The 144,179-nt window shown below is 40.7% G+C and overlaps 1 protein-coding gene and 1 long non-coding RNA gene across 5 annotated transcripts; one reads left to right on the forward strand and one right to left on the reverse strand.

The window, feature by feature from the left end:
- Window positions 1-728: 728 nt before the first annotated feature.
- fibcd1b (fibrinogen C domain containing 1b) lies at window positions 729-99,390 on the reverse strand. 3 transcript variants are annotated; one of them, XM_056403593.1, is made up of 8 exons: window positions 98,433-99,390; window positions 73,269-73,391; window positions 67,147-67,626; window positions 59,545-59,704; window positions 52,491-52,627; window positions 35,288-35,384; window positions 6,921-7,100; window positions 729-4,590 (listed from the first exon to the last, which is right to left on the reverse strand). In XM_056403593.1, exons 1-8 carry the CDS (start codon window positions 98,502-98,504, stop codon window positions 4,325-4,327), a joined length of 1,515 nt encoding a protein of 504 aa, XP_056259568.1. In that variant the 5' UTR covers window positions 98,505-99,390; the 3' UTR covers window positions 729-4,324. The 3 variants fall into 3 exon arrangements, with proteins under 3 accessions (XP_056259568.1, XP_056259569.1, XP_056259570.1); XM_056403594.1 differs by having other exon boundaries at window positions 73,308-73,391; window positions 98,433-99,387; XM_056403595.1 differs by lacking the exon at window positions 73,269-73,391 and having other exon boundaries at window positions 98,433-99,385.
- On the forward strand, window positions 69,786-78,592 carry LOC130186448 (uncharacterized). Of its 2 annotated transcripts, none has more exons than XR_008830287.1 (3): window positions 69,786-72,995; window positions 77,726-77,791; window positions 78,238-78,592. It is a non-coding gene; the product is annotated as an uncharacterized LOC130186448 (long non-coding RNA). The 2 variants fall into 2 exon arrangements; XR_008830288.1 differs by lacking the exon at window positions 69,786-72,995 and adding an exon at window positions 74,259-74,311.
- Window positions 99,391-144,179: the final 44,789 nt, after the last annotated feature.

Consider the following 144,179-nt stretch of genomic DNA (forward strand, 5'->3'; position numbering starts at 1 on the left):
TTGAACTTAATAGACTTTCTAGTGGTTCCTTGGATCGTCCTGAAAAATTCCACCCATGTTGCTACTTATCAGCGGGGCCACGGCCACTTAGCTGTGAAAATTAAGATAGTGCATGATTTTAGGAGAAGCTAATTAAAAGCTCTTTAATTACCTCTGATATCTCCTCTTGCCTTATTGTTATTATCTTTATTCAAATATTTTGAATAAATTTCTATGCAGGCAGTGATGCTGCATAATCTTGTTCTTGGTGATGACAGCTCCACGCAAAATGAGCTGTCATTTAGTTTTCATTGGGATTCTGTGGGATATCAATAGTGACTGGGACATTGAAAGTCATGCAATGGTTTTAAATCTTTGAGCTCCATAAATAGAATTCAATTTACCTCTGTTGCAGAAAAGTTACAGTAGATGGTATCTGAAAAGGTCTGCAAATGAAGCCAAAGCTATCAGCACGGCCCCTTAAGACCTAAAGCATTTCTACATTCCAGGCGTGCTTATGCTACTTTTCACACCAAACTGCATGTTCTGTTGTTACTCTATTGTGCTTGATGTTCCAAAACATTAACATGGTTATCTTTTGTCGGGTAAAAGACTAAACTACATGTTCATTGTTTGTTCGGCTTGATCAACTCAGCATTTTCTGATTAAAAACAAACTCACACTTGCATTGTCATAAGAATGCATGGATGCACAGGGGTAGGCAGAAACACACACACACACACACACACTTCAGGGTATTCCCCATTTATAAAATGTGAATGTTTATTAAATGTTGACAAGAACATTAAAACACATTATCAAGATTCAGCGAAAACAATCTATAGTACTTCACCAAAAAAGAAAAGAAAAGAAAGAAAACAGAGTTAGTTCTGCGCTGGGACTGAAGGAATTGGGGGGAGGGGGGCAAAAAAGCAGAGCAATAAAGAGGCTGGGAGTGTGGAGCTGTGTGGGGAGGAGAGAGGAGAATTTAGGAGGTGTGGAGTGAGGGGGAATTGGCAGCAGAGGCTAAGGCAATTAAGGAGGTACACAGTAAGAAAGATAGAAGGTTTGGGGACCGGGGGGATCGATCAGGAGGGTGCTGATGCACTGTAATGAGCGAATGATTAGAGCCTCTGATTTCACTCTTTTATCATCTCTTCCGTTGGAGACTTAGCAAAGCTGCAGCAGAGAGCGTGAGTATAAAGGCATTCACTCAACAAACACACACAAAGGGTATGGCAAATAATACTCGTCTCTACATTTAAATAACAAAGGGCAACATAGCATTAACATATACAATGAGCACAATGTTGTGTTGAGGTGAATAAAGATTTTGGGAGTGGGTTCTTCGGGGAGGGGGGATTTAGAGTACGAGCGCAGTTCAACACAGTACCAGAAGTTGGTGTCCACTCTAATGGGGTTCACAATCACAATAAGTAATAGTTCATTATAATTATGTAAATCTCTCTGTTATCAACACAAATAGCAGGGGAGGCAAGTTGTACATAAGCATCACATGACTTTAAAATTCCACAGAGAGACACACTCAGCCTCCCACTCTCATCTGGCTCATGCACATCGGCATGTACAAACCAAAGCATGTGCATATATGTATACACACAGAGACACTGTAGACGCACACATGTGCACACTCACTCTCTCTCTCACACACACACACACACACACACACACACACACACACACACACACACACACACACTTGCATACGTTCTCACACAGTCCAGTTCCTTCTCCTTAAGTGGCTTCATACATATCCAACTTAAAATTTTCCATATTTTCTGACATTATCATACCTCATACTCTGTGCCATAATAACATCAGCAAGTATTTGTAACATGTGTCTGTGCTTTCATGTTGAACAGGGGTAGCACTATGGTCCACCTGGACATGGCGTTCAGCTGAACGTCCACAGCCGAGGTTCTGCGGAAAACACGCAGCAGTGGGAGATCCCTCCATCCAAGCGTCGGTGATGACAGAAAAACCTCACAGCTGTTCTAGTGTCCGAGGTATTGAGTGCAACATTGCTGGGCTACACGTTAACTCACGGTCAGCTGGGGCGCTGCCCTTCAGCACACATTCAAAACCGTCTCCCAGTGCCACTCAGGACTTCAGGAGAAGATCGCATTATGTCCAGCAAATGTGCCAAGAGAATCCAGATCTCTCTCATATTGTGCCCTTGTATATTTGTGCTGCAGGTTTGAACGGGCGTGTGCTCCAGGGATAATCAACATTCCTCCTTTTCATTCACATTCGACCTTCAGAGCAGCGCGGGCTGCTCCCACCTGTCGCTCAGGTAGAGGAAGGGGATAAAAGTTCTGTAAATACATCTCATTTCACTTGTTTTTTTGTTTTTTTTTCACCAGTGGATTTAGTCAAGTCCATGTGCTTCAGTTCTCTTTGTGTTTTAGCATAGTAAGAAAACAGATTCACATGCTCTAAAAGTCATACACACTGTACAATAAAATCTACAGATATTTTTAAAGCTTTTAGTACATCCAAAGAAACTCGGTGAAACTGCAAAAAAGTTGATTCACCGATTTAAAAAAAAAAAAAGAGAGAGAAAGAAACAGAAAAATTGGAATTGCACTATTTTCCGCCCACGGTTTTTTTTTTTATTCATAATATTTTTTCTTTTTCTTTCAATCTTTTTTTGTTTGCTTTAGGCAATTTTGTTTCTGCCATAACACATTGTAGAATTCCTACTGAAAAGAAAAACGACAGTGTTTGAGCGCGTCAAATCTTATTTTACAGCAACTTACTCCCTGTTTGCATGACAAGTGAAACTGTGTCACACAAACACATCCCACAACAATCAGCTGGAAAGGAAAAAAAAAATAAAATTCACAAAACAGAGCACAAACCATACAGGTGGGAATGGGGGGAGGGGTGTTGTTGGCAAAGAAAAAAAATGCATCATTTTCTCAACAGGTCCAAGAAAATAAGAACATGAGACAGTCTTGATTTGCCACTCATTCTGTGGCCCCCCCTCAGATTGTTATCAGTTTTCCTTCTTATGACATGTACATACATTAGAGGCTTTGTTATTTCGTGTTAATTACTTCAATGGAGAGAGTGAAGGTATGCTAGCCATGCATCACCTCTAGTCAGTCTGTGCTAAACACTGTAGTCAATCGAGATGCTCTGCTGAACTCATGACAGGAAATTGATTGTATTAGAGAGCTGTGTCTGTCTGTCTTTCTCCGTCGTAAACTCTCTCTCACACACACACACACACACACACACACACGTGCATGCACACACACACACACATGCGCACACACACACACACATGCGCACACACACACACGCACGCGCTCACTCACACACATACAAAAAAAAGTGCTGGGTTACCATCTGTGAGTGCTGCATCAGTTGGCCAGTAGTCAGCTGGCAGGCAGATCAGACAAAGTGCCCAATATGCTCCCTAATGGCCCAAGTCAGATGAATGAGATCCTCCGTTGTTGCATTCTTTTTCCTCATTTCTCTTTCTCATCTGCACCTCCTCTTCTTCTTCCACTTCTCCTCTTTGATTCACTCTTTCAAACCCCTTTTCATTTCGACTAATTTAACTTGTCAAATTGTTACCTCGTACTCTCTCTTTCTCTCTCTCTCTCTCTCAGTCTCCCCCGCTCATTATCTGAGACCCTGCACTTCTTGACACTATCCTGCTGGTTCTTACTCACAAGGATGTAAATGTGACATACAGCAGTGCACAACCCCACTTTCCCATCTCACTGGTGAAATGCTAGACTTCCCTTGCAGGGGGGTGGGGGGGTATCTCCTGTTCATATTTTGTGAAGGGGTTTGTCATTTTTCGGAGCAATCCTCTCCATTCACAGATAACATAGCGACGGGCAGTGAAACTGAACTCCGGTCTAAGTGCCATGTCAGCACAGATGGGAGGTCAGAGTTACATGACAGGAGGAAATCACTGATGTGTGATTCTGCAGGGGATGCTTGGACCACCATGTCAGACTGAGTAAAGCTAGCGCAGTGGACTGTGGGCTCAGGGCGCTGGTGTGCTGTTTTGTGTGAACTGAGTGATCAAAAATAAGGGCATCACGAATACATTATTGTTTAAAGAAAGGAACCAGGGGAAGGATTATGGCAGCCAGCATGACTAGTAGCTGAGTGATGAGAGGAAGAGGAGCAAGAAGGAAGAGAGACATCAGGAGGCAAACAGCAGAGTCAACTAAACTCAAAGAGGTATGTTTTAGTGAATAAACAATATCAAGACAAGTAATTCTGCCTAGCTGTCTGGTTTGTAATGTTTCAAAAATTTCTTCTTTTTGTTTTTTTTTTCTTTCTTTCTCTTTTGTCAGTTTCATTTATTCTCAGGATCACGGGTTGGCCGTATCTTCATCTCAGAGAACTTGAGTGAATATTGCCAGCCAGTCCAGGAGGACCACTCGATGCCGTCGGCATAGGAGGTGTGCTGACCACGCAGGTATTGGCCGTTAAGGTTAGAGGTGTGGCAGTTGCGGTACCACCAGGCACCATGGTAGAAGGAGGCGCAGTTGTTCTCCGAGTGGTCGTTATCCCGGTCTTTGGTGGTGAATTTCATCCCGTTGTGCTTCAGTAGAGAGTCACCTATGGTGGGAAAAGGTGTGCAACAAAATTTGAATGTGTCAGTACATATATATAGATACAGGTTCATTTAGATGTATGAAACAACCTCAGCTGGGAGATGAAAGAAAAAAATGAACTTTTTAAACGGCTATTGTATCTTCTCCAACATGCTCTTGGATCTGATACTGGAAACCAGTAATTACGCATATCCACAAGTGATTAACTTCAAAATGGCATAAGACTTTTTAATTAATCATTTCTCTAAACAGAGGGAGATAATAGAATAAAAAAAATAAAGCTCCACAGTTCTCCAGAGTGCTGTGTCTCATTATCTAAAGCAGGAGGTCAGATGGATTTGTAGCCAATTTATCAAAAGGTTCTGTGGTGACCTTTTTATCTCCCTCTTTTTAATAACACCCACCCGATGATTTCATCAGGATGTCTGTCAGTGAACAGACAAAAATGTTTTAAGAGGAGAGAAAAATACATATTTAAAGGACTTTCTCACATATGTTGATTTGAGTTTTGCATCTTTTAGGTATTTTTGTAAGTGGCAGTGATATAAAGTACACATAATAGTCAATGAGGGGGGGGGGGGTTCTTTCCTGCATCCTGGATATGACAGTGATGTAAGACTACTGCAGGAATGCGGCACAGGCAAGTTGCAACACCTAAGTGCCCTTAATCATGGTCTGCATTGGTGAGGCTGATCTCCACAATCAAATAGCAGAGCTGAAAAGATCTACTCACTATATAAAGATTTCTCACTGCCAAATTCTCCGCATCGATAAATGCTTTGCAAGCTACTACTCTTAGAGGCTTACAAATAAAATGAAAGCAGCATCCTTCAGACACTGCGGTAGACTCAAAGTTTTCAGCAAATGGATGTTCAGAGAGCTCATAATGTTCAATAACCTCCCCATACCTCCCCTCCCTCTCTGTCCTTTCTTTCTTTCCAAAGCAGGCTTCACGCTGTGACCAGAAGTGAATAGAAGGATAAAGCTGAGAGCAGAATGAAAGACCGCTCACCAGCCATCAGGTGATGGCTAACAGCTCGTCAGGGCATCAAACAGGCCTTAATTGCCCAGGATGTGGCCGCCCAGCTCCTTACCCTCTCGCTCTGTCCTACTCTGCTCTCCATTTGGCATTACCATGGTAACCAGTCAGCGGGAAAAATAATCTGACAGGCTTGCCTGATATTCATGTTGTGTGCTGCTCGACATTAGGAGAAAAGAAATAGTGGGGGAGAAAAAAAAGAAGAGAACAGCTCAGTGGCGTCAACAACGGGATGATGTCCAGAGGATGTAGAAAAGAGGTAAGTGGAGGAAGAAAAAAAGAAATGCTTAAAAGCTCAAGGCATGGGATGTCACCTTGGTGGCTGGGGGCTGGCAGATGCCCATTAAGATCCAGCTGCTCCCAGCCCAAATGAGCACCTGTCAGCTGATCGGAGAGCAGCCACTGCACAGCAAAGTAAAACTAATAACAATAATAACAGTAGGACTGCCTGGAGGGAAGCTGAGGTGAGGACACGAGCATCCGGATAGAGTTTGAGTACCCTTAATTTGACTGGATTCAAACGTTTAGCAAGCAGATGAGTTCAAGGTCAGGCCATGCTGAGGACAGGCCGGGAGCATTATTACTGGACTCTTTAGGAAACACACAGATATCTGGGCAAAAAAGCTGTTAACGCACACAACACATTTTTCCTTCCCCTCTGGTTTCCTTCCTTTACTCTGTCCCTTAGATACCTCTACCCTCTTATTCATTAACCTCTTCCTCTCTTCTGCTCCCCTCTTCTTCTTTCACACCTGTCCCCTTCAATCCTCCACCCTAGATTCTTCCAACCCTCCTGCTCTCCCTCCTTCCACTCTTCTCGTCCCTGCTCCATCTCTCATATCTGTCCCCATTCTCTCTGTGTTCTCAGAGCAGAGCTCCCAAAGGTTCTTTAAATTGCTTCTTCATTTCAACGGCAGGTTTTTGTTTACGCTGCAGGTCAAGCAGTGCAATTAATTGGCAGTAATTTAATCAAGGTGACAGGTAGCTGGCTTGAATCTGATGGTTGGGGAGCAGAGACACAGACACCAGCAGTCCTCTTACTGTGCAACTGTCTGCATGGTTTAACAAGTGGACACTCCTACTGCACTGTAAAAATAACATACTGTTGTTTGTCTAGAAGGCAGCACATGCTGGTGGTTGGCTTTACCACACTCCTGTGACTTCTGCATTCATAATTAGGTTAAATGAAAAAAAAAAAAAAAAAGTGCTAATGCAAAAATAGCATCGACTCATCAGAATATCTGCACAGAAATTCTTGCCAGCAAAGTAGTAACTAGTTCACTGAGTATACATACCTGCATTGCCAGAATAGTCTCCTACAGTCAAAGGGTATCCATCATCATCAGGGTCCACTGAAAAGAGGCCCACTCCAAAGGTACCATACTGGGCATAAGCAGTGCTATTTTCAAAGTCCTCCAAGTCGATACGTAGCTCATAGTTCCCCTGGATGGACAGGGCATGGATCTGCTTCAGGCCTGCAGGGAAAGAAAAGAGCGAGACACAGACCAAAACAATCCATTACAAGGTACTACCATTGTTCTCAGCAAACAATATGGGGCTATTTCAGAAGCCTCTCAACGCCGAACATTTTCTGGAAATAAGATGTAATATGGTTTTTGTCCCATTTAGAGTCTCCGCTTGCATGTGTAGGGTTTCTTTCCAAAACAAGATTAGAGTTTCAAAAGTGTGCGGAGCGTCTGCTGTTTGCAGTGAGGATGGAGAGGCAAGTTGAAGCCACTGAATCAATATAGGTGATTTTCTCTTTTTTTTTTTAAATGAGAGAATGCCACAAACGATTAAGGTTTCTTTCATACTGACATGCAGCTGGAACCAGGAAAAAACTGTTTGTTGTATCTTTTACGGCAACATATTTATATCAGAGCATTTTTATTGACATCCCACTACTAAATATAGGTATCAAATCACATTAAGTATGTTCTAAATGTGTATAGCTACATTTGGCAGAAAGAACCAAATTAGCCCTGGTTAACCAAATTCTATAGCCTGTCCTGGCAGTTAAAGATTGTGAATTTGTCTGGAATTGCTTCCAAGCTTTTCTAGGACAAGGAGGCAGTGGACCAAACCACTGTGCGGCAGAGGGGGGAGGAGGAGGAGGAGTGTCCTGGATGAAAGAGATGCTGTAAAATAGTAGTAGTAGTAAGTAGTAGTAAAAAGTTCACAAGGTTATCTGTTTCGGTGTGTTGTTAAAAACCTTTTAAAAAGATTAAATCTCAAAAAGAAAAAAAAATCTTCAATAAGAAAGGTTGAACTGTGAATGCTAATACTGGCTAGCAGGACTTCGCAGTCTTATCCAGGACAGTGAATTGCTTCATGAACCAAGTCTCATTCCTCCACATGAGAAGGTATTTCTACCCTGTGAAAAAAAACACGTCTAAATTTAAGATTAATTCCCCCTGCTGTCTCTGAACATCAGTGACAGTGACCTGACTTCATATTAAAGTTATCGTTTTAATAGCGAAGAAAGAAATTTAAAATTTAACAGCAAGGTCAACAACATCTGTGGCCTCTTGATAATGAACAGATACAGAATTCACACTACTCTCTCTCACTCTCTCTCTCTCTCTCTCTCGCTCCTGCTACTCCCCTAATGTGATAATTTCAGTTCCCCTCAGGTCGGTTCAGGAGAGAGAGAGAGAAAAAACAGCTCTGCTCTATATTTACTATCAAAAAAGAGGTGTAACACGTGGTTGGAGTCATCATTAGTGCAATTTCTCTATAGCAGGAATAGCTAGATGCATATGACTGAGTCAAAGAGGTTTGTGGTTATGCATGTAAAACTAATTTGTTTTATTGGAAAAAAATATGTTCATTTAATCCCAATTAACTTTTGGTATAATTAAGTGTTATGTCCCAGCTCATTAAAGAAACACCTTCGATTAAAAACAATTTGTATATCATAGTCATGACTATATATGTTTGTTGGAGGAAAAGTATGTTTTTAAAAATCCTTGATTGTGTGTTGTTGTTGTTGTTGCGTTCCCATCCTCCTGTCTCAACTTTGTAAGATTCAAACTTTCCATCTTGGATGCCCCCAACCGATCTTTTAATTGTTGCTCAATCCCTCAGAAAGACTGTTTAAGACATTAAGTGCCAGAGGGGAAAAAAAGGTTTCCATCCCTTCTTCCTTGCCCCCTCCTGCTCCACGTTTGCCCCTGCTGCGTTGGAGTGATGGTGCTTCCCAGGGCAAGTTTCCCTCTCCTGGGTTGATCAAAGCTACAAGAGGAATAGTGTGTCAGGCAGAGATGAGCAGGAGGAACTCAACCTGGGTCGCTTGAACACAAAATCCAAGGCAGGAAGACAAACAAAAAGTGAACTCAGCCTCAAGACTCTGTTAACCAGCCCTGCTCCATGCTTACAAATGCACTCTATACATTTAGAGTGTTTGTTTGGGACACAAGAAAGAAACAGCATTTGAAAGCGTGCACTGATGGAGGAGCTTCAAAGGCTCCTTGGTTAAGAACGAGGGTTGGATTTGGAGCATTTGGGGGAAGCTGTAGGCTGCAATCGCTGGCTAAAGGTTTGTTTTACTTTCTCTCCTGTAATGTTACTCAGAATCAGCATGAAAGCAGCCGCACCACAGGAAGGAAGGTGTTTTTATGGACCTCAACGCTGTCATTTTACCTCCTACGGCAATCATCACCTTCACAAATGAAACTCATTCTCCCTTTTAAAGCTTACAAACCTCAAACTGACTTTGCCTAATTTGAATTCCGCCGTTGTGCGAGAATTGCACTCTGAGAGCACCTTGTCTGAAGTTGAGGGCTAATTTGATGACAAACACAGCTGAAAGAACCCATTATTATTCAGAGACAGAAGCTTGCAGTCTGGGCCCAGGCACTTAGTTTGGATTTAATCTAGCCCAATGGGAGGTTGATCCCGCTCTTTTCATTTTCACAGTGGATCAGTGAATTGGAGGAGGACTCAGTCATTAATACATTCTTCCACAGGTAACTTTGTATGTACCAGTTTCCAGTTTATTCTTATACAAGAATATAAATACTCAAGTACACATGCAAAGAAGAGTTACACACAGAAACACACACACACACTCACACACATGAGAAATGCAACACATTTTCCACGTGCATTCATAGAAACAAAAATGGCTCACTTGCAGAAATAGTTTTTTCTGTCGTAGCCCTCTGAGGAAAAAGTATCAATCCACACAAGCACCTAAGGGAAAAGTACCCTAGAGTGATTTGACAAACTTCAAAAGAAAGACTTGTTTTCTCTTTCAGAAAAAAAAGAAAAATATACCAGATGCAACACAACTCTATTTAAAGACTCTGTGGCTCCAAACTGTATTTACATAACTTTAATTCACACTCTAATTAAAGCCCCAGAGAATCTCAGCGAGACTCTAATTCAGAATAATTAAGGAGGGAGACAAGTGAAATAACGGCAGAGACTTCTTTGGTTAAAATCTAAATGCTCAGGTGTAACTCCCTGTTAATTAAATGCTATTGTTGGGTTATTTAAAATGGGTTTAATACAAGGGAGAATTTTGAGGTGTTTTGCTTCAGTATTAACATGCTGATTGCTCCGTTGGGGAGAGACTCTCTTCCTCTTCTTACTGATTTGCCATTAAATGGAAGCTTAGCACAGAGTCAAAAAGCTCCTGTCCTCCTACGCGCTTTAGATGGGCAATTAGGGTATCTATTCTTTACTGCCTTTATTCTGACAAGCTTTATATCTGGGTCATATTAAGGTCCATTATTTTTAATTGGTGTTTGTCTTGGTGCGCACTCTAACTTGTTTTTATGTTTGCAGCACATTCTTCTTCTTCTTTTCATCATTATTGTTATTATTTTAATTATTATTGTTATTATTACACTATGTATATGTACATCCCAACACTGCTGCAGAAGTTCCCACAAATGTGTTGCACTTGCAGGCTGCTTTGCTTTCACCTCCTGTCCAGTTCATCCCGAACCAGCTTGATGAGGTTTAAGTCTGGAGACTGTGCTGCTCTTCCGTCATTTTGGGTCATTATCTTGCTGTGGGATGAACCCCTGACCAACCGGTCTGTCTTCCTTTGTTGCCCGTCTTTTTTCCCCCTCACCATCCTAAAAGCAATATACAGTGCTGCCTCCTGCAGAACAGTATAGTTCTATAATGCATCAGAGGGTGCAGTAACACATTTTGTTCCAACACTGCCTTCGTACAGACAGAGGGTTTTTTAAGTTATCAACCTGTGGGAATTGTTTGCACCAACTCTCAAGGCTTTTTTTTTAATTCCCATTGCTGCAGGAGAACTGTATGTTAACCAAGGAGTCTAAAGCTATTATAGCACTTTGAGCTAACTGCTAACATCCGCATGCTAACACTATCTCATTTCAGCATGTTAGCATGCTATCATTCGCTAATTAGTACTAAGCAGAGTACAGCTGAGGATGATGGGAATATTAGTTTTAAACCAAAGTATTGGGCAAATGAAAGTTTTGACCTCATGTTTATTAAAAAGCAACAGATAATGAAAAAACATAAAATGTTATATTATGAGAAAAAAACACTGCCTCATCGACCAGATGTGATGTGTATTCATGTAAGAGTAAGTGTGGGGAAATAATTAGAGTATACTTTGACCAACAAATCACACTACCAGTATGCTGTGAAGCTGTCTCATAGACCTTGAGTCGAGGCTGGATTAGAAACCCAGGCCCTCAGGGGCCCTGAAAGCACCAGGGTGTAAAGGCCCAGGTCGCTCCTGTATTTCTTTTCTACTATTCAAGTCTTGAAAAGGGGCCCTGTGTCAAAATCTAGTTTTATACCTATTAATATTTCAATATTAATACTTAATACCTCCTACATAGTGCATATTCTTAAACCAATGTGTTTAGTCAAATTATCACAAACTAATTATGCAACATACCTGGGGCAGTAATACCGAATAGCTTTCTATGACTTTGGGCAAATTGTGTGTGTGTGTGTGTGTGCATGTGTGTGTGTGTGTGTGTGTGTGTGTGACTTAAAAGAGGCCCAAAGCTCACTGTTGTCCTGGAGCCCCCTGTTGGGCTAATCCAGCCCTGCCCCGAGATACAGTTTCCTTAAGCATACAATGCGCGCACATTTTTTGAAACCTGATAGTGTTATCCAACATTTCAAACAACAATCCCTCAATAGGTTGCAATCTTTTTAAACTTTTTCCTTCAGATAAATCTGCATATCACACAACCTGTGGTATAGAAGCGCAATTACTCAGTGTCATCTCAGTAGAAGATAAATAACACTGGCAAAAATCAGCATCTCATTTTGAGCAATCAATGTGTTTACTGATAAGGAATCTCATTTGGAGTGTACCTGATTAACAAGCACATTGACGGGACAGAAATCTTTAAGCATTCTTTGCCATTAAATCATCCGTGTCGTTACCATCTCCTTTACACTGTTTGCTAACAACAGAGCTGCGAGGCTCCATGGTCTTAACGCTAGAAGCTAAACATTATCTTCATCATGTCCATTTTCATCCTCTGTGCTACACATGAAAAGCAGGCTGCGATTGTATTTAGGACACGCTCATACATGCGGGAGCATACCATTGGGTCTCTTTGGTAATACATCTATTGAAAATGACAATATATATCTGCAATTACCTCATTAAACTAGGTCATGGCAATCCATAACTTATTTTCACACTTCTGAGGGCTATACGAAAGAGGACAAATGTAGCTTGTTTAGAACATGAAGACAGTAATTTGTCATTTTTATCTTTTATTCATTCTGAGAGGGCATGTTGTGTTCTCCAGAACTAAAGAGAAACAAATCTCGAGCCTTCCTGACATTGATTAAACCATTACCACCAGAGATTTCTGCTCCTTAAATGTGATTTTACAGCTAATGAGACTGACATCAATGACTTGATTAAAAATGTAGAAGACCTCTGTGAGATGTCTCTGTGATGCTGCTAAAAGGCCCAAATATTAATGATTTATTTGCTTTTATTTGAAAAGTATGTAGGGAAATGTATTGGATGCTTTTAGGGGACGGGTTGCAGTCCTGCGCTCACTGTCTCAGCGTACAGCGCAGCACTACAGGGCATAGAGGAAAAGAACAAAAAACAGATCTCTAAACCCAACAGAGAAATGATTACACTCCTCTTTGCCGCTTGTGACATTTCTCGAAGTTAATTATTCATCATGCTTTTCTCCCTCTATTGCTGGGGGGCAACTCCTGAGACTGTTTCAGCTGAAAAGGAGAAAAGCAGCAGCACTCTTCCATCTCCTCCTCCCACCATAACTCAACCCTTTCTTCGTTTTTTTGTCTTTCTTTTTCTCTTTTCCTCTCCATCCCTCCCTCCCTCCTGCTTAATCTTCCTGTCAAGCTGTTTTACTCAACAGAGATTGTGGACGGGGACGAGTTAGAGCCGGGGTGGGCTATTTCCGTAACCACGAGAACGGTCGCCGCCGTGCCCTTTGCCATCGGGTGCTAGGCTGGTTGAGCGGGTCTGTGAGCATGCGTCTGCTGAAAAGCTTTCTGTCGTCTGCTCTCAGGGAACAGAAAAGGCCCGCTATCGTCGGCTCTCCTCTTGTCATCAAAAGATAGGAGCCCAGGGAGAAAAACAGAGACAGGTGTGTGCTGAACTCTCGGGCTTGCTGCTCCCCCGGAGCCCACTGTGACATTTGGTGGGACAAAGAATTTTAAGATTAACTGTCACACCTCTGACGTGTCTTCGCCCTGTTTGCAAGTTTCATCTTGCAAATTCCCATTCAAGACTTTATGTCAGATTTTTTTAAGCCCCGGTAAGGGATTTTGATTTTTAATGTCAGCTATAGGAAGGGACATACTTGTACTCGTACATATGTTCCTGCTATACTGTACGCTTTGAAGTATAAGTTATGTTATGTTATGTTATGTTATGTTATGTTATGTTATGCGTGGTAACGCAGTCTCAATTCTTTCACGGGGAACAGGAAAAGAGTGTGGGGGCTGCAATTTTTTGCATACAGGCTAAATACCCTGCGTTTCAATGATAGAACAAGTGCATAAGAGGCTGAATCTGCTATATTCAAAAATCATTCGGAGGCTGAATACAGAATATTCTTAAGCTGCCTGAACATTTCAGCAGCGCTATTTGTTCAGCACCAAACACATGGTGCCGTTCCCCACAGGCTGAGTCTAACTTGGGAATAATGATCTTGGGAATGTTTGCTCACTTTGCCCACAGCATCCTCATTACTGCTCTCAGGAGTCACTTGCTTCATCTTTTGAAGATAGATACATTTTGCAATATATTATTAATACATATTGTTTCCTTTTGAATCCTTATGGGTTTCTGAACAGACAAAAGCTCGCTGAGCCGCATATTTCAGACCTCCAGCATATTTTCACCGACTTAAATCCATCGGCTTAAACAGGAGTCTTCTCACGGTGCCGCAGACGGAGGTGGTTCAGCATGACTGCAGGTGTGGAGATGCGCCTCTCTAGACGTGATGAATGGTGTGTAGGACGACAGTGTGAAGAAGGAATTACACAACTAATCTGTGACTCTCTCATTTTTCAACCCCACTGCACACAGAGATGTTAATACTATAATCATGATGGTAGCATGATGTGTCTAAATCATGTTCGAAGCTTGGGCTTCTGCTCATTATCATTTCATGGTCAAGGGTCATATGTAAGTGCACAGTGTGCGCAGGCAAAGTTATACGGGATTACAATGGCAGGCAGCAATTGAGAGCAGCTGTGCCTGTGGCAGTCCAACGGTGCTATTAGGTGATGGAGAGAGACAACCAGTGGAGAGAATGTTATTATGGTGGTGGTGTTCTACTGTAAGGTACAATTAAATGTTAATCCACCATGAAACGTGAACTCTGTACTCTTTATCGGGGACGATTCTGGCTGCAATAAAATAGTTTTAAGGGGACAGGAGCATTTTGATGGTTTTTATCTGCTTAAAGCAACAAAATACAATAATTTATCAGCCTTGTTGCATAAAGTGAGGATAATATAAATCAGCAGGGGTTTGCAAGTGGGAGTGATCAGTATCAGTTGCTCCACTATTACCTCAATGACTTTTACGATTTCAGTCTTATTGCTGGGGATTTTTTACGCCTCCAGATATTCTGATGCGCTTCCAAACTCCCCCTGAATTACCCACGATGCACATGCAGGTTATGGAGGAATTTGGAGGGTCTTTGCAGTTTTATACAACAGATATATTCTTCACAAAATATTCTTTAATTTATAATCCCTATGATTTTTAAAATGTAACTTGGTGGCAAAGGAATGGTGCCAAATGAATAAAGACATAATGAACATTTATGACATGAGTGATGCCTAACTGCCCTAAAATTATGTTTCTCACTCAATGTCTGTAACCTTTGATGACCGCAACTGATGACCACCACCAACACAGCAAATCAGACAAAAATGGCAAAAATGGTGCTGGTGGTACATCCAGTTTTAAAACACATTCCAAAAACAATGCCTCAACATATATTCCAAACCATAACAAGGCAATGAAAAAACCTCATCACAAATCAACTAATCAGTGTAGCAGTGCAACGGTATAGCTAATAGCTAAGCTAATAGGACTAATCATTAGATCCAAGTGGATTTTTTACTCTTAGCTAACCATTTCAAACATCTAGCCATTATTTGTAGCCTCTTCACCATTTCTACCTTATCTTTTATGCTAGCTAAGTATTTCGTCTGTTTATCCATTACGTTTACCATTCTATTTGAACCATTTCAATACTTTCAGCCATCTAAACTGTTTAACCATTACTCACTATTTCAAACATTTATCTGTTACATTTACCAAACTATCTTAACTGTTCTTTTTTCTCTTGCACCTACTGTATCCATTTTCAACCATTACCTATAAGATGCTTCTGTTTGCTTGCCAGCTAGCTTCCATGAACTCTCAATTGCAGCATGTGGAATTCAGCTGACTCAATATGACGATATACATTTCCTTTAAATCAAATCCTAATTTCAATCTTTTCAAATAGGTTGAGCTACCCAACAATCTTTCCTCGTAGCCCCTCGAAACTGCACAATTAAATGCCTCTGGGGTACAAATACCCCTGACTGACAATCGCAGCTGTAAAGCATAGGTATGATTTATTTTTGTGGCTCTATGTTTGAAATGGTAACGTTCAATGTATATCAAATTTCAAGGCCTGAGAGCTATTTAATTAGTTGATTACTTAGTGAAAATCCGTAGATGTGTAAAATGTTTCTTTTTCTTTCACAAATGGCGAGGTGTCTGTGACTACGCCATGTCTCTGCTCGACTTTCTCCTGTTGCCAACTCGCTGAAATCTCTCCCCCAGCTGTCACTCCCATCTCTGTCGCACCACATCTCCCAGTACTCATCTGAAATGAATGAGCAGCGGTCGCCTCGTCTCTTGTTGCTGCTGCTGCCAATGTGAACTCACAGTAAGACACAAAGGAGGCGACAAGTTTGCTCATGTTTCTCATAATGCAGCTCCAACAATTTAATCTCATGTTTGTAAGGTTGAACTGAGCTTGATTTGGAGCTCCTTCCACGCAGACAGCCATCTGTTTCAAAAACCTCTTCATCTTCCTTTTTACATTTTGCCATTATGACTATTATTAATGAGCAGGTAGCTTATTTTAATTGATAGGGAGAGGCAGGGGTTGGTGTGATACGCGAGGTGCAAAGCTAATTGGCAGGACACAATGATGTATGGTCTAACTAACATTTCCACCACTGTTTAACTAAGCAACCATGGCAATCAAGAATAACATTAAGTACACAGACACACACACACACACACACACACACACACCACACACACACACACACCACACACACACACATACACACACATGCGTGTTCTGTTTGTCATATATAAACCTACAGATCTAAACTTTTACTGAATACATGAAAGAGTTATTTCACCTCATCACTGTCATCCTCCTTGTTTACTTCCTTGTCATCATCTCTGTGTTTCACTGGTAAGATCCACATGGAATTGACGTCCTGTTATAATATATTATACATAAAACATTGCCTTTGCTCTAAGAATAATTCATGCAGACATAATTGAGCACTGAAGTAGAAGTCAAAATGTCTGCTATGACTATGCAGTTGACAGTGATTAGTGACGGTAATAATACTGCACATGCCATTTGGATTCATGTGTTGACAAATGTTTGGATAAGTGAATTGTGCATTTGAAGGCATGAGTGTACAATAATGGGGGTTCTCATGGATTAAAAAAATAGAAATCACTATAAAAGCTTCAGTTTTCTGCCGTATTCTCCAGGTGCAAATGTGTAGTTGGCTCTTTACTAATGATGTTATTCGGCGTGGGTGAGTTTGAAAAGAGAGCCGTTGAAATATACACCTCATTTGTTGGCTATTGTGTTGCCTTTGAGTCTGTTTAAAGGTCCCACATTTTACACTACATGCTGTTTTATTTGAAGTGTTGATCCATAAGAAGATACCTTTGTGGTTTTAAGTATAAACCATGTCAATGTAGTTCCTCTCCTCTCTCAGGCTGCTCTCTGGGGCTCTGTTGTAAAAACAGGTTTGGTGAGCCAATCACTGGCTGACTGTTTGGCTGACTGATTGGCCAGCAGTTTTCCGAGTGAGCTAATAAAAATATAGCAGATTTCAGGTAAACACTCAGAGAAATCAAGTCCTGCAAGGCCGGATGGTGGGTCTTGGTCTGGGATCTCACTGTATATAATATGGGACCTTTAAACATTATCTACTAGCTCTGACTTCTCAGAGCAACTATAGTGCTCATGATCATTGGTGTCATTTTGAGAGTATTTGAAGGACAGCATATGTGTGCTGAATATTATCCTATTGTTGTACTTATGAGGCTCTTCAAAAACAGCAATGTGACACATGGAAATCCTCAGAATTGCTTCTCCTGTCCCAGCCACAGCCATAGCCAAGCCAGCTTGCTTGTTTATCCCAATCAAACTAGATTCATTTGTCAGTGATAAGAAGGGAAGGCGAGACACAGGTGACACAACAAATTTAAATCTCCAAAGTCATGCAGATTTCAGTCTCGGTTATCATCACATAAGATTAATTTATCTGATACTAGATCGCTCAGATAGATGTCAGGTTTGCTTTCAACTTCACGCCTCTGTTAAACTAAATGCTTCCAAATGCCATCCACCGGGCAAAATAAAAGAGGGGATTTTGCTCAAGTGGCAGGATTAGAGTCATAAAATCATGAGAGAGAAGAATGAGAGCCAACAACCCATCACATCTGATATCATCAGAAATTAACCTTTGGGGTGGAAAGACTGAGCCAAGAGTGGTGAAGGGAGATATGAGGGGGAATGTGAAGGAGAGAAACAGAGGCAGGTAGAGAAATGCTGAGAGAGCTGGCAGGCCTTTAAGGCTGTAATTCAGGGAGAAGACCACATTAATATTTAGAGGTGCTCTCAGGTAAAACAAAATGAGCAGAGCCGGGCCACCTTTATGGCAAAGACTGGCAACAGACAGGGCATAAAGATCCAGCAGGTATGCAGCAGTCACATAGACACAAACCTTCAAGGTTTAGCAGTAGAAGACACAATAGTTTTAGAGGGTGAGTCAATTTACATTTAAAAAAAGCATAAATTTAACAATAACAGGCTACAGAACACATAGACTGGTTCAGATCCGTCCAAAAGTGTTTCTTTTCCTTGTGCAAACATTTTGAACCTGATCTGAAACAGATCTATGGCAGAAACAATCCAAAATGGACCTAAGCATGATCAGATCTGATTCAAAACATGGTCGACCCAAATAGACTCAAATATAGAGACAACTCAAACACGGGTAGCAGTGAGAATTGACAAGCAGCCATTGTCAAAAAAAGCAACAACACGTAATTTTTAGCCTTGCTAGCGGCTTGGCTCTATGGATGGTCCAGACTGAAATACCTCTGGATTGCCATGAAAATTCATACGGACATTGATGGTACCCAGAGGATGAATCCTACCAACTTTTGTGAGCCCCTGCCTTTGCCTCTAGTCCCACCACCAGGTTGACAAATGTCTTGACAACTATCGGATGGATCAACAGCTCCAATACTAATCAGCTCATGACTTGCCTTTAGCTCTTCTTCATAGTTGCCACTGTTTTGTGGAAGATGTTCACATCTGCCCCTTTCAATGATTATGATGCACAACATGAACAGAGCTGACAGAGAATCCACTTGGATTCACTTGGGTATTAAATATTTTACCACACAGACCTGAAACCCACTGCAATAGAATTACACCCAGACCTGACTAGACTGAATAGAATTTGGTACTGGGCTGGGTCTTGGGATAACCTGTAAAGACCTCTACCATAGGCTTCCTAATCTGCCCTGATGGGTTGCGTCCTTAGGGGGTAAAATGGTAAAAAAAAAAAGTGAAATGCATTACAAAGGATAGGTGAGCTGAAAATCCAACTGAGCACAGAGACTGTGTTAGATGAGAAGGAAAGACACTGACAGAGAGGGAAACCAGGGTGAGGGAGCTGTCATGGAACAAGGTATTATGAGCATGGAAAAGAACACTAAGATGCCAGGAGGACTTTGATCATGGGCACATGATGCCATTAAGGCTGGGCAAGGGCAGTGTGATGGCCTTGCTAAGCCCCTCCTCTGATTCTAGGGTCAAAGTAATGAGGAGCTTAAGCTACAGAGAGAGAGAGAGAGAGAGAGAGAGAGAGCGAGAGAGAGAGAGAGAAAGAGTCCAAATGGGCCACACATCTTCAGACCCTCTAGTGCTATTTGCTTGTAATGAGGTTGGTGGGAGTTCAATGCTAATTAAGCGACAGGCATCATTAGAATTTTATGATTTTTTAAAAAGTCATCACACTCTCCTTCAAATATTAATACTGTCAACAGTGAGGCTTTTCCTGACCATTTGCTCGAATAAAAATATTCAAAGCCCTTATTGATGGAGGAAAATGAGGCTAAAATAGAAGCCAGATTATAGTGTTTAAAAATAAGAAAAAAAATGGGTACATAAATGCTGCCAAGACTGAGCTCAAGAGTTGAATGAGGAGAACATTTCTATCAAATGCTTCCCATAATAAACTGTACAAACAGTGTAAAGTAACATTGAGGTGTCAGACACATGTATAATTCAGTGAGAGAAACATGCTTTTCACAGTTACCATTGCCTCACCCTTATTTAGATCATCTAGTGTGCTTATCTTAGCTCAGGGGAGTCAATGCAGCATTAGAAATGATGAATAGGTAATCTATATGTTATCACGCATGAACAATGTGGCACTATTGGAAAGTGTTTTTTTCTTTAATTGAAAACCCATAAGAAGACCCAGACAAATGATGAAATGAATAACTACATGAAACAAAATTTAAAAGGGGATTATCTGGTCAGAAGCTGAGTCCTTGGTTTTAAGAGTTTTCTGTCACTGTCATTAGTAGATCCATTCAATCATTCCTCAATCAAATTTTCAATCACCCCATCTGTGCTCATTCAACATTCCTTTATGAGAAGATTCTACTCATAAATTTTTACATCTTCTGGAAAATAAAATTCCCCCTCCCATTTTTTAAAGAGCCTTTTCTGCTGAGCCAAACCAGACTTTGGTACCAGCACAAGTAGGGAGGTGGAGGAATATACCTGTAGGCTGGGGATGAGAGGCATCAAATAAAGTACCTGGGCCTTGTGGAGAGGGCTACGAATTGCTCTGGTCCTCATACATATCGAAATTACTGGCAGAATTGCTGCAAATTACAGCTATCTCCACTCCAGCAGTGCAATCTAGTGCAGATGGAGTGTCTGCCAGGGTACAGCCGCACCAATCAGAGACAACATACCCTCCTGAATAAAGCAGAGGCAGAACTGGAGGCCGAGGCATCATTGTGTCAGCATCAGGGCTGATTGGCAGAGCCTCAGCTGGCTGGCAGACTGGATCCCTGGACGGCCAACATCAGTGTGTCGGACTCACTGAGGAGGAATCGCACTCCTGAATAATTGATTGGATATGAATGCAGTATTGGATGAGCTTAAACTGAAAACACTTACATGTGCTCTAAATAATAGATTGCAGGGGATTGTAGTTTATATTGCTCTTTGTCATGCGGGATAGGGTATCATATCATATATTCCTGTATTTCCTGACAGCTGGGCTCCACACACATCTCAATCAGTTCCCCTGGTATGTTTTGACTGGTGCTCTGTTGCGTGTGTTTAATTGACATTTAAATTGCATTTAATGTACATGTACACATGTACTCACACTTAAAATGCCATATGCTGTAGTAACTAAGAGTCTTTAAGCATTCCATGGGGAGTAGGAGATTTCTGCTACTTTTGTCAGTGGAGAGTAGTGATCACATGTAGCACATATTCATGCATATTTGAAAGTGTGTGTTAAATGTGTATAAAATATAAAATATTGTTTTATCAGCTTCAGGATTTGCAGATCAGTAGGTATGTGTGAAGTGAGTATGAATTGTAAAGGGCAAACCTATTAAGAAAACTAAATAGGAAATGATTCTGAAAGTTAACATCTTCTTTCAAGGACATGAAAGTAAGTTTGTTCAATCAGCACAAAGGACACACAAATGTGCCAGAATGTGCCAGAATGTGACAATGTAAAGTACTCCACACTCCTGACCTCAGAGACACATCATCTACATGCATCTATGGCGTATAGTATTGTACGTTTCCAAGGATTTTTCTAGTATTAAGTGAGTAGAGACCAATTTAATCCAGAAGCTTTGTAAAGCCCTTTTAAATGCGAAGCCGGTTATAATGGCAGCAATTATATGAAACACTCTGAAACACTTTTAAAATTGTACACTGTGTCATAGTGAAGAATTAAACATAGAGTTAGCAAACTGCTGAGGTTGTACTACCCCATGAAATGGTTTTCTCGATCATAATTATCAGGGGCCACGGCTGGAGGGAGGATGTCTGCAGGGTGGAAAGCCAACACGCAGTATGAGCCACATGGGCACAATGTGTGGGCAGACACTGACTGTAAAGAGCTGCACAAGGCATAAAAAACAACTGTTTTCCTGATGCCAAGGTCATCTCTTGGTGATCACAATAAGCATTGTTTTGCTTTAGCTCAACATGTTGTAACTGTGTTGTGAAAGGTTCTGCAATTATGGAATTACAGTACTATGAACAAAATATATTATTCTCAGTGATAATAACTCAAATTACAGATACATTATAATTGTGGACTGAGCATGGAAACTACAATGAATATATTATGGTCTTGTAGAGTTAAGTGGGTTGAAGGACCAGGGTGTAGGAACTAGGGGGATCTATTGGCAGAAATGAAATATAGTATTCATAATTATGTTTTCATTAGTGTATAATCACTTGAAAACAAGAATGGTTGTGTTTTCATTAGCTTACAACGAGTCCTTTGTATCTACATAGAGACTGAGTCCTCTGCAATCGAGCCTGTCGTGTTTCTACAGTAGCCCAGAATGGACAAATCAAACACTGGCTCACGTTACCCCGAAGGCCAGCGTATGTTCTCCTGGACGCTTGGAGAGGGAGGGGTGTGGGGTATTCACTTGGTTGCAATCTGACACCTCACCGCTAGATGCCACTAAATCCCACACAGTGGCCCTTTAAAAATGTAACTCAGCCAATAAAACCACAGTCAGTGAGGGGAGAAATGTGCAGTCCAACAACTTTACAATAAATGTGTTATAGATAGGTCCGTTTGGATGATTATTTGGCCGGGTGGGAATTCCCCACGTCAATGGTTCCACAAAATCATGCAGTTATGTTATTCAGTCAAATAATGACTGAGCTGCACATGCAAAAATGAAGTCACTAGTGAAATTATGTATGTTTTGGTAAAATTTTGCTATTTTTCTTTGGTTTCTGGTTTCTTATTACAGGTGTTGTTAAAGCATTACGGTACTATCCTTATACAAGATGATCCAGTATAATTAAAAATGTGATTCAGCATTCACCTGTTGCATTCAAAAAATCATGTCTGATTACAAGCAGAAGATGCTGAAGAATAATAATTCTTCTGTATTGTATGTAAATAAATATCTAAAAATTAGAATTCTGGACTTCAGAATTTTTCAATAGTGAGTATGAATGAGCACAAGATGGTAGAATAAACGTTGGTTGCTGTGTGTTGCTACAGTGCTTTGACATCCTCTTTAGATATCAGCTAAAGAGAGCTGGGATCTTTTATAATAAATATTCTCTACATCAAGAGTAATTCTAGCAATGCTTTGTAAATACAGCGGTGACATGACGATGTGAGTGGCTAATGAATTGTAAAAAGGGTTCCAGCTAACTAGCTCAGAGTTAAAAGAGCAAACTGATATGTTGTGGGATATATAAACTGACAACTTGTTTATCTAGTGGAGTCTGGAGAGTCGAATGTCACCTGCTGTAACCAGCTCTTTTGAGTTTAATATTTGCTTGCTCAGGCAGAACAAAGCAGGACTAGTTCCACATTGTACAACAGACAAATGACAAATTATATTGTGCAAATAATTTCAAATGTTCAATAATTCTTGCAATATGGTTTAGGGAACTATTGTGAGGAGTCGTCGGAATGAAGAGTTTTCACAACAAATTGATGGGAGTTTTTTTAGAAACAATGGAAGTGACACACAGGGATTGATGGTAAGCGCCTGGCGGAATAATGAGGCTATTTATTCCCTCTAACGGGAACAGAGAGAGTTCAGGGGGAGACTGTGTAGAGCCTTCTGCAGAGTTTCTCCAAACTGTGACCTTCCTGCAAGGTAGCAGCCTTTATTGACTCTACACAGTTTCACATCAGCCTCTCTTGCACACTGTGGCCGTGCATGTATAGAAGCTTGTGCTTACTTTTCACATTAATGCATGTACCTGTGCATCTAATACATTACCCCTGGCAAGAATACGTATTCATACAGTGGTATAAGAATATCAAATATAACTTTTCTTAAATGACTCGTTTATGTTTAGCCCTTCTTTCGCTCCACCCTTCCATTTGTGCTTCCTGTCCTTCCTAACAGCCTATTGGATATTCTCCCTCTTTAACCACTGCTCTCCCCTTCTCCAGTGTGCCTTGACTTAATCGCCCACAAATCCTCGCTAACGTTGCTCATCTGTTTCCTTTTCCAGCTACTTCACTGATTTTTCTGCACTCATCATCTTTCGAATTTCTTCACCTGTCCTCTCCGTTCAACCCCCTCAGTGTCTCAATATGTAATGTATTTTTACAAAACACTGCATGGACATGGTAAAGCTGGGTAAATTAAAGCTTTTAAATGAGGAAGAAGCATCGCCTATCTATTAGAGGCTGGAGTAATAAATCTCCCAAAGAACAATCGATCGGCATTCCATCCCCCCTCTCTCCGCTAACCTGTGGGTGGCGAAAGGTACTGACCCTTGACCTTGCTGCTGTCGGTGGTACTGCTGCCAGGCTGAGAGAAGAAGCACCAACACAGTGATTGGAGTGTCTGGCAGATTTTTACAGATGAACTATTGACAGGGGTCATGGCACATCTACAGCAATTGTTTCAGCTTTTTTTTTTTACTCTTCTGTCTCTCTGAACAGATATGTTTTCAGAGTAATCAGTGCGGCTGTCGATGTTTCTGCAGGTTGGTGATCTAATCTCATCTTGGACCTCAAGGTTATGTTCAGTAAAGGTTGAGAGGCAGGAGGCTGTTTATGAATGGTCCCCATGAGTATGATTGAATGTTTATTCAAACCCTTGGCCTTTCTTTTCATTGTCATGCTGACCTTCCCTGGCTTATTTCAATTGCACAGAACTGAGGGTCCATACACAAAATAATAGAAAAAAAAAAAGAAAATACAAAGTAAGGCAAAATGGGCCGTCATTCTCACAGGAATTGTGATGTGCTTTGATTTGTGCTCTCTTTTGCGGATATAGTCCTCTTTAGGTTTTCTACTGCGTGACAAGAATATAAATACAAATCTCAGGATGCTGCATTGTGGTAGAGGAAAGCTGTGGAGGATAAATGTGTGTAAGGATGTGTTTGTGCATGGGTCCATGGGAAAGAAAAAGATTAGGTAGAATGAAGTTAAAGGAAAAAAAAAAAAAAGTAAAGAAAAAGCTGTATAAGGTAAATATGCAGAGCGGCTGCATTGCTACATTTTTTAAACGTGTGAATCACATTAGATTTTGGTGGCACAGCACACGACTGTCCACCATGCAGTGTAGCGGATGTCAGACAATGATCAACCACCTTGAAACTGGTGGTTCAAAGAGTTCCTAACAATGGCAGGTAAATCACTGCATTATCATGTTCGGTTTTGCAGTGGTCACCACCGGGACACCAACTACTCAAAAGAATAACAATGTATTCAATAGCTTTAAATATCACATCCATGCAGAGAACATTGATAAAAGCGAATAAATACTTTTTGGCCTAGACACATCTATTCTTTCAGTCCCATTGTATGTTCGTTCTCGTGTGCGTTTGTGTGTGGTGATGGTATACGTTCTTTTCCAGACCTAAGATGAATGGGTTCCCCTACTGTGTGTGGCTCCTCTGCTCCTCTAAGCTCTGAGTGCTTCCACAGGCTGGGAGTTAATTGCCACAGACTGTGGTGTTTCACATTGATCTGAGAAACATAGGTGGGAGATGAAGAAACCAGGGGCAGGAGAGAAACGAAGGGAATGAAGCGGTGAACAAGAGACAGCCGACATGTTGGGCAATTACCATTAGTTTACCATGTGTATGAGTCACTACAGATGGGTGTGGGTGTGTTTGTCATTGTTACTTATGGAGCAGTGGTGTAGTTACAAGACGTGGTTACAGTTTAAAAAAAAAAAAAAAAAATTTATTGAAAACTTTACTTTCCTATTTTTCTGACCCACTATACTAACACCGTTTCCTCTCCTCAGTCCTTTCAGGCTGCCTTTTACATCTGAAGTGTCCCTCACTCCCTAAGGACTGACGCAGACAGCCAAGCCTGTGAAAGACCCATCTCCAAATTATAGTCATCCCCCTGTCTGGCTCCCATCTGCACCCTCAGTCTCACTGTAAACACACACAAACACGCAAATGTCTTATTCTCCGTGGCTCACCTCCCTGTAATCACATGAGCTTACAATACTTGGGGCTGGCTAAGAGCTCAATTATAGCACTCGCATATGCCCCACTTGTTAAAAGGTGAGCAGTGTGTAAAGTGGTTAACACTGTTATTTTCTGCAGAATTTTGTGCAATTTTAGTGACAGGCAGGAGAAAAGACTGTAGGAGGAGGAAAATAAAGGTTTGCTTTGCTGTTTCTTCTCCGTTGGCAGCTGCGAGTGTATCCTTAATGAGGCAGTCAGCCGAGGAATGTTAAATCACAACAAGGAAGTCTTCAGACAGAGGACAACTTCCAGGCAGAGCGAGTCAAGACACATGGGTCTTATTACACTGTTTCCCCTCTCGCACTGCTGAGGACGATCACAAAAATATGATATGACATGCTCTGGGCATCCTCAGTGAAAGGAGAAGCACTAAATACTCAAAGAGAAAAACTGTGTGTTATTTGCTGGGGCTGAAACTTAATAATAGAAAAATAATGTCAGTTGTTTGGCCTATTGGGCTATCACCTTTCCTATATTGAATGTATATGCTAATGACCAAAAAGAGCCAGAACTAAGGTTATTGATCAAGTATGCTTGCATGCTCAGGAGTTTGACTCCTGTTGTCAGTGTCTGTCCATGTGTGTAATGCAATGACAGGCACAAATGAACAAACAGACCAACAAGTTTCAGCCTAGTTATTTAGTATAAATGATAAAAGGCAGACTAATATTTGCTGTATTCAGGTCAAGAACACTGTAAATACAGGGTTCTGGTCTCAATGGCAACTGTATATACAGGAAGCACCATAGTGCATGACAGTGCAAGGAAGGTAAGAATGAATAACAATGTGTAACTGATATATAAGGGTGGCACGGTGGTACAGTGGCTAGCACTGTCGCCTCACAGCAAGAAGCTTCTGGGCTCTGGGCCTTTCTGTGTGGAGTTCTCCCTGTGCCTGCATGGGTGTCCTCCAGGTCCAAAAACATGCAGGTTAGGTTAATTAGCAGCTCTAAATTGGTGTGAATGTGAGCGTCAATTTGTCTCTATCAATATGTCACCTGTCCAGGGTGTAGGATTGGCTCCAGCCCCCCCACAACCCTAAAAGGATAAGCTAATGAATGAATGAATGAATTGAGGCTTACAGCTTTAAACAGTCGCTTCCAGTTGCACAGCAAGTTGAATGTTATGTGCACGGGAGATGGCATTATAGTACTGGGCAGATGCTGTTTTGAGACATCTTGTGGCTGAGTTATCTGTTCATTACTGTTTCTGTGTCTGCTTATTTCGGAGCACAGAGATCTGAATCAGAGGGCTGCTACGGGAACCAGAGCAGATCCATTTACCCTGTCATCATCACCTGGTGAAAGTTCATGTATGAAAATATGAGAGCCTCCACATATGGAACCAAATTAAGTTTAGCTTCAGTTTGTTTTTCTATTGTTTCCTCGCCCTCCCTCTCTCTCTCTTTGTGCAACTGGGAAAATAAATTCTGTTTAAACATTAGTACATTCTTTTTTCAATAGTGCAATCTGCGAGCCAAATCTGAAGTAAAACAACAACATTATCACTGCTGCTCTGAAGTCTGATGTTATAGCATCTGGTTTGCATCTCTTGCTATGGGAAATGACATAAACTGTCAAAAAAACAAGGACACGATCCGTAACATTTTCATCTACTTTTCCCCACTGCCTCAGGCTGACGCTGTTTTTTTTAAAGGGATTTAATAAGGCTTATATTCAGTTCATGTACTCTACAGCTGGCTTATTAAACACTTGAGTGACTGTATTAGCATTTTTGTTTTAAATTAAAACAATCCATAAAGACTACATGTGTCTTGCAGGATGGGGCAAACAGATTTTCAGAAGCAGAAAAACTGTATTGTGGGCGACAGTGAAAAGAATCTCCACAAGATTAGGGAGGAATATCATGGCACATCTGCAGGAGTGGGCAGTAATGCCTGGAAATCCTACAGGACAAGGTTAATGTGGGATTGTATAAACAGTTCATCAAAGACCTTTAATCTCAAGCACTTGCGAGAAGGAGGAGTCAAACAATTCTAGGCCGAGGCTGAAGGGGTCTGCTGACTCAGGTGGTGGTAGTCAGGTTGGTGCCAGTGATGTGTCTGTTGTAGTCTGTTCTTGTCCTGCTTAACTGAATCAGACTCATATAAATAGGCAGAATGTACCCAACCATAGGTGTGTAGGATTCCTCAGCTGGCAAGGGAAGTAAAAGCTGAAAGTTTCCATGGCAGCCACCGTGTTGCTGAGTTGTTGAAAGATCAGTGTCTCCAGAGGAGCAGCAGTTTGTATAGTAGGAAAAGAGCAGTGAGAGGGAAACACCTCCCAGAAAAACCAGAACTGGATGTACGTTCCCATAGCTGCTTCCTGGGTTCCTGCACACCGCCATCACCTGCAACCTGAAGTGGGAGACACACTCATCCAATGTCATCGAGCCCACCAGAGGATGTACTTCCTCAGGCTGCTCCGTAAGATGAATGTCTCCCCAAAGGTTCGCTCCCAGTTTTACAGAGCCACCATCGAGTGAGTGTTCTCACCTCCTCCATCACTGTGTGGTACCCTGCAGCCACTGCCCACACCAAGCACAGTCTGGACCGCACTGTGCGCACAGCCACCGGGCTCACAGGCCAGGAGCAGCTGCCTATGCGTGTACTGCCTGACACCAGGGCCGGGAAACGGGCCATCAGGTTGGTGGCGGACCGAACTCACCGAGCCTACTGCCTCATCAAAAGGCTCCCATCCGGCCGTAGGTTCTGATCCATCAGGACCAAGACCACAAGACACTGGAATAGCTTCTTTCCGGGTGCTATCACTCTCCTCAACAACCCATCCTAGTCACCCAATTGCACCCAATCTGTGCAATACACCTGAACTTAAAACCGCAACACTTAACCGTGCAATAATATACAGTATAAGTGTATTTATTATTATTTTATTTATATTTATTAATATTGTACTACTGTCATCCCTCTATTTTTATGTCGTATTTCTTGTAACTTTTTGCCTTATACTTAAACTTCAGTTTTTATGTTGTTTTAATTGTGTGTTTTTGCTTGTTCCTGCCCTCTTGTGCTGTTATCACCAAGTCAAATTCCTGTCTACTGTGTACATTTGGCAAATAAAGCGATTCTGATTTCTGATCTGATTTCCTGTCTCTCAGGAAGTTGGAGATAGGTAGGTAGAGCTGGAAGACTGTATATGAGTTTACAGAGTGAGTTTTGAGTTCTGGGACAAGAACTAGGATACTTGCATACAGTAACTCTGCAGGCAGTAGAAATGTTGCAGGATAGAGTGCTGCACCATAATGACTGCTTCATTAACCAACGTGTTTGCCCAGTAGGAAAACTGCAGGGGATCCAGCAGGGGGCCTGTGATGTGGTTTCGGTGGGCCAACACTCTTTTTCAAATATTTTTGTTTTGCTAGCACAGATGTTAAGACTTTGGGTTTGTAGTCGTTGTTCCTGTTATGAAGGAACAATATGAGTCTGGAGCATCTGAGACAGGAGAGAACGTCACACAGATTGAATGATCTGTTGAAGATCTGTGTGAAGACGAGAGCCAGTTGGTCACCACAGGCCTTCAGACTGAAACATGAGATGCCATCTGTGCTTGAAGAGAAGACATCCTCTTCACTGATACAGCATGCAGATTAAATTGCTGGGTGAAGGGAAATCAGTAGCAGTTGTAAATTGACTTGTAGCCAGGGAGGATGCTTTGTTTTTTTTTTTTCAGGTTTTCACCATAGCTCCTTTTGTGTGCTCTAATTTCTTTTCAGCTGCTGTAGCCCTTATCCTCGGCTTGATGAAGCTGCCTGACTTTGGCTGTAAAACTGTTCTAATTGCTGTACTTTAAAGTCTTGCTAGGGACACATGTTCACCATCTGTGCTGACACCTCACAAATTTACTGTCGCTAAGCTCAATCAGATTGTTGGCTCATCTTCCCACAGAGTTTACTACGGGGCTCTGTGGGTTTTAGTTTCTGTTTCCTATGAGCCGGGAGAAGATGAGCGATCCGAAGGTTCAAAAGCCGCATGGGGGACGGAGCAGTAAGCACCCATTTAATACCATGTGACAGTGTGTTTCTGTTCCCAGTGGGATACTTAATATACTGTCTGTATTTGCGCAGTTCATTGCTGAGGTTCGCTCTTTTAAAATCCCCCAGAATAATGAGAAGAGAGTCTGGGTGTTCTTGCTCCAAACTGGTTATCTGGTCAGCCAAGCACTGCAGCGCCTCGCTCACACAGGCTTGAGGCGGGATGTAAACACTGGGCAGAATAAAGGAGGAAAAACTCCGGTGGTGAATAAAACGGATTAGTGTTTATGAAAAGAGCTTGAAGGTGTGGGCAACAGATTTTCTTTAACACTGTTCACTGATATAAAAGCAGATTCTGTCTCTCCTAATTTCCCTGATACACCAGCGTACGTACGCGACCCACTCCTTAGAGGAGAAAGCCAGGAGGATGCAGTATACTGTCATGTCCATGGTGGATTCAGCTCACCAGGTTTATGTGAGTGAAGCGTAACAGACAGTGAGGAGATCTTGCTGGTTCTGTTGAGGAGTTTGTCTGTTTTATTGCCCAGAGAGCAAAGGCTCATCATCAGTTATGTACTCATGAGCAGACTCTTAAACTCCCATGGTTGGAGCTTTAGCAGCACCAGCATATTCTCCCTGCTGCTTCCCATGCAGAGGCCGGCGGCTTCTGAAACTACAGCCTCCTTAAACCTCCCTGCGTGTGACAAATACGGTGTCAAAATGATAATAAGGGCTCAACAGTTTGTTTTCCTGAAATACTTCAAAAATGGCGCTGTATGTTGTTCCTTTTGCTTCAGTGGAATTATAAATGATGATCTTTGAAATGTTAAAAAATTTGATTTCAGAACAGGATTTTAAGCTTTTACTTTCAAGTTTGAGCTTTTCTTTGTTAGATTACTCAAATGATTCTTGTGGTTGCAGTGCCTTTAAGTGACACTCTCCATGTTTTAAATGTGTATTGATCACAGAAACAGATTGTCCAACGGCGAGAAGATTGCAGTGTGAAAAGAACTAAAAAAAAACTGAATTAAAGGGGGGAAGACAAACTTTCTTTCTATTGTAAATACAAACAAATGGATAATAGAAATCCAGTCCAGTTGGTATGACAACACATGAATATGAATTCTCATTAGAGGGAGCCACCAAAAAGCTCGAATTCCATTTAAAGGCATTGATTAAGCTGTTAATGCTCCACTGATTATTAAAATTGAGAACTGCTCAGGAATTTTAAGGGTTTCTCTTTTTCTTCCCATGAAAAAAGTAAACTAAAAAAAAACATTGTGCTTCTTTCAATCAGGATTCAGTAAACATATAACACTGACGTCATTTTAATTTAACTGAAATGAATCTGTTTAGATCAGTCGATGGTCCACAAGTAAATTCATTACAATATCATGTTTTAAATTCAGTGTTTCTCAAACTGTCTGTGGGTGGCCACAAAGTCTACTAGCGAGTATGAATTGTTATTGTATATTGTATATATATATATATATATATATATATATATATATATATATATATATATATTAAATAAACTCATATGTAAATTCAAGCATTATTTAAATTGGCTGTTTTGCAGTGTTGTTGGACTTACAGCAATGTAACCGGCTGTTTTTCGATTTACATCAAAAATGATCAGTGTGGCATTTGAAAGGGAATGTGGATGAAGCTAAGAGTTAGCCTTCCCTGGGATTGTGCTAAATTTCACCAGTTATAAGTAGCCTTTCAAACGAGATGGACGAGATCGTGGACCAGTGGCTTAAGATCAGGTCAATTAAGAAAAAAATCAAATGTAACCTCCAACTTAATGGACATAACAGGCAAGTGTTAAATTTTACTAGTAATGTCGTCACCAGCTTGAGATCACAGTGCGTTTGATGACATCTGGCCAGTGTTCATGTGTGTGGCAATTTTAATGCTACATAAATAGCACCACTTGTTGCGGTCAAATGACTTTCTAAACAAAAAAAAAAAAAATCAAATAAACTCTCTGACACTTCAAAACATTGAAACATTTCTCCTGAATGTCATTCCCCTGATGATAGGTTACACAAAAAGAAAGGGCAAGATATCACTGTAAATTGTTGTGTCAACCATAAATCGTTATTCTATAATTCCACAATAAGCTAAAGTGACACCTTTTGAGTTTTTGTTACATTTTGTTTCGTACACAAGAATAAATTATAGCTGCAGTTTATAGCCAGGACAGAGGACATGAATATGACAAAATTCCAATCCCTTACCTTCAGGATTTAAGAAGTACTTTCAACACTACAGACCAAGTTATATCATATGTAATAGGCCATCTGGAAAACTAGGTTAGTCTCTTTGGGACAGCATTAAAGAGTTTCAGGACATATATTACAGGTAGACAAGTGTACATCAGCCTCGGAGGCCAGGTGTCTAATAGATTTGATGGTGACAATGAAACTGCCTTGACCCAGTTTTATGCTCTTTATACATGCTCCATTGGGAGAGATTATTCAGCAGTATGTTATGTCTTTACACTTACACACACACACAGCAGGATGAAAATACATCTTTCTGTTGAACCATAGGACCCAAATTATATTTGCTATTTGCTTGCCTGACATAAAATGTAACAACGAAAATGCAGACGAAGGATTCACGGCGCCCTTCAATTTAAAGAGGAATACAAAAAAAAAAAAAAAAACAGGTGCCAAATCAAAGAGTCATGCTTTTCATCACAGCGAGCAACCTGCCGCATATAAACAGAAAGTGAAGTTGCAGACCTGACTATAAAACCATACCTTCATCATTATACAGCAACTTCAGATGGCCTTAAATCAGAGTGGTTTTTAGTGGTTTTTATCATAAATAGAAGTAGAATGAATCCTTTTCCAAGTGAGAGAGACTGTTGCAATTACTCTCAATAGAACTGACACCCCAATTAAAATCTATGAGTACTTCATCTAATTAACACGTAAGCTGCCAAACTGTCAGAATGAAAAGATGTCTTTATTGATTTTCCCCCGAATTGGCTCCTTCTCTGGTGCTAAATTGAGTTTAGATCACTAGTCTCATGCATGTTGTACCAAGCATGCTCTGAATTATCTCATATTATTTAATGTGTCATCCTGCACATCTTTATAGGTTTGTTATATTGAGTGACAGCAGCAACTTTCATAAAAATTTGTTAATTCTATTATTGTCGCTATCATCAGATTTGCAATACATATAACAAAAATCCTTAAGTGGCTCATTAAGATAATGAGAGATGCACAGACCCTCGGAGGTGGTGGATGGCATTAGCGAGCAGTGTTGGTCTGGGGGAGGTAGCTGCAACGAATTTCTTTCCAGGCTGCAGGCAAGCAGGAATCCATTTTTCATTTTTGCCCTGAGGGTAATCGATGATGGGGGTAACGAGACAACAGCACACCCTGAATGAGCAAGGGTACTCCGAAAGGTTCAAAGTAGCCTGCTGGCTCATTCAAATTCATTCAGCTAAATCCAGGGCTTTCCATATTCCCACCATGTCCCTACAGCATACCATAGGGAGAGCTGGCTGGCACTCTAACCACGTTTTTTTATTATGGGCTGCACTCAGTAATGGCCTCAGGTCAGCGAAGAGGCCTAGATCTACATTAATTCACCTAAACTCTAAAACTCTATACAGTACATACACACGTCCCTGTGTCGAGCAAGGACACAGGGTGGTGGAGGTGATGAAGCACCCAAAACCATGCAGTCCCAGCTAATATTAGATATACCATTACAGCCCCAGATGTTTCAGACCTGCTGCTCCGGACTTGCAGTCCAACCTATTTGCATACTGTGAATAATTAACTACTGAAGCTCGTGTCTGAGAGGTGTCTAGCAACAGGAACAAATCATGAATTTCTATTGGCCTTTTTAAATTCTGATGCAGTTTAGTTGTGATACAATGTTCTGTTTTATTAATGACTTCACTTAGATGTTACTTGTAGGATCTGTTTGTTCTGAGCGTGTTTGCGAGGGCATTGCTATCTAAAAATCATGTACTTACAATTAAGTTTCCAGTTTCCTTCATTAGACATTTATTTATAAGATTGCCTGAATGAAACAATTTCATGGTTTGACTGCAATAAAAGTGATAAACAGGGATGACACACAAAATTAAACAAATCCTTTACCAAGTGAAGTCATTATTGCACAATATTAGGTGCACGTGCAGGGGGCTGAGCTGCTCATAGATGCACAGTATTGCTCCTACAGTGTGTGTGTGTGTGTGTGTGTGTGTGTGTGTGTGTGTGTGTGTGTGTGTGCGCGCGCAAGAGTGCTTTAATCCAGAGTGCTGTTGATAGGAAAGCATCTCAGCTGTGGTATGGCACGTTCATGACCTTGACCGTTTACAGAAATAGACTTCTTCAAGCTCCACTTCCCGGTCTGAACCGTGATTAGAGGTTTTTAAGATACACGCATATTTACCATGGTGATAGCTCATTAACACTTGGCTGCCCAAACTTACTCAGGGAATAACATTTCTGCAAATGCTCAGCTTTTTTTATTTTATTTCTAGGACTGGTGTTTTTGTGTAAACAGACCAGAATTTGTGATCAGCAATGCATACAATATGAAACAGCTGATTACCCTAGTGTTTTCCCTATGACTGCTGACTGAACTTTCTTATCAAAGCACACCGAGCTGTGTGTCATATGCCATATGAAAGTCTAATTCAATCAACGTGTCCTTGATATCTTGTGAGTGCCATCGCTGCCACAAGAGCAACATTCACAAGAGCAGGCAGCTAAAGAAAAGCCACAAAAACGACCATGATGGTGCTGAAGAGTATCCCCCATCCCCACCGCCGCCCCTGAGAAGAAATATTTTGGTACATTTAATGAGAAGTGGTGTGAAGACGGGGGATTTGGCTTTGAAAAAGTTGATAATTTCACAGTTGAATTCATTCTTTTGTTGGCATTCTTTTCCCTGTCAAATTTGAGGGGAGCCGTGGACTAATGTGTCATGCTGCCAGCGAGAAATACAAGGATTTGGACAAGCACGTAGAAAAAATAAAATAAAATTTTTAAGCAGAAGGCAACCGTGAGAAAGCTGTGAGGTTAAAAAAACAAGGAATTTACACTGTTGATGTGTTTGTCGTGTGAAATATAAAAATATTGTAATTGAATTGCTGGTCTCTTGGCTTGAGTCGTGATGTTGTGGTGCTGAACGGACAGCTCCTGTAAAGTATATATTTTTTTTTTTAAATTTGCTGCAATATCCGCAGTCACTGAAGCGATTCTCATTGTCACAGTAGCCTACTACATTTATTACTGAATGCTTGATGATATAAAAGGCCAACAGCGTCTAACCTCTGTCTGTCGGCCTCTGTTTGGACGTCTCTTTATCTTGAGCCATCGCTGGCTGTGATCAGCTATTTCACTCTCTGTGGTGGGTGAGGTTGTGTTTTCTCTCTGCATTGAGTGCTGCACTTGTGATTTCATGTCACACTGGCTGTCATTGTGTTGTTGATGGGGCGATAACTCTAGCTGACCAACACTGCGTGAAAATATACTTTCCAGGGTTTGGCTTGGCACTGTAGTGCAGGCCGCCGTACATGAGTCATGTGTTGCCAAGAACGCACAGACACACTCTCTCTGTCACACACACACAACTGAGCCACTTACCAAGCCAGTGTTCACCCGTGATCTTGCCAAATCCCTCCCGATAGGACTCCCATCCTCTGAAGAAGTTGACAGAGCCGTCCTCCCTGCGCTGGATCACCTACACATCCATGACAAGAAAGCAAGAGGTCAGGGGGTCAGATGAGATTCATCACACACACACACACACACACACACACACACACACACACACACACACACACACACACACACACACACACACACACACAGTATTTCATCCTCCCGTGATGAGTCATCCGAAGTCCCGCTGTTGGTCGCTTAGCTCATCTAAACTAGATGAACTCATAAACGCTTGCTCTTTCACAAATGAATAATGCAGATGCTCTTTCCACTAAAAAGGCAATTTGTCGGAAGCTAATAAAAGGAAACCATTAAATCTTGACTGACTTTGAATCCAATCGCCATGGAATCTGCATACTTAATTGAAATTCCAGAAAAAGAGATAATATTCATAAAACAATAATCCTAAATACACGTAGAGAGCGACAGATGAAATTTCTCTTCTTCTGTCCGTGAAATTCCATAAAGCAACGGTGTGTGGAAGAATTATAGCGACTCTTTCACCGTGAGAAACAAAGAAAATATTAGCAAGTAGCAGATATTCAACAATTTAGCTCAGCCGTGCGTGCCTGTGTGTGTGTGTGTGTGTGTGTGTGTGTGTGTGTGTGTGTGTGTGGTGTGTGTGTGTGTGTGTGTGTGTGTGTGTGTGCGTGCGCATGTGTGAGGGCAGTGGATCTGTATCACCCAATGAAATCCTCTATCAATTAAAAGTGCTGACATGCCAAGTGTCAGGCTGAGGATGAAAGGAAATTGTAAATGTGCTCCTGAAGAGGAAATACATGCAGATGGAAAATAGTCTAGGACTCGCTGTTGGAAGGCTGTGTTAATGTTGAAATGACAAAGGGAATTCCCAGAGACAGTTTATGTTTAGCGTGACTAATCCCCCTCACATACCATAAGGTACCAGATGGCACCAACAGCCATATTTGTTTTTAACATCAGCGCAGAAAAAGAACAGAAATCTCATCATTCTGATCCCCAGAACTGTCTTCGTCATGATCATCTTAATCACCATTACTGTGTCATCATCGCTTATCAACACCATCTAATGATTTTAGGGATTTTCCTCATTATCCTCAAATAAGCCAGATTCCTCATCCCCTCATTCACAGCTCTCTGAATCCTTTCAACATCCTTTCTTCATTTATTACATGATCAGAGCATTTTTTTTTTACCTAAACAAACAATCTTGATATAGATTCTGTAGATTTGTTGTTCTTTTTACCTCAAATTGTGACATAATGAGTGGGAAATTTTATAGTGTAAAAAAACAGGGCTGTGCAAAGAACCTAAACCAAACCTCTCACCGACTTAGTTTTAAAAATACAACCCCGTGTTTAGTCATCCTTAGTTTTTTAGCCGCTAAAACCAAGACTCCAGGGTTGCGTTGTAGTGTGGATGGGCAGAAACGGAAATGCAGACACTCGCCTGGCCTCCTGATTGCGTCGTATCAGTCACCACTACCAGACAGTGGTGAATGCAACATGGATAGCTACCAAAGGTAACACCACCAATGTGTTTCATCACTTGGAACACAATCACATTGGCGAATATGAAGAGTGCATGGATCAAAAGACAGAGAGAAACCGAGAAGTGCAAAAGTAATTGTTCATTAATTAAAATCGAGGTAAAAGTTTGAAATAATCATGATATTGATTTGAAGTCACATCGCGCAGCCCTAGTATAAATCAACCTCTCTAATGGAAAAAATATACAACTGTGACACTGTTTCTAAATAAGCTCAAACCTCGTTTGGCATTTCTGCTCTGCAGTTTCTTGATACTTATTGTCCAACAAATACACTGAAACTGATCTACAATAATATAACAATTATTCACTTTTTGAAACAGGTTAAGTGATTTCCTAGTTTTTAGCAAACATTGGTAAATTGTGCATTTGTGGGGGACTATTTTCAGCTTCAGATTAACATGCATTTGGGGCTGTGGTGAGTATTCATTGTAATAAAGGAACGTGTCAGTGCTATTTTAATGTGGCACAGAGGAACAAACTATATCAGGCTGTGGCTGCAGAGAAAAAAAACTGTTAGTAGCATCAATTCATTGTTTTTTTCTTTTCTTGGGGTTTGTTGACAATAGGAAAGCTATAGAATATCACCAAAAACTGACTTTTTTTAGTGCAACCTAAACAGTTGTTTCTGCATCTGAAACTCCCGTTCACATAACCCTGTGACATTTTTTTTTCGTTGAGACTTGTGTGGAGGTCATAGTATGCAGAGAGCTGCATGAAGCTGTCAATTATACAAAAAGAAACAAAGGGATTTGTATCATCTGTTGCATAAGGCTTTCACAGGCTTTGCTCCTGTCGCAGTGCATTAGTCCATCAGACTAATGTCCCAGTTATTTGTAATGCTGCCAGCGATTATACTTAATAACTTCCTGAAGTTGACGTTGAAATCTACATTGATGGTTCTACAGAATTTGACTCCTTCTATTAAATCAAAATCTGAGGATAAACTATGATGGTGTGATTGACTATTATTGACTATTAACATGAGTAATAATTTACTGTAATCCTGTGTTACTTATTTACAATGATTTTACATAAACAGTTCTATATTCTGTCTTATGAGAAACCACTATGTGGTTTGGGACTGCAGCACAGTCATGTTTGTAAGTAGATATGTACTGTTTATACTATTGCTACAGATTTCAAGATTAATGTATGGTGCAGGGTTTATAAATAATGCTGTCAATCATTGATGCACAGGGATGGAGTGAAACAGAGTGAAAAAGAGAGAAACTACACTGTAATTCAGTTCATAAAACAGAACTAATGTTGTGTTCTTATGCTGTAAGTTTTGCATCACAGTGGAGCTAATGACAGGTACGTTGTGTTAACATTTTCTTCTACTAACTCCACTCAACACAATGGCATCAATTATATCCTGACAGAGTATGACGGCCGAAGACAGTTTAAATGAAATCAACTCTCAGCTTTTTTCAGACACATTTCAGTCACTTGAATATATATACCTTAGAACAGTGGTTCCCAACCGGTGGGCTGGGGCCTCTGCTAGACTGTGCAGGTATCTTAAATGGGCCGACAAACCATTTGCAAAACAGTACCATTTTGTGAAAAGATTTAATCATAAAAAATGAATAAATAGAAATTCAAATTATGTTTTTAAATGTTTTGAAATGAAACGATCTTTTCTCGTATTGAGGTCTATCACTGTGATAACTGTGATTTTATTGTCGCCGAAACGCACCATCTACTTGTTTGCTATCTCAGTCGGATTGCACGCTAAAAGATTACATATAACCTATGGAAAAAAATGGAGTTTCGAAATGGATAGCTGGTTAGCAACAGGGAGAGTTAAGAGACAGTTGGTGGATCAATGAGTGACCCCTCCTTTAGAAAATACAAATAATAATATATAAGTATACAAAAAACACTGAAGTCATGACCCACAATAGCACACATTAATCTATAGTATGATGTATCTCAGGTCAGTTCTGACAACATTTAAAAACACTGACTAATAATTTCTCTTTCATAAAGAAATCTCATCTAACTGTGTTTTCAATGTATTCACTAGTGATGATTTTATCATAAACCTTTTACTCTGTAAAATGACTTGCTGTAAAAACATGTGGATTCATAAAACATGTTTACTTCAATGAAATCTTTTCATGGTGATATTAAATGATATTAACCCACCAGATCCATCAACCGGTTAATTAGACTATTACTGCAATGAATGCTACAATGTCCTGATTATACTACTCAAAAGACCTTGGGGAAAAAAAGGCTGTGACAGCGCAAACACTGCACCGTCATCATGTTACTGATATGTCAGCGGGGCCTGTGAGGGAGCCTGGTGTTTTCTACTGGTTTCCTGAGCTGATGGATGGGATTCATGCCATGATTTGAGCAAAAAAAAACTCTCTGGTAAATGCATTGCAATAAATTATGACTGTCTTGAATTTAAGAACCAACTAGGTTGAAAATTCTCCTTGAAAAAAACAAACAAAAAACCTCCCAGTCTGACTGCAAATTGATAATTCTATGTTAAAAATGAGGTAGAGGTTTTCCATTTCATCCATCCTTAATTGTTTTTTTTCTCTCTCCCCTGGCACTCAGTGTATTAGCAGCAGGAGGCAAGAAAATTGCATGAAGTGCCTTCTCAGCCCAATAAATCATGAGAAAACTTCTGAAAAACAAACCCATCTTTCCTAACATACAACAAAGAAAATCAAAGATGATGTGTCAGACTACTGTCAGACTTTATGAAAAGATAACTCCAGCTTCTAATTTTCATTCAAATCATCTGTGGCCTTTCAGAACGATTTATCACCCACATTATCACAGCTCGGAAAAAGTCAAAGCCAGTCTGACTGTAGAGCCACCTGACACATGACAAAGATCTCTGATTGTCTGGAGATGGAAAGAATACAGATTGAATAGCAGTAAACTCTCATACAATCATTGTTCTGCTGCTATTTTTTCTGAGGCAGATAAAGTTTTAGCCTGTATTATGTTAGCTCAGGTGTCCAAGGTCAACAGACAACACTGAAGCTGGCTTTTGCATCTTAGCTAACCTCTCTCACTATAGCGTTGGAATTCGGATCGTGTGTTGTGACAGAAAAGCCGAGATACCGGCAGTAGCTAACTGGATCACTGCAGCAGGGAGAAACTGGCTGGCCGGCGGTGACATGAAGCGGTGCTCTACAGCAGCAGGTTAACCAGCAAGCAGTTCAGTTCAGATTAGGGTTAACACTCGTGTCTTGCCAGCCATGCCTCCTCCCATGTCTAGCATCCTTGTAAGACTGGAGAGCCCCTCTGAGGTTTAATTGCGAGTTGACACTGAAGGTCAGAATCTGTGTGTGTGTTTATGTGTGTGTGTGTGTGTGTGTGTGTGTGTGTGTGTATGTGTGTGGCCTGGAGACATGTATTTTCAGAGAGACATCATCATCTTCTTTCATGTTTCAAGAGGGAAAGGTAGCGATCAAAACTGAGCAGTGGAGGGAGGCATGGGATTTTGGGAGTGGGTGACGATGCTACTGGTGCAAACAATATTCAGAATTGTTGTGTTCGTGTATGTGTGAGTCAATGTAGATGTCTATGTGCTGCATGTGCGCATATGTTTGCATGGTCGAAAATGTGTGTGTGCATGGTCACAGTGGTTTTGGTGTGTTCATTAATTCAATAATTTACATTTTTTTTGCATGCACAATTGCTTCTGTTTGTGTGCGTGTGTGTGCGTGAGACTGAGCGAAAGAGAGAGATTGATAGAGAGTGTAATTGTTTGTCTGTACTGTACTTGGAGTTGTTTAAGTGTGTGGGTGTAAATGTTAATGTTAAAGTTCAAAAATATGCAGCCAAGAAACAGATACACAGACCGGTCGGCCTGAATCTTCCATCACAGTTACTCAAACTGCAGCACAGTAAAGAAATAAAAGTCCAGTTCAGCGTGTATCTGTCTATAAATGTGCATGTGCGCACTTTTCGAGTTGTACAAGTTTATACTGTGGAGTAAATGCCCCTGATTTGTTGAGACTTACTATGTCACCCCGCCACCCCCCCACCCCCCAAGTATAGACAGACAGACAGACAGACACAAACACAGTTTCCATTGGGACACAGCTTAACATCCCAACTAACAAATCCTTACACACAATGTCTAGCTAGAGGGCAGAGCCTGACATTAAAGTTGTTTCTGTCAAGGTCAGAAGCTGACAGACTTGTTCTATTCTGGTGTGGGGCAGGTGATGTTTGAGCCGTACACACACACACACACACACACACCACACACACACACACACACACACACCACACACACACACACACACACACACACACACACACACACACACACACACACACACACACACACACACACACACACACACAGAACTGCAGTTGTGACACAGCAGCCATTTCACTGAGCAAGGCCTCATAACAGAAAGTACAGAACAATCCAGAACACTGGGCTACAAAATCAATAGTGACCACAGGCTCTGTTCATAATGGTACAAACATCCCAGTAGCAAACACAGTAATAACAGCTAATGGAGCCCAGTGCAGTGACGTGCATTGGGTTTCTCAATGTTGCAAATGTCGTTTTAAAAAATGCGTGGCCTACTTCATTATGTAATCATTGTTCCAGTGGGCAAAAAATAACAGAGACACCCTACAATGTAATTGAACACACTAGAATGTATTATTTAGTATATAAAATATTATTAATTGTTAATCATCATAAAATTGAATCAATGCCTCTGAACAAAAATGCAACATTAGAAGCTTCACAAAGGTTTTATTTATTGCTATAGTGCTGTATTGCAAATGATTTTTTCGTATGTTCCCCATCTGTACAATAAAAAATAACAATAACAAAAAAAGATTCTAGGACAATTTTTCTTTCAACTTCCTCTCATCGCGTGGCTCTCGCACCCTCCATCACTCTTCCTCCATATTGCAGTGTTTTGACTTTATCCCTTTTCCTCGCAGCTCTTAGGTAATTAATTCTTTATACAAGCTGTTCTACATGCTCCACAGAGCCTAAACAACCCATCTCTCTCCGAGAGAAACTTTTTTTTTTCTTTTTCAGAATTATCTCCATGTCTGCAGCAGCGTATATTTACTGTAAGAATACGCATCATAAAGGAAATTGTCAATATAGGGAATTTGTTTAATTGCAGTTGTTCGCAACATGTTGAGTGTTGTCATTTACTGAAGAAATGTGTGCAGATGAGGCAGCTGCCGAGACACAAATGAATATAAATATATATCTTATATTCTCGCCTTCTGTTTATTCTGTTTTTTTAGTTCATTAGCTTCATTTTCTCTTCCTAAACATTGAAGCTTATGCACAAACATTACACTTGTTTTTGTTTCCTAGATGCACTAAATCATCTCCATCCATAATATTTTTAATGACACATACTCAGTTTTCCCTGTCGCCACCTTTGTATCTGAAAGTTGCACAGCAAAAGTTGTAAAACAGTAAAACAGCACTGTCTCCTTACAGCTCTTTCTTGATGCACGGTAACACAATACAGCACAAAGGAAGACAGGCCATAGAGATGAAGGAAAGTACCTTTGAGGGGTGGGGGGGGGTTGCTGTAACATGTTTTGTCACAGTGCCTGTGTCAGCAAGGCCCTATAAACTAAGTATTGACGGTTAAGTCTCTCGTACTCTTCCTCCCCAGTCGAGGGAACTCTGTGACAGTTCTTCAGAAAAGTGAGACCCGTGTTCCAGGACTGCAACCCCGTCGCAACTTGTCAAAGAAAAAAAAAAACATTTTCCAGAAAAAGAAATCGTAAAAAAACAGCCTGTTTTGGAAGAGCATTTTGTGTAAATAAAGTGACTCTGTACAGTAAGTACTAAGACTGACTAGAACTACATACTACAGTATGTGTGAGTTATAGGTAAACCATTTTAACCAACAAACGCTTAAGTCGAGTAAAGTGCCCAAATAGTATTAACAACAAAATCTCCTATCCTTAATGACCATCTCACCCAACACTTGCTAAAGGGGTATTGCATTGGCATGATCACGTTAAGCTCCCTGTAATCTCTGCAGTAGATGAAGGCTACTTAACAAGTTGCCTTAAGCTCTTCAGCAGGCTTTCTGTCAACTAGTGGGAGCCCACAGCGTGCACAGACGGACACCCTGACTGACAGACCAGAGCAAGGGGAAGAATCCACACAAGCACTCCAAAGCTGATTGGGGCAGATTTACAGTCTGGCATATGACTGGGTGGAAAATAGGAAATGTGCCAATAGCTTGTTAGCTCCTGGCATGTACACACTGTGAGCACACTATGTTTATATGTTTGGTGCTTTGGCAGCAGATGTCACTTAGTACTGCTGCTCTATACTGACAAACTGAAGATAATTGGTAACATCTTCAGAGAGTGATTAATACATCAGCCATAAGAGACGGACTGAATTACACAGAAAAAAAAGGTTAAATAGAGAAATACGCAGAAACTGAGGCACTGAAAACAATATAAACAAGTTGAGTATAAAAATGAATAAAAGAAAAAAGAAATGAATAAATGAAGCATGGTTTGAGACTAATGGAATCAGCTCCAAAGGCTGCCACACACCTTCTTTCATAGATTTAAGATAGATCAAAACAAACTGGCAGAGGGATTGCTAACAATTTGATTACATTGTTAAGAATATTGATGATGTGGTGGCAAATTCAACAATGTCTGATGAAAGCACTCGTAAAAACCACAGCAGTCGGCAGAATTTCTATCTTCAAAGAGGACTGCCAACATCTGTTGGTGAATGTTTTATAATCCTATCAGAAAGACAGATGTGCTCTGAACACAGCAGCAGCAGCGAGCGAGAACAGAAGGAGAAACACAATCATCCACAAACCCTCTTTCTCTCTCTCACACACACACACACACACACACACACACACACACACACACACACACACAAACGAAATTCCCGCATTTACATGTACTTAAGTAAAAAAGATTATTTCTGGCTTTCAGCAGTAACCTGATTTTTGAAGCATCATATAAACAAGAAACCTGGTTTTCCTTATTGGGTTAAAGGATTAAGAGAGACCGGGTTAACAGGTAGATTTCTGCTGAGGTTTCCTGTGCATGGGCATGACAAAGACCCCGTGCGGGGAAGTATTTATTATCACATTGTTAGCAGCGTGTCAGGATAAAAGGAAAGATCACAACTGACATGCTCACAATGACCATGCTAACCGTGCACGCTGATGTTTTCAAAGTCTACACAGAGCACAGCTGAGACTGAGAGTTTTGCAGGTATTTGGTCCTAAATCATAAAATTATTGGACAAATGAAATGAAGTACATGCATGATAGTACTAGGGGAAAAGTCAGTGGAGTTATTGTCATTTATCTCAAAGGGAACATCAATGTCTGTCAAAAAGTTTGTCACCATTAAGGTGGCACTAGCTGAAAAGTCAGGGGACCACCACTCAGTAGGATTCATCCTCTGGGGACCACGTGTCTCAGCTCCGGCAGTGACTCCAGTTTTCTTCTTTGTATTTCCCTGTGTTCTCCCTGTTTTCCCCTGTGTCTCCTCCTCCCCTGTCTGTCTGTCTGTGTGCATGTGTGCATGTGTGTGTGTGTGTGTGTGAGTCTGTGTGTCATGGGCGCAGCTTAGCTCATCTGGCACCTGCTTCAACTACAACATCTCTCTGCAATCGCCTCATCATCTCAGAGTTCAAGAACCACGGCTCACCTTCCTCGCGTTGTCGGATTGTTCCGCCTGCTCAGTAGTAGCTACACTCTCAGCTATCATCGAGTAATTCTTGTGATTTTCCACGTGACACTCGGCAACCAGATTTTCTCTGCCTATAGGATTCCAGTCATTTCCGTTCACACCGCCTCAAACTCATTACTCAGCCATCCCATCTCTCACTCAGCAAGCCACCTGCCATCCTTCCACTCATCAGCCCGCTGGTACCCCGCCATCACCAGCCTCCCTCGCCCCTCATCTACCATTAGTATCCATTAAATCCACCTTTTACACCTAAACCTCCCTGTCAGTGTCAGCTTTTGGGTCCTAAAAAATGATAGCCTTAACACCATGGATGTCTGTGCAACATTTGAAGGGGAAGCATGCAGTATTTGCAGAGGTAGATCAGTCATGACCAAAGTGGTGGATCGACTCCTTGCTGCTTGCATGGCAAAAAGTAAATAAAATACAGAAAATGTAAACTGTAAACCAAAACTTGACTATTCTGGGTCAGTAATCTGACTCTTCTAGCACATACGCTGTATGGTAAAAGCCTTAGTTTTCACAGAAACGTGTTTCTTTTGACTGCTTAAGCTTTTAGTCGGAAAAAAGAAAATCTCTAATGGCATATAAAACATCCAGCAGCAGTGATATTGCTGAGAGTCCCATTTGTGCGTCTGCTCATGTAGCAGGGAGGAAATACAAAATCAGTGAATGCTCCTGCAGCAGCCCTCACACAGCTGTCTAACCTTTCCTCACATAACCTGCACATGGCCCCGGCTAATGGCGCTAATATCCTGAAGGACATGTCTGACGCTACATGTGATAATGCTTCTAGTAGACAGCTTGTGCTCTTGTTTCAGCAACACAATAAACTGTCTCCTCATTCCAGTTTTAATGAGGGTAATGTTAGCACCTTTGTCCAGAGAACTGAACACTAAAAAAAAAGAATACATACATATATATATATATATATATATATATATTCTTTTGAGTAAACTCATTGTCCGTGAATCTAAACACTATAGGAAACAAATATGTTTGGAACAAAAGTTAGATTGTACGCTGAAGTTTTCAAATTCCCTACCTTACAAAGCATTTACAGATAAGACACAACTGCAAAAACATCCGTCCTGGGTTTTCTTTTTTTCCAAACCAATAAACTAACAGAGATGAAATATTGAAGAAGCTCTGAGCCAGATAGAAATAGTGAAAAAGCCTATACCGTACACTCCAAAATGCTCAAAAGGCACTCCAAGCCTCTAAAGGAGTGATACAACATGCACACAATCGTACATTCAATCTCAAACTTTTACATTTCAGTTCTTAGCTGAATTGAATATTTGAGAGTGATTGCAGTACTTCTGATAAAAGCACCATTTGATAATGCAACTCTACACTGCACTCTGATATATGTACTCTCATTCATTATTTATGCTGTGGTCATTTTTAGTCCCTTCCTTTTAACAAATAAAATAGTAATAATAGAAGACATTACCCTAAGCCGTGAGGCTGTATTTGAATGGTATTTGAAATCTTCCTTCACTGAAACAGGTAGACCACATGCCCAAAGGATTACTTCATCTGAGTGAGGGGCTTGTGTGTGTGTATGTATATTTTAGTATGTTTGTGTGTGACTGGGTGGGTCTGTAAGCACATATGAACACACATTTAGTGAATGTCGACCTACTCTGCGCTTCTTTGACTACGTGTAAAGGTCATTTTGTCCCATCCAACTCATTCTGTAGAGGTAGGCAGAGTGCGTGCTAAGTGTGTGTTTGTATATATGTGTGTGTGTGTGTTGAGGGGGCTTAGGGCCTAGTGATGACAGCTCTTTTCTTTTATGTCCTATCTGCCATCATCTCTCCTTCCTGTGTGGTCAGACACTCTCCAGGGCCTGAGTTATGTCAGTGGAGAAATACCGACCAATTTCCTCTGACAACCGCCCACATCAACCTGTACTAATGTCTCCTCTTCTCTTCTTTCCTCTCCTCTTTTCTTCTCTTCTCTTCCTCTGCAGTTCTTCAAATTGACACTAAATGACACTAATGATTTAGATTCTATCGAACTTGCATGAACCACCACGGACTTCTCTCACAAAATACACATCCGATAAATAGTTGTTTTTTTCTTTAAGAAGTTCAAGTCTCAGCAGCTCGAGTCACAGTTTCCCTGTGAGTCTTGGTGATTTGTTATTTTTCCAGATTTAAGATTAAAAGACTAGATAAAAGACTACACTTTTGCCTAAAATAATAATTACAGAATTGAACCTGCCTAAAAGATGCCCTGTGCGAGTTTTCCTGCAAACAAACAAAGGTTATGTTTACATTAAGTGTTACTCACCAAATTAACTGTGTTTCCTCTAACAAAGGTGTTGATAGCATTTTATTTTTTATGGTGCATTGCTGCTTATCCGAATAATTTGAAACTACTGTCAGGAAAGTGTATTGTGTCACTGGCATGTACCCACGAAACAAAGCTCCATAGTGCTACAAGATGTCGAAAACTCCACAGGGAACTTTTAATATCCCGAGGTTTTCTGAAATCAGTTGCCCTAAAGACACTGTGTGTAAACCTACAGTATCTTTGACATGTCATAAAGTCAGCAACTGTACTCATTAATGTCACTTACACAGCATGCACCTAGAGTTTGTTGAGCTAACATTAGCTACCAGAGAGCATGTTGTTGTTTGCATTGGTTAACAGGATGGTGTGTCAGTCTATCAAACCTAGCTGTAGTGATTACCGCTGAACTCCACCCACCTCAGCTCTACTCAGGATTTCCTGCCTCCTATAGCTGACAGTATGACTGGAAGCTTAAAACCATACAACCATGAAACAAACACTTTTTAATGGCAACACAGGTCTGGACACACGTTCAGAAAGTATTCAGCACTTTTTTCACATTTTGTTATGCTGCAGGCAGCAAATGGTTGAAATTAATTTATTCCCTCATCAATGTATACTCAATATCTTAGAATGAGACACTTTTAGAATTTTTTGCAAATTCATTAAAAAGAAAAACTGAAATATCACGTTGACATAAGAATTCAGAATCTATGCTATGAAACGTAATATTTAGGTACCTCCAATTTCTCTTCATCATCTTTGAGATGTTTCTACATTTTGACTAGAGTCCATCTGTGGTAAATTCAATTGATTGGACGTGATGTGGAAAGGCACACGCCTGTCCATATGAGGTCTCACAGCTGACAATGCATGTCAGAGCAAAAACCAAGCCGGGAGGAGGAAGGAACTGCCTGATGAGCTCAGACACAGGATTGTGTTGAGGCACAGATCTGAGGAAGGCTATAAAAAATTCTGCTGCATTGGAGGTTCCCAAGGGCACAGCGGCCTCCATAACTCTACAATGGAAAAAGTTTGGAACAGCCAGGACTCTTTCTAGAGCTGGTCGCCTGGCCAAACTCAACGGTCGGGGGGGGGGGGCCTTGGTAACAGAGGTGACCAAGAACCCAATGATCACTCTGGCTGAGCCCCAGAGATCCCCAGTGGAGATGGGGGAAACTTCCAGAAGGACAACCATCACTGCAGCTCTCCACCAATCTGGGCTTTATGACAGAGTGGCCAGATGGAAGCCTCTCCTCACTGAAAGACACATGAACAAGATTCTCTGGTCTGATGAAACCAACACTGAACAGTTTGGTCTCAATTCTCAGTGTCATGTCTAAAGGAAACCAGGCGTTGTTCATCATCTGCCCAATACTGTCTCAACAATGAAGCATTGTAGTGGCAGAATCATGCTGTTAGAGATTGGTGAGTGTTGAGGGAAAGCTGAAAGAAGTAAAGTACAGAGAAATCCTTCATGGAAACCTGGCCGAGAGCACTCAGGACCTCGGACTGGGTCCTTTTCCAACAGGACATACAGCCAACACACAGGGGATTGGCTCAGGAACAACTCTGTGAATGTCCTTGCGTGGCCCATGCAGCCAGAGCTCTCTGGAGAGACCTGAAAATGGCTGTCCACCTACGGTCCCCATCTGACCTGACAGAGCTTGACAGGCTCCGCAGAGAAGAATGACAGAAAATCCCCAAATCCAGGTGTGGAAAGCTTGTTGCGTCACACCCAAGAAGACTCGAGGCTGTAATCGCTGCCAAAAGGTGCTTCAGCTAAGTACTGAGTAAAGGGTCTGAATACCAATGTCAGTCTGATAGCTCAGTCAGGGTATTGAGTGTAGATTGATGAGGGGGGGAAATTCATTTAAAAGATTTTGGCACAAGGCTGCAACATAGTATAATAAACACTTTACACTGTCTTCTCAGTAGCTACAGTGTGCAGAAGATAACCACGGAGAGTTTGCTAGAAACCTCCTTTTGTCTGGCGTCTTAACATGAAAAAGAAATAGGCTTTCATTTATATACGATCTATGAGTCATGCCCTAGAAGATGTTCTTGCCTATGTTCGTGTGATTTCAGTGATGTCAGCGGCACTCTTCATATTCTGCTTTACCACCACCAGTACCACTGGCTATGCACATTAACATAGATTTATCCTCCTCTCTACTACACCTCAAAGCTACACCAACCATACATTTTCTGCCTCTCTCTCTCTCGCTCTTTGAAAGAACCTGACAGGTGTGGTACACATCATCTCCTTTTCTCTGAACTCTGGGGGAAGCAGGTCTACCTTTCTACTTAAAGTATTCAGCAAAAAACGAATAATAAGGCAGCATTTTAATTCGTGCAGAAACGCGGCATTGAGTAATTTATGGTATGGATGATCAGGTGAGAATCTGGGTTTTATAATTTCATACAGAGATTATCTGTTTTTTTAAAAGCTAATTTGTCATTTACAAAGTGAGAAACTGTGGTTGCTGTGGGTGGTTGTGTTGGTTCGGGTTTTTGTTTGATTGTGCACCATGCAGAGAATTATGGAAAATGGCCTCTTTGATCATCCTTTTGCAATAGCTGATGGGATTCTTTTTTTTTTTTTTTTTGTAATTTCCTTAGAACTTTTGCAAACCTTGGTGGGCGTCAGGACCATGAACCATGAACCCTGCATGTTTCCTTACACATTAACATGCAACACAAATCCTTGGTAGACATATAAAGAGACATACAGACAAACATCCTCCTAAAGGTCTTCACCGACTGATGCTACAGTGCTGCTGATCGACATCTCTTCTTGTCGCCATTACTTAAGAAATCTGCATTATCCCCCCGGGCTCCCGAAGGGCGAGCTTTTTACTGCAAAGACAATAGAACAGAGAGATTTTATCGCAGAGGCTATATCTGAATTAAAGTGTTGCAGAGTATGGTATAAAAGATAAAAATAAAATTGCTGCTCCTATTGTGTTTCCTTCGTCTGTATGTCTCAATTTCTCCCTCTCTCCCTCTCTCTCTCTCTCCACATCAGATTCATCAGGCGCTCTCTTTTCTTTGTCTCTTCTGAGTCCTGCTTTCTCCTCTGTTCCCTCCCTCTTCTAAGTAACCTGCTCATCTCCTCAGTCTGTCTGCAGCAGTCTCTGCAACAGTGCTACGGTATGTCAAAGTATGCTAATGAGGCGGCAGCATATGGCTCATTCCTTATTTAAGCTCAGCCATCAGACAGACAGTAAGCCACTCAACTTGCCGAGCATCCCGTCTCCCTACCTGCCCCTGTTGGATCGCAGCACGATGATCTCTTAATGAGGCTCAAGCGTTATCACAATCAGCTCTACACACCTGGCAGGATCAGTAACTGCTACATTATCACTTCAATCTGAGCTGTGGTGTAACTCCTTTTATAAGACAAAATGCAAAGAGTGGTGGTTACTTAACACTGTTGCACTGTACGGATAAAAGGAGGGGTGGTGGTGGTGGTGGGGGGGTGTGTGGAAAACTCACACTTGTGAGCTATATCTGTGGTAACTGCACAACACTTTTGCACAAACATTAATTCATGCATAGACAGAGACACACACACGTGCGCGCGCGCACGCACAAACACACACACACACACACACACACACACACACACAGGCATTTGCCCAGCACTGACAGGCTGGTATGTAGCTCTATTCCATCATGCTGCGGTAAGCACTCTGTCACTCTGACAGTCTCGCTTTATTTGATGATAGGAGGGTACGACCTTGCCTATCTCACACAGTTAGTCACCGATTTACAAGTGCACACACATACACACAACTCACTGTCCTGCCAATGTAACAGTGACTTGGGCTGAAGTTTGACATGTACTGTATGTGTCTGTAGTGCAAGAGCGACATAAAAATTGGATTGTAAGACCATTCTAGGCATTTCTATTCTTCTTCTTCCTATTAATATCATGCTTGATCATATATGTAGCTACTGTAGAAGTATTAATGGCAGCACTAGTGTTCGGTGCAGTAAAAATCACATACAAATACAACTGAATGCGTGCACCTGCCGAAGATTGCTAGAAAATCTGTTTAAAGGTTTAAGAAATTATTCTTATCCAGAATTTCACACCTCTTTAACAACACATTCAAGGGAGGAAGTTTTATAATGTCCTTCTGAGGTGCTTTTAAAATATCCATCAAAATCTCATCAACAAGCCAGCATCACACCTGCAAACTGAAAGTGGATAGCAGACTTGATTTATAACTTAATGCAGTAGATTTATTTGTTCCCCCAAAGCATGTGGAACATTTTAATGGAGCCTGAACCACTTTGCATGACATGAAAGACAAAGAAATTATTTCCATAATAGTTAATTGTTCAACCATTTCAAATCAATCCTTGAATAGTTTGGACAACTTCTAAAATCAGCCCCTGGACGCTTCACTAAAATGTGCCACAACCTGTAAAAAAAGACTTGTGATGGATTCATGGAGCTGAAATTTCTAACTCTTTAAGTGTTACAAGGCCTTAGTTCTCTATTAGGAACCGCTCTGCCTTCCCTGAGGACTGCTACAGTACACTTCAGAACAAAGAGAAATAAATGGCTCTAACCAGTCAGATGTGTGTCTGTGTGTGTGTGTGTGTGTGTGTGCACGCACGCACGCACGCAGTAAAATACATCTAAACCACACTTCCAAATATAACTTCAAACAGCTCGGTGTCAATGTTTGTTCACCTCGCTGTCTCTCACTCCCAAAAGACACAGCACTTCCAGTATACAGCCTCACTTAAACAACTATGTTTACTTTAGCAAGGCCAGACAACTGACAGATGTTTGATCAAGGAAAAAAAAAACACCTGCTTTAAGAAACTTTAAAAATCTTTTTCCATGTTCATCTATCTGTTTCTATCTTTTTAGAACACAAAAAAATATTATTACACAAAGATGAGAGTGCAAGATTTATAACACCAAAACATAAGCAGGTCAGAAATCTGTCAACTATGATGGAAACAGTTCCATTTGGTGAGTTTGAAGCACAATGACAAACTGCACAAAAAACAAAACAAAACTGGAAGCTGTATTTCTATGATCTGGCTGTGCATTTCTATACTGTATCTTTATATCCCATCTTTGTATAAGGTAAGACATTTCAGCATCAGCAGATATATTAGATTTACATAATTCAGTTGTGTTATGCGATCAGATGTCACCGTAACAGCTTACACTAGCTTTTGCATCTCTACCCCTGCTATTACAGCTCCATTTACTTAGCCTACTAAACAAAAAGTGTCACCATGATTCATCGGATATATTTCAGTTTTGTTGTGTCTCTCAGTGTTGGGTTTTTATTAGCTTTCTTTTGTCTCGCTCCCCTGCATTATTCATTTTCCCTTTCAGCACTTTACCTGTTGACATTCCCACTTCAAGAATGACTAATTAGTATTCTGCTTTCTAAATGAAAAGCAAAGCATGAAAAATAATGGACTGATTTCAAACAGGTGCTTTTGAAAGTTGTTGTTAAGATCGCCTCTTAAGGCAGTACAACTGTCTGTGTGTGTGTGTGTGTGTGTGTGTGTGTGTGTGTTTTTTCCTCTGACTCACTGTCCAGCCTCCTCCATCTGTGGTCATGTCACAGTAGACCTGGAAGCCTGCGGGGTGGTGCACAGGAAACACGGAGTAGATGCCATCCTCTCTCTGACCACTGGCGTACAGATCACCGCAGTCACGGGGACGTGAGCCTGGGGAGAGGTGAAAGTAAGGAGATGTGAAATAAATGAGGTCCGGTATGGCTCGCTAAGAGGCTAAGGGTGCTTGGAGTAGGAGAGTAAAATCAGGTAATAAAGAGAAGATGAGGGAAAACATGAGATAACACTTGTCATACTGTGCCTTCTCCCTAGAGCCAGGCACTAGAGATGCACATAAGTACAGTAAAGATGAAGGTGTACAGTTGTAGGTTGTGAAGTCATCCTGTCAAAATGAAACCTTCAAAGGGTTTTGCTTACTCTATATTTCTGAACCATTTTCTGAAATGACGGCTCTTGAAAAGGATAGAAAGAGCAATGAGGAGGTAGAGAATGTCTGTGTTGAGAGGGAGGACAAAAAAAAAAAAAGAGATAGATGATGAGACGGATCGGCGGGTGATAGATGACACAGTGGGACAACAGAGTCTAAGTGCGGCGAGGATAAAACCATGAAAAAAGATGGAATGCAAGTGGGTCAATATAAAGACAGGAAAGCACGTGGGACGACGACACGATAACACAAGTGGCAGGAAACAAAAGACGTATGGAAGTCAGAGACGCAGAACTATTTGGCTCAGTGAGGAGATATATACATTTGAGTGATACAACACAGACGAAGAGACAGAAAGGGTGAGGAGAGTGGGGAGAGTATGTAACAGACAGGCACGAAAGAGAATTCAGGAAGAGTTAGTGCATAGAAGAAGTGACAGAGACAGGGAGCTTGTACGCTACAGCAGAGCAGAACAGTAGCACCCTTGTCTGTGACTGAGAAACCCATCTTACACTAGGGACACAAAATCTATTCCCCAGGAAGCAGGGAAGGAACTCTGTGATGAGGACAATGTCATAGATTATGCATGCCAGCCCTTCACCGGGTCAAACTCCTGAATTTAAAACAGCCTGGAGAGCTCTTGAAAAGGCCATACAAGATTTTTTTTTCTTTTTTTTTTTTTTCTTAATAGTCCCTACACGATGTGGAATGTTTGGTCTCCCCGAAGCTTTTCCGTTTCTCTGTGTAAGCCTTGACTAATAAGCTCCGACTTAGCATTTCCCAGTTCTTCTTTTCATTACAGGAAACTGAAGCTGTCTAGGTTTCATGGGACATTAAAAAAAGACAATATCATCATTATTTAAGAATTTGGTCCTCTCTAACAAAGGATTTCAAAGAGTTTCAGCTTAATGATCTGATCCCTTGCAGGAGAGAAATTCCTCTACCCCACCTCTTGGATTGTACTGTTACTCCAGGTCCACTTCAGCTCGTCTTCTTCACGACTTTACTCACACTGAGATTAAGAATTTTGATTGTCCATTATTTGGTAATTCCTCCGCCGTTCCTTTTCACAGAGCAGTGTTCAGAGCTGAATGTGTACCCTCGTCATCTAACGGACATGATGTGTCACAGAAGGTTTCCGGTCATGGCTGCAACCAGTTCTTCGTATCACTTGCATCATTTGTGTTGTCAGTTTTCCAGTCACTAATTCTTCCCGTCATTTCGGAGACACCTGTTCCCTCTTGCCCCGCAGTAGGTATCAGCTCTCCAGAATTGTCAGTGTTTCCCGCCTTCAGCCATCACCTGATTCCCACACTCACCTGTGCACCAGTTCCCAAGCCTATAATTAGCTCTCATATACTATACCAACCACTTTCCCTCAGTTCCCTGCCGGATTGTTGTGCAATTTGCCTTATTATCCCGTCTACCTGCTGCCTGTTTCTACCTGCATGGACCATGTTTTTTCACCTGGTATTAACATGTGACCTGCACCTAGATACATTATCAGGATAATGTGCATTTGCATTTACGGCAGGCATCATTCATTTTTAAATAACCTTTAGTAATCAAAGACTTGCGGGCTGCTGCTGTTATGTTTACCTTTTACTGCTTGCCTGTAGGGGAGCTGGAGTTAAGTGGCGTTTTTGAACTTGCTGGGTTTACATTTGGCCAGATAGGATATTGGGCAAATGCCTGGTTTGCTTAGGGTCTTTGCCTGCCTTACCCCTCTTGCTTTGTTTTCCCGTTTGTCACCTTTTGACGACCCCCTACCATTTGCTGACACGGTAAACTTTGTTTTACCAGGGCCTGCCTGTCTCTGAGTCCACTGAGCCTTTACATTTTCCTACACAGTACAGTTCTCTTACTGAATAGCCCCCCTGTTTGTTTGTCCATAGATAAAAATAATCTTAGCACTTCATATGCTCTAAAGTTTCCTAAAATACTAAAACAGTTGAAGGAAGAGGCTGGTGATATTCTGTATTTTTCTTACTGTCAACAAATCCCATGAAAACACAAACACATTCAATAGGTCTGTCTCTCATTACTTTCTGAACTCTCTGGTCCCTGCTGACATATTTATTTATTAAAAGACTGAAATTCTTCCTAACACAGGTGGGCACTGTAGTTTCCAGCAATTGTTACTCAAAATGGAATACAGCAATGCATTTGTTGGGGGCTATTTTCAGCTACAGATTTGGTGCTCCATTGAGGATTTATAGCAGCAGGATGTTGGACTGACTCAAAGGAAAGCCAGTGATTATAAAGGAGCATGTCAGCCATTGTGATGGTGTGGTCTATTGATGTATTTTTAATACAGAGATAGCTAGAGGTCTATGGCACAGAGTAAGAAGGTAAAGTATATCAGGCTTTGGATATGCAGACAGTAGTTGTTTTCCTGAATCACATCTGTACGGCGACACAATCATCAGTCACATAAACCCTCCAAAGTAAGACATTCTGACATCGCAGGCAGTGCACAGTAGGAACTGAACTCATTTAAATGCACCCTGTCCCCCTATCCTCAGCTAACACTGCTCATTTAGTGGCAAGCATCACAGTTAGTTTCCAGCAATGAATATGTCCCGCATCTAAAATGTATTTATGCTTTGGCTTTCTTTCTTTTGATTTATAGCGCATTTCTCAGAAGACTGAATAATTTATACGACAAAATAATAATAACAATAATAAAGAAATCTAGCAAATGTCAAACCAATACTTATATATTTACATCTTACAAAAGATATGAACTTTGGCTTGCAAAGCCAAATGAAAAGTAGCATTCCTGCAGTGGTTTCAGTGGGACAGACAGGAAGTCGCAGATATTGATGGTTGTGTCTCATACTTAAATACATATGCAAACAGCTGACAGACATACATAAAAAATGAAAATGTACTGTTGTGTGTAAATGTGCAGAGAGTTTTTATTTACTTGTGCTGCAGTGTGAACAGTTAATATATTAGATATTCAGTACCTGGTCAACTGACCATATGTCAGAATGATACAGAATTACAAATTATTCTGTTATTCTGGTGTAGCATATACATTAAAATGCTAATAAGATACATGATTTCTGTAAGAAATACACAAATAGGCAAAAGTGAGCTAACCCACACAAGAATGCTACAAGAAAAAATGGATTTATTGTATGATAAATAAATATGCACATGTAGAGAAGATGTGCATGTTGTTTATCACTTGTAATTTGAGCTGATGTTTTTATAGTTTCTCGAGTTGGTTCTCTGGTTCAGTATAGATCTTTTTGATAAAATGTCAAGGCTGCGCTCCACAAGAACACTGAATGATTGTTCCTGGGTGCTTTTGTTGTAGTTTTTCCTGGAGCAACAGGAGTGGAAACCTGTACACAGCTGCTTTCCAAGAAGGATTTGATGGACTTACTGTAGAGTGTACACGTACACGCACACATGGTATTTAGCAGATCCGAAACATATTGGTTTTATGTCAGACTACATTTTTTGATATAATGTATTATTGTGCTGAATCATACAGAGAGCATGTATGAAAGAATCCTGAGCCCTGTCCATGGTGCTGAACCTCGGTGCTGGTTGTTCAATTAGTCTGAATGATGTACCGCTTTACCCCTGACATTTACATAGCTTTAGGATATCTATGCTTTAAATAGGTCAATGTTAGGCACTCTGTGGATACTGTGAATATTTACATGAACCATTCAAGAATAATAAATTATAAATCAAATAACAGAGACATATACCCTGAAGATAGCGCCATTGTTATTGCAAAGTAGTTATTGCAGTCTAATTGGGAACTAATTTCTTAAAGATTTATTTTAATTAACCAACTTTTGGCTCTATAAGAAAGGAAAAAGCTACAAATTGAGCTACAAAGGGGAGACTGTCATTGCAAATAATAAGTACTGCTGCATGAGATTAGGCTTGGTTATTGCCTCCTCCCTTTGCCTATATAGAGCACAGGACAGTATAATGACCTGTCAGGTGTGATATTCCAGGTATAAGAACAAATGGATGCTGTTTTAAGAAAATTCAAAAAATATTAGTCAAGGGAAAGGCTTTGAATGCCTGACAGATTCAGCACCATGGAAAGCATTGCCCATAAAACCAAATGTGAATTTGAATTTGGTTTCAGATTAAATGCTTCTTCCTGTGTATTGTCTTCCCTTGCAGGCAAAGTACAGAAATAGAAAATTCTCTAGAGTGCTCACATATAGATACACAAAGTAAACAAGGATATATTCATCTCTCACATCCATGTCACAAAGAATAGTAAATTCAAACCATCAGCGTGAAGTGTATCCCATAGTCCAGTGTGCTGTCCATGAATACCCCTTGTACAATGGCTAATGAAAGCAGAGTCAAACTTACTAACACATGGGACCTCTTTCCTACATAAAACTGCTGCAAATGGAGGCTCTATGGATGTACGAAAAATAGTAATAATGAGCTGTAATCCCTTCCAGATAGCTGACTGAAGTGGACACCTGTTTCCATCTGCTTCCCTACGAAATAATGAGAACAGGAGCAGCCTATGAGCAACACTCCAACAGCCCAACAGGGCTGATGCAATCATCATTACAACCTTGTACTGGATGCTGACTTAACCATGTTATACAGTTTGAAAAATACATGGAGCTCACACATAACCGGACATTTTCCCTACTGTATACAGTCTAATACAAAGCAAGACATTAGCCATGCAGTAAATATTACCTTCTGAGACTTATAATGTTTATTCTCTGTTAAGGCTTTTCTGAACAGTATTGCTACTTCACATCTCATTGCATCATATTGTGAGGTGTTGTAGTAATTGTGTTCTCCCCAAGCACATACTGTGCAAACGGGGCAGGAAATGCTATGCAGCTCATAAATTGACTAATGATTTCCCTCACAATGGGGAACAAAAAGTTTCTGTTTCTGCCTCTGTCGCTGTTATCATTACTTTATAGCCAGGAGATAACAAATTAAAGTAAAGCTCGAAGAAATTATTCCACAATTGGGCTATGATACCTACTGTGAGATAACAATTCTTCTAAGATCTGAGGGATAATTTCTTTATTGATTGATTTATAATTTATTGCCACCCAGAATGCTGCTATGTTTGAAGTGACTGTGTTAAGGCAGGAAAAAATCCTAAAAGGTAGAATGAGGCATAAAGCTGCAAAACATATGATTTACCCACCACTTCAGCACCATGGACAGAGCTTCAACCAGTCTAACCACACTGTCCAGTGAAAATGTCAACTTTTCATGACTTGAAAACTTTTTTGGATAATTCAACTGGCTTTTTAAATGATGGTTTTCACTCAGTAGCAGGACTTCTAAATTCTTGGTGTAAAGGCTTGATTGGTCTCATTTTACAGATCTCAATCTGATTTTAGGTACTGATATGTCATATATACATATCAGTAGTGGATATGCAATACAGATTAGATATAGATTAAAAATTTAATTTAATTTGTAACACGGTGGCACAGTGATGGCCTCACAGCATGAAGGTTGTGGGTTCGAAGCTGCTGGCCCTCTGGGGCCTTTTTGTGGTGGTTGTTTCTCTCTATACAGTGATAGAATGGGGACCTGTCCAAAGTGTACTCCACCCTCACCCCAATGTCAGCTGGGATTGGCTCCAGCCCCCCCGCTACCCTAAAAGGATAAGCAGAATAGCTAATGAGTGAATGAATGAATGTGTGTATGTCACACTCCTGGAAACCTGCAGATGTTTAGAACCGAAGAAGAGCAGAAGAGAAGAGCTACTCGAGAGGGTTCCTAGACAGACGCATACTCAAGCTTTCAGTTTTACCTTCAAACCATTGTCAGGAGGAGCGGGTAGAAATTTTAGCAAACAACAGTTGATAGGTAGCAGGTGTGCCAGCTAATTGCTCAATTGCATCAATTAGGTTGATGATGCCACAGGCCTAAACCGTGTGTAAGGCAGGATATTAATAAAACCTTGAACGTCATGTATTGAACTTCACTCCCTTCGAGTAAAAGTGAGTCTGACAGTTTGAAAATATCCATCCGCTCTTATTCAACATTCCTAGTACATTCCTATGCCCAAATGTTTGCAGATGTATGAAGCATCTACTACATTCTCAAGTCGTGCTTCTCATGGAAAAACGTGAACAGAATCTCTCTTACTCTATTATGCATACTGTATGCTATACATGAATGGCCCTCACTCTGTGATCCTTGGCTACCTATGTAAGGCAAATCCAACAGGGGAATGCCATTGGGTATGCTGTGCCTGGTTAAAAGCCTTCCAATGGGATGATGCCTCAGGCCCTTTTCTGCCTCTCAGAAACACAGCCGCAATGGACATGCAAGTCATTTCTCATGTACAGTAAAAAATTCCACATCCCTACCAAGGCCATGGGATAATGTGGATGAGATGTAGCCCAGAGAGGCATAGTGATATCGGCTGGGATGGATGAATATGTGGTAAGATGAATAACAGACAGACCACACTGGAATATAATTTTACAGAATGGTGGAGTGGTGCTGACAGAGGGAGGGATCGCGACATGGAGCAGAATACAGTGGAAGAAGGTCAAACATATAGGTACCCACTGATGTATGAATCCTATCGACACACACAGAGGGACAGTCCGTCCAGACAGGGACACACAATCAAGCCACGCCTCATTTCTCTTACCATTGGAGCAGCCCTTGAAACGGGCCCCTCTGACTGGTGCCCTCTGCAAGTCGGCCTTGACACGCGCCTTCAGGCCCACATTCTCCTTCTGCATGGCATTAAGCGCATCACTCACTGAGTTCACTACCTTCACCATGTTGATCTGGCTGTCTGACAGCAGCTGCAACACAGAGGAAAACATATTCATAGTTAAAGACATTAACAGTGCAATTTACGCCGTGTTGTTTGTTGTCTTTTACCTGAATAACTACAAAGTGTGCATACTTTTCATTACCTCTGATCATTTCTCAAAGTGTACCGAGGGTCTTTAAAACCTTCCGGCAGACAGTGCTTTCCATTTATTTCATTACATTTATAAAAATGACCAATTAGACATTTAAAGTCGTGATTTCTTAAAGTTCTTCAAATTTTCACCATATCAAACCCAATTTTGAAACATGTAATGGTTAGCATTTATTCTGCTATAACCATTAAATGAAATTGTCAGTGGCAGACTCAGTGCCTCTGCTGAATTCAAATGGTGTTTGATTCGAAAGGAGCCACATTTGTCAAGTAGTTCTGTAATTCTGATGAGCAGAACAGCAGGTCCGAGCTATTTTGAAAAGGAAACATATTTGTGTGAGTACAAGTGCAGCTACAGTGACAATAAGAAGACATCAAATTTTCATCATGGCTCAACTACTAGGGAAATACATGACTTGCTCGTCCTCCTCTTTTGTATTTATGACTGAGCAGCTGCTCAAAGTGCGTTTCCTGCCCACAGTGATCGATGACTTTAAGATCAGAGATCCAAAACATTTTATCTTTTTTTTTTTTTTTCATTAGTAATGCAGGAAGGGGACTCGGGAGATCTCGAGAGGGATGCTCTACCATCAGACATTTTACAATACAGTGATAAAAGATCATATTCACTTTATCTGTTTCCTTAGCATTTCACTCCTGGATTCGATGCCTTGTTAAAAGCATGTGGACATAATGCTCTTCAGCAGCAAACTCAGCTGCCAGAGCATCCTTGAACAAACCAGCAAGGACAGTTTTCAAAGTGTCAAGCGCATGACCATGTGACATTGGAAAAAAAAAAAGTTGGTGTATTGAAAAGGCTGCCTGGAAGGTAGAACTCTATGTTAGAAGTTTTGGTATTCTTCAAAACACAATAATAATGTACTGTATGTATATTATACTAATTTTGCAGTTAATAAGCTACAACATGCACCATATAACCATTGGTACAGTATAGTCCTTATGGGACCTTAAGAAACACACAGGTGCAGAGACCGCCCTGTGTAGCAAAGACACCACATGGTACCTGTTCCCCATAATGCACCCTGGTGATTGCCGTGAAACACAAAGAGCCCTGTGGGAAGGCTGGTGATGAATGTGTGTGCTCGGCCTAGCAGAGAGCAGGGTAACCTCTCTGATCTGCTGTGGTCACTTTGTTTCCTGCAGCCCTTTATGTGCTGTTCGTTGCAGAAAGGTCGTTTTCACATATTGCCCTAGTTGGCCGACGCCTATGCACAGCCAGGTGTTGGGTTCTATATCTAGGCTACACACACACACACACACACACGGTACATTTGAATGTATGAGAAATATTGCTCTTGCTCATGCTCGCACAAAAGGCAAACTCTCTCGCTTCCTTCCTCTCGTCTTCCTCCACTCAATCTCATACACACTCACAAACACACAGAAGGACCGGCGGTGTTCAAAGTCATGCATAAGGGGTTCAGAGTCTCCCACCAAAGGTATATCTGAGCAGCTATATTCAGGTGTTAAACCTTGCATTAGACAGAAGCTCCAGTGGCCTTTTTCTGGCCTCAATAACTATGCAACACACCTCTGAGGCACAGGAAGCTGCACTGCAATCATATTACATGGACACTGGAGCTTTAACCCACACACACAGACACAAACAACACGACACATTTATGCCCACATGCAAGTACAAAGAAAACCACACGCATAAATACACAACAGAAATGACCCATTGTGCACAGCAGCTAAGCAGGATACAGCACAGAAAACTGGGTTTTCTGCTTTGTGAATATATCATTGTTCAGGGAGACAGCTTTTATGTGTACGTGTGGAGGGGTAAGACAATCTTTTTTACATATTTTAAAATGTTTTGATATCATTAAATAGACGAGTTTTTTGTGTACTTTCTTGTGTGCGAATATAACATAATTTCTAGTGTTGTAATTTATCTGGTAAGTATACACTGTATGTTTGTTTGTGTGTGTGTGTGTGTCAAAAGGGAGAGACAAAAGCAGAGGAGTGTCTGCAGACTTAATGCTAAGCCTTGACTGACACATCTATTAGGATCATGATGTAATTAGTTCTCATTAGACAGCCTTTGCATTGGCTCACAAAATCAGTTTCACCACAGCACTTAACACAAGAGGCCTTCTTTTGTGAGTCAAGGTTGAAAATCCAGACAAATTTAGTGTTTTTGTAAAAGATCCGTGTCAGACTTTGAAAAGGCTTGAATTAACGTTTCTAAAAAGATGCTCCTATTAAACCTCCACAAGACTCGCACACTAATATGCAGCGCACCTGCACTCAAAGTCGAGTTTTGTGGTTGTTACTGGAGTTTAAATGCACGGATGTTTTGACTGCATTACACACGACTGAATTGTTTTTGCCGAGGCAGCACACACACCAAGGTGTGCTTTCTGTTGGCCTGAATCAGATGTTCCATAAGGCAAAGACAAGCTCCCTGTGGGGTAAAGTCACAGAACAGGGAGGAGTTGCAAGGCTGGAACTGGCAAGTTGAAAAGAAGAAAAAAAAAAGAAAAGAAAAAAAAAGCCATTCAGTCACCATCTGCCTAATACAACAACATCTTCACCTCACAGGCAGAGGCTGTCCAGTCAACTGGAGCCTGGAGGAGCAGATGGAAGAAGTGAGAGGAGCCATGAAGTCACAAGTCACCGTCTCTTTCTTCTTGACTAGTTGAAAACAACAAATGCATTTGGCAATGGGTTTGAAATGTAATGAGAAAATCTGAAAGCTACTGTACTTTACTGGATGTCTACCAGTCACTGCTTTGAGAGGACTGGTAATAATGATGCTTTGTGAATGTTTATGTTAAATAATATAGTGTGTATTTTCATGTTTTTCAATCTGAATATTGAATAATCGATTAATAAATCAACAGAAAATTAATTTTCATATTGACTTATTTTTTTCAGTCATTTTTAAAAACAAATTCCTCTGGCTCCAGCTTCTCTGTTGTGAGGATTTACTGTCTTTCTCTGGTTTTATCATCATAAGCTTTGGGTTTTGGACCATTGATCAGACAAATCAAACAAATAGACTAACAATAGACTACACGAGTAATCCAAGAAAATAATTAGTAAATCATTTGCTCATGAAAATAATCATTACTTGTAGCCCTATAAGGGCAGGTCCCATGCTTAAATCCTACCAGATGCTGGGTTAGAAAAATGAATGCAGGAGCTGATGCTAATATCAACAGTCAGATGTCCATAGGATCCAGTCAGGCTGAATGTATTGACTGTTAACCCCATCCTTTCCCCATTAAGCTGCCAGCCGTGCAGCTCCCAGCCACCTCTCTGCTCACATATCCAGATCCTGCATTTTAGAGCACCCTGCCATCTTTTTCATCTCTTGGCATCTGCGATGCAGATGCACATCTTCATCTCCTCCACCTCCTCCTCAACAGCCTCTGGGTGGTTAATTGTTTTCCCTGTGTGTTCTTTCTCTGAAACCAATAAGCTACGCCTGAATGGGGCTTTTTTCCAAGAAAAATGCTCATTTTGAATCCAGAGAGTAAAACTGAAAAAAAAACATTCTGCATTAACAGGACAAAAAGGTTGTGCATTCTCAATTAACATCCTTAGTTTTCCTCATATTCTTAAAGATGTGGTTGTTAGAGTTTACAATCAAGCTGTTCTTAAATTAACTATCAATAAATAGTTGACTTAACACACGGTATGAAAGCAGTATACAAATGTTAGGTCAACCTCTGCCTCACTGCATCCCTCTGATTAAACAGCCTCGGAAATCCTAGATATATGTGAGACCTCTGAAGCAAAGATACAATGAATAAAAGATTACCCTGATGATGGACAGGACCTTCAGACATAAAGGGAATGTTTTCATAGCAAATCTGTGTCATATCATACGGTCAGACAGTGTCTGATCTTTGATCAGGCTTTTGATTTTGCCCATGTGTAGTTTAGTGTAGGTGTGGGGGGCAAAGAGTCCAGCTGTGAAATGAAATCATTATTCATGACATCAAGTGCTGGAATTAACCTTTAATGTTTCTGTGCACTTGTTGTCATTGTCTCACTTGAGCAAGCGTCCCTCACACCTGCATCAATATGTGCTGTTTTCCATTTCTGACTCACAGTTTTCTGTCACACTTTTGACACATATATGTGTGTGTACTGCAAATCTTGTTTTGCCTCTTTAATACCATATCGTTATATCATTGAATTAAACATTAAGCAACATTAATTTCTTCTGATTTATATTGTAGTAAATCATAAAAAGCTTTGAAAGGATATTTCTCATGTTGTAGGCAAATGGCTTATTGTGATTATGTTTTTTTTTATAATAGAATATAACATGTTTTGGTTATTTTGTAATATTTTTGTGCTACAAAACTGCTGCATTCATTATATTTACATTGGGATTGGTCTGTATTGAACTAATGGAGTTTTTGATCCCCCCCAAAACACTGATATTCTTTATTGCTTTGAATGGTTGAGCTAAATGTTTGAAGCCACCCATTTGCTTAATTGAATTAGTTTTCCATATTTTATGTGATGCATTTATCCACTCTTATTGAGGTTCTGAAGTTACTTGTATCCGTGGCTAACAGGCTGCAACAAGCACTGTCAATATTCGTCTCTCAAGTCCTCAAAGGGCTTTGTGTTGACCAGGATGAAAATCTTGAGGCAATATGATTTTCTATTCTGCAGTAGCAAAGGTTTGCTCCAAGATCCTTAGCAGAGGTTGTGGGTGTTGCTTGTCCGAAACATTCATATTCGACAGACACATAATTCAGTTTAAATTGTGACTCGTGGTTCAGGGAAATCAGTAAGTCATGTCTTCCTCGAAGCCTTTAGCTTCTTGCAGTCATTTTGCAGAACTGAATGTCAAATCAGTTTAACATATTATGTCAGTTCTCCTATGAAAGATCTAGCCCTTCCAATTTCTTTTTCATGCTGAAGTGCATGAGTGCAGGTACACAACCTCTCTGCTCACACAAGCTAGTGGGCATTACATGGTTGCCTACACTGCCTTTGCATAGGGCTGCCAGTGCTGGTTGGAATAAAAAAAAAAAATCTATATATTAACAACTGTTAATGTAATTAATAGCACTGACAAAAGTTTGCACTAGTTACCATGAGAAAGATCAGTGCAGACAGCAACCTAAGAGCCACAGAAGAGGCCTTTAAGAGAACACTTCATAAGATGTGAAGGTTTGCACTACAGTTATGTGAGGATACTGAAGTGCTTTGAGATTTGGGTAATTTGGTTTTGGTGTTAAAAATTTCACTTGGATTTACATAAACTGTGATCCTGCGCTGATGCTCCTTTTTTGTCAATACATAAACACCCTTTCTATTACTGTCACCAAGCAGCAAAGTAAACAGCACACACCTCACTTTTCACACTCTGGACATACAACTACATACAACTGCACGTCACTGAGGCAAGGCCAGTGTCAGTTAGTTACTGATTTCTTGTTTTATTAATTACCTACAGGTGAAGGCTACGGAGAGGTACCGAAAGAAGTTGATTATATTTAACTCAAGTTCTTTTTATATCTAAATGCTTTTCTGACTATATTCAACCTGGCTCACGACAGCATCAAAGTACCGAGACTGCACTAATGAGGGCACTTAAAAATGAAGCCAACAAATAAGTACTGAAAACTGCAATTCATACAATGACCACTTGAGGCTGGCTCCAAAAGTGAGTCAATCCCCGTGAGAACTGTACATGGGGGTGAATTTTTATATATCAGGTTTGCTGTACTTTGGGTTTGCAATAAAGGACGGAAATGGAATGAAAACTTTTGATTTAGACCTACACTAGAGACATGCCTTACCTTGTCTGTCATTCTCACACTTAACCATCGGCTAAATGTATTGTTGTATTCCAAGATTTTACTGGTCTTTCTCATCAGCGTGATTTATTTGAATACAAATGGGCATGCTTTGGTGTATCTTTGTATTTGAGGCTGTAAGCTGTAAAAAAGAAATGAAAATGTTGTTTGAAAAATCAAAACAGATTGGTCATAAACCCAGGGCAATGAGAGTCTCCTGCTCACCAGCTCGGGGTCAGGTGGAAGGGTTTCTGTCTATGTGGCGGGGTGAAACTGTTCTTCAGGGGGCTACGATGCACACAGAGCCATTACTAACACTGGCACAGTGAGCTCTATGTCATCGTATAAATCAGAAGTCCTGGCCACAGGTGGCCCATAGATCACACAGTCACACCACGGTGTCAGGCAGAAACAGCGGATATGCACACCACATGCCTTGCCTCAAAAGAGAAAATCAATCACCTGGAGTTTCTGGGCTGCCAGCACCACCTCCCCATAGCTTCAGTACCCACTGCACTATGCCACCTACACCACATTAACAACAGTAAAGGGACTGGCCTCTCTCTCTGCTTCTATTGTGCTTCCAATCAGCACCCATGGTTTCTTAGCCCACGGAGGCAGAGCACACCGATCTAGTGAGTTTTTGAGTGATTTCTAAACAATGTTGTTCCCTGAGCTAAAAAGGTCTGGTTTAAAGAAAGGATTGGCAGGAGCGGAAGGCATTCAGTTGTTTGAGCCGTATGGCTGGCAGCTATGAAATCTATTTACTGCAGAATGGAGCGACTGAGGCTGATGGGCCAAAATTAAGAGCATGTAGTGTAAAGATTTTCCACCCATATTTAGGAAACACATCGTCAATAAATCAGTGTGGACAGTGTGAAAATAAAAGGGGGGTCTAATTATGTTTTCATCCAATGTAGAGTCTGTCTTAGTCATCTAGGGAAACATTATGCTATCTTACTGAATTAATGTGCAACTTGGTCTGTGTCTTGAATCATGATGGGCATTTCCTCCCCTGTGACCTCATCTTCAAACACTAGACTGAGTTAAGTTATACTCAGTGGAACACAAGCACTATTTGCACTTTAATCTAGCTGTTACTGAGCGCAGACAGTGTAAAAAGAAATTAACATGGTTGAGTTGGTGCTGGATGAGTGAATGATGATGTTTTGATTGTGCAGTCAGGAAAAAGGAAGGGACTAAATAACACCAACCACGAGAAAACTCTCAAGTCCAATGAGCTGTCACATGTCTTAAGGTGGTTTCGCAATCAATACATATTGATAGATGTCTCGCAATCCAATCCTCAAGCACCTCTGTACAGTACTTAAAGTCATGACTTCAGGAGTGAGTCTTATACAGTGGATTCAGTCCATCTGTTTTTAGTGCTAAACCAATCACCGATTAATTAAACTCAGCCAGAAATAAAAGAAAGGAGCAAACAGAAAGGTAACCTGTTACAGTTGTTTTCTAAACAAAATATCTATTTCCACACACAATAATGCTGCTTATGTGTGTGTCTCACCTGTATGAGACGTCCCTGCTCAGTCTGCAGTGTGTTAAGGTCTTGCCCCAGGCTGCCTTGCCCCCTGCGTAGGGACTCATAGTCCATTTTCAGTTGCCCTGCATGAGCTGACAGCTTGGCCACCTCCTCGGCCAGACTGACAAGCAGAGCTCGATCCTGGCCTTTCACTGACTTCAGGTCAGAGTCGTGGTCGGTTAGCGAGTGGAGCAGTGAAGTCTGCACACCCTCCAGCCGCAAAAAGTTACTGTTATAGTCGGGACAGTTTGGGTCAATGAAGATGTTGATGCGAGAGCCATCTCCTCTCTCAACAGTGACCAGGGCGTTAGCTTCATCTTGATTGGTAGAGATGTGGGGGAGGCCGTCAGACATAGGCGGGGCCTGGTAGTGATTCATAAAAAGGATGGTGCCGGTGACGGTAACAGCCAGCAAGACGGCCACGAAGAGCAGGATAGTGCAGAGCAGGTAGCTGCAGCTCATCCTCTGTGAGTAGGGAGGAAGGAGGGTAGGAGGAAGGGAGGTAGGACATAAGGAAGGAAGGAGGGAAGGAAGAGAAAAAGTAGATGTTAGGATCACAACATAAAAAACTGCAGCATAAAACCTGCTTTATTCAAAAAAAAAAAAAAAAAGACTTTCATCCATCATCGGGGATATTCTGAATGCCAGATGCTCAGTGCTCAGTGATATAACCATATTCCCATCCGTCAAAATGTAGTTTTGAATGATTTATATAGCAACAGAATGTAGATTCCTTCAACTGCCAGCCCTCTTGAAACTCAAAGTTCACCAAACCCCCAGAAAAAACAGACCATTTCTGTCCAAACACCCTGCATGTCGTTAGAGTAGTGGTGGTGAGGTAGATAGAGGATAGCATGCTACCTTGAGACACTTCTGGGAAACACACAGTCAAGGCACCGATGTTCTCTCTCTATATTTCTCATACAGGAAGGAAAACCATAAAAAACTGAGAAAAAATACCATCCAGGAAGAGAAAGTATAAAAAAAATGCAACTCAGCCCAGAGCCAATACGTTGTAAATGAATGAAGAGAGAGCAGAATCCTCTTAGAGGAAAATGGCAGACCTATACCAGTAACACAGTCTCCATTAACTGGACCATAAAAGGCCTATATGATGGCCCTTTATGATCTGGCAACAGTTTTACACTCAGGTCAAGAGAACTAGCAATGGATAGGAGAGAGCAATATGGCTCACCTATGCATGATTAACAATGCCTGGCTCCCCCTCATCTTCCTCCAAATGAATCAGCAGTTGATTTTTTTTTCTACACTGGAGGATGGTCTCTCTTTGAAAATGTGTGGGCAGGTGAGTGTGTGTTTTGTTATTGGTTTGTATGTGGAAGTATGAGTGAGAGCAAGCTCATTAATATGTAAATTGGCTGTACAAGCACAGTGAAGCACGCTAATAGACAGCTAATGGCCTGCTTTACGAGAAAGGTTTATGGTTTATTTAATGTGAAGAAAATCAATTGTGTTGGGTAGAAGACGGAAGAAGAAAAAAAGTTATGAGTGCCCAAACAAGTTGTCTCTGTGTGTGTGTGTGTGTGTGTGTGTGTGTGTGTGTGTGTGTGTGTGTGTGTGTGTGTGTGTGTGTGTGTGGGGGGGGGTATCTGTGGACAACAAGTGTGAATAGGGACTCACATGGGCTTCCAATCTTTAGCCTACATAGTGTTGGTCTGAAAATGCCTCTTATCTCAGATCTGAGGATGGGTCTCAATTGTAGCCCACCTTTGTCCAATCGTGAGCCCACGTAAATGCACACAAAAAGGGGTTCATGTGAGGGGATGATTTTCTCACATCAGCATCATTTGTACCCCCCTGGCCTCATTCACAACCCCGCACGGACAAACGCATATGGGGCCTCGAGCCAGTGAGCACATTTTGTTGAGCCTGGTAAATCCCTGCTGATGTGTGCAGCTATGCTCATAATAAAAAATAATAAGATTTTAGTGGTGATTTAAAAAAAAAAATCTAACCCATGAAACAAACATCACATCGATATGAACTTGGTGAGTTGGACAATATATGAATCTGGAAGACTACTAACATTAAAAAAAGCTTAAACTTTATTGGAGACTGCAGAGGAACACCATTTTTGACAGGGTGTTTAGTACTTTCATGACCTTGCACATTTTGTTGATGTGTTCTTTCTAACTCTGAAATATAAAAGGCCATTTGGTTGGATCTACTCAGTACATTGATTAAATTCATGCATTATTTTTTTTTTTCCACATTAGCCAGCTTTTTCTGGACACCGCTGGCATGTATGGAAGCACTGTCGCTGAAAACTGCCCCTAGGCTCTGTTTGTCCAAATGGGTTGGAGACTATGTACAGATACACACACACACACATACACACACACACACACACACACACACACACACACACACACACACACACACACACACACACGTACAGACACACAGACACTACATGCTTTCATGCCACTTACATTTCCAATGCACATGCACATGCACACACACATAATTTGCACACAGCTCCTTTCTGCCAAATACTTGCAAGAGACAGGCAAGCGCATTCACATATTGCACATGAAAAAAAAAAAAAAAAAACTGGAGCACTGCTTTATCAGAACCTTCCCACTTCTCCCTGTTTTCTCACCCAAATACATCATCACAGAAAAGAGCTCCAGGGGAGTATTGCCGCACATAACATTTTTTTGTCTCCTTGTTCTAACTCAACATGTAGACCCTAACTGCACTATGAAATCTCTCCTTGCATGTCAAACAGTGTTTTTAGCTTGTTCTTTCTCTCTCTGTATGTGAGTGCAGGTGCAGCTGAGAGAGATTGTGACTTGGCTGAATGCGCGTGTGTGTGTGTGTGTGTGTGTGTGTGTGCATGGGTGTGTGTGTGTGTGTGTGTGCGTGCGTGTGTGTGTGTCTGTGCTGTACATAATGTCTATAATGGTTTCACTCTGCAGAATGGCAGCAATGTAACATTCAAACAGTTCCACGGAGCTCTATCGCCAGCGGGCCAAGACATCAGTGGAAGCCATCATCGACGCCGCGTTATACAGCATACTGATTGTTAACTTAACATGGGGAAGATATACGGTGGCCCCCATTATGCTGACAGCAAGACACACACAGAGCTGACAGACGTCTGCACACGCGCAGGAGCTGCACATTTTTGCCATGAAACTTTTCACATTTGCTGTAACAGGCTCGTAATGATCCACAGATGTTAAACCAAATATGCAACAAGGTATGATGGAGTTTCTGATAGTTTAAGGTACAAATTTGTACCAATTCAGCCAGAAGTGAAGGTAACTAAAGTCAGTTAAGGTGGCATATTGTTTGTGGCCCTCAGTGGCACATGGGGGAAAAAACACACAGCTGACGATTATACTGTTTCTATATAGGTGCATTTTGGTCTCTAGTGTATTCAAGATACTGACCCATTGACGATCTATTGTGCTGCAAAAAAATACAATTGTAATCTCTTTTTTTTTTTTTTTACTAGGGTCAGACTGACACAAAGTCTGAGAGAATGAATCGAAGGGAGAAAAAGGTGTTTTTGTTGCTGCCTTATTTGCTTTTTCAATGGTCAGTAAAAAATCAAACGATACAAAAAGCAACATGCTTCAGGTCCACAATCTCTCAACTGGGCTCAACAGTTGTCGTAGGGTAATGACACTGAGAATGGGATGTTAGCGTCCTCTTAACACAGTTTTTTTTTTTTTTTTTTTTTTTTAAATGAGTCTCTCAATCTCACAGCGGGAGTCCACTCTGTAATTAGTGGCTGACTTTCAGATCCTTCCCTGTCTCTACTCACGCCACACCATGGGATTGGACAGGACAACTGGGGAATTCAGATGGAAAGATAGAAACGGAGAGGGAGAGAAGGAGAGAGAATTCCTCTCTGTGGAAATGATGTTGTCCTCCCACACAGGAGCATTGGCAGACAGTTCTTGGACGCAAGGCTTTGTCTGCTCATTAGATAAGCAGGAAAGCAGCAGGAGTCTTGCAAGCTGTCTCTCTCTATCTGTCTCTCTCTCTCCCTCCCTCCCAAACACAAACAAACACACACATACTGTATGCGGACACGAACGGATGCATATACAGGAAGACACAGGTTGACGCTGATGCACAGAAAAGCACAAACACCTTTAAATGCTGAATTGGCACATATATAAATAGCAAGCGCAAACTCACAATTTCAGAAAAGACATATTTTCACTAATTCCTCTCCCATTTCGTTCACCTGGAGCTTGAATACCACTTTTACATCAGTATTCAATGCATAGCTTCTTCTTCACAAATTCTGACATGTAATCAAGCTCCTTTTTCCCCGATGCAGCTGTGATCACTCCGCACAGTTCAAAGAATCTGCAGGGCCTAATCCCGTTTAATTTCTCGTGTGTTTTGGTCCTCGAGTTGAGGTTGTGCCATCACTGCCGCTCAGTGGCAAAATGTAATGTGTAATATGCAATAATCCTTCACGCCGCCGTCACCAAAGCAGCGAGAAAGCGGATTGTGATGGAAATCGTCGCCACTGATACATAATCCCCTCACAGGTGAGCAAGTCACCTATTCATAACGTGCCCCTGATTTGACTGAAAGGGCGGTGGTGGAATATATAGACAAGAGGACATTTATAGGATTTAATGAAGGGATTTCATTTACATAACACTGCATTTTTTTCCAGTTTGAATGATTTCCATCCATCCAACAAGCTATCAATTTCCGTCCTGTTTAATATTTGCTGGAACCTCTGCCAACCTACAATGTACAATTTGACAGTTTGGCAGAAAAATCCTACTCTGATTTAGGAAGTAGTGGGTTACAGATGGTGAATAAGTATGTTCCTCCCCTAACATAACAAAAATATGTTTTAAAAGTCCCATATTTTACTTGCCATGTATTTTATTTTAAGTTTTGATATCCATAAAACGAAAACATCTCAATGTTGTTTTACATCTCCTCTCTCATGCTTCTCTTAGAAGCTCTAGCAACAACATGCTGGTCAGAGATTTCAGGTAAACACTCAGAGAAACCAAATCCTGCATGGTTGGATGGTGGGTGCAGGTGGGCCGGGCTTTGGGCATAGCTGAGAGCTGTGACTGCTTTGTTGTGACATCACAAAGTTAAGAAAGTCCTGACAGCTTGTTTTAAAGCACAGTTTCTGAATACGGGCTGTGTGCATTTCTCTGTGGATTGAGCACTTTGATACTTTCACAGTATTAATATAGAACCTACACCTGCTTTATAATCAAAAACGACATGGAAATTTAATTTCATACAATTTTTTAATAAAATTTTATTTCTTTTCTTTTTGTGGTTTTAAACCTCTGAGGCCCGCATTAAGACTTTTTCGTACCGTGGTGTTTTGCCTTATGTTTAAAAGTTTCACCAAGTGCTACACAGATTCAAAATCAGCTAATAAAGAATTCTGTTCAGTACAATAGGGGATAGTAACACATGAAACAAAAAAATTGCACACATTTGTCTGGATTGTGCTAGAGTTGATTTGAAGTTTCTATCTTTTTCTGTCCATGAGTTATGCTTTTCTTTTGAGCAGGATTTACACCTTGAATAATCAGCTCCAAAGCTTCAGCTGTACTAATATGTTACTGGCCATATCCTTCTGTCGGTTTTCTGTCACTACAATAAGCTACAGAAACCAATTTCTCCTCACTTTGAGCTCGCAATAATACTGTATTTATTTTGGGTATACGCCACACTGGAGCTAATAGGAATGTCAAAATCAGTGACGTGGCTGTGACGTGCCTCTAGACGTCTCTAGCAAAAATGGCGGATGCGAATCTATCGGAAAACACACGGAAAGAGAGCAGCTAGGCGCCAGGCAAACGGTAAGAGTGTCCAAATCTTTTTAACGAACAAATTAAGTGACTCACGTGGACAAACATGGGGTTGTTGAAAAGCGCCAATGTTCAAGTTAAACATGAAATAACGGCACTTCTCTAACTCAAACTATGTCGGAGTTATGACGCTCGAAAGACAAAGTGATATTTGGGCGCGTAAACGCTGCCACGGGCTTCAGAGGCGGTAGAGCATGACACATTCATTTTAAATAGCTAATTTGTGTACAGCGTGTGTCTTTGTGTGCGCGAATGCATACTTACCTGTGTGGACATGTACACGTTGTGCTGACGGGGCCTTACCTTGGCCGGGGTCTCCCTGGCAGTTTCTGAGTCTGACCAGCGATGTTTGAGCTGGGAGGAGCTGGGTACACACTCACAGAACGTCTGCATGGGACAAACAGACAGGGCCACCAGTGTTGGCGTTTGTTCAACTCACATGTGCAATCAAGCATGCAAGCACATGCGCACAAACACACACACGCACGCATGCATGCACAAATACACATAGAGAGACACAGGCTTTTGGATCAGTATTTAAATTTCTTAAAAGGTCAAAGTGAGTGCATATTCTCTATATTGTAATATAAAATCATTGTTAAGAGATAAATGGTGCTGGTGCTGATAAACTACAACTACCTACACACATAACTGCACAATTACTGACTGATCTGAATAGGCATCTGTGCATCTCAAAGGTATCACTGAATTCAATAGTTGATGACAGGCTCAATGCGTCATCCTAGAGATATCTTTTCAAATCCTCAGTTCCTTCGACTCCAAAGAAAAAAGAATGAAAAGCAGTATTTTGAATGCGAGTGGGTTCTTCATGTGCGTAGATGAAAGCATTTTCATTCTCATATGCTCCAGCAGACAGTATGTGCTTGTATGTGCGTGTATCTGGGAGTAGTTCTAGCAGCTGCAGAGATAAAAGCAGAGTAATTATGAAAGTGGGGGCTTTCTAACTGCTCCAGGAGAGCACATCATTCCGTGACCTTAAACACCGCTGCTCCCACTGTGGAATTGCTCAATTAGCCTGGGACAATAACACCAACACAAAAGCACACACACGTGGGTAAATGTGCACGCAAACAACTACTTAAGGATGGATGCAACAAACATTAGAATTAATGTATCACAATGTGTTCTCTATCTGAGCATATAATCATGAGTCTGCGTGTATGTGAATGTACGTGATTTAGGCTAAATATGTTCTTTGTGCTTGTTATATGACAAGTTTTTTTTTACCACCATGGGCAGAAAAAAACATCGACACAATCTCACTGTGGCGGAGTTAGGTGACTAAGGTGATAATTCTTTCTAATTTCAGCAGGTACCAGTGACCCCCTTTCAACTTCAGGTCATTTGATTTAATATTAATATAAAAAAAAACATAACTTTCTTTTCTTTAATCGAGTGTGTGGGAATGTAGATTTGTGTGTAGACGTGTGTTTACACATGCAGTTGTGCAGCAGTGGTTGTCTTTTGTGTGTAAGTTTTGTCAGTTAGTAAGTGTGAGTTGCTGTGTATGCGGCTCACATAGTCATTGTTATGATGGCTGACCAACAGTTCACCCCTTTGCTTTAAGCATTCATTCTCTTCCAATGTGTAAGACAGCAAGAGAGGGGAAAAAAAGCAGGCAGCAATAGGGAGGGGGGTGAGGGAGTTGGGTGGGTGGGGGTGATTTGCGAGAGGTGTGCTGAATTCTAATGAGCAGCCTTAGGGTCAGCGATAGAAATCTATGTCTGTTCTGCCTAAAACATCGCAGCTGTCTGTGCTCGCCGTACACAGAGGAGCTACAGAGCTACTGCTACTATATAAACACAGACTCCACAGTGATGTGGCTAAAACGACTAACAAGTAAATTCAAACGAATATTTATTTGTGTTAAAGATTTTATGTGCTACAGATTTGGAGCCAAAAGTGTACACCTGCTTTGCTGCAGGAGGGCAAAGACACGGCAAAACATACACCTTCTCACACCCATGAGCACATGCACACAGAACAAAGGTTGTGTGTTGCAGCTGCAACCCACTCAGATCACTGACACACTGCCTTCCCATTACACCGAGCAGCACGTATCGGAGCTTTAGTTTGTTCATCCCCCTGCCTGCTAATGCTCACACTGGGGTTCTTTGCTGCCTGTGCACATGCACCTACACACACGCACTCACAGTGACACACCAGTATCTGTGGGGCTTCTTTTTGGCAGTGGTCCCGGGGTGGGCATGACTGCTTGGCAGTGTTTGTCTAGTCCTAATCTGACTCCACAAGCTCCACCAGCGGAGAGGATTTACTCTTAATAGAATATTTGGGCTTTTTATTGGTTGGACCTTACACGCAGAATCCTATCTGATGAGCCATGTCTGAGAAGACAGGAAGGGCTCAGACTCATCCTGGGTGTGACTGAATGTCTACGTGCACTCTTTTTGAATGAGTGCACCTACGTGTTTGCATCCATGCATGTGGGGACATCATTCTTCAAGGCACGATTCCCAGCACTATCTAAGAATTGGATTGTTTGAATGTGTTGTTCTTGGAATATATTTGCTCACTTTGCTGAATACCTATACGTGTCTGTGTGTGTGCGACAGGGACTTTAGCAAGGTGTGTTTAAGCCTACTGCTCACTAATCCGATGGAGTGGAAGAGGCTTTGCACATATTCACTTGTGGGCTTACTAATCATTTAACAGGACTTGCAGACTGCTAAATGAGGGGAATGAGACTGACAGCATGGTGAAAAATAGGGAGTTAAAAAGGGGGAACAGGAACAAAATAAAAAGCACAAGGGCAACCTGTTATAGGTGTGAAGGCCCTTACACAGTTCACACAGAGGTTCACACTGAAGATTATCTTGTTGAGTGTGTATTGTCTGTAAACACTGCTATGCCCTCTGAAAGTCACTGGGGAACAGAAGGGTTAACAGTGAGTAAATGAATGAATGGATGGATGAATAGAGCTGTGATATCCCTCCAGAACGAATGCTGAGGATTTCCAGCCCGTCGTTAGAAATGAGGAAGCTCTTCAGATAAATGCCGAAACATCTTAAAATTCACAACATGTCAGTGGAGGTTTTAGCTTACTGTGGTATTGTAATAGCTGAATACAATTAGGGAGTCTATTTATTTCTCTTTTGTATTAGAATAATAAGATAACCTTGTTTCTCCGTTAACATACATTATAATGTTTAGATGGAAATCTAACAATTTACAACAAGGCCTGTAACATTCATTTCATTCTTTGATGAATCCAATCAAGCTTTCCATTGCAAATAAAGAAGGAATATAAAGTATGTCCCTTTAGATGGGAGTATTAATGCAGATGTGCTTTGAAACTGACAGTAAAGATCTTGTTTTGAGGCTTCTGTCTCTGCTACTGCTGAGCTAATAAATCACAGACTAATGATGCAATGATGATGAAAACAAAACTAGCAGCCTAACTAACACGAACTAAATATAAAAAGGAAGTTAAATTTTATTATTGGTAGTGATACTCTACTATGATTACTTTTTTCAGTAACAGGTAGTGTAAGGGATCACAATTTGGAATTCAGTAATTAATCCCAGTTTGTAGGAAATATAATTACTGGATGGATTATGTTCAAAAACATATTTTTTGAATGAATGAATGAATGAATGAATGAAGAGCTACATTTATTAATGGTAGCAATGTCGCCAGGAGATCACATCACAGACAAATACTGTGGTTTTGGTTATATGTACATAACTGATACGACAAATAGGAATGTATCAGCGGCCATCATGGTAACAATAATAAATGTGGTTACAGTTGTGGAACGGTCATGGTTTGATTAAGTTTAGGAAAAAAACGTGTGGTTGGTTAAAACAACTACTTCTTTAAAGAGAGCCAACCTTAGAATAATAAACAGGTGGTTATGGTTGAGGAACAGTCATGATTAAGAAAAACCATGTTGATTATCAGTTTCAAACAGGAAACAAACAGCGGTTTCCTCTGTGAAAGTCCTGTGTGTTGTTGACCCCTCCATCCACCTCAATACTCTGCCATGATTATTGCAGCCGCTACAGTTGGATCATGATAAGCTGCTTGCACAGATTACCTATTGGGTTGTTTTTTACAGGAGGACAGTCTCATTCACTATCAACATATTTGCAATTTGCCAAATACGTAACTTTTCTGGATTACATATAAAAAGGATTTTAGTCGTAGATAGACATAATTTCCAGGAGACGGGGTTGGTTGTGTGTAGCTGGCTTTCTAACGTTCTCACTGGTAAGCCTGCATTCAGAAATCAGTTGGTTTTGTTCAGAGTTGGAGGGTGTGTGAACTTCACAGTGAGCTTCTCTATGACGATGGAACCTCTGGAGTGCTGTGTGCAGCCAGCGGCACCAACGTTAAGCTAGCTGCTGTTGCTCGGTACTTTTTCAAGTAACTCGCTTAATGTTGATTGTTTGCTATGTGCTATTTACTAGGCCATCCACATTTAATTGGGAACGATTCAAGGAAGTGGGTGGTGGTGATTGTTGCTTGACAAGAGCTTTGGCCATCGTTGTATTTACAAGCCAAGAGGACATAACATGCCCTCTGGTCAGCGATACATCTTCAGTGCAGATTGGAGGTAGCAATGAGTCGCTAACAGAGAGAGACGAGGCGCTAGATTAGGTGGTTAGCGTGCTAACTTCAGTAAAAGAAAAGATGTGATAGACACAAGAGTTAACATCTGTGTTGCTTTCTACCACAGGAGACGGTTCTTGGCGAGAAAAGGAATGAAGTTTGATGCTGATCTCACAACGTTTCTTCGAGTCTGGTAAGTAAACGGCTGTTAATGCTAACGTTGATTATGTAGCGATAGCGAAACTTACAAATAACTCCTTGTCATGATGTAATATATAGTCCATGATGCAGAGTTATTAGCTATTTAGTTTCTATTCATTAGAAGTTTATTCTTTATGTGTTTCTTCTAAGATGATCGAAATTTTGTGGACCTTACTGTCAAAAGTTTCAGTTTAACCAATTAGCCCAGATTTACATCTGCAGTAGACATGGTTTGAAAAAAATACTGCATTGAAATAATAAAAATAGACCACAATAGGACCGTGAAGTTTAGACAAAACAATATCATAACCTTCACCACCTCCTCCATAAAACAAAATGGATTTCAAACAACAGTGGCAAACAGAAGAATGTTGCATGGACGGCTGAATATGATGAGAGAGGTGTTTACTTTGCCAGCATCTATATTCTGTTCTGCAGAGCACAGACATTTGGGTCTGGAAATTTTAGAGGACACTGCCATTGTGGATGTGATGGGCGGCACAGCAGCTTTTACAGACTTCAAAAGGACTATTCCCTGTACAGCTGATGGCTGATGACAGTGTCGGACACTTTATTTTGGATTATTCGACCACTGGCACACGAATAACATTTATAGAGTGTGGAAGGAGAGACACTACTGTGATTTGCTAACAATACTAAGTACATGAGATAATATAGGGCATCAAACAATGGCAGATCCATCATTGATCTATTTTCCATGCCTTCTGTCCAAATTGTGTTTATACTTACTTTTCATTTGCTTATTGGCTAAATAGAGTGAATAACTAGAGAATATCTGTCCGTGAGTGCTTTTTATGAGGTTATTTTTTGTTTTTCAACTTCTACATTTAGAGGATTTCTTCTCCTTTACTAATTGGTTGCATCTGCTCAAAGATTATCTATTTCAGAGGTGTAAATTATATCTTTCAGCACACCTTATCAAGACTGCCCTCTGGCCAAAACAAAACAAACACATCTTAACATGCCACAGTTAGAACAGGCAGTGGGTTAAGATACCCAAAATGAGAAATGCATGAAGTAGGTTTATATTTGCTAAGCTAAAGGGAATAAATTGAATACAGGGTACAGGATTTGTGTTTCACAATTTTAAAAACCTAGAAGAGACATACAGGAGTTGTGTTCATATTATATTCAAAGCAGACCGAGGAAAAATCTCAAGGATTATGTTTTCTCACTTTACTTAGCAGATCTATGTGAATCTGAATGTCCTCTGTGTGTGGATGTGTCCTCGAGTGGGCACACTACGTAAACCGTTTAGATTCGCCAAACACAATGAACTGCATGCAAACAGTGAGAGAAATGCTCTTCACCTTCAAAATAAGACAGCGTGCAGAGAAAGAGGAGGGACGAGGGGCCTGCGGGGGACCGAGGGAGATGAGTTCAATCCTAAGAGACAAATCACCCGCTCTACCCTCCACTGCTTGTCCTTGGAGCTCGCACTGCAATCGGCCACACACAGGGAGTGAGTCTGTCACCCACTGTCCCTGAGACGCACGCATGCACTGGAATGCAAAAACATATCACCGCGGCCGCGATTATAAAGCACACAATCACTGTGAGGTCAGAACGGCTGCTTTGTGAGCGTGAAGTGAAACGGCAGGATTGAGAGAGGGCTTTCAATTTTGTAAGGGTGTTATGGCTTATATTGTTACCTCTCTCTTCTCTGAGGACACAGATGATTTGAGGCTGCTCTTGCTTATGTTCCCATCTGTTAATTTATTAGAGCCTTAATATGACAGGGCTCCAAACATTTAGACATTTAAAAATCAATTTACATATCTCTGCTAATTGCTACAACAGTTTTTTCCACTTATTTTTAATGTCCTTTTCCCTTACTACTGGTCCTGCTGTTCCCATCCATCTGAAGATAGATGATCAACCATATTTGTTTTTTAATCCTTATTTTCTTGTGGCGTTTTCCCGTTGTCCTCTTTATAGCGCTTGGGCTGAATCAGGAACTGTTGCTACTGAGGGCTTGTATGAGACCCATTGAGACATTGAATGTGATACTGGGCTATACAAATAAACTTGACTTGTCTTGACTTGAAATTAAACTTTCATGTGCGAGATGCAGGCCAAGTTAAAGAGGATTTGAGTACGATTGCATAAAACGCCAAAAACTGAAACCTCAAGCGCATCAACACACACACATACAGCACACATCCAGCCGGGACTTGTTCTAATAAGGGGCTTATAAATGCAAAAGAAGCACTTATGTGATAGTAAAAACACTCTTATTGCACCACGAGACTCCTTAAGAGCACAATGGCCACGTTGCTGATGCTGCCTCAACGCACACTAACAGAGATATCTTTGTTAAAGGAACATAGTCATTGTTACACGAAATAGAAAGGAGGTAATTATGATGCTATTTGCTTTACCTTTGTGAGGAATAATCAAAAGGACTCTCATCACATCTTAACTTCAGAGGCTTACATCTTTGTCTACCTCTTTCCCCATCCCCACTTAAATTTCTCCTTTTGAAACTGCAGGCCACTTACAGTTCTGATTGCAGTTGCAAGCACGGTTAAGTGCACCAGCGCAATCATGCACAAGCTCAAGAGCCACACATACCTAGACACACAAACACACCCGCGCACCTTTATGCGCTGCACACACAGACACACCATTAAAAGACAAGATGGATCTCCGCCCCGCAGCCATACTATTTTAATAGCAGTGTGATAAGAAGGCAGACACTCCTTAATGTGTACATTTGCATACATCGCTATGTGCACACTACACAGGCGCTCATAAATAATACATGCATGTTACGGATACTGGTGTCTACACTTCATGGTACAGCTACCTTGCAAAAATGACTTATAGTTGTAGCATATTACAGCGGCTTCACATGTGTGTATGTTTGTGCGTGTGTGTCCGTGTGTGTGTGCGTGTGTGTGTGCAAGTGTGTCTCTGTCTGTCTCTTTGTGTCCATCGATCTCTTTGTGTGTGTCTGTGTCTGGGGCTATATGCAGGGGATACCCTACACCTTGATAGTTTGACCTTGGTAACGAGGTCGGATTTTGATGCTGATGGTGCGAGACAAATGTGATGTTTGCTCCTTCACTGACACTGTTTGTGGAGATATGTGTGTAAGTGTGAGTTTGAGTGTGTGTGCCGCACTTCATTCATATGAAAAACTGAATGTATTAGCACCGGTGTGTGTGGCACTGCGTGACCAAAAAATGTGTTGGTTGAGTACTATTGGGTGGTAAGTGCTGTGTGTTCACTCTGTCCCTGAGGGGAGGTTGTGCTGTATTGGATATTGGTCTTCTAAGGTCACGGGTTTCTATATAAACTGAACTTAGTCAAGTTGTGTTATCACAAACAAACAAACAAACATAACGGTTCATTTAACCTATGGAGTGCAATATTTCGCCTTTCTATGCTTTCTAAGCTGAACTATCTGCCTTAAAAGTGACTGCGACAGTTACGCTTCTGACTGGAGTCTAGTTAGCGGTTATAAAGCTACCCAGGATGCAGTGTAGTGCTACGACTGTAGTGGCACCACTCGTAAATACAATAGCAATTTTCTCAAAAGGGTCTTCAGTATAATGGAAGCATTCTACATTTCTGTGCAAAATAACCCTTCCCTTACAATGGTGAACGAGTGCAGTACATACTCTGAAATTGGCATATGTGCACATCATGAAGGGGCCTCTTCATGCAGAGTGTGGGGAGGGTTTGATCACTGATTTTTCAAGAGGCAACATGGAAATGTTTATGAAACTCTATAACTTGTTGAGAATGAGAGTTTCAGGAAGTGTGAGTATGAGTAAACGTTTTGAAATTATGAAAGAGAATACAGATAAATGTGAAAGAGCAGACTAAAAAGGGCAACGATTCTTACTGCTAGATAATAAGTTTACATAGTAAAGTTCTGACCTTGCAAACAAATAAAGTAAGTAAAATAAAGTAAAAATACACAGGCCATCATGCTACCGCCACTGCAATAAATAATTGCTGTAAGCATCTATGCGCTGCTTTCCATTTCATGAGGAAAGCCACCTTAGTGGAAACTATTAATGTCAAAAAGAGTGTGAAATGAACTACCAGGCAGATACACTTACTAGATGCAGGTTTAATGGAGAATATATTATACAGTTTTTTTTTTTTTTTTCTTTTCTTTTCTTTGTTTCTTCTCACAAAAGCTGTTAATGATCTGACCCTCGTATTTGAAGAATCCCAACTAAGCTTTCCACAAACTACATGAAGGAACATGTACCTGCCAAATTTGGTGTCATCCTGACCTGTGGTTCATGAGATGATTTTTTTTTTTCTCCCCCTTTTTTATGCAGTTGCTCAGAAACACTAGATGGTAAATTTAATGAGTGCTCTTGGGATAAAATTTTCAGATACATGCAAGCTTCAAATTTCTTCAGTGTTGGTTATTGCAACCTTGTAATCAGATGTGTAACATTATCCAGGAATTATGCAGCAAGTTAACACTTCATACACCAGCATTCTTAACATTTTAAATGACTAGAAGAGATACTTTAGAGCATCTTGAAAAAGCCGTGACATTAACAGTTGCTGAAAGAAGAGTTAATGCAACCCAAATTGTAACCTAGCATCAAGCGCTGTACTGTCCAAACAAAAAAGAAAAAAGAAACTGTGACAATCAGTGTAGGAGAGAGACGTAAAATGGAGGTACACTTTATTTTGAAAAGCTAAGATCTAAAGTTAACAGTCTGAATCCTTGGGAGTCAGGAGCTGGCAAACATGAAGCAGAAACAGTGGCTCGCTCTCTGGCTGGTTGTGTATAAAAAAAAAAACTGCCACAACTGTCATTTTTTTCCCCACGAGTGCAGTAAGGCAACGTCAAAGGAAATGTTATCCAAATGAACACTCTAAAGGAGGCAAGGACTAAATCAAAGTAGAGTTACTGCATAAATAAGACCAGATGACTGTGGTTAGCAGGTGCTAAACATCAGTCACGTTCTGGATGTAACAGACAAGCTATTCACCATGTTTACCCAAACGGAACAATATAATTACTCACAACCAGTTCATGTCTGACAGGTTTTTCATACTAACTTGCTACATTTTGTAGGATCATAAATTCAAGGGTAAAAAATAAGAATGTATTCTTTTTCCAGCATGAATATTAGCTGAGCGGCGAAGCTCAATGCCAGTTCCTATAGAGATTACGCAGTCAGCTGAGTGTTGCTAATAGGAAATCAATGTGCTATCAAACTTTTCACGGCACAAAACTGCATTAGTTTCATTTCGACTGATTAGTCAACACGTTGACACAAAGCACACGCAATGCAGATCCCTACAGTCTTGTGACAAAGCACCTGTAAGTGGTAATGGCAAGCATGTTTATATGGTGAGCCCACTCTGAAAATGTGGAAACTTTAAAACCAAAGAAACACAAGAACTTAATTAATGCAGTCCTCTGCCGACAATTCCTCTGGAGTTACCAGATTAAACCACTTCATTAGTGTCTAGAGAGACAACAGACGAGAGATGAGAAAGGCAGAGCTCAGGGAGAGAGGACTGGGGAGACAGAGGAAGAGTAAAAACCTTTTTTGTTAGTGCGCGAAACAGACACTTTCAAGGCGGTAATTATGACGCAGAAAGAATGTAATTATTTTTCCAGAATGCCAGAGGGCTCCCAATGTCTCCTAATAGTGATGGGTGACAATCTAATACACCACAGATATAAGTAGTGCATGGGGCTTAATTGGTGTTTTAAACTTAAGTGGCTTGTCTGAACATATCCAGGCTCTTTCCTAAATGTGTCAGAAGTGCCTGCAACCTGTGAGCCTGCCTGGCAGGATGTGACAAATTTGAGAAAAGCAGAGAAAAGCAGTGTCACTGTGCATTTTTCACAATCTGACAGCTTGCAGTAATAAGCCTGAGGTATCCTGAGTGTTTTAAAAACTGCTTAAGCCACTGTCACGTTTTGCACTTCCCCCAGGGGTCCTCAAACTATTTCATACCAAATCCACAATTAGACAGAGAGGCTCAATCTGAATACAGATTTCCACGGGTGACTTGAGGATGTTTTGTTGCAGGACGACTCCATGTGCCAACATGATGACAATGAGTAAAACCTAAGAATTAGCAGAGGAAGCCAGAATCACAGCTGTTGTACTTGATATTCCTCGAATGAATAACTTTTCTAGATTAATTTAGAAAGTTGATAATGGCAGCTCTGCTTTACAGGACGGTAAACAGCATGGCGGCGTATCTCAATCCAAATGACTTTTCTCACATGAGCCACAGTGACAGAATAAATGATCCACCATAATGGATAAACCACTTTGCACCTTGTTGCTGCTTTTCCCAGGGTACTAGTGTGAACACGGCTTTATGGGAAATGAAGCATTCTCTGTATAACTCCTGTGGGAGAACTGCAGTGATGAGTTAAAACGTCTGGACTCCTAATGGAAGGTTTGGTCGTGAGAACAAACCACAAAAGTTTTTTTTTTTTTTCCCCAGAGCCTCTGTCAGCTCACATTTGCGCACTCTCCTCACACAGTCATTTCCCTTCCTTGCTACTCAGCCAAAAAAGTCGATTCAAGAAGCTTAGTATTGTGATTTGAAATCATAAATCCATTTTATTCATTTCCAGATTTTCATTTTGTAAGATCTATTATTTAAAAAAAAAAAGGCTTGCATGCGACGACATTTAGAGTAAGCCACTGCAACAAAGTGATGTAGCTCGTAGCATCAGATCTCTGCTAAGAAACAGAGAGAGAGGCTGTGTGACTGCAGCTCATGTCACAGATGTGATAAGCAAGCTGCACTTTATTCTAATAAACAGTGTTCGTCGCCACCCCAATACTCTGATCAGCATTTGACCCATGACCCAGCTCACAGCCAACTTCTAATTGTGACAAGGCACATATGGCAGATAATTATTCTGAATAATCTGTTGCCATGGTGACGGCTGACCCTGATGGCCATTGATGCACCCTCCTCATGTCCAGCTCTTTGGTTGGAGGCAGTTTCGCCTCTTTGCCCTCTTAAAGTGCTGGGGATTAGAGATGTACATTATCACTTTAATCTCCTCTTTAACCCCTTCAATCAGACTCGCAGCCCCCGCACAGAGTGGGCCCCATCAGCCACTCCGCTGAGCTGCATATGGCCACAGACAGACGTATGTTTTCCTGCTTGTGTATTTTTATGAAAGCCTAATATAAAAATAAGATTTCATTCTCTCGCGCACAAGTGCTGTCCTATCTCAGTAATCCACTCCAATCCTCCTCTCCATCAGCCCCCTTTGGTGTCTCTAAGTGTATGGCCATGAAATAAGCACACCAAGCTACTACTGAGCTCTTACTTACCACCCCACCCACCCCCCCCACCTCCGACAGTCATCTTTTCCAAAACGGATAAACAAGCCTTTCACTCTAGAGATGTATAAAATAGGAAACAATATTTACTGGTGAGGCATCCCTCCAGATATCCCCCCTGAGCTGTGTGAGCATGAAATATGAAATTGCTCTGAATCATAATTGAGTGGCAACGGCAAGATAATTTGTTTTGAGTTTTAAAAAAACATTGAGATTGAAAGTGACTCAAATCAGTAACAACAGTCAAAAAGCCATTACAAAATGCATTAGGTACAAATTACCATTTTAATGTGGTAATAATTTTGTTTAGAAAACAGCTGACATTTTTAAATAGACACCGCATTTCAACAGTGATACTCATGAATCAGGGGCACATTTGAAAAATGCCAAACATCGAGTCAAGTCAAAGTTTTAAGTAGATTATGATGCGAAGGTGACTCACACATTTCGTAAAACAAATAATCATAGCAGAAGGATCAGCACAGGTGAGATGATGAGAAAGATGAGAAATATGTACAATGAGAAATACAATATAATATGAAAAATACTGTGATGCAGTTGTCTATAAATTTGCCAAGTTAGGTTACTGATAGTCTGGTGGGAAACCAAGCCAACACCATCTCTGTGACCCCTGACCCATCCTGCTACAAGCTGACAGCAGCTGTCATGCCCTACATACTAGAAAACCACAGCACACAGCAAACACATCACAGCACCTCTAAAATATAAAATACATTATCATCATTTTCTCTGCGAGGCTGGCTGATGACAGACAGAGCGTTGACCCTGAGGTCAGCATCAGCCTATCAAAACAAAGGTCAGCAGACCATAGATCCCTCCTCTTTGCTCGCTCCTCCCCCCTCACCTCTCATCCCAAACCTGTCAGCGTCCCGTCATCCGTCTCCCCTTACATCTACTCCCCCTGACCACCCTGCCCCACAGTGCTAAAGAGTTTCTCTCTTCATCTTCAACACATTTGCAATAAATCAGTGTGAGCTGAGGGGCTGTAGAAAGAGTGTGAGTCTGATTGATTTCTTATGTTAGCACATTATGGAAGCCTGTGAGGAGCCAGCCAGATTCCATTCCCCACGGTGAGAGAGGCTGAGAGAGCGAGCATAAGTTTAACATGCGAGGAGGCTTAAAGAAAGACACAGTATGAACCAAAACAAGCGAAAGAACAGTTTGTCAGTGATTATGTGACTATGTGTTATTGTTCCCATCTAGTCACAAATTCAATCATGTTGTAAAAAATTGAGACATCCTCAATTTTATTTTTTTTACTTTTCTCTATATGTTCCTCTAAGACCTACTTTTCTCTGAAATCTCTGGAATTTAGACTTCTTTTTTCTTTTTTTTAATAAGTTCTCTCACACCCTCTGTAGTCCATCCCCTTCTCTTGCAAACTTCATCTATTAGTCATTGCATCTGTAAGAAAGATTTGACTAAAGGTGGCAGACAAATGGCTGAGGCACTGTACAGTTCTGACAAGCTCTATAAGGCCTTTTACAATACCAGACTATCTTAGACTGGAACTACAAGTAGCCGGTTATCTGACAACTTAGCCAGGAGATGTCCATTTAAGAATTCCAACACAAAGTGAAGCATAACCTTTTAAGCTATAGTTTTCCAATGTACATCCATTTTACATAATATCTGACCAGCCAAAAAAGATTCAAAAAACACAAAAATGCAGATATGGACAATAGATAACGACTCTGGCTATGACAGCATGAATTAATACTAGCAATAAATGGGAATTTCCATTGACATAGGCTGCTACGATTTATTAATCTTCCCGTGATTGAGGTTAAACTGTATTTATGATGACATCCATAAATTGTAACGCTAGGATTATTAATATAATACTGCCATGCTAGTGTCGACCTTTTCTCCCCCTCTGTGGAACAAGACTGGGTAAACTGTTGGTCTCAGGGAGCCGTTAATTCTGTCCATCATCCTCAAAACCCGCTTAGAATGGTACTCAATTCTATATGCGCATTTATATTCTATATTCATAATTTAAATCTGCCGCCAATGCTTCATTTTGTATAGTTTTTATATACAGCTACTTTGAAATGCATAGCGTAGCCCGGATTTCATGAAATTGCTCCAAATTTAGTGTGTTTAGAGTGAACAGGAAAAACTGGAACTGGACAGACTGTCCCTCAGTTCTATAAAATGATAGACACTACACCTGACATTCTTGCTTTTACTTTCACCCCCTTAAAGTAGCTATTTGTAAGTTTTGCTATTGCTACATAGCCATGGTTAGCATTAACAGCTGTTTACTTACCGGTCTAGAAGACTTGTGAACGTTGCAAGTTCAGCATCAAACTTCTTTCCATTACTCGCCAAGAGCTGTCTCGATTGGTGGAAAGCGACCCTCTTGTTTTGCTTCTATTTCTATCACTTCTTTTCTTCTACTGAAGTTAGCATGCTAACCAGCTAGCCCCGGCCAGTCACTTTCTGATACCGAGTAACTGTAACGTCCAGTCTGCCCTGAAGAAGAAGTAGCGCTGTTCAGAGAATGTATTAATTGTCTTAAGCTTTTGGCAGCTCTTGGAAGTAAACAGTCATAGATGCTTAACATTGGCTATGTAGTAATTACAAAACTTACAAATAGCCCCTTTAAGATATTGCCTACAGGCTTAAAGATAGGCTTATACAGAATGTTTGGGATTGAGATATTTATATAAGAGAGCACAAAGCTGGTCACCTTGTCTTCAAATATTGGCCAATTTTTCTAAAGGTTATAGAGATTTGCAATCACATACAACAGCAGAACAGCTACTACCAAACATTAACATTAAAAGCCAAACAACTACTGTGTGGTTGTGGCATTTGAATGAATAATGTAGTCACTGTGTCAACTGCCTGCATCAGACAAAATGTCAGTAAGGAAAATTGTGATAAAGAAAATGTAAGCTGCCCATTTAAAGTTTGAAATCTCTGTCAGCTGTACTGTGTGTTCAGTCCAAATTAACAATTGTTTGTATCTAAACAGGCTTAACTTAGTCAGTGAACACGGTAAACATTATACTCACTAAAGATTAGCATTGTCATTAGTGGTAGGAAGATTAGAGAAAAGCACTTAGTAACAGATTCATGTAGAGTTAGAGATGTGAAATATGAACTGTTGCCTCTATATTTTACAGTGCATCCTCCTCCCATACTTTTTGCACAACTGACATTTTCAACTATCTCTCCCACACTTCAAATGTGTATGTTTTACTGTGGTTGCTTTTTCTGTAATGTATTACATTAACTGAAGAGTATCTGTGTCTGTTTTTTTTTTTTATGTGTCTGCTTGCACAGAAGTGTCTGAGTGTGTGCGTGAGAGTTGGTTTCTCTAAGGAATATGGCCTGTTCTCCATGCTGCCAAGTTCCACAACATCAGCAGAAACTAGTGGTCCGCAGTACTCTACATTTCCATATCCAATCTCATTCAGACTTAGGTATTGCCGAGAGGTGCAGAATTTCACCAGAGGAAACAAGACAAACCAAATATAGTAAATATGAGCTTGTGCAGCCATAGCAGAGGCTCACAAGCTGCCCTGAAATGAGATGCAAGTCGAAATGTGCAGAAAACATAATGTTTTCTTTCTCTGCTAATGAAAAACACAAGCCAGATGGTGTATGACAGAGCTACTTCCAACAGTTTTGATAAGTTCGACTTTTTTTTTATTTTTTAAATGGGTCAAGAACAATAAAATGTTTCTTCCAGAAGACATAATAAATTCCAGCTATGTGAGCTAGGGAGGGGATTTTTTTTTTCTACATCAATCCTTCTCCCACATTTTTTGATTGATTTGATGTTTGAATCATTTAAAGGGAGGGTTTTGGAATAACAACAAGCAATGGGAGTGAGCCCTACAATTCCTCATTTATTCAAATGTGCCACTTTCCCCCAGCACATCTGAATAATGGCACACAGTCTGCCAGATTGAATTTTTGATGATGAATAAATAATGGATGTTGGTGGATAAGTCTGTTAATATATTAGCCATGAGTTTGTCATAACTGTTTAATAGGATAGCGGCAATAAATACATCTCTGCATCTCTTTGTGCCTCCCTCTCTGTCTAGTTTTGGATATTTTTCATGCATCATTTCATTTTTTATCTTTCTCCTATAACTATCCTCGCTCCTGATATGTTTCTCATTCACCCGTCACTCACCTAACCTATTTCGTTGAGTTTTCTTATCATTCTGTTGATCACAAAAAATGTATTTCTGTTTCAGTTGTATGAACATAGTATAGAGTTATACTGAAAATATGCTTTTCATACATTTAGAGCATTAGACTTTTGGTGTGGAGTATCTATTCATCTCTTGTGTTTGGCCTGTTAAAAACTATCCCCGAGCCTTAAAATATATCTGTGAAAATGACCCGGTCATCGCGGTCTTCTGACACTCACTGACTGTGGCATCGAGTAACGAGGCAATCACTTAATTCTTGCTTCCAATTCACAGATCAAGAATACCTCTTAACAAGGACAACAAAGATTTCCTCAGTCTTCGTCCTTTTAGTCAATTAATGTTGCTGTTAACCTTCAGACACCTAATGTTGCCTGGCCCATAATGATGCTATAATGTTTCCTCTGTTAGCTTAAGCAAATCATTAGCAGGTAAATATATGAAGCCAGTTTTCAGCGGAAATGGCTCCATTTGGCTCAGAGGAGAACCAATAATGTAAATGTGGAGACACTACCAAGTATGAGATAGTTAGAGAGCAATGCAGCTCAATCACAGGCGCTTTAACACCTACATAAAACGGCCTTCTGTACGTTAGCAGCGGAGCAGGTGCCACACACTAGTATCACTTCTTTAACAATACAGCAGTTGTCAGTGTGATTGTGTGTTTAAGTGGTTTACATTGAGTTAAAACTGCCGTCTCTTCCGCCTCCTCCCCCACCCTCCATCCCGTGATGTTCTTCTGCTCCAGATCCAGTGGCCGGAGTAGATTGATTGCTTGATTAAACTTTTCCATTTATCATAAATTATTCACTGGATTTTTACAGTCTAATTAATTCCCTTATTATTTACTGTTCAGTCTGCATTCTTAGTCAGACACGTAACCCATCACAAAAGGCAACTATACGCTCGTGTTGTGTAGGTGATTTGTTGTGCTTGCATGCATAAGAGTTTTTGTGAGCGTTGATTAATGAGACCGGGGAACAAAAAAAAAAGTCTATTGTGTTGTGAGAAGTATGTTCCCTTAAAAACAGCCCCCTAATCTCGCATCTCTATTTGATCAAGACTGTAGGGTCCCGTGTGCTGCGCTCTTTAACTCTCAGATTGAAGTCACCAGGAGGATATCGGACATTTCTCATTGGAGATATGGAGATAGTGCACAATCAGTCAGTGGAATGGGTCTGGCTAGCTGTCGGTCAAGATGACTGAACTGTGTAACACATGTCTCTCTCATCTCTCACTCCACCACTCGGCTCTACCTCATTTCCACCTGACCCTTTTTCCCCAGCTCTGCACATCTCTCCTCTGCCACTCGCAGGTGATTTCCAATGCATTTTTAATGATGATTTAGCAGGGAAGTGAATTATAAATTGCAGAGTGGCGATATTACAGTCTTCCAGAATAAAATAGTTGGTGGAATACACACATTTATCTTTCCTTTGAGTGTTTTTTTTTCACCTCATGACTCTTTATTCTCGAACAGATATCACACACACACACACAAACACACACGCACACACACACACACACACACACACACACACACACACACACACACACAAATATGCATGAGGGGCTGAGTCCCACAGATGGAAATCGAATGCTTTACCCTGCCTACTCTCCCACTCTCCCACTCTCCCTCCCTCTCACACTTTTAGTTCTTCTGCTGTGAAACCCTGCCCATCAGGTCAGCTTGCTGACACATCTGTCAATACATGCTCTGGGAGGTAGAGTATAACCTTGCCCTGCGGTGCCTTCTTAATGTTCCCTACTCAGCTTTACTTTCTTCACATTCATCCAAAGACACAGAGAGGAACCCAACAGTGTGACACCTCCATTATGTTTGCCCACACATATATGTGGACGTGTGTGTGTGTGTGTGTGTGTGTGTGTGTGTGTGTGTGTGTGTGTGTGTGTGTGTGTGTGTGTGTGTGTGTGTGTACATACATTCATTCTTACACACAAAGGCGCACCAAACCTAAAGTGCATGCAGTGCACAAAATCAACACAATTACCAAGAATCACGTATCAATTAGTTACAATTACTTTCTATTGCAGCTGTTGTTTTGGATGCGAGTGAGCCTGTGGTGATGCTTTGGGGCTTCTGTGATGAGGCTTGTAACTGATCCAAGAGTCGACTGTGGAAAAAGAGTGCCTCTCCTCCAACAGCAATGTGTGGTATATCTGATAACAATCCTTTGTTGGAGGTATGTGGGATTTTGAGCAGCTGGAATATATCTGCGTCATCTTGTAAAAGGTACATGTGCCCCCAGCTAGCCTGGTGTCTGCGCAACACTGATCTGAGACCTACTGTGATTCATACTTTCCAACCCTCCTGTGTCTTTTCTACTCCACTCTGGGTTATTCTTTTATTCCTCTACTCTGGCCTTTATTTTTATTCTTTTGCTTTTTTTTGACTCCTGTTCATTCTTGCTCGTCATTCCTCGCCTCTGCCTCGTCGTCCCTCAAGGCCTCTGCTGGTCACCCTGTAGCACCAGAAATCTGATATTGAAATATCCTGTCCCTTCATGTCAGCAAGAGATATAGAAAGGGAGAAAATGAGAAAAAGACATTGAGGAGAGTGAGGGTCAGATAACAAAAGGCGGATGGAGGATGAGCAAGGCCGCAAGCACATGGGACAGCTGCTTTCGTTTGTAACCTTCAGACGATAGTAAAGCCTCAGCTTCGCCAGGCTACTGTAAACGTGCACGTGACACAGAATGGCTCCATCTGTCTGCAGCAGGAAACCTAAAAAAAAATAACACACCGCTCCATTAAGGCACTAAATCACTTTCTATGTAAAAGCACTCTTCACTTACGTAACGACTTGACAGTAATGGCTCGTTACCGCTTTGATCCACCAACACACACACTCCTCTCACACATTCATACCTTCATTCTAACAATAGGCCTACACTTCTGTGAACCACTTTACGTTTTGATCCCACAATTCAACAATGCTAAGGCAATGGGTCTCAACCATACAGAGCTTATGTATATGTGTCCAAAGCTGTAAAAGATATTGATAAGAAGGTCTAAAGATCTAAAGTGGAGCGGAATTAGAAAAGCGCGTGTGTGTGTGTGTGTGTGTGTGAAACGAGCATGCTCGCTGAAGATGAAAAACAGTGAAGGATTAAGGCTTTGAAATTCAACACAATGCATGCCAACATAAAGGCGACGCTGTTATGAGGAGCAGTACCAAAGTGAAATCAATGATTCTGAGGGATTGTTTTTGTCCTGATAAAGTGAATAACTCCCCCCCTCTACTCCCACCCTTGTACCCTTGTTTAAGGGGAACACAGGATTGATAGAAGCACACGATCACACAAGCAAGACATGCACAGACACACACAAATATATCAGACTCCATTTTGATATATTTTACAGTTGTTAACACCAAACATCTCGTGCTGCGAGAGTTCACATCTGTACAGGCGAACGCTCCCATGCATAAACTAAGTAAAACTGAGTAAAATACAGAATGCGAAGAGGAAAAGTTAAAATGCCGCATGTATCTTGGTACAGAATTTGTACATATCAGTGCATCTGCTAGCTGCATGTTTAGGTATGTGACCTGACAAATGGTTGAAGCACATCTGGGGCTTGGCTACTTTTGCTGGTGGTTGTTTCCTTGATGCCACCCAGAGCGAGGAGAGACAGAATCTGAAGTTGTTAGAGTTGCTCTGCTGCCATAGCAGGACCCCCCACAGGGAAATCACAGGCCCAGTGAACCAGGGAACTCTCTCTGCTCTGCCTCAGTCCACACTGCCTCCTATACCTCCAGCCAGCTCAGCAGGTTCATTAGTTCGACAAGGGTATCCACAAAACCAGACAGCCCACACCTCACACAGTCACAGCCTTCACCCCTCAACACACTATTATACTGTGATTGAAAAGCCATTCCAAACATTAGCAGTAGCTAGCAGTTAGCAGTGAGAAAGGTGTCTTACGTACTTGTAGGGCTGGGCGATATGGAAAAAAATCTTATCATGATCATTTTTTTTCATATCACTCAATATCAGATGGAAAAAAAGATTTTAACTGTCATTGTGCGAACATGCTTTCGACACGCTACTCTGCTTCTTCTTACTTTCAATAGCCAAAGTATCTCCACACTACCGAATTCCTCTGACCCTTCTTTAAAGGATGTCCTGCTCTTTTGAGCCTTGGGCTGTGTCCGTTAAGGTGTCCTCTTCGGTAAAACTGTCGCTAGAGTTTTCTTTAACATTTTCTGACGTCATTTTCTCTTTTATCTCTCTCCCACTCCTGACGTACCGTCATGTCAAAAAACATGGATGAGTGAGTTCTTTCGACGTTGTATCGACCATGTCTTATGTTTCTATCGAGGAAAAGTTATTTCATGATAATTATCTTCATCGTTTTATTGCCCAGCCCTACAAACATATGCTTCACATGTGCAGCATTACTAACTGGGGTGAACAATTAAACTCTCAAGTTATAAGGTTTCTATTTTCAAATCACAAGATCTGCCATTTTTATTAGAACTCACAGAACAGTGGCTCAACAAGCTGCAGCAAGTTACAGTTTAAGCTGGCAGCTGTTGATGAGAACTGAGAAATCTACTCGGTTATAGTTGATCAACATTAATTATTTGCATAAGCAAAACATCAAAAAATGAAACTACAGACAATCAGCGAAGCAAAATATTGACATTCTAACCCGTTAGTCAATAATCATCACGACAAGATTACATGACCACTCAGCACTCGTGGATTTGACCACACCCGTCTTCGAACTCAAACACACACACATTCACACACATACATACACACAGACTCACAAGGTGAAAACAACACCAGCTCCCCAGTGTCAGCTGGTAATATGGACTGTTGTCTGGTTAATATGATCCCCCTCTGCATGCCAGTGTCTGTAAACTTACACTCAGCCAAACATTTTCAAAGAAGAAGAAACAACAGTCTGTGTCATTTTTGATGTTGGAAAAGATATAAAGAATGGCCTGTGCATTTACTGTTCATGAAAGAATCTGGACCTCTAGGATTTAGTGCTTTGAAGCAGCGTGGGAACATTTTGCGTGTCCTCAGTTTGATGTGAAAAACACTCCGTCTGGGCTGTGTTTGCTTAGCTTTCTATGGACCAGTTTACTTTTCTGATTGCTTTAAATTAAAAAAATATTTGGATGTGCTCAACAACAATTGCACATCTTCTACATATTGTTCAGCTGTAATTATAAGACACATTATGTAGGAACGTGTGCATGAAGGATGATCCAACCTTCTAGGTTCTGCCTGAACCACAGTTTCCACATGTGGGAGTGAGATGTATTAGAGTGAGTTAGTGCAGATTTATCAAACCTGACAGAGGTGTTTATATGTGTGTGTGTGTGTGTGTGTGTGTATGCCAGCCAGCCATGTCATACAAGCCTGATATAATTTCTTGACTTGGGTCACTGCCGAGTTTGTTGTTGATAGATGTGGACCCACAGTGTGTGCGCTGTCAAGGCTAAAACCTTCCTCCTCTTAATACAGCTCTGTGTCTGATGTCTGATGTTTTGGAGATACATAAACATCCTAACTACAGTTAGGTGATTTGCTGACTTATTGATTGGATTGTGTGGCTTTGATGTGTTTGGTGTTAGTCCCTGGTTCTAAAGTGAAGCTTGGGGTATAAAAATCCAACAAATTCTCTATAAAATATCTTTAATTCAGTGTGTGTGTGTGTGTGTGTGTGTTGTGTGTGTGTGTGTGTGTGTTTGTGTGTGTGTGTGTGTGTGTGTGTGTGTGTGTGTGTGTGTGTGTGTGTGTGTGTTTGTGTGTGTGTGTGTGTGTGTGTTTGTGTGTGTGTGTGTGTGTGTGTGTGTGTGTGAGAGCTGGCAGCTGTGTTCTGTGGTAGTCTACTTGTACACAAACCATCCTTTCAGTGCTCTGGAATTTTAGACTTCTCAGTGTGTTATTGATTACCTCCAACCCGAGTGGGCAACCCTACTGGGCCTCACTGACTCCTCAGCTATACTTTGTGTGTGTGTGTGTGTGTGTGTGTGTGTGTGTGTGTGTGTGTGTGTGTGTGTGTGTGTGTGTGTGTGTACATGGGCCATGTGTGGTGAAGCGGAGCACGATACAGACACATACCATATAGATGTAATAGGCGTGTGTGTGTGTAACAATAAATTGAGACAAAAAAAACAAATTGCTCAAGCCCAGTTCATGGCTGATTTGAGAATGATACCATGGAAACAGATATAGCAAATAGTCCAATAAGAAAATATGGCCCCCCTCCAAAAAAAAAAAAAAAATCAATGTTAATGGTTTTTACCGCACAGTATTACATCCCTTATTTTTGTGTTTCTTATGTAGAATCACATTTTTTTTTCCTGAGCAATAGAAGCTTTATTATAAGGAAATGTAACTTTTTTTTTTCTTTTCTTATAGCCTTCACTTGAATTTCCCTCACGTTGCCAGGGCAATAATGGTCGACAGCAACCTTGACTTATCTCAGTTTTCTTTCTTTTTCATCACAGATACTTCAGATGAAAGGTTCACCATTGTATCAACTCAGTGCTGTAACACATAGTAGCCATTTTGTTTCTTTCAAGTGTCTTTTTTTTTTTTTTTTTTTTTTTTTAAATACGCACGTCTTAAACACATATCTGACTTTGTAGCCTCAGACTCTGTCACCTATATTCCAGTGAATGAGATTTCAAGGCTGATTTTAAGTTGCAATTGAATCTCCATTTTGCCGTAACTGGCCTCCCATCTGTTACGAAAGGCCACAGATGACAGCACACCTACAGCAGCAAATCAAATTTGTAGATTTACTATACAAATAGTGGGGTATGTTTTGTAATGTCAAAACAAACAAGAGAGCACAAGAGATCTCTATTACCCAATCCCTCCCCACTGGGTCTGAAATGACTGTGTCAATAGCACAAGCCAGGAGATAAAGGTTCAGTGTTGCTGCTCAAGATTACACAGAGAGAAAGGGAGGGGGAGAGGGGCTGACACACACAGACAGAAAGAGTATTTATGTGTGTCTGCGTGTGATAGCAACGTAACAAGTGCAGAAGAAGGAGACAGATAGATGTAGGGAGGAGAGGGACAGATAGCAGCATTAGCCATCCCCATTTCCCACAACATCTCATCTCATCCAACATCCCCTGATGCTGTCTGATGCCGGCTGAGTGTTGGGGTTATGGCACATATTTTGCCTTTTCATCCTCCAGGCTTACCACTCGGCATATTAGTTTCATTTAGTCATTCAGATGTTTTTTCCCCCTAAAGAACACAAGCATCTAAATGTATCTCATCAGATATCATTCTCCTTGCACAGATTCTTTTTTTTTAATGGTGATTGGAGACAGAGATTTGGATGTAACAGGAGCCACAATCCTCAACGCAGGGCTGATGTGTTTGCTATGCACATGACCTTTAAGTGGTCATAAAAAAAAGAGACAAAGCAGCTTGTGGGCAGTAGGCAAAATGTTGGTCCTATCCTCCATAGTCTCCGATCAGCTCCATCTCACAACTATAAAGGTTACATGAAAATCAGCCGGCTGTAGCGTATGAAAAATTAAACTGCAGACTTGTGTTAATCGATACTAATGTAATTATACCTTACAGAGGACTGAAGCACAGGCCTGGTTCAAAGTGCCACCACACAAATGACTCACACAGAGCCATGTAATCAACACAAGCACAAGAAAAGAAGCCACATATATTCTGACACCTGACAGACTTGGTAAATGACAGGAAATGTGCCACAAGCTTGTCTCCTTTTAACAAATGACTGCTGAATCACGCACAATCCACACACTTGGATTTAGAGCCAAAGAACAGCAGGGAGCAAATGCATTATTTTAAATATCTTATAATGAGCAGGTTTGGTGTCAAACATTTGGTGGTGAAAAGAAGAATATGTTCACTTATAAGGAGATTCATATTCCCCTGCTGCTACCTTTCTCATAACTGCTCATTTATTTGGATGAAACAGCAGCAGCAGTTATTAAAAAGTACCAAAAAATATGACATCTTTGAAATCTTTAACTTCTCTCTCGTTTGAAAACATTTTGCAAAGGGCTTTGGGGAAGTTTTCACGTAAGCACCTTTTACGTTTTTTGCCAGTGATGTCGCATGATAACTAAATCCATCCTGAATCTCATTAGGCAATGAGAAAGATAAATCATGGTGTGTTTCCAAAGGCGCCAATCTCCCACAGTGGCCCCCGAAATCCGATTCCGTATGTTCCCGAGGAGCCTTTTCCCTCATGGGCTGTCAATAACCTGCTACTGACCTTGTGAAAACACATCGACTATTCCCCAAAGTGAGCTTGCCTGGCTGCAACACAATGCACGTCCGCTCCTGTCTCAATTCATCCGAGCGGGTAGACAGCCTAAAGAGCTCTGGAGTGTTAACAGCAGCTATAGGGTGTGTGTGTGTGTGTGTGTGTGTGTGTGTGTGTGTGTGTGTGTGTGTGTGTGTGTGTGTGTGTGTGTGTGTGTGTGTGTGTGTGGTGTGTGTGTGTGTGTGTGTGTGTGTGTGTGTGTGTGTGTGTGTGTGTGTGTGTGTGTGTGTGTGTTTGTGTGTGTGTGGGTGTGTGTGTGTGTGGGTGTGGGTGTGTGTGTGTATGTATGTGAGAGTGTGTGTGTGCGCGCGCGTGTGTCGCTATTTAACACTCCAAGCAACACAAATGCGATTTCCATTAAATCACATTCAATTAAAAACACAACCCAGGTTTACATGAGGGGTGGGGGGATGTTTGGGGAAGATTCTGCCAAGATGCGCAAACATCCATCGGCCTCATCGCACTCACACTCATCTCCTGCCGTGATTCCAGCTTTATTGTATCCAGCAAGTATTCTAACTAACACGTCCCAGCGTTGTGTGACGCCGACAGAAGTCACCACGGGGACTGTGTGGTCTGCGGGTGGGTTTAAGACATTATGATAGGAACAGAAGTGCCAGAGCCCGGGGAGTCGGGGGGGGAGAAGCTCATCTGCAGCTACTGTCTCTACAGTGCAGAGGTTCGCCCGAGAGCCACATCACCAAACTCAGCGTGGTAACACTGCACCAACATATGCACCACCCCTCATCAACCCATAACCCATACGCACAGCTGTACGTTGGTGTGAACATACCTGGTTTTTATGCCGAGTCCCATCTTCGAGTTCAGAAGAGCTGTTCATGGTTCCCCATCGGTCATTTACCATCCTACGGAGAATCTGCGCATCAGATCCGCCTGTTTGTTCCAGGCGACAGAGAATAAACCCGCGCTTTTTAAGTCTTTATCAGTGATTTAGCCTACTCCATGGAAAAATGGGGTATTCAACGTAAAAAAAGGAAGGAAGGCACAACTACTTCTGCGACTCAGCCACCGCACACACCGCACAAATTACGCACCAAAATGGAACTTAAATTCCTGCCGAGAGTCTCCCGACTATCTGGCCGTTATTCCACTTAAAAGAATTTAAAAAAGGAGTGTTAACAGGCTCCAGGCTTTGTAACTGGACTCTCAAACGCATCACAGTTACATTGGACTGGAAAAATTAAGCCCAAAACGACCCCGAAAGCACCGGGCGCAGTCCTTTTACTCCACAAGAAGAAATCGAGAAAATCTTCTTTGACTCAGATTGCAAAGTGCCACCCGACCTTTTCGTTCAGCCAGGAGAGTTTGAGACGCCAGGTCAGCCCACACTGTGACCACTTATGACTGCACAGGTAAAGACAGGATGGGATAGGGTCGCAGAGCTGCCGCGTCCTTTATTTCTCTCGTTTATTCGGTGAGAAGACTCCGACACCGAGCCCACGGGATGGATAGAGCCTCCCTCATTTGCGTCAGACTGATCTGGCTGGTATTTCACAGAGATGCCTTCGAGAAGACTGGTACGAGGAGATTAGCGAGCTCCGCTTGTGTGCAGCGCGGGGCGCTCCGTGCCTCCGACTGTCAATCAACGCGTCCCTTCAGTACGCGCGGCGCGCTCCAAGCGAGCGTTCCTTCCCTGTGCCCGCCTGCCCTCGACTGCTGTGCCACTGCCACCCCGCCTTCTACTTCACTTGCACCGCACCGTGGACCCTCCTATTCCACGGCTACCCGAACAGCAGCAGATAGCGGCACGTGTGTCTAATTTGTGGACTACAGACTGTGTAATGACTTAATGTAACATAAACCCGGGATCGGATTCCTGTTAAAATCTTTTTGCAGAACGAAAACGTTTTCTTGTTAAATCTACTGAAGGCTGCCGCACATTTTAGACTATAGATTGCCATGTTACATACCCGGGTACCTGACCGGGTTTAGTAATCCTCTCCAAGTGTTAATTACTGGCTGTGACATCACCCAGCACTTTTAATATGAGTGACAGCCTTTAGAAGTAGGGCTGCTTGTTTGGGGAGTTTAAAGCGGAGGAACCTCACTATAGTAGAGAAAAAAAAAAGATGAAACAGAATATTAAATTGAAGCAACTGCCTCATTTATTTCACAGAAATCAGATTAAAAATCACCAGAGTCCTGCCCTTGATTTGCACAAGTTTACCTGAGGTGATCTGTGAGTTCATTGGGCAGAGCGTGGGTAAGCAAGGCTGAGGCACAACATCATGTGACTCCACTATACAAAAAGCTATAGACTGAAAATAATGAGGAATAGTAACTGGTAATAGAGGAAATCCAGCAGTCTGTGATGTAGTTTTGTTAGTGATTGATGTCTCAGAAGCAGGATTTTGTTTGGCTCTTCTTTATCGAACAGGAACATGCTCCCACTGTATTAAAGCATTATTGTAAGAGATTATCACAGAGAACTTGAATAAGTCAGCCGGGTTAACAGAAGAAGCCCCTATGTTTGAACTCCAGGTATAAATTTAGCAACAGCTTCCTACAGAAATCAATTCCCACCTCAACAGTTCTCGGTGTGCACAGTTCTAAGTGATAGGCAGCACAGCAGCACACAAAAACCACCCCCCTCCTCTCCCCTCTCCCTCTTGTACATAGAGTCATTAATGTCAATAATGTGGCCCACAAGAGTGCTCATGTTTTTCCTCAGTTAAGGTTGTTTGATAGATAGATGATTAGAGGTCTAATCATTGGTGCAGGGACTGAAGCACAATTACTCATCCCTGTGATGAACCTGCACTCACACTGGGGAAGAGTGAGGGTGGAGTAAGGGGGGTGGAGGGGGCGGGGTAATGCAAAATAGGGTCACTGCTACAGAAATGTGTGCTGTCAGCAGGTCTGACATCCACCAGTGGATTGGAGGTATGTTGTTAAGGTGGAGTAGTTTGTCAGGGGTGACAGCCCATCTAAAGACAAGAATAGCAAATTAAACGTTATGACATGTAGCCTTAAACTTGCATATTGAGCAGCTCTGTGTCTCTTTTTATTTCAAATTACATTTCATCAAGTAAATGGTCTTAGTTACACAATTAAAATCAGCAGACAGGATCCTGTTGTTAGTATTTCTTGATAACATTATATATTCATGACTAAATAAGCCACAACTATTTTTTAAACCATCCCTACTACATTTTTAACACATTATTATTTGTCTTGTCAGGAAAGTGGTTTGATTTATAATATTTAGATTAAAATGTTGATAAAATCCTGATGTATGTGACATAACCTTTTCCTAGCTAAGTCCCGCCCTCAAACGAAAATATAAATATGGAAATCTGTAACGTGAAACGATGTCAACTTTTGTAACTTTGGCAGGAAATCTTGTTTTCATGTAGGACTCCATCGCTCATAATAAGAAAACGATTGACCAAATAAGTTTTCAGGGCAGACGTGCTTTAATGATTTCCCACTGATCTGGGGTGACAGGGGTTTCCCATTGGCAAATGAGCCTGAAAACCCACAGTACCAACACAGCGTCGTGAATGTTCTTTAAGTTTCCACATGCAGCTTCCAGAGGACGTCACAGCAACAATTTTTTTTTGAGAATAATAATTGAAAGATCAGTGGCATGAATTCCAGTCTAAGGCACCTTGGGTCGATTAAAGGAATCAATTCCCCGAACTGAGAGCAAAAGAAGTCAATTGAAGAATAACAATAAGGGTTGGATTGAAAAGAAATCCCTCTAGTTTTTGATTTAATACAGCCCATATAGGGTTTATAATGATAGTTAAACTTCTTTTTTATTCATCTGTTTCCCTTTCATTTGCTCAGTTTTTTATGTTACATATATTCATAATGCGTGTGTGTTATGTCTGTGTATGGTCCCATGAGTGCGTGCAGTGTGTGTGCACGCAGATAGTATAGGCGTGAGTATGTGGATGCATGTATGCATGCAAAGCTATAAATGCAACATGTACAGTACATATTCATACTTTCTTTTTTCATTTTAACAGTCACATTGATGCACATCTCTTTTTCCATCACTTTTTTGTTGCTATGTTGCTTTCCTAACCTGTGTAAACATCCTGATCTCATTCAGGAAAACGTTCTCATGACATGATAAATTGTAGTGACTTGACATGTTTGTTAAATAACCAATTTCAGTGATTTTTGACATAAATTATATTTGCTTTGAAACACACAAGGGGGGAACATAACTTCCCTTGCAGAAATTCATAAGCACTCCTTAATGAGTCGGCCATATATCATATGTAAAAACAGACGTATCGACTTGTCCTTACCGGAACAAAAGGCAGTTAGCACAAAAATGTCTTTTTACAGTTCGCCCTGAGGTCCTGGTTCCTATTTAATGGAAAAAGCAAAATGTGCAAACATGGCACATTTTTGCTGACAAACTGCAGGGGTATTCAATTTGGCCTATATCCTCGCGGCTTTTTGACAAAATATTGTAATAATACAATGAATGAGCCATGACTTTAATATCAAGGGAGAAGGTGTGAGGGAGGACTGCCAAATATACAGTGGAGCGAAGCATTATAGGTAGAAAGAACCTCGATTGCACCAGCTGCTGGTCGTGTATTTGTCTGATAATGTTTTGTATTTGCAGGTGTGCGTGCAGGCGTGCGTGCAGGCGTGCGTGCGTGGGGCCAGAAGTGTGCGTGCGTGCGTGGGGCCAGAAGCGTGCGTGCGCTCACTTCTGGCCCCACGTTTGAATGTCACTGAAACCTGATCAGCCAGAGACATTCAGAGAAAGAGAAGAGGTCTCTCAGGAAGAGCTGGTTATCTCTACAATTAGCCCAAACAATACAGCCCTTTATTGGCTTTGCCGTTTTATGTGTCCTGATATCCAAACAAGCGTTTGTGTTTGTGTAATGTTTCGGTCAAGCTCTGCACTTGGTTCAGCGCTGCTGTCTGAGATTTTTTTTTTTTTTTCCCCCCTTGGCTGTGTTTTTTTGAATTTTCATGCATGGAGTGGCAGCAGGACAAATGCACAGAACTGTGAAGAACCACCAGAGTGAACTGCCCTTCCCAAAATACCAAGCCTATAATTTGCAAAACGACAGACTAACACAAAAAAAAAGAAAAAAAAGAAAAAAGGGAAAAGAAAAAAATGTGGATAAAAAAAGGAAGGCAGGTAAAGATTATGAGCTACATTATGCGTGAATGTAGAGCAGTACAGACTGGCGTTGAGCTGGACATGGGATAACACCCTTTCAAACAAGTATAGGAAGGGAACAGCTGTTCAGCCTGGTAAGAAGCTTATATCCACATGTAGATACACACACTGCACTTATACACGTACACAAACAGAAGTGCCCATCCAAATACACAACAAATAACGGTAACGTAATCAAAGTGTCAGTAGCTATACTCTCATCAAAAGAATTCAGTGAAAAATCAATAGGGAACACAAACAGAGGCTGAGCAGGCTGAGGGGAGAAGTCTCTGGTGTTATTAATGTATAATGATGGTCCTTCTCAAGATTCTCCAGAGGAGGGGCGAAGCACTCGCACCTCTGAAGTGCAAAGTCAAAGGCAGTGTTGCATCTCTCCCTGGCTACTCTGCTAATTCCCTAACTTAGCCCGAGGTTAGCCATAGGTGTGGGACATGATTGAGGTTACTGATACATCAGATTCTTTGCCGAGCTCTTCGCTCTGCCCTCTCCCTTTTTCAGTTAGAATATCAACCCTGTGGGGGCAAAGCTATTTCATCAAACACTCTGCACGTACACACACTTGCAAACACACATTCTTGAGCTCTGAGGGTCCAGTGAGTACACGGAGTCTGGCTGCAGATAGAGGTGACATTTACTCACGGGGGTAATTAGACTTAAGTCTGCGAGATGGAATTACATAAGTGGTGGTGGTGGTGGTGCTGATGATGATCACAAAAGGGATTGTAATGATTACGAGCTTGAAAATATGGTGGGTGTTTCAACATTTTATGACCAGCATACCCTCTTCATTACTGTCTCCAAGCTATTAAGTACGATCTTCCTCCTTATCTCTGAGAGTTAACTGTATTTATAGATTGGGTAATATCCTGAGCTCTGCTGTGGTCATAACCCTCTCAACTTCCACTCTCTTCCTTTGTTGCCCTTGCAACTTTGTTGCAACTGCCTGTTTTTTCAATCTGGCGGCTGATGTTGTATGACTCATGTACGCCATGTTTTGCCATCTCTATCTTGTTAGAGCTGTGTTTGCCTATTGGCTCACCGTCAGGATGTCTCTGTGAGCCGCTGAGTTGTGTTTGTTGAATGGTTTGTAATTATCCACAGGCCTCCCATGGGCAATGCTCCCGGGCACCTCTGCAAGCATATACTGCTCCACCCACCCTTTCTTTTTGGAGCAAGTAAAGCAGGCGGAAAGCTGGGAACACACACATACACACACACACACACACACACACACACACACACTGTAAAAGTACAAGTAAAAATGAGGGGGTTATTAAAACATGCACGGCAGTAGAAATCAGCCTGCCAGTGCACTGTTTACCCACAACCTCCTCTTCCACTGTAATCATCACCCGCCTCACCTCTCACCCCGTTTCACTTCTTCCCTCACGCTTCCTCCGTCTCTCGTCTTATTCAGCGCATTGTACCTCATGGCATCAAACAAGCTTACCTACCAATAACGCATAAGTATGTGATCCTATTGGCCTCTCAAGGAGCGTAAGGTCTTTAATGCTTTATTTCATGTAGGGCTGCACTCCCACACTGGTTTAAGTCCAATCTCTACCTCTTTGGGGGATTGGAAATTAAGTAGGCAGGAGGTAATCCAAAAATACTTGTTCTTGTAATGTCTTATAATTCCATGAAGGCTCTTTACCCCCCTACTGGGACATCCTTGTACCTGTGGTGCAGCCCAGCCGTTAATGTGACTCATTAGATTTTCATTAAATCTCTCTGAAGCTCCAAACCACATATGTTGGGGCTGTTCTGTCCTCTTTGCACATGACTCTAAACTAGACTTTCTTAAAATTGAAAGTTTTGCGAGCCGGTCTCATTTTTCCCTCTTGACTTTGGTTTGTTTTTGCTGCAGTTCATTGAATCTGAAAAGATATAGGCTTCTGAAATTAAACATTATACATGCACTTACAGCTGGAAGATTATTTACACCACGCAAAGGTGGGAAGACGCCTCATCTAACACTGCAAACAAGGCATGTCAATATTCTGGATCTATAGGTAGCTCTTGGGGAAGAGAGAACGCCTGCTACATCTCCATCTGAGCTCTACAGAGAGTATAACCTGCTGAGAGTGAAAGATAAACTAAATACCATCATGAAAGGTCATTATATTCTAAAAGAAAAGGTTTTCCTTTTAAATAACAGATATGTCACATTATTTTACAAAAGAGCAATATGCCTGTTTGGCACAATAGTTTCACCATTTGTGTATTTCTTCAGTAATTTCTATGGTTTTTTCTGCTTGTAGTCCGGACCATTGTCTTTTATGTGCTTTGGCTTGTGGTGCAAATCTAAAAAGGTACATTGCAAATACTGTCGGCACCGCTTCACTTGATGTTTACCACTAGCATGCACCAGCAGCAGCCAGTGACGGTCCTGTCATCACATTCTTTGTGCCTGTGGATTTGTCTATGCACTGTATTCTGTGAAGGAAAACTGGCCTCTACAATGATATTCTGCAGCCTGCCTCCTGCTCTCTCATAATCAGCCTTCAAATCATGGAGGAGGAATGTAATGTGTACATAATTTGCGTCTACAGCATGTAATCTGCATTTGAAAGTTTGTGATCATTTCTCAGAATTTTATGAGACTGCACTGTGTGACCCCAGAGCTCTGGAAAAGGATCAGTAGGAGCATGTGAGAGAGATAGCCTCTCCTGCGGTGCTATGCAGTGATGTGCGTGAAAATACCAAAGACAGGAGATGAAATTCTACTACTTCACTCCGCCCGCGTCAGTGCACTTCCAGGTGAAACCAAAGAGACGGAACCAAAGAGAAGAATGAAAATGATATATAATAATCATAATATCACAGTCTTGCTGCTTGAAATATTGCAGCTATTTGAGTTGATGGCAGATAGGTGAGGACAGATGTCAACCCACTGAATCCATTCCTGGCTAGAGAGTAAGGTAACAAGATACTGAGATGGAAGTGGGATGTGTAGGTTGAGTGGCTATGGATGAAAGCGACTCCAACTCTTTCATCTTTGTGTCTAGAAAAATAAATAAATAAATCAGCGTGCAATCACTGAGTTTGCGGGTGCAAAGGTGAAAGTTTATGCTGCAAAATGAATTAACGCTCTTCAGTATATTCAGCCTTCCATCTTGAATCTCCATCTTGCATCTTAATATACAATGCCAACAAAAAATATTTACTGTTTGAATAATTGATACTTGGATAAACAGTCTGGATATTTGTTGGTTAAACCCTGCCATCAGTCAGTCAGTGACAACTTTCTAAATTTGGATCTTGTCTTTCTCCTAAGGAGCGTGTTCAAATGTGACTAATTTGCATGAGCTCAATACCTTATGTTTGGGGAGTGGGAGCATAATCCTGCCGAGATCCCTCCTAATCAACAATATGGCCAAATTAAACATATCTGCAAAATGCTCCCTGAATGCTTTTGCTTATATGTTCTTACTAAACATACAGTGTAGGGTTAATTCTGAATGCATTGCAAAAATGTTCACTTTCGCTGTATTTTCCCACTGTCAAAAACTTGAGGCATTTATAGTCACGTTTAAGGAACTAAACCATTCGGTTAGGAGAACATCAAAACAAAAATGAGGTGTTGTACTCGGGTGTATAAAAAAACATAATGTTTCAGGCGTGGACCTTCATCAAATTCATGACAAGCAACAATGACCCAGTTTAGGCTATACACATTAAAGCCCAAGATTAGAATCATTCGGGTTGATTGAAAATGACTTCCACATGATTATTAACACATTATGAGCAAGGAGGACTCTGTCGATTTAACACATCATGGTCTCTTTGCCTTGTATAAAGCTTTTTGAAGCTCCAGAGGGAGCTGCCAGAGTCTGTCTGGACGTGTGGCGTTAGAAAGAAGTGGGTTTACCAGACTCCTGTAGCCCACTCCTAATCTCTGCTTGAGGTTAGCGGCTTGAGGCTACATTAGCCATGAGAATACACCCAAATCTCTGACTTAACTGTCAGCAATCGCGTTCTACTGGGTTTTGACAAAAAGAAGCTGTGGAATAAGAAAAGACAATATCTCTGGTTCTGCTTCATCAATCTGTATCATCTGCTGCATTTTTTTTATGTCCATATCAAGTCTGACAGATAAGGAAATGAGAAATAATTTCAGCAATTACACTCTACAATACATAGAAATAAGTTAAAATGTTCTTAGCCTTTGGCTTATTTACATACATTTCTGTCTTGAATATATACACTTCATCTGAGTGACGTTCTCGCACATTTGGTCTTTCGTGATATCGAGGTATCTGCAATTAAAAATGAATTAAATAAAAACATGGAATCATACTGTATGTCTAATAATATCACACCTTTTTGTGAAAAAGAAATAAAGAAAAAAGTAAAGAAAAAAATATTCTGAATGATCTATAAAAAAAATAAATTAAAAAAAAGTAGTATCCTCCAGATCCAGTTTTGTTTCCTAAGGAGCTGACTTGCAAAAGCACAATGAAGACACAGGCAGTCAACACTGGCCATGTGCCAACTCTTGGCAGTCCTCCAATTAACGCCTTAGTTTGGGTTAATGTCTTGTCATGCCCCTTTGATACCCTGCAATTGAGGATTCTTGTTGCAGTGACTAAACCAATAAACACAACATTACTTTGTACAAAATGAAAAAAGAGCGTTGCTCTCTTTCTGAAGCTGATATCATTTTACCCTGTGAATGTAATGACATTAATTTAATGCACCTACTTTAAATGATAGTCGTCTGCACTTCATCATGTTTTGAAATGTAAGCACGTGCCATCATTAGAAAGACAGATCAAACAGTGGGGATGGGTTCAGTTAGTAAATTGACATTGTGCCCGCTACCTCCCATTAGACCACACCGCTGGACCTCACATGTTTTTTTAAGTCCCACCGTGTCCACAGCCTCTTTGAAAGCTGGGTCATGCCAGAAATTAAAACACAAAATTTCATGGCAAAATCAATTCATTGCTGTGGTTAGTGCTCACTGGAGCACTGTAAATCCATGCAGATATTCCGTGTGGACTTCAACTTTGTTGAACTTTGACACGCAAATTTGCCACGTCGACAAATAGCAAGCTGTCTTGACAGTGCTGACCTTTGAGGGAACAGAGAGCCAGAGTCGAAAATGGATGAAGCAAAGCTTATTAGCAGTGTAGCGCCATCCACTTTTATTCAACTTCCTCTTTCGTGGGAATTAACTGCTCCACAAAACAGGCATGGCTCTCAGACTGTTGTGAAACTGGAGTCCATGGTACCACTTCATTTGAATAAATTATGCAGATCTTTTTCAAACAAGCTAATGAGCTTGCTAACTGACCATTCAATGACAATTAGCAAGCAGTATGCAAGCTTGTTAGCTTGGAGAACTTGCTTTCTTTCTTTAATAGGACTGTCCAGAGAAAACAGAAGTGTAGGGAGCTATTCGGACTGCCTAGTGCTAGCATGTCCCGGCTAGGTCACCAGCTACATTAGTTCACCAACTAGCCCTGCTAGTAGTCCCTACGTCGGCAAGAATCTAGATCCAAATATTCCATATAGACGCAGGGAAGAATTTCGCCATGAACTTTCTGTTGATGCAGGCCTTATGAATGAAGTTTAAAGGGCCATACATCTCCTTCCCCGCTACCTTCTCTGTGTTTCCTACAATTAATGAATGAATCATCCTGTAGTCAGACCCCTGCTCAGACATTACTGCAGACTTATGTGAGGCATCCTGCATAAGACATGATGACTCCTGGTTGCATTTGAAGTCTGCAGTATGCATCGTGAACATGAAAGTAGACAACAGTCTTCCCTGTGGGGCTGCAGAACTACTTACTCGCTGTTCAGGAATACAGGCGCCACAGCTGCAGAAAGCAGGATTATAACAGTAAACTTGAGGAGGAAGTAAAAGTGCAGTGCAGTAACTACAGAAGCAGTAAAGGTTAGAATAAAACATTTTAAGTTTTCAGGCTGGACGGCAGACTGTAAAACCAATAGAAAGGTTGTAAGGTTTTCATTTTATGTCTTTTTTGGCTGATTATTAAACCCTCATTGTCAGAGAACCTAGACAATATCCTAACCTAAATAATGCACATACTGCACTCCTGCCTATGAATAATCTTCTGTAGTATCTATCAATAATATGTCTTCTCAAGGTTCTGATCTTTTTTGTGTTTCAGTGTTTGGCAAGGTTTCCATACGTTCGAGTAGTATCAATAATTATTTTGAAATTAATACAATACCTTAATTTATAATTTAATACATTTATAAAATTATGTATCGGAAGCCGCAATAAACCACTAGTCAGTTTCTGCCAGGAAACAGAGTGCAGACCAAGTCACATAAAAATTCACTTGTGAGAAACTGAGATGGCAGCTCCTGAGATCTGCTAGCTACCTTTTTAGCAGTAGAGTCACATTTTCTTTTCTAATCAATAATGAATGGATTTAGCGGCTGTGTTAGTTATATGAAGACAAACCAAAAAACCCAAATTCAGTCAGCTAATCAGAATTGGTGTTTTTCATTTACATATGCTGTGATGTTACAGTGCAGTAAGTGCGGTGATGAGTCCTACAGCATACAGATCACCAAGCCAGAGTGAAGTAACCTGTCTGCTTTGTAATTATGAACTAAATAAATAGTTTTGATGGAAATGAGTTGTAAAACAAAAATGTTTGATGTCAGAAAGTCAGATCCAGGTTATAACTTAATTTTGACCACACTTTGCCTTCGTATAGGCAACTAGTGCTGATGAATAGCTCTCAGCTAGAGTGGAACTATTATTTATATGACTTAGATAAGGTGAATGAAACACGGATGTAATCGCTGTTAATTAAATTACAGCGACTGCATGGTGATGTAATATGTACTTATTCGTTATACACGATTTTATTTAAGTGCTTCCATGTTGCTTGTGGAGGAGTGAAAGGATGTAGTCGACCGATTAGACCAAGCAATGGCACGGTGACAACAAATAACAGGAGAACATGGGAAAGAATCTAAATATAGACGTGATTACGATGCTCAGGGAAGATAAAAGATGCATTTCAAGTATCAAGAGCTGCTGGTGGTGGGGGCTTTCATAAACTGTCACTTGCAGCACTCATTTTATCACAGGTGAAGTCGCATACGGCTCTGTCCCCTTGTTAAATGCTTTCTCAGAGGGACAGAATGAGCACACAGTGTCTTGTCTTATCTACATTTTGCTTTTCTTACTTGCAAAAACTGTTTTTTTTTTCTCACGGGAGCAAATGAAAACAAAATGGGATCTCTCCAGTGGCAGACATAAGCCCAAGAAGATCGGATGACAATTGTATTAAAAAGAAAAAAAAACACAATATCCATAGCAATTGCTTTTGCTTGATCCTTCAGCCCTTCCCTACTGTGTACCAGAGGAGTAAAAGAAGTGCACTGTCATTGTACATTGCTAGACAGCAGCAAGTGATTAATATAAAGATTTGTATTTTTTCCAGCAATAACATCTATTATGACAGCAAGATCTGAATATACATGAGCCACAGGGGAGTGATGAGTTTACTGCATATTTCTCCAAACATTATTTAACACATATTTAGTGCACAAAGCGAAAATATGTACTTAAAGAATTTGTCAGCATGAAAAATAGACTCAGATCAACTGTCACCTTCGTGAAGCAAATTACACGGCCGATGCAAAACTACTGGATAAAAATATGTGGAAAAAAAAGAGCAGAAGAAACAAGGTGTGAAAACATGCTGTCACCTTATGTCAGCAAACAGTTGTGTATTTACACATCCAGCAGATGCTGCAGCATTAACATTCATTAGGAGATGTTCTTGTCCACCTGATGAATGGAAGTCCAATATTTACTCGCCTTTTAGCTCTGTGTTGCTCTCCACTAACTCACGAGTGAAATACTTTGCTCTTTAGCCACTAAATGCTCTGCTGTTTTCACTAGTTAGTCATTAACTTTTGCTTTTCTGCCATTAGGTGTTGCACAGGCAGCATAAAATGGGGTTTTTAGTGCTTTTTCACTAGCTGCCACATCCAAAAACGATGCAATGAGAGCGGGCCCAGTTAACCAAAACAACAAAGTTGGAGGTGAGAAACCGAAAACAATGAGCGAAAGACACTGGAAAGCTCCATCGAGCTGAGAGGAACTGAAAATTGGGTGATTCTTGATGGGTTTGTCATAGAGAAATCACTTTTCACATTAAATATAGTCATTTCTTCTATTATTATTATGAAAATATCAATTACAGCCACTTAATATTTAGGATGGGAGGTGACACAGTATGTAGATCACTCAAGCTTCCATGTATCCATCACCATTATATAATACCAAAGCACTCTTCTTGCTTATGACACTAAGTATGGATAACACTACCTTGCCTCAAATTAACAGTATAAACAGAAAACTTTAATCTCTGTGTATGCTAATTCACTCAAGGTAAACAACAGCATGCCAAACTGTATCCTGCTCTTCTCTCACTTTGTATGCACTTGGGAAAGGAGGGTAAAGGAGTGCAGGAAATGATCTACCGCTGACAAGGCTGTTGCACAGCCAAATTGCTATAATGGACTGTCAATCTGACAAACCGGGAAGTGAAATTAAGGAACGTAAAAAACGACTTTCAGGGAACAAATCTTCCTGGGCAGCCAAGTAGCTGAACCTGCTGAGAAGACATGGACTTCGGAGTAATGGAACAACAATTATCCAACTCCTACACTCTCCCGCTTCAAGTTAAATCAACTAAATGGACTGCTGAAGACACATTTTGGAAAATGTGTTCAGTCCTTCACTAGTTATATGTTGTAAGAGGACAGCTGTTTATAAAGAGGATGTTCTGGAGTGACTGGCCAGTGGACTTCCATCAAAACAGACTCTAATTATGTATCAGAAGCCAAAATAAACCACTAGTCAGTTTCTGTGCAGTCTGTAGGCCAAATGAGACTAAAGCCACAAAGTCAGTTGATATGTCAGTCAAATGTTACAGGAAATTAACTGCATTTTTTTTCTTTAGCACATAGTTTCATGTCTTTGAGTGCCACTTAAGTTTTTATAACTTTTGTGATACAGAGGAGAGCAAAGAATTCCTGTAACAGTAGAAGGCTTTATTGCCTCCAGGTGCTGCTTTGGCTTCTTAATCGAGGCAGAGACTGTCCCCAGGCCAGCAGCAGGAGTTTGCAGTGACAAGCACTGCAGTATAGGAAGAAATAGACAAATTCGAGGAAGATGTGGAAAATCAGAAGAAAGTTGTTCGAATCCAGGTCTTTCTAGAGTTTGAATGTGTTTTTTTTTTTTCAAGCAATGATGGCAAACTGTAGAAATTCTGGGCTGTCTGATAAAACATTGCATTTTTGTTTACCATAAAATAATCCTCCTATACTGTACTATTAACATGACAGCTAAAAAACTGGACAATAATAATGATAATAATAATACCAATAGTCCATCCCTTGTCGCACTGTGGAGGTTTTTCACAAATGCAGCAGAAGCATGAGGGACGATCAGGGAAAGCGATTCTGTCAGTACACAATTATGAACCTATTACACAACCAGATATCATTTTCATTATTTTAAAAAGGACAGACCTATTACCAAGCTGCCTCCTCCAACTGAAAATATGCAATATGTTATGAGAAAGACAAAAAGATGGTGAAACATGATGAGATTAATGCTAGCCCCAGGGACGAGCCAAAGTGGAACTGGTAATTAGGGGGAATAAGAAGAAGAATTGGGAAGACAAATCGGATGAGCTGTGTTGTGCAGGATCTAATGATTTCCAATCGGAATTAAAACATTTGACAAAGAAGCTGGAAGTAAAAACACACCTAAAGTAAGCTTTTTCTAATAATAATAATAAGAGCACATAGAGAGTTGTTCAAGAGAACCGTCTTCTGTAAAAGGCTTAAAAGACCTTAGTCTACCATAGTCTGTAAACAGGATCTATGTCTTAGTGATTATAATTATTCTGATGTATTTCAGTGTCTTATTATTAAAGTATGTAATTTGCATTATTGCAAATTGGATAATACAGTGTAGAATCTGTAGGGACAAAAAAAATCACCCCCTACCTGAACAAAGGCTTCATTATGGCTTCATTGTACAGCAATTTGCAGTGGGAGGGTTACTTTGTAAGCCAATAACCCACCAATTTAATTGCACTGAAACATTTCTGAGAAAAACTTACAGGACATGTTTGAAACACAAGTGAATGTAACAAAAAAACAAAACCCGTCCAGGCTATTTTTGCACAGCCACCATCAAGGCCTGGATCACATCATCAAATCAAATGGGCAGGAAAACAGGCAGAAAATAATCTAGCACCCAAACAAGCAGTCCAGTAAATAAAATAGTCTAACGCACGGAATGAGCTGCCTTGGGATGGTGAAAATCAATTAAGTCGGGGGTCCGTTGGGTGTTCGGGGGGGGATGTCTGCTGTTCCTTCCTGATAAGAACATTTCTATGCTTGATTTGGTTATGCCAAGAGAAGATTATCGCCTGGCAGGAGCAGCAGTAGGCCTTACTCATTAAGTGGTGGGTTATTGCCAGTCCTCAACACCAGAGCCAAGGTTTTAGTACATTGTAATGGGGGCTGGGTAAACACTCAAACACACTGGGAATCTTGGCCTGCTTTAGTTTTGCAAAACTAAATTGCCTGTTTTATCAGGGATTAGTTATTAACTTTGATCCTATTTTAGCGGCAGAGGGTACCTCATCAGATGTGCAGCGGTGAAGCTGCAGTGAAGGTATGGATTTAACAAAAGAATGAAAAGAGGCATCTGTTTATCCTTTAAAAGAATGAGACATGGGTCATTACATTGGCTTCCCTGCTGGTGTTAGTTATTGTCTCCTTTTAAATGATTTGTGGGATTTGGGGATTTTTTTTTTTTCTGAAGCATTGGTTTCTTTGAACCAGAATAGAATTCGTGGATGAATCACACCACCAAACAAGCTGTCCATTTGTGGTTCAAGTTGATAATTGGTCTCACATGAGGTAACAGTATCTTAGTGATACTTTCCCATCAATTATATATTTTCATGTTAACACATTCTGGCTTTAGTGTGCTGTGAAATATACTCTGAGGAAAGACTTAAACCAACTGTGTCTCCTAAAAAATTGCATTTCTGCACAACTGAACCGCAACAGCAAATAACATTTTGTAGAAAACACAATTTCAACCAGATAACGTTTTCTATCAACATTCATTTACATATTTGGCAAATACGTTGATAGTGATACATATCAATAACATGATCACAGACGATGTATTTGTTTTCCGTCAAAATATCGAATCTTCTGGTACAAAATCCATGTGTAGTGATTGTTAACCTTTTTTATGGTTATCTGTTGATACTCATAGCGCTTGGTCAAGGTTGGGGAAAGATTGTGGTCCGGTTGAAAACAGAAAAAGTTCACAGTGAATTCAGATACAAACTGTTTATTTTACATTTAACCAAAACCACGGTCTGTCCCTAACCATAACCAAAGTGCTTTAGTTGCCTAAACCTGATGGCATGTGAATCCTGGTCTTTGGTGTGACAGTCATGCACTTCTTCCGCCCACCATCCACTCCAACCACCTCCTGCTGCCTCCACAGCCGTTAATAAGTGTAGCACTTGTTTCATTCAAAAAACCTGTTGCCTCTGAACATAATTCAGCCAGCAAATACATTTCCTACAAAACATATTTTTCTGTGCAATCAATTTTCTAGGAGACGAGGTTGGTTAAACGGACTTCTATGAAATCCCCCAAATGAAGGCTTAATTCTGAACTCCAATGCAATCAAGTTATTGTGAAAAGATCAACTTGTAGAGTTCAGGAGGAGGTTATTTACCTTTAACTTCATAGGTATGTTGCTGCTCTGCCCTTGAACATGTTTGGTAGAAAGGTTTCAATAACGACACAACTGCACCACCCCAGGTCCCAGAAATGAAAAAGCCTGTCATGTGTAATTGGTGTGTATGGCATTGTGCCGAGCCACTGGGACCCAGAGTAAATATAACCTGACAGTGTGAAAAAAGGGAGAGAAAAGGCTCTTTTGATCCCTTATTCATCTCTCCCCTGTCACTGATAAGGCTGGCGGGGTTGGACGATGGAAGGATGATTTTCCCTGAGGAGAGCGAGAGGGTACACTACAGTGTCACAATACAGACTTGGAGAGGCAGAGACAGAAGCGCAGGGGGGTGGGGGATGAAATCGAAGAATAATGCTAAATATGAGCGATTATAAAAGCATTTTCTTGTGGAAACGGAGGGCAAGGAAGGAGAGGATGAACTATCTTTCCCACTGAGTGGAGTGTTGCACACACTGGATATATGTGAGGAGCCTCTGCACGGTTTGTTGTCTCTCATCCTTTCACTAAAGCATACAAAGTAAATACTCTGAATCTGAAAATTTGACAGTAATGCTGCTTTCTTCTTTTTTCTTCCTCTATGCCCCAAAAGTGTTGAATGCATTGGAGTATTTAATGTGCAAACAGCTTTCTGTAAATGAAAATGAGAAGAAGTGAGAGCAGGCATTTGTGTTAAAAGAGGAGAAAAAAAAACGGAAGGAGAGAAAAAGGGAGAAGTGCAGAGACACGGCTGTTCATTCAAGCATAATTCCATTACAGTTGGTGGCTGCTGTGAAGAGGAACCATTAGAGGTGTAATCAGGATGGATGGATGAGGATGAGGACAGAGACGATGAGCGAAGAGAGATATACAGCTGATGCTATATGATTGAGCCATAGTCTATGACCCATAACCCCCCAGTGGGGCAAGGACTATAAGGGAATGAAATGACACCTGTCACTGAAGGTGTATATGGAGCACGGCAAGGCGGACACAGACCAGGCATTCAGGAATGGTACAGTGATTTTAATATAAGAAATCGTGAAGTAAGGCGGGCAGGTGGGCAGGCAGGGATGGAAGTCCATGGCATTATGGTGGAACAGGCAGGTTTGAAGTACTGGCTGGATAATGGGGAAAGTGGCAACAGGTGTGTGAGTGGGCAGGAGAGGTCAGGTGTCTGGGACAAGAGGGAAAGTCTGAGGGCATCTGGTGGACGGCTGAGGAATGACTTTTTAGAAGGTTCCATATAAAGACGGACCTAAGGGACTGAAACAGGGACAGCCTGAGGGGAGGACTGGGCAATATTAAAAAGACGAGGGCAGAATCAAAAGTAATAATGACATCACTGACACTCATGTATTTCTTGCTCTTGTGGTCTACTCCTCTGATTACGTCGGTACTCTCCTCAGAGATAATAAACAAGCTGAACGTACAACTAAAGTTCCTCTTGACATGTTTTAAACTGAGTAAAAAATATTGTGCTATGATTAATATTTTGTTTTACATGGTTCTCCCACATAAAAAATGAAAAAATGAAAACTGGGGCTGGAAGCAAATCTACCCTTACTTCCTCATTAAGAAATTCTGGATCAGGCTTTGTGCTGCACCCATCAGCGCTGCTTGTGCGAGGTTTACCGGTGAAAGAGGAGTGTGTATCAATATGATTATTGCGAGAAACATCGGAGAGACACAGCCTTGTGTTTGAGCCTCAGTCAGACCCAGTCTCAGGAGTTTTTGAGGAGTTTATTGTGCACCAAAATCGATGACTAGAAGGCCGCATGTGAATGGTGAGCGTAGTTAATTGTTTATGTTGTTTGTTAGCCTGTAGCAGGCAGTGGGTGATGTAGTGTTAGTGGTTGTGCTAATGCAAACTCTCGTTCTCTGCACAGTCAATGTTTTGGGTTTATTTTGCCACCGTCCCTGCAAGAAAGGATTGCTTCTGTAGGTTATGTGACGTATGAATCCATGGCTGTCTGAATCTGTTGCGTTTCCAAGGTGGAAATACACAGTCATGGCGTTGACTGCTTATTTCACTCGTGATATGTCTTGTATCATATGGACATGTTAACAAGGTTAAACGCTTGATTTTCATCAGACAGGGGTCTTTTAAAATACTATAAAGATTCATAGACAACAGGTTATTAAATAAAAAAGAAGGGAAAGCAAAATATATCCTCCTCTGTATTGTTTAAATTAACTGTATCACTCAGAAAGCCATGGAATTGCAAACCTACACTCCAGCATAATCTTCCAAAGTATTCTGCTTCAAAAAGGAGCTGTTTTTTATGACCAGCTTTGTACCTTCCACAGAAAGTATAAAACATCTAAAACAAATTTCAGCTGTATAGCCTATCTACTGGACACGTGAAAAGCTCTTGACTTTCCCTAACACTGCAGAGAGGGTAAAGCGGGACTAGGTATGTTAAAAGCAATCACTCCACGCTCTGTAGACCCCTTGGGTTCCACGCCTGTGCTCTATTTTCTTCCAAAGACATGGTGCTGAATCCAAACTAAAGCCTGGGTTATTTGATGCAAGAAATGGAGTTGCTTGGTAGCCCACAGTGTGTCTAGAAAGCCAGCCCTTTACATAAAGGCCCAGTCAGGTCAGGCTGTATGCTCATGATAAGAATTATATTAAAATGATATATAATTGTTTATATTATAGCACACATTTAATGTTTTTTGTGCCTTCTGCTACACGGTATGTTGGGAGATAAAGAAAAAACCTTATGCATGCTTTAGTGAAAATGGTTGAGAGTTACTCTGAGGCCAAATAGAATTTGATTGAATTGGAAATTGAATTAGAATATAATTATCCAAGTTCCAATGCCTATTAACCTGAATATGTGCTACTTACACAACCCCAACACCAGGCAAGAAATGCAGTTTTGGATGATGCTGCAAAACCGTGGATTCCGTATAGGATTAAATTCTTGTTTTTCACTGTGAATGACAATTAGAGTATGATTGAGGTTGGGGAAAGATTGTGGTTATGAAAAGTGGATTATGGTTATTATTGTTAACTTAAGGTTAAAGGTGTCCTGTGGAGTTTCCTTGTAAATAAACAAGATGTTTGTTTACACTCAGTGTGACTCATCAAAACATCCTTGAGGCATCACAAATGCATTGAGTGCAATTGCGATTTCTTCCTCATAGAACAACATCCTCAACCTCAACCGTCAAAGTAGAGGGTGGAAACCCGACCTGAGCCCAATGGACCCCGACAGAATCCAACAGGTTGTGCCGGGTTTGGACAGGCCAGGTTAAACGAACACAGTGCTTCGGCTTACTCTGACTGCATCGTCAGTTGGGTTGGGTTCAGGCAAAAAAAAAAAAACTGAATGCCTCCTGACTTTGGGTCGGGTTCGATTACTATACTCGGGATATTGCTGCCACGTGTTGATCAGAGGAGTAGTGTGAAACTATTAGCAGGAAAGTGAATTCTATCAACCATGTGCTCATGCTTGTGCACGAGAACAAACAAAACAGGGAAACAATTGTAAAAACATGACTTCATATAGAACTACTATGGTCAAAACCTAGGTGCCTTTAAGAGTAAGGTATGGCTGGGTTAGCCAACTAAATCACATGGCGATGGTTATGTAAAAATCTAGGCACAGTTTCCTGCATGACAGTCACACTAACTTGCTGCCTTGCACTGACATAAAGAGTTGGCATTGGATGTAAATTTGTGGTGTGTAATGGTCCAACACGGACCGTAAATCCTTCTGTTACTGGGCTGGTTTACAGACTGACAAATATGGATGAAGGTGAAGGCGTTTCAAATATAGCTGCTCACACTGTGACTGATTCATGTGAGGATCTCAGTCCAGTGGCTGTCCACAAAGCTTCGGCATGGGGGTACACCGACATCAATACCAGATGACTCATTCTCAGCTGGCAATGGAGACATGAACAAAGTGGTAGTTGGGTAGTGAGTAGAGTTACTCGGTGCTGTTTTCCACCACAGACTGACTCATTTGGCTTTAATCCACTGCTCCAGGGCTGCTGTCTCATCTTCACGGATTGATGAGTTCTACTCACATCTAATCACATTTGCAAAGAATTACTGTCTGCGAGTGACTAAAGAGTTCGGAATAAACACACACGCACACAATAAAAAAAATAAAAAAATGTTAATGCAGATACCTAGTTGCATATACTGTATACAATGAACAGATGAGGGCCAACAAGACCATACAGTCTGCATACACACAGGCCCTGTGTCTTGAGCAACCACATGCATAATAAAGATAAATAGAATGCCAGATAAAAGCTTTTGGCCTCTCATTTGAGAGTAGGAAGAAAGCAACACCAGACTCTGTTGTCTAATTTCATAACATATTAATAATACACTAATGCACATTCTTAGTAAGCTAATTATACAGCGTGGAGTGTAGTGGAAAAATCTATTATTTGATTTGTTGTCAAAGAATGTAAATATTCATGAATTCTTACAAATAGCTAATGGTCTGATTCATCTTTAACCACATACTACTCACAAAAGAAGAGACTAATGAAAGACGCTGGTTAATAGAGGGTGACTCAGTGTGAAGATGTATTGCCCTAATGCATACTATTGTTGGACCTTGAAAGAATATGGTTTTGTTATGAAGCACATTTACCAATATCCATTTGATTCAGATTAAATGTATTAGGTTGCTCTTTATAATAAGTTCTAGAAAAATTGTGGTAGGAACAGCCTTTCATATACCTGAGCTTAATGTTAAACCGGTTAGATTCAAAAATGAGGAAGAACAAAAAAAGACAAATACATACTACTGATTTACAGAAATATGTATATAAGTGTTAAGCATACAATTCAACAGCGAAGCTAAAGACAGCCACCACAGAGCTTTAAGTCAACTCTGGGCTTACTTTTAACAATCTAAAAAAAAAAAAAAAAAAAGAGGTTATTCAACTATTGCACTGTGACCTACATACAGCTGTCCAGATTTTCTTACTCTGTAGCATACTGGCTTATTTTAGATATCATTCATCGTAACATTTATCACATTTTGATGAACATGTCCTTCATATCAGGGCTTTGTTAGCATTACTTCTGTTTCGCCTTGAACAATAACCCACTCCCTCCTTCCTGCAGACTTTTTAAATATTGTAGAAGAAGTGAGGAAAGTTTGACTTTCATTTTTTTTCTCTTGAAACGCTCAGTCTGTCTGTGTGACTTGCTCTTCAGAGTCTAATTCCAAATGTGCACCCCAGAATTGAAATGAAACCCTAATGCTTAGAAAAAGATATTTTTAATGTCCACTATATTCAACGTGACTCCAGGGCTGTTCTTTCAATACCTAATTCATCCCAGTGAACAATGCTACTTGTGGAAAAGATTATCCCTCCCTTGGTATTGGAGGTACCTGCTTGTGTTTGGCTATAAGGCTAAAAGTGGGAGAAAATTAGTGACTGCTGTCACAGCTGTGGCGATTGTAGAGAGGAAAGGAATGTCTTAAATTTATAGACTCATTGGTTTTTTTTTTGTTACTCACCTCCTTTCCTTTTCTTCTGGCAAAGGGTTCAGACAGACGTCAAGTTTTTTTTGTGCTATCTAATGAAAAAGTAGTCCATTTTGTAATGTGAAGTGTGGTGACTGACAGATAACACACCTCCAGTCACCTCCAAGTTTTCTTTCCGGGGGCCTCCCAGTAAGTCTCAAAGGTTTAAAAAACATCTGATACAACCTTACCATATACGATCTGTGGATACAACCAAATTTTAAATACAATAGAACTTATCCCTAGTCTCAGGGATAACGTACATGTTACTAACTCTGATTTCACATAGATCTAAGTGACATTTATTCCTCTGCACTGCTTTGATGGAATTCAGATTACATTATCACACTTAATGTTGATAAAATAGTAGTAATAATAATAATAGTAGTAATAGTAATAGTAATTGTAATAATAGTAGTGAACGTTTCCCATTGCACCTAATTGTCGCTGATGAGCCCATGATCTCAGACGGAGCTGAGCCTCATACTGTTTGGATGGAGGTTATTTCACCTGAGAGGGATGGATCTAACCTAAAAGAAAAAGAGGTCATAGTTATTAACACAGTGGGACTCGATGGATCACAGTGGTCCTTGAGACAACTATGAAAGTTGACCTGTCTAAGCCACCTGTCCAACCCTCCCCTGTGGCCTGTGATGATAATCCCTATCAGTGTGTTGAGACGTGATGTTGTGAGTCAGTGTTTACTATTGTCCTGTGTCCCTGTCAAAGTTAAGTTTGAAGAAGAGTCTGTGTGCTTCAAACGCCACACTCTTTGAGTTTTGGAGCATTATGGGACTCCCCGTATTATTGTTACGAGTTCTTTACTTTGATCTACGCAGTTAAATCTGTATCTGTAGCCAGTATAGTGTAACACCGTACCACCCAATCTTCATTCATCAGTTAAATAGGTATCAGCTGGCTTCTGATGGGCTGAAATCTGTTTAGTAATAGGATGCAGCAGCTGATCTGATGGGACTGTAAAAGAATAAAATAGAGCCAGTGAAAGTCAAGGGCAATTTTTATGTGCAAGAATATTAATGAAACAACATGCCCACCTAAAAGGCTCATTGTTGAATGGCTGCAGCTGGCTGTAATAAAAATGGTTGAACTGATCTTTAAACACACAGTCTTTAATAAAAGTCAGTTTGTGAGGTGTTTGGAAATCTGTCAAGATACCGCACACTTGCCTGACGACAGCTGCGAAGAATATTAGCATATTAGGAAGTGAATGACTGCTAAAGCTTCACAGATCATTCTTTACTGACCAATTACTATATGTCACATTTGAGAAACTCTCAACTCACTGTAAGCACTATGGTCACAGAATGTATTACAGAATAGGAAGAAATACGAAATGTAGTTCAAAAGTAAAGAATCCCATGAAAAGACCAAAACCAACAATCTCTTAGTCCGTCTCTCAATACCGTCTGACTATTGCACGCAACCTGAAGTCCATTGGTTACATTGGTCGGGTTAATTGTGTATAAAAAGGCTCAATAATTTGCCAAAATAGCTGGACACTGTTGTTATTTTTGGGGCTTATTATTATTATGATTGCAAAAGATACTGCAGAGGTGTAAACAGTCATTTTTTAGCAAGAGGTAAAACTTATATGTAGCAGACATGTGCAGAAAGTAGTTTTGAAAGGATTTTAATTGAAGGGAAACAAATCTTGAACTTTTTTGGCAACATAGTGTTATATGCTTATATACTACAATGACAAAATACTATTCTCCCATTTACCCACACAAGTGTGTGTTAGCAGACTGCAGATGTATTTCTCTTATGTGCAGCACATGGTATTTCTTTATAGTCTTTCTTTGGGGGCAGAATTGCCATCTCCTCCTCTCTTGCCTGCCCCCCACTGCAGCCTCAGAGGGATCAGGACAAGATTCATCCCCCTCCCTGAAGAGCTTTCACAAGCGCCACAGAGGCTGCCGTGTGGGGGAGATATTCCCTTCTTTCAATGTGTGAGGTTAGAGATGCCTTCCCCAGCTGCTCCACGAGGACCCTCCTCTTGTTCTACTTACCAGGCATCCAGGTAGAGATGATTCTGTTCCATATCACAGAGGCATGGTGTGATGTTATGGCAGATGACCAGGGGCCTGCGGGTAGTCATCCTCCTGCAGCTTTGAGTTCCTCACCTCCTTTGTTTTGGCTGTAGTTTGGGATCATTGATGGCTTCCTGCCCTCACGACCACTGAGCTCAGCCGTTTTGTGCAGTGTGCTCAGGAGGACCGCATTCTTGTTCCTCTTTGAGAGGTAAGAAACTTGAGTGGTGGTGGGGGTGAAGGCAAACTTTGATGAGAAGGCCTTCTCCCCCCTTTGTCGGGAAGAGTGCAGGGGAGGGAGAGGGGGGGGCTACGGCTTGTTCTTTCTAACTGTGCCAAGCATGGTGATCTCCTTCTTCAGGCGCTGCTGGCTGAATTCTTAAGAGGTGAAGAAATGTATCATCGTGCTCCCTCAGTCCATCTGTCACATCAAGCACAACCCGCATCCCCTGGTTCTTCTCTGGGCCTCCACTTTCCTCCACACTCTCCTGGGCATAATACTCTGTTGGCTTGCAGGGCATATACTGCCGGAGTGGACGGCGACCTTTTTGCAAAAAAGATTAGTATCAGAAATTAGTATCAATGTCACCGAAAAAAATTACAGCAATGCAATTTGCATCCCAGAAACTAGATGTAGCGTCAACTCTGTACCCACACACACCTGCTAAGATTAGCAGCTCTATGTAGGCAGCCAGGTCAATCTCATCCATCCTTTGCCAGTTGTCTCCTTTGCCAGAAACTGTCCAAATTTGTCATCTCCGGGATGATTTTCTTCCTGATGTCGAATGTCATCCTTATGACATTTCGTGCTGCCATCCTGCCCTGGTTGTCATATGGTGACAAGGACCATGTTATTTTCCTGTTCTTTGACAAAAATGTCTCTCTTTCAGCTTGAGGGATTTCTTCTTCATCTGAAGATGATGCATCGTGCCTTGGGTTGTATTCTTCCCCATCTTCTTCTTCTTAAGATACATCCTCCTTTTCTTAATCATTGTTCTGTTGTTCCTCCTGGACATCAGAAAAACTCAGATCTATGACCTGTGAACACATGCACTCGTGGCTTCATCAAAGAGAGAACTGGGGGCATTGTCATCACCAGCACCTGTATGGCCTCTGACTGCATTCCCCATTAGTAAACAATGCTTTCAAGAAAAAATTATTTTGTCTGAAATTGTTTTTATTCTGGCTGTGAACGGGGTCATGGAGAGGAGATGCTGCACATGCACAAGTGAGTTTTAGTTTTGTGTTCAGTCAGTGGCACACACAATCTCAGTTTCTCATTGTGTGTGTATGTGTATAACTGCTGGGTGTAAACCTTTCATGGAAATGTGAACAAAGGTTTCACTTTTTCTAATGTTGGGGTCACAGTAGGAAAATTCATCAAATTTCAAGTTGAAAAAATATAATTTAGGGGGTTTTCTCTGCTTTTAAACACATTGCTGGATCATTTTTGACCCTTAAGACAACACAAGCGGTAATGTGATACAGCACTTCAACTGAAGAAATCTGCTTGGGTCCCCTGACGGTAAGCACTTCACTCTGCTGAAATGTGCTTGAACAAGCAATTGGACCTCATATCCTGTGATCAATATCAGAAGCTGTGAAGCATTGCTATGGCTGAATTAATAATATGGTTTCTTTGTAAAATAATGCATGAACCGCCGCAGAAAAAAAAGTAATGGTCACATATAGGTGAAAAACAGGCTATAGTGGAGAACCACTGAATCACCCCACCTCATTACAAATCATGCATAATGTATCTTCGATGGGGATAGAAAACTCGTTTTTCACACTTTGTGTTGTGTGAGTGCGCATGTGGTTATGTGTATGTGGTCATGTGTGTGTGGTCATGTGTATGTGCTTGTTTTGTATGTTGTTTTTCTCTGACCTGGAACATGCTCTTGAGAGGTGCAGCAATGCCATATTCAGTGATGCCCTGCGGCCTTGAACCTAATTGGTCTCAGAGCCTATGTCCCTTCACAAATTTTTGTGTAATTTACACAGGGTAACAGCTCCCTCAGAAGGGCTTTGGGGGCGGGGTGGGACGCGCTCCCCACATTTTGTCACTGTTAGTATTTGCTTTTGATTTAGTTTGCCACCTCCTGACCTCTCATTTCCCAGTTGCACATTTTGATCAATATGTAAGACAAATGTTGATAACCTTGGCTTGACCTCCTCTGATCCTGCCATGTGGACATAACTGTGTATGTACTGCAAAGTGTGTGTGTTACAGTTACGCATTTGGAGGTGGTCTGCTTGTATTTAACTATTTAACTACTATTACATTTCAATTTAACGTATAGTAAATGACATATGTTCTCTGCAGTTGACCCTGCTAATGCTTAAGAAGCCGTGGGCAGCTCTGAGGGACCTGCTCCAATTCTAAGGTAAGTGCCTTTTTAAATTGCAATGGCAGAAGTTTTTGTTGTTTCTTGGCATCAAAGGTAACTGTGTCCCAGAGGGAGACCATGCAAGCTGTAGTCAGAGATGACCATGGCTTAGACTCAAACCTTTCTCGTTGAAGCCCTAATAATGTAAAAGACTAGCAGTTTTTTTTTACTACTACAAAGAATAAAGACATGTTTTCTTTTGCAGTTTTAGCATTATTTGTGAGTAAATAGGAACCAGATGCTTTAATGAGAGGGATGATAATATCAAAGGCTATGGTGATTACACAGAGATCAGTCTTTTTATAAGCAACGAACATTTCATAGTGGGGAGATTCATGGACAGGTTTTTTGTTTTTCACTCTCCAATCTACTAGTCAGGACAAGTTAGGTGTATTTGAAAACCCAATGTCACAAACAATGTCTCACTGAGTAGCAACAGATTCAATCCAAAGTAGCCTGGCATCAGACCTCTAAATCACCACCCACATGCAAATCTCTTATTTGTTTAGCAACTCAAACAGATGAATCATAAAAAATAAAATAAAATAAATGAATGAAGTGAAACAAAAGGCCAATTTAGTCTAAACAGAAAGACTCACTAAGCAAAATTATACACCAACAAAAACTGTTACATATAAATACAGAAACCTTTTGAGAAGCCAATACAAGTTAAGGTCAAACATCAGATCAAATCATATCAAACATCATGTACATTATGTCACTGGATATACTGCTACAATACTGGAGAGTTATAGGAAGAATGAGTACCTTTATTTATGGCACAATGTGGAATTCTAGAACTGAAGCAAAGGACTTAACATCTCGGTGTGTGACAAGTACAATGCATTTAGTTGAAATGATTTTGACAGCACAATTGAGCTGTTTCTATATACAGTGCTGCTTAAGGCTACAGTGAGTCGGTAATAACAATAACAATGCTGCTGCTCTTGAAACTGGTGCTTGTCTGGATGTAACTCATTACTTAAATAAGCTTAAGAAGCAAACTTGACAAGATTTATGTGATTCCTTGGTTCAGTAAAGAGTAGTATTGATGATTACAATTTGAAATTCAGTAATTGCATTACAATTACTAATCCCAGTATCCCATTACCTTTTTTGGGAGTTACCTCGTTCGCTGTCTCACTGGGAGTTTGATTGATGAAGCTTTTTTTAGTGCTGCTGCACGCAATCACTGGCACTAACATTAAGCTAGCTGTCAGTAAATTCCTCCAAACCTTAGGGTGGCTGCTTGTTGAACCACAGTCTCTCATTTTCTGTATCCACGTGTTAAATATAGAATAAATGTGTGATGTGTCTTTGATGAAGCCATAATATAATGATTAATGTAACTGTAGGCTAATTGCTTTTGCTGTTGAGTAATTCCCAGATAGCAAAATCTTTCTGGTGGAAGCTTCCGCCCCCTTACCCTTAGTCTGGCCCATATACTGCCTCATCTGGGCTGATTCTGGCTGTTATCCTCCAGGGTTGGCCGACTGCCAGCAAGAATTTCTGTGTGTGCACCAGAATCCTTCATGTTTCTCTGTGTTTCAGATCATATTAAATGATTCTTGAGCAAAGTTTAATTTCACCGTTATTAATGAAATACAAATGAGAGAATGCAGCAATCACTGGCCTGTGAAACACCCATCAGTGACACTGACAATATGTTGCTGAAACTGTTAAGACTTGTCGGGTAGGGTATCTAGGTTTCAGAGGTAATGATGATACAGTTGTGGGCCATTATCATCCATGCAGAGGAATCCCAAACCCAAGAGAGAGAGATACAGAAAGAGAATCAGGGAGAGTCATCCCAGGCATCCACAGAGTGAAGACATTTAGGATTCATTTCATCACAAGATCACAAACCATCGTATGAATGCAGCTCTATAGCAAAGAACATGGGGGGTAACATCTGAGTGAGCCGCTGCCCGGCAGAGTGTGAGAGAGAGGAAAGACCTCAGAGAGAAAAGAAGAAAGGGAGAAAGTAAGAGGCGAGAGAAAGAGAGAGGTTGGGACCATAGGGTCAGTGTAATCAGTTATTGACCTTTTCATTAAATCACATTGAATCAATGTCTTTACTGATGGTTATGAAAGTCTAAACGCTGAGTGGGAGTGAGTTTCCTGTATTTAAGTGCCATGAGGGAACTTTTAGCTTTTAAATAACCCTGTTAGGTAAACTTAAAGGTCAAAAATAATGAAAGGACTAAAGTCCACACCATGCGTCGTAGTTGTATTTGATTTGGAGAGTTGGAAGGAAACACATATTTTTTGATAATGACTAATATTTAGATAATGAGTACGAACTATCTATTTCTGTCTCTGAGTAACTTTCCAACACTGCTTAAGTCTCATAAATATGGTGACAGAAAATGCTGAATTTACAGAAGGGTTACAAAGCTGTCAGCAAATGCCATCACACCAGTCTTTTTGCTCTGAGTCAGCAGTTGTGTCTTTGAACTTTTTTTTTTTCCCTTTTGCCCCCCCCCCCAACCCTGAACAGGATGAGAGATTTAGAAATCAGATAGATGAATGCTTGATCCTCCCCATATTAGTTAAAATTTTTTAATTCTTTAATCACAGTATTACATCGACTGCCCTACTTCATCATCTACACTTCAGAAACACTGAAAGCTGTCAATCAACTCTGTCAAAGCCCCCCGGACTGTTGCAAAGACAAATTCTCTCATTCATCCCAACGTACTGTTCTCAGAATGACACGACTTCTCTCTTTTCTCTTTGAAAAGCTCCTTAGCACAGCATCTTCGTTTTAATTGGTGCATAAATCATCTTCATCTCACATAAAATGTTTCTATATTCCGTCCTCTTCGCTTCACTTTCACTCCTTCACTGGAGAAATCAAACTCTCACTGCCTTATAAATCACGTAGGAGTTGTATTCATACTGATGTATGATAGTCAGACCTGGCCTTGCCTTTACCCTTCCTTCACAACACTTCACTGTGATCGCAAGTTCTCAGCAGTTCAGCAGAAATGTTTCACCTATTTCACACAAGCATCTTACAAAAATCCAATCATAAAGATTTACCACTTTGATACCTTTCTGCATATGGTGTTGGTTTTAATAAACTCAGAATAAAAGTAAAATAGATAAGGGAATAAAATTTGGATTTTTCATTATTATTAGTAAAACAAGATTAAGTATTAGTATTATTATTTTATACAGATGACCATGGGATCTGTTGGACTCACTGAGGAATTAAAAATAATATATGCAAGAATATAAAAATATAAAATAGGATATATGCAGCCTCACTGCTAAATTGCTAATACTGCTAGACAGAACTTTCTTTTTACTCCTTTCACACAGAAACAAAGACCAAGAAAAGCCTGTTTGCCGACATCGTTTTCCAACTGTGGTTGTTAGCACGGTCCACAATACTGCGCACAGCCAGGGTCTAACACCAGTGTGGCTCTGCTCAGCTTTGAAAGGGGTGTTGAGGCTTTTCTCCTCCATTGAAATTGGCAGCCAGTTTTAGTCCTCTGACACAGATGCTACCTGTCTGGATCACAAATGAACAAGATTACAGAGGCTGTTGCATCAAGAGTTGCTTGATCAAACACCAGAATGTTTTTTTGTTGAATCTAAAAGCTGCTATAAGCAATACTTTCAAGTTAAGAGTGGCTCAAATGACTATTGTATGTGTATTTCAAAAGGGTCTTATAGCATAATTTTATATGTACAAATATTAAAGATATCTATATGATGAATTTGTATATGATATAAAATGTTAACAATATATTTAATTTATCAATGCAAGATATATAAACATTCTATATGCTTATATATGTTTTTCTTATTAATTTATTTCATTCATTTCTATTTTAATTTTAAACATGTCTATCTTCGGAAAGTAAGGTAATATAGGAAAAATAAGGAAAGTGGTCTCAGACTTTTGGAACCCACTGTATATAATATCACCATTGACAGGCTTTGGGATGGACATACTGTATATTTGTGTATATATCTGTCTACAATATAAGCATACATACATAAACATACAAATTTGTATGGGCCAGACATAGATGTCAATATATGAAATTGTTTCATTTCCAAGTTTCATATATAATTTATACATATATGTTTTTGATTTTATATGTTCATATATTTCATATATGGAATTTCAATATATGTACATATATTACATTTGCCTATGGCTATTTTACAAAAAGCTGTACACTGTCTGCCCAGCACCAAGACAGACAAAGTTAGCGACTAGCTGTTGAAGTGTTTATCAGCTAAAGAGCAAGATATTTCCCTCAGATGTTGGTGGAGAGCAAAACAGAGCTATAAGGAGAGAATACTGGACTTACATTTATCAGGTGGCCAATAAATACATATACTAAATGCTAATGCTGATTTAAGTTTAAGCGTAAAACAACCCAGCAGGGATGAATTTTAGTGGTAGTGAAATGTGACACCTAATTTAGAAGTGAACAGCATGAACTACAGCTGCATACCAGAGACTATTATGTGTCAGAAATTAAAATAAATGTGCACTTTGGGATAAACAGGTAGAAGCTAATTTACCTCTGTGTTAGATGTGAGGGTCTAAAGATATGATCACAATCTCTTTCTCACCTTTTTAAAATCCCTCCTTGGACATGACAGAGAGACACAAATGCAACACTACACATTTCAGCTGTATCTCTGCTGACCTGCTGAGACGTGGAAAGACAATTACAGGAGAAGAAGATGTCAGGCTTGTCAGTATGACGGCTCACTGTGAATTCTATTTGTCCTCCAAGCCTTTATTCACCATGAGTCAGACCTGATTGAACCTCAACAGGGGAATGAAGAGCAGGCATTGCTGCAGACTTCGCCTAGTTGGCTCAAATCCACAGTTTGTGACACATATGTGCATGCATTCGGGATATAGACATAAACATACCTACTGGAATAGACATGCACATATAGGCTCCAAAACAAACACAAATAACACTAAACTCAACAGGAATACCAAGATAACCAGAGAGAGAAAAACAATGGAGAGGGAACAAAGAGCATGTTAGAGGAAGAAGAAAGAGAAACAACAGAAAACACTTGAGGGCAGTTTGCAATGAATGGATATGATAGATAAGGGCTATGGAGGCATTTGTAATTGGTGAGTCAGGGTGAGTGGTAGTATTTGGAGGGAGTTTGTGTGGAAGAGGAGGAGGTTAGGACAGAAAGGAATACCTGCAAAACCGGTAGCCATCATACAAAAAAGTCAGTGTTTGACCAAACACATTTGACGAGCCAGAGATTCTCACTTAAACCATTTAAATCTTCATTATATTAAAAAAAAAAAGATTGAATTATGTGTAAACACTGTGTACGAACAGTAAGAGGTTTGCGAGAGGGTGGGTTGTCACTCACTGTTTCTTAAAGGTGAAAATTAAACATATGAAGCGATCACAGAGGCTGATGGTTATTTACATGGAAATTAATTACATTTGCCTACAGAGTATTAGGGATGATAGACCTCTCAATATGGGAACAGGTGGTGGGCTTTGCGCCTTGATTTTCAAGAGGTACAGGGTTAAAACATCAAAGATCCAATTAACCTGTGAAGCCGTAGGTCCAAGTTAGAAAAACAGTTTTTAGACACTTTAATTGCTAAACAATGTCAAAATATACAACTTGTTTTCATGCTCGCCTTAAAAACATCGAGTACTACGAGTTCATGCAGTAGAATGGCTTAAAGCCAGTAATTCATAAAATATTTCCATTCCATTCTTTGAGTGAATTAGCAGTAGCATTAAATTTTAATTGTCCCTCTCCATAACTGTCAGCCTCCAATGACTCATACTACAGAGAGAGTGGGCATAAAACTGCATCTGTGATAAAAAAGCTTTAATGCAATAAGTATTTCAGATAACCAGCTGCACAACAGGCATTCTGTGATCTAAATCAATCATGGAAGAGAGGGAAATGAGGCCAAATAAAGATCAATGCCTGCTACTCAAGGATGTGTGGTCTGGTGTAACTGAAACCCCTCAGATTTATCCCACACATATGTTTTACTGGCTGTAATCTGTGCTTTGAGACACACCTTCAGTGCATATATTATAGATGTTTACAACAGAACTGCTCTCAGTACCAAAAGCCTGCGGGCTTCCGCTATCCCAGAGGTTGCCATTGGGACAGCTGTTCATATAAACATAACAGGTGTTACTAGTCTCTGCAGAGAGACTCTGTCTTTTCACACTGTCCCTTTACCCCCTTTCTTTCCTCTCCCCGTATATCATTCACATCTTTGATTTGTCTCATCCAATACATCTATGTCTCTTCCAACTCTATACAAAATCTTAAACATACGTGGACGAGAAGACAGTTATGGCTTCATTGATCTTCATGCAGTACAGATCCATACAAGAAAAGAATAATAGCTATCTGCACTAAATATTTTATTTTATATGAGAACCATCAGACTGGCAGGACACAACAGTGCAATACATTATAAGATTTGTTACAAAGCATAACAATGTGTCAAGGGAGGGAATTTATTCCAATATGCATAATCCATTTTACACTTCATATGAAATGTACAGGGAAGCACTAGAAGACAGTTCGTCATATGAACCCTCAGGCATCTACAGTGGAATCCACAGCATGTAGCCTTAGCCCACAATTGTTCATGGCAGTAGAGAGTGTCTACTTTTATTCTGAAGATGTTTGCTAGCTGAATAAATAATCCTAAATATGTAGTTTTATTGATACTGAAAGCAAATACAACAGTGTTAATGTTGTGTTTGACTTTTGCTACATTTTGTTTGGATCTTTGTGACGATCCATATGGTATTGAAAAGGTGATGATCCCTTGTTAACACAGTACGAGAGAAGATTTAATTCACGGTTCGATTTCATGTCCTGTACATCCTGCAGCTAAGTGTAACAGTGGATGTCTGTGCCCGGTACAGTATTATTTACCAGCAGAGCTTCGGGAAACGCTGTGAAGTGATTATTCACACTGAACGCAGATTAAAAATTAGAGACTGTGAATATTTCCCTTCATTTCTTGAACAAAATGGCAACTTTGTTGAGGTAATGACGACTCTGGCCTCATTTAGGCAACTAACAATGTACAACTTACATTTTTCGAAATGAACCTGAGTTGAAAACAAATGTATAATATATAACTATCCTCATTCCCGCCTGTCCAAAATATCCTTGCTTTTACACTGTTATTTCAATGTCAGACCACTATCTGTTATTCTTTATGCCATCTCGATTTAATATTGTTGACACAGAGGACTGTATGTAATACAGTTTTATGTTCCAAACACACATTTGCAGTGTTCATTTCCCCAAAAAATGCCCATAACCTGACTGAAGCACTTTAAAATGACTCTGGCTCCCAGCATATCTACTGTATCTCAGCATCAAGCAATTGTTCCTCACTTTGTATCTGTTTCTTTTTTCCTCTAAATTGTATTTTTGCCACTTCGATCTAAAATTACATCCAGCCATCTGTTGCAAATTACTTTCACAAAACCATATTTCACTGTAGATGAATCAGGACCGTACTGTGGGAGGTAGTGCAGTATATTGATATCAGAATGGTGAGAAAAAGGCAGGTAACAAAAGGAGGGCAGGCTGGTTGGTCAGGGGTTCATCTTACAGTGAGATAATGAGCCAAAACATTAGAAGAGAAGAACTAGACAGTGGCTTCACATGATGGAAGAGCAGCACAGTGTCTTGACTTCAACTTCATCAAGCTGCTTTGAGATGAACTGGACAGAAAGTGAAAGCAAAGTAACTCGCGAGTGCAACATGTTTGTGCGAACCTCTGCGACAGTGTTGGGTTAAAACTCTCTCAAGAATATTTGATTTCCGTTGTGGAAAGGGTTAGGGTTCCAAACAAAGCAGTCCACAGATTACAATTGATCCAAAAACTCAGGCGCAAGAGGTCCAACCAGGGCAAAAAAGATCAGACCAACATAACTCCAGTGCTCTGGAACCTTCACTGGCTACCTGTTGTTTTCAGAACACAGTTTAAAATTCTCCTCTTGGTCTACAAAGCACTCCATGGTCTGGCTCCACAGTACATATCAGACATGCTGTCAGTGTACCATCCCGGCAGAGCTCCCAGGTCACGAGGTGGAAATCTCCTCCATGTGCCTAGAGCACTTTTCTAAGCCTGGTGAGATGGTTTTCAGTATTTATGCACCTAAAGAATGGAACGGTTGTCCTGCTGATCTCTGACTTGCTCCAACACTTTGTTGTGTTCAATCGAAACTGAAGAATTTCTGATTTTCAGTCAAGCTTTTCCTAAAATGAACACACCGTGTGTACGTGTGTGTTTACAGCTATGAATGCACGGACATTTTTGCATTCATTCACGTTCATCTCCCTTTTTTACGTAAGGCACTTTGAACTGCTTTTGCATGAGATGGTGCAATTTGAATTTGAAAAGAACGCCGCAAGTGTGTTCGGCTGCAGCACGATTAAAAAACTTTGATTAAATTTAGTTCAGCAAGAAGATGACATGATTCCTAATTTTTAAAATCTCTAGTTGTTTATTTGGTCTCTGGGAGAATATAAGCATTGCTAAGGTTATCTCTCATTTCCTAGTTTTATAATTGTATTATTATAGTTCAATATTTTTTGTGAAATAAGTTTGTTTTTTAGCGGATATAACCCTCTTACACTATAGACAAAATATTTCATGCATCAAGCACAGTGTATTCCCAGCGTGCAGAGGAAAGAAGAAGCAAGGCTGTGCCGTCAAGCTTTCTTCATATTATTATTGTATTTCTTAGATAGAATAACAGAGCTGCACATACCACTGAGAGAGGACAAGAAACTATTAAGTGCTGTTAAAGTGAGTCTGTCAGTGAGTAGTAAGGATGACATTAACATGGTCTAATAAGGTTTTGATATGATGTCTTCTCGATGTGCTTGCATTTTTTTCTACATCCTCAAATGTGTAAATTAGGTATGAATATTGATGAGCTACTCCGCGTCTGATTAGTGTGTGAGTGTTGCATTAAATGTATGTAGTCTCCCTCAGTATGATGAAGAGTTTAGCAGAGCCTCAGTAAATTCCAACCAGTTTGACACATAATTCACGGTCAACAGTGTTTTTTTTCCAGAAAAAGACAAAAGGAAAGAAGTGACAGGCTGGAAAAGGCAGAGAGTTCTAGAGGATTCTTACACACTGTTTGGTTGGACTGGGTTTTAGTGAACTGGATGAAGGGGCCTCTGGATGAAAGTATTAAGATCAGAACAGTTTTGTAATTGTATTTTCACCACATCTCACAGCTTCCGCTGCAGGAGGCATTAATCTGCACTGAGAAAGGAGGAGGAAATGTTTCTTCAGAAAGATGTTGAGTCAACGGAAAATTCTAATGCTCCATCGTCTGGTTTTGAAGTTTGTCTTTGCAAGGTTTCTGTAGGACTCTGTGTAACACTAACTGTATCATAGAATGGAGCATTTAGGCAGCCCTGACATTGAACTGTTGGTTGTTGGGCTACGTCTATACTACATGTCCAAGAGTTCTCACACATCATCTTGGATGTTGTTTACATTCACCCCTCAGTTAAACCAGCAACCGCATGTGACATAATCCAGTCTCCAGACTCTGCACCCCAGTGCTCTTCATGATCTCTTGGGACTTCCACTAAACTCCTCCCACTTTCAACCCTGGACTTTTTTCTATTCACTTAGTGTGTATTTATTATTACTATTTATAGTAGTTTTATTTTTTACTTGTTTCTTCCTTGTTCGTAACTGTGTGTTGTGCAATTACAAAAAAGAAATTTCCCTCTGGGGATCATAAAAGTTTTTCTGATTCTGATCTGTAAGACCATGTTTTTCCATAAATGTAATTTTTGTTTAATTACATTCGCAATACAGCACCACAGTCTTCACTGTTTGCAGCCTTTGAGTAACTGCTCCTTTGTGACATGTGCACAGTGGAAGCACATGCACATGTGCCTTCTGATTGACTTGGGGTAGCCACCATGGCTGGTGGAACCAGTTGCAGCATCTGTTAGATCCTGTAATCCATCCAGATTTTAGTCCTGTGAGCATCTGCTGCAGCACACTCCAAGAGATGATCTGCACTGGAGAAAGAGGAGAAGAGAGAATGAGTAGGAAAGCAGATGAAATGGAGAAGAAAGGAGAAGAGTGATTTAAATAGACAGAGAGCGAATACAAAAGTTGAGAGTGCAGCAGTGATGAATCGTATACCTGTTATGGTACATTTTCTCTTATGATTAATTATGCAATTCAAATGTATGTTCATTGTAGAACGATCCAACACACTTGTGTCTTCAAACACTATGATGTGAGTCTGTGCCATACCAGCTGTTGTGGTCATTACAAGGTGGCGGCCGTGCCAACCTCTTGGTCAGCCAGCAGCTGCCTTTGCAGCGTGGATCTCTCAGATTAAGGCCGGCTCCAATCTGCTCTGATCTGTTCGAGGAAACAGATGAGGACGATGACAGTGATGATGATGATGATGATGATGATGATGATGATGATGATGGTGATGATGAAGGGACAGACAACTAGAATCGCAGATAGCACAACTAATCCAGACAACCATCAGATCACGCACCAAAAGTCATCACAGGAAATTACCACGACTGCTGCAAATGCTTTTAATGGAGATGAGGCGATGAGCAATGTGTTCTTGGTTAATTTCACACATCTCTGAGAGTAATTTTGGGGAGAGAAAGCAATCGTTACACCTGTTTTCAGACAGGAAATGTAGAAAGCATTTATTTATCCTCCAGAAATCCCTTTTATATCTTAGTTAAGTCCTGATCAGCAAACATGTTTAATAAATGTCTACAAAAGTGTGTATACGTGAGGGAGCGACTGCATGCCCTCCCCATGTGGGACGGTGGCCAAAACCATTGTCATTTCCACAAAAATGCTCCTCACTGAGACACAGAATATGAACAGACAGTCATGTAGCATCACTTATGTCTGTGTTTTTCACTCAGAAACAATATTACATATCAGCTCTCACCTGAAACGTCCTGGGCCGTCTCATTTATGTCCCCGGTTACTGTTTTGTCAGAGAACGGCACTATATCAACTTTCCTCGCAGCCTCATCACACAGTATTCCCTGAATAATGGCTTTGGCAGCAGGTTAGAATTAGATCTTCACAGAGAGTGTGTGGTTTGTGAGTGTGCAGGCAATCTCATACAGAAATTGAGGACACCGTCACTCACTCAGAAAAATTTCGTTTTTTACTTAAATGCAACCGACTGTCCAGCTGACCCTTCCATCATCTTTGCAGCGGTGGACTGATATTTAGTTATTTGTATACGGAAAAGTGTAGGGTGCTGGCCTTGTGATATTTTTCCTTCTTCAGCTGAGACTGGACACTTTATCCCTTCATCAGGTGTTCTTTTAGAAACTTGAATACAATCTAGCCACCATCTGATCAGACTGGCGGTGCAAAATAACAAGCAAGCTAACTAACAAGCTACGCTATGTTTGTGTGTTTTGTCTGCAGCCTCACAGTCATTTGTGCAACTGATACAGATTGCTGGGTGGCTGTCTGTCAGTTATAGGAGAATGGTGGATACTGAACATTTTTATTGGAAAGCTGCAAATAACATCTCCATCTTGATGGATATTTAATGACACTCCTAACAGTGGTTGCACAGACTGGGGTCACCTTTATCAAAATTACATAATATTTCTCTCTTTTGGCTGCTAAGAAGCTTTTATGTTTGGTTGCGCAGAAGGGCATTAGAGGTGGACACTGAGGGGGAATATTAACAAGAGTCAGCTGATTAATACTGCATAAAGGAAATGAGTGAGTAGTGCAGAAATCAATCAAAACTCAAAAAGACTTGTATAGACAGTTGGCTCATTAATGTTAATAGTGGTGGACATACAGTTGTGTGCTTTTACACCCTTAAAGCAGCGGGTTCCAGATCAAAGAGAAAAGGGTTTAATCCTGCTCAGTAGTCCCAACACGGCCAGTCGTCCCCTGCCCACACCAGTGACACTAACCACGGGACACAGATGGCTCGTGGTCTGGTGTCGTAGGACACCACGGAATCAGCTGTGACTTGTACAAGGATAAAGTTCATTCCTGTGAGACACTAAGTCCTGCTGGGATCAAACAGGCCAACATGGAAAATAGCTGGGGAGGCTAGAAGTGAACACAGGGACAAGCAGCCAGACTTCACCCACTCTTAGTCAGTGTGACATGATCCTGCCACTGTGTGAAAGGCTTGGTCTGGAATGAAGTGAGCAGGCACCTTAACAGGCTTATTATTATATTATATAAGTTTTCACTGACATTCAACTCTTAATACTAGCCTTATCAATAACTTACAAATGAGAGAAGAATTTAAAAAGATAAACCTGCAGCGCCATATAAAAACTGAGCTGAACTAGTGTTATACGTGTTGAACTTTCAATTAAATCCAATTGAATACTTTCAAAGTAAACAGGTTCTGACTGAGCTTCATATTTGAGAATAAAAAAATGGATGACTGAGATATACCAGCTCCGTGGCCCCCTGTATGTGTCGGAACCTGAGTACTGAACTGAAAGAAGAGTGGAGCTGAGGAAGCCCCTATTAAAAATCTGCAGTATGCGAGCCGGGGGCAAAACAAATTATAATCAAAAGTGTTAAGTGACACTTTCTTTCACTTGCTGACGATACATTCAGATTATTAATTCAATATTGGGATTTTCTTTCCGAGGTGTTGAAATGTCATGCTTGCAGACCTCTTGAGGTAAAATGTGACGTACAGGTTGGGTATGACCATGTCTGATGTTAATTGCTCCTAACTACATTTCCAATAGGATTTCTGCAGTAATAATGCAGCCACATTCGGCACTAATGGGTTACATGAGCACTGTGTTAAGTTTGACTCTCATTGATTTAGACGTGAGATGGTCCTTCAAATACAAGAGCAATTTATTCCCTTATCTGCTACACCTTTTTTTAAGTTTGCACAGCAGGATATTATCAATATCACCAATAGTAAATGATCATCAGTAAAAAAAAATAAAAATATATATATATATAATGTAATATATAATATACAATATAATGTTTGTATATACCTCCTGCTTAATGACTCCACAATACAACAGATCGGATCCTGTTGTAAACTCATGATGTTAAATAAGAGTGTGCCCAGGTGATACTGAGAAAACACTCACCCCCTGCTGCGTTGACCCAAGATCAGTCTCCATCCTGATCAAACACATTTGCCAGCAATCATGTCCTCATCTCTGCACTAGTGACTCCTGCTGGTCGGTTGGGATTCCTGTGGGGGGGGGCTCTACAATACAACAGATCGGATCCTTGGAAGTGATTCATCTTGTTATGGAAATACCAGAAATGTACCGAAATCTACAAGTAAAGGTACAGAGACAATAATCACATGATAATGAGATGACAACTGCGAGAACATGCTAATTTTGTGTTTTTAAATGTGGAGTACTCCCAGGTTAACATGAATTCCTGCATCTGTTCTTCCCTCCTGGGAAAAGTTCATCAGCTGCTGTGTCTAACCTGCCATTTTGCCCAACATCACAGCGTAGACTCTGTGTGATGTGTGGCAGCTGATGTTCACGCTGACTGTCTAACAATGCCGCCTAGCTTGTACGAAACAGAGGCTAACTGCAGATTAAGGGAATGTGATGGAATGTGTTTTTTCACATGATTAAATCCCTCATGAACTAAATGTAAATTAATAAAACTGGCTCATCTGCGCCGTATCCTTTCAAATGCACCTGGGGAATCCCCATCTGCCGAGTCGACTGATCAAGGCACATCCATCCCACTCAGGAGACAGGTGAACTGTTGGAAGCTGATCCTGCTGAGAGACCTTCTGGCTGGGCTGACAGGATCAGGAAAAAGCACATTTGTGGATTTGTTATGAGTGTCTTTGTCAAATCTCTTGTAAAGACAAATACATAAAACACTAACACACCTGCAATAGCAAATTGTTTTTTTGAGGGTTTTTTTTTGTGGGTGGGGGGTGGGGGGGTTATCCTACAATGTAGATACTGCATGGTAATCTACACTTAAAAAGGGGTTATAGTTATAAATTGTGGCTTCTTTCAGAATACAAATACTACAATATCTGCACAAGATGGTGGGAATGCATGTTTTAAAACTGGCAAGGACACAAATAAAACTTGTAAACACGTAGCCTGTAAAAAAAAAATGAAATTTCTAAATCTCTTCTATACATGTACATGCCTTATTCTGTCTGAGATTAGATGGCGCACTCACAGTAAACTGTAGAGTTAAAAAAAAAAATTATTTCAGTTACCAAATGCCAAGTAAGTCTAAGTTAATTTATGGATTTTAACCATTCAGAAATGTGCAGTACTTCATAGTCAAAGTACATTGTTTAAGCCAGCAGGTGATACAACTCCAAAACTGTGAATTTCAAAACATTCAGTTCTCAGTGAGACTATTTAACAAATCATTCTATATAACTGACTAATAAATAAAATACACCACTAGTGTAGTTTTATTACTGCATTTGATATTGATCGTGTGTTCATTCAAGTTTGAGTTCTGTGTTTTTTATATGCTTAATATAAAAGTTAATGAATAGCCTGAAAGCTCTCATGCACTCAGCAAACAGCTGTCTGTCTGGTTGGCTGAACTGATGGATGGACAAGTAGATGGGTGGATGGGACAAATAGCGTGAAGAATGACAGTAACACTGTTAAGTGATGTTGCCAGAGATGCAAACAAGCAAGCAAGCAAACTTTATTTATATAGCACAAGTCACAAAGTGCTTCATAATCAAATGCATAAAATCTAAGAAACAATTAAAATCAAAACCCATCAAATGGTAAAAACACCAGATGAAATATACAAGGGGAAAACATAGGACACCAGATAAAAGGGTAAAATACCACATGCTAAATGCCTGTTCAGACAGGCGTAGTTTATAGGCAGCATGTAGGCATAAGGCTTATTGTGTTATCTACCCAACTTCTTCTTTATTGCAGCCCCAGTTTTACATGTTAAGGTGATTGGGGGAAATAAACTTTCCTCCTTGGTCTAAGTGACAGTAGAAGATGTTGTCCATGTGTGATGTAGCTATGTCACAGTGAAATGGACAAACTTGCATAGATGAGAAACATGTACCAGATTCAAAATTGGTCCTGGATCAATATTAGCTGGCGGAATCAGCGCCTGCTCCTCTTCTGTCAAACCAGATTAATACCCTGCATCCAAATGTGCTCCAGTGCTCCGCGGTCACACCTCCATCCATCACACGGCGGGTATTCTCCAGACAGGGTCCACTATTTTACCCATCTGTCAATCAACACCCACAGGCAGACAGCCCGGGCTCCTCCTGCCAGACCACACAACACCTGCCACCTCATTGCTTTGCCACAAATGCTTGGCCTTCACCTGGCTCGGTGCCCCGCATCCCTCAACACTATCAAGAATCAAGCATGAAGCATCTTGTACTAGTATCCAACACGAAAGCATTACTGCTTCATTATTGGATTAGGTTTGTTAAGGGCATCACTGCTCAAATACAAGTCAACTATGGCTTGTAAACAAATCATAAGGACACACATGCATCCATGTTGGAAACCTGCAGGGGGCCCGCGATCAAAACAAATCCTTTTACAGCCTTGATAAATTTAGCTAAGTATGATGGATTGGTCTCCAGTATTTCCTATAATTTACCTCCTCTGGTGTTCACAAGAAGAAAAATGAAAAGAACGAGTCAGGGAATAGCCATTAATGAGCAGCTGACAGGTAGATGCTAAATGACTGGGAGGGAATAAGGACTATATCGTAGATAATCATTGCAAGCAAATGATACTATGTTAATGTACCAGTTCGTAGATACAATATCTGTGAATCAGCAGAGTGTATACAGACCGCCTTCCTAATCAACTGCTCCTGATTAACTCTCTAAATCTAATGCTCAAAAGCAAATTGTGACTTATCATTACTCCCTAATAATGTGCACTTTACTTACTTTTTTATGTCCTTTCAAATTATAGGCTGCATCAAACCCAGTCATTAATATAAATACAGCATTACTTCATAATTACCACTCTGAATTATGATTCGTGTGCCATCATATAAACACATATAATCCTACTCAACTGGCAACTCACCACAGGACTGTTATGTTCCACTTATTCGTAGGTAACTAAATCAGGATATGGTGCAACTTTTTATTACCAAAGAAGAGACTGTTCTCCCTCAGAACTTGTATAGATGTTTGTCTGAATATGCTGTAACACTGTATCATTCACACCCCTGGGGTCATTACACATGAGCTGTGAACACATTGGTTCTGTAAACCTTGCTGCCATCCACACATAATAAAACTTAATTAAGGTAAGGATGCATTACAAAAAAGATCAATAAGACAAAAGTCACCTCTCAACTCATCTCATCTTTCAAGTTAGCCGAGTGTTCCAGTTGAATAATGTACTATTTTCTGCCTGAAAGTACTTGCAAATAATACTTTGCAACCATTTGAGAATTTTAATATTTATGCCCGAGACCCACTATTTCTAACCATGTCATCAAACCGACAGCTTGACTGACGGATGAAATACCTATATAAATTTATAGATTGGCAGACATTAATTGGATTCTCAACAGCAAGTAAAATGGGTTCATTATTGCTCAAGGCTCTGTGGCAGTTCAAGTTCATGAAGTTAAATAGATTTTACACACAAAGCTCAGAGCGAGGCTGCGCTTCATGCTCAGACTTCTTTTAATGTCCCGTTTAATGTATTAAATGCATTATGTGTTTTCTGTTTGATCCATATGTTACACATCTGTTGTTTATGATACAAAACATGTGACTTTCACACACATAGTGAATAATATGACACCATATAGAGGTGTTAATACAAAAAAAAACTGTAAATACAGCATGAGTAATGCCTTTAGTGTTTACAATGTATTTAGGATGTACATATGATAGCTGAAATACACTCGAATCATCACTTCCTGTGAAATGTTTCTAACTTTTCAAGAGTTGTTTTCAATATACACCATTACACTTTAAACAAGACACTGCAGCCAGATGACTCTGCCAAATGTAGTGCTTAAAGAAAAGCTTTTACAAATCCAGCACAGGTGTGTAGTTACAACAATAATCACATGGCTTCACTGTATTTGCTTCTGAAAGTTCTCATCATAGACTGGTGGGGACATGATGTGAACTTTAGTTTGTTTAGACGTTAAGTCTCTTTAGTCTTTAGACTGATTGGAACTTCAGGCTGTTTCTCAAATGCCAGTCAGTGCTTGTTTATATCAAATCAATGCTCTCTCAGCAAACAAAGCTCTCTCCATTTTTCAGCTCACAGCTTCTGCATCTGCCATAAACACTTATCTAAAAAGCAGCATTACAAACAAGACAAACCAAAGCAAACAAATCTACAGAAAATTACATTCTTCCCAGTCCCTGCACTTGAGCCAAAGTTTTCTGGGAGCTACTGATTGTCAGGGGACAATCTGTCCCCTGTATGCTGTCTGGCTGTTACTGTTCCCCACCTAGGGGATTTCAGGTCTAATCTGTCAGGTGCATGCCCAAGCATTTCTTTATCAACTTTATCAATAACAGTGCAGCATTGCCAGGGCAACGGGGAGAGGGACGGCCAATGGCCAATCCCTTGCTTTGGAGCAGACAGTAATTACTCGGCCTCTCCCACAAAAGCCTTGGCACAGGGAGGGGCTGGAGAATGACTGAAGTCCATCTACTACAAACTAAAAAACACATTCAGCTGTTTTCATCTCCTCAATCACACACTGAAATGAAAGTCTTAGCTTATCCTTGTGCCAGATATTTTGTTTTGCAAGCTGTAAAATTACACGCACATGGGTAGAAGATGTATACAATGTTCAGTATGCTGTGGTTTCAAGAAGAGAGTGAATCATCCGTTACCACTCTTTGAAAATGTCTTTTTGTGACTAAAACTATTTATTTTGGGAAAGCCTGTCATCTGCCAACACTGATAACGAACCACATTTTTCTTAATTTATTTGCATATGGACCTTCCGTTTGGAAATAGAAAATTAAACCATGCTTTTTATGATTATGGTGATTAATTCATGATTATTTTAAGTTTTTGTAAGGTTCAAATGCTTTTTTATGAAAATTGGAAAACATGTTCATTCTAAGTGGACAAACTCATCAAGGGCTTACATGTTTAGATGAATTACAGATTAATCTTAATATTTTTTCTCTCAAGCAACAACAAAGCAAAACATCGTCTTGTTTGAATGTTGTCTGAGTCAATTTTCAGTCAGTTTTTCCATTTAGGAGAAGCATTTAATTTTATAGCCTACCATCATTCTGGTTTCTCCACTCTGGCTAAGATTTTTAAGATTTTTCTTAGCCGGCATCATGACTTGTGATTAGATTGCTATGAGGATTGATCAAGGATTGCTAGAAGACCTGTAGTCTTTCTGTCTGTCTGTCTGTCTGTCTGTCTCATCCATACATCTCTTCATTTAAAGCCCTTGTGTGTAGGATTTCAATATATATTCCTGACCTACAATGGCAAAATCAGAAATGGTTTATAAAACTGTCTTTAGCTACAGGTCCTTGTATGATCATTGTCTTTACACTTTACATATAGTGACATAATAGTTTTTAAGCCCAGTTAAACCAACATTTAATACTGATTTAAAACAGAATTTCAGCAGAAAGCCCAATGTCTGAGAGAGGGAAATTTGACCCCTCATTGTTGGGAACATGCCGCGCTCATTAAAAAAGTTTGTAAAACTTGCCAACTTGCATATCATTAGCGGCTGTCCTGAGGTCTCTCTCTCTCTTTGGTTTACTTGCTTCTCTAAAACTATCATTGGTGATTCTGGATACTGGAACTGGTATCATAAGGCTGATTATCACCTGTCTCAATTAATACTGAGGTTTCCAGCTACAAGTTGTTGCATTACATGCCACATAATCAGAGCAATGAAGGAAGTATTGAGAGAGATAAAATGGTATTCAGTGGTGATTAAATGACAAAATTTGGTATTTTGTTACCGATATGCTTCCAATTATTGTGGCAGTGACTTGCATCCATACACAACTGGATGCATTATCCTCACCACCACCCAAAGTCTGAGTGAGGATTTTGCCCTTGACTGGAACTATATTACATTTGTCTTTCCAGCCCCTTGTGATCTTTCTCAGAGAAGACACTGTATGTAAGATGTGAAGCGAGGAGAAATCTTTATCAAGTTGAATGCATGTATTGACATGGAAATCTCATGGGATGGATGAGGAAAATCAACGCTTTGGAGTGGATGTGAGTTGAACTGTGAATTGACTGCAGCATCTGACAGTCATTTCATATGCTACAGCTTCTTACACAACACTATGATGTAATTATTTGCTCAGAGAGAGAAGCAATACAAATACAATATGGATAAACCAGTGTCTATTCACATAAATATTATGTACACATTAGTCACATGATGCAATACATGATTTCTGCACGATAGGAAGAAACTAGAAAATTCCAGGGAAATTTTGAGTGCCACGGGGGCTACTGCCGGGATGAGTACATGATTTATTTCCAGTGTTCAAAAGTCACCCTGATCATATTCTGGTTTTGAGAAATGTCTTGATATAAAAGACTCTGATATAAAACAATGTCACATCCCTCCACCATGTATT

The sequence above is a fragment of the Seriola aureovittata genome, chromosome 18 (assembly GCF_021018895.1).
Source record: "Seriola aureovittata isolate HTS-2021-v1 ecotype China chromosome 18, ASM2101889v1, whole genome shotgun sequence".
Taxonomy (NCBI): domain Eukaryota; kingdom Metazoa; phylum Chordata; class Actinopteri; order Carangiformes; family Carangidae; genus Seriola; species Seriola aureovittata.

Excerpts from the sequence above, each read along its gene's own strand:
- fibcd1b (XM_056403593.1), bottom strand. The coding sequence starts at position 98,504 with ATGGTAAATGACCGATGGGGAACCATGAACAGCTCTTCTGAACTCGAA. Across the intron at positions 73,392-98,432 it reads GGACTCGGCATAAAAACCAG|ACGTTCTGTGAGTGTGTACC; the intron begins GTATGTTCACAC and ends TGTCCCATGCAG. Across the intron at positions 4,591-6,920 it reads AGACTATTCTGGCAATGCAG|GTGACTCTCTACTGAAGCAC; the intron begins GTATGTATACTC and ends TTCCCACCATAG.